Source organism: Paramacrobiotus metropolitanus, unplaced genomic scaffold (genome assembly GCF_019649055.1).
Source record: "Paramacrobiotus metropolitanus isolate TYO unplaced genomic scaffold, Prichtersi_v1.0 Parri_scaffold0000030, whole genome shotgun sequence".
Classification (NCBI taxonomy): domain Eukaryota; kingdom Metazoa; phylum Tardigrada; class Eutardigrada; order Parachela; family Macrobiotidae; genus Paramacrobiotus; species Paramacrobiotus metropolitanus.
This window is the reverse complement of record NW_026570250.1, coordinates 1,128,280-1,266,295: the sequence shown is the minus strand read 5'-3', so window position 1 is coordinate 1,266,295 and position 138,016 is coordinate 1,128,280. Positions and strand designations below refer to the sequence as shown.

Sequence of the window (138,016 nt, the reverse complement as noted above, 5' to 3'; positions counted from 1 at the left end):
ACATTCGGAAAGCATCGAACACATGCTAAATAAAATACAAAAATACACAATTTCGCAGTAATGCCAACGTAGTACGTACCATACTCTGGGCACTAACATCCTTGGAGCCGTATTTTCAGGTGCCGGAGGAATTTTCATCTTGGCAATGAATACTTTACGCCAGAATACGCCGACACATTTCTCCTGCAAATCGGGTAATTTAAGGGTATGGTACAATAATATCACTACTGTATCGTCTGCTCAACAGTCAACCAAAAAATATTGGTGAAAGATAACATTTCAGTTTTTCCGCTGTGTAATATTTAACCAACAAACTTTGTTCTGGGGATGTATTTCAAACTGCCAGTGCTCTACGAATCATACGTAGGCTACGAGGTATGGATGCACGAAAAATGTGATGGAAAATTCAGACAAGAGATCCCAAGGTGTGTGATGATACTCCCAGAAATCACGTGTATGCATGCAAAAGGAGGATTTCATCAATTTCTCCGGCTAACTTATTATAGCATTTTTACTCTAGTTTGCTAATAACTGAACAACAGTTGCAAATGCCCTTAAAAAAAGGCGGTTTCACTTAAGACGTGCGGTAAGCTTTTGTGTTAACGCTGATGTGCCACAATTTCATTAAGCGTTCGATAAAACACGTTCAAAAATGTTGTAAAATTACAACTTAATAATAGTACAGAGTATAACAAACCATATCCGTGCAAAACTGCACGTACCCGTGTGAGTATATCGGGATCCGTACAACGCGCCAGTTTCCCACCATACAACTGCACGCCAAACGACGCAAACATGAACATCAAAATAATCAGCAGAATGGAGACGAGAAAGATTTCCTTGAATCCCCGGCACAATTCGATAACCACTTTGCGCATATGGGGAACCAGGATGAAGATGCGCAGCGGACGCAGACAACGCAGCACCATCAGAAACTGGACACTGGACCGCTCCGGCACTTCCTTCGGCATCCAAACGATAAAGACTAAACTGATCTGCAAAACAGCAAACTGTTTAAGAATCTATCTGTAGCATGCGAGCGCAAGATTCAGAATTACCGTGTAGATGAAAAGGTCAAGTACGCCACCCGTATCCCGGATCACCGCTTTGGGCGTGAAGAAAAACCCATCCGCCAGAATTTTTAACAGCATCTCGATGCTCATGCACACCACGAAACCATATTCTGCGATCTGAAAGCAGAAACCATACGCATTCACACCCCGACAAAAAATTATAACTATAATAAAAGTTTTAAAAATTTGATATTTTGCGGGGCGAATGGTTTAAAACTTCAAATCGGATTAGCTATTAGAAAGGCTGTGAATTCTTGGCATTTGCCAAAGAAAACAACTTAATGTATGATGGTGCCGGTTGTTTGCTACATTTAGCTAGCGTACAACCGTAGTGCAGTGCCCCACTGCTGTTACACAAACCAGTAATCATGAATTAAATATTACATTACAGAGTTCAATAGCATTCCGAGGAAAAATAGATATTTTTGCCGGCATCTTTAAAAAACACCCAGTTTAAATTAGATTAATTTTAACGTTTCACAATTAAATATACGCATTCATGTACCTGCAGCGTCGGTGTGTCCATGATGCGTCGGAAGGGCGTCTCGAAGCTCATGGAGATGCAGGATAACACCGTAGCCACAATCATCACCCAATCCAGATACGTCACAAGGCCCAGCAGGCGGTGTAGATCTTTATAGCTGCTTTTAATCTCCTTCCCGCTGACGGGATCCCGTTTAATAGCTTCGTAGCGTGCGTATACAATGGTCTGACACAGTTTCCGGAAGCGCGATTCCCGCCCGACAACAAACAAGGGCGTATCGAAATTGGGATGATTTTCACGCAAATCCTCTTCCTGTTGAAAACTATAAGGAACATTATGGTTAGCTATTACGCCAGACAGCGGTGCTAACTGATTTTCCTTACCGACGTATTTCGGCTTGTTGTTTTTTCTGCTGCAACAGCTTCATATCGATATCCTGTTCACGCCGGCTGGCCAATCCGCCGGCGTCACCGTTTTCCCGGGTGTAGTCCTGTGTGAATTTTCCTTTTGAGATATTGGTAGGGCCTCCTCTGACGCTCCTAGAAAAAAGCAGTTATTGTAGCAGCTTACCATGCGTCGAAAACAAAATTCTCGTGGACTGTTCAGGCCGAAATACATTCTTCTTAATTCTTATCTACGCAGATTGCATCACAAGATACACACCAACAAACCGATTCGTACACCTTCAGAATCAAGGCAAAATTCCGCACCAACTGAATCGAACAAAAACCTTTCTTCAGACAAAAAGTCTAACGTCATAGCGTTTGCTGCAAACTTGCAATGGTTTAAAATGATAACGGGAAGAAATTACAAAGCTAAAAGAAAAAATGATAACACGCAGCGGCACCCAAAGCTCAACAAAATGAAGTGGTTGTAGTGCAGTGGCAAATCTTTCAAAAAATGGTCAAGTCAACCACTACATCAAACTAGAGATGGCAACGGCTCAGCCGAAGCCGTTTGAGCCGCGGCTAAGCCGGCTTCGGCTGAGCCGGCTCGACCAAAAATTGTAGCCGCAGCCGATGCAAGCCGAGCCGATTGAGCCGGCTCAGGGCCTCAGCCAGCCGCGAGCCAGCCGTAAGCCGATGTCGGCTAACGGCTTGCACATTAGGGGGAAAACGTGTAAGAAAGTAAAATTTTCTCTTTTTTGGCCCGTTCAAAGCCGATTTTGAGACTTGAAGACTCAATAGTCTTATAAAAAAGCTCTGAATTTTCGTTTCAGAGATCTCTTTTTCCATTAAAAACTGACGAAAAACAGTTTTTTTCACCAAAAACAGCTGAGTCTTATAAAAAAAGCTCTGAATTTTCGTTTCAGAGATCTCTTTTTCCATTAAAAACTGACGAAAAACAGTTTTTTTCACCAAAAACAGCTGAGTTTTATAAAAAAAGCTCTGAATTTTCGTTTCAGAGATCTCTTTTTCCATTAAAAACTGACGAAAAACAGTTTTTTTCACCAAAAACAGCTAAAAACTTTGCTTTTTAGTGAAAAAATACTTGCGTTTTTCTGCGCTAAAAAACTATCGGCTAAGCCGGCTCGGAGCCGGCTTAGCCGGCTCGCGTTCAAAGCCGAGCCGTTTGAGCCGGCTCAGATAGGTGAGCCGACACTTTAGAGCCGGCTCGCTATTTTAGCCAGCCGCAGCCAGCCGATAAGCCGTTAAGCCAGCCGTTGCCATCTCTACATCAAACAGTAAATAATATGAAACCAATTTCATGACGCTAAATTTCAAAAAGAAATGCTGTATACAAGCATCCAGTTTAGTTTTTTTTGGAATACCTAGAGCCGTTTCCTTTATCGCATACCATTTAATCCGTTAAAATTTTAATGTCGCACCTAGCTCGGTCGCGCAACAGTCCACCTTGACGTGACAGCAACTCGGCGTCGTTCAGCATATTCTTGCGTTTGTAGGCATCCCGAATCAGCGCCTGGATGCTGGCCTGCAGTTCATCGGGTGACGGCTGGCTTTTCACATCGGCGGCCGTGGAAATCACGTCGAGGGTGATGGTTTTTGGTGATCTGAGCGGTGTTGCCGGCACGGTTTCCGCGAAAATCAACGGCTCGTCAATTTCGTGTGAAACGAACTGCCGCATGAAGCTTTCACGAATCTGTAAAGATTACAAAATAAATTTCTATGTAGTTCCGTCTAATACAGATACAAAAGATTAGAGTAATAGCATCTGCCAGAACCCTAAAAACTGCAGTAAAGGGATACGTATGATATTGTGGACCGTGGTACACCGTAGTTCAGTGGCGTAAACACAACCTTCGTATGTTAGCCATGTATCATGCTACTGCTGTAATACGTACTGAAATGCTACTCTAGAATTTAACAGAATGTTTACAAAGTCAACTTTGCATTGTCAAAACTTTTAGATACCTAACTAATAAAATTTGCTTCACTAAAATCAACGTGTCCCACTTCCCATTACCTTTGGAATGGGAAATTCGGAAGGCATTCGAGGCAGTTTAACCAGTTGTGGCCGGTCCGGAAATTTGGTAAAAATGCGCAATCTGTAAGGAAGCTTTTCTTTGGTCCCCACACTTTGTTCGCGCGCTTTCATTTGCTTGATTTTCTTAATTTCTTCTTCCAACTCTAAGTTGTCCAGGATGACGGCGACAAACAGGCTCAACACAATCTACCCGCAGGAATTCGCAACTTATCATTCGTTTACTTTCGTTACGTAACCAGACAATCGACATAATTATAGATTGTACCCAGCCTTACCAAAGTTGCAAAAAGATGATAGAGAATAAAATAAAAGGCCACAATGGGTGAGAATCGGCCGGTTTGCAGCATGGTTTCGTCCATCACGTCAATCCAGCCTTCTTGCGTCAGAATTTGAAACATGGACATAAACGCCTATAGCGACACACAAAACCGGCATGGAGGTGTTTGGCCCAAGTTAGTTAGAAGCGTACTCACATCGGGGAATGTCTCAAAGCGGGAAAAGTTGGGAATATAGCAGAAGAGTTGCATACTGATGCAGGACGTTATCACAAGTAAGCATAGGGTGAACACGATGAGGCTGCCCAATTTCTTCCCAGGTCCGAAAATCTAATCGGCAAACCAAAGTTACAGCATCAGTACGGCGAACGGGCGAAGTAACTATGCAATCAGCACGGCGATAGTGTAGCTATAGTACGATGGCATAGAACGCCGGGTCAAATAAAGAATATACGTTGTCTAAGTCACTCCTCACAGCGGAAAAAATTGAGCAAACTTTGATACAAGTAAAAAATTTTTGACGTTTTTGATTAAAATCCATTCATTTACAATAGCAGCACTGTCAGGAAACCCATTAGGTAACGTGTTATCCGATCTTTTTTATTACTGCAAATACCTTGTGGACGAAGCCTTCCAACATGGGCGACGCCTTAATCAAGCGGACACACCGCAGCACTTGAAAGTACGTCAACGAGGAATGATAAAACAGCGACGGTTCCATATGGATGGTCGTCAGCACCGCCAGGAACAGTTCAAATTTGTGAGCAAACCGCTTCAAATACCCCGATATGCCGAGGCACCACATCTTGAACAGCACCTCCAGATCGAACAACGCCGTGAACATGAGCTCCACCACGTAGAAAATCCGCTCATAATTGGTCCAATCCTGCTCATCATGGGTGTAGTGCACCGACGCACTAGTCACCGCGTTGGCAAACACCAGAAACAGCATCCCCAAGTGGAACCAGTTGGAGCGCAGGATTTTCTGGCAGAATTCCGGCGCGTGACCTTTCGGTTTATTCTCGTCCACCGTCTCCAGGCGCCACTTGCCGGTCTGCTCGTCAATGACGATAATCTGCTGGGAGATGCCGTCGGACAGGGGCGCCCGGTTGCCCCACATCTGCTGGAAGTGGACACGGAATTCGGCGAAGGTCTCCGTGATGACGGCGATGAAGACGTTCTACAAATGAGGAGTGGTTGTTGCGTGTTGATATGCTTGTTTATGTTGCAGATGACAGAGAACTTGAAAAGCTGATGGATGGATACGTCTCAACAACTCACTTTAACCAGCCAGGCCAGAAAAAATATCAGCGTGAAAAAGTAAATAACGGCGCGCCATGTGGGAAGACAGTCCATCGTGCGATACATCACGAACGACCAGCCTTCCATGGAGGCCGACTGGTAGACGGTGAAGAAACTCGTAGCTGTAAAAGTAAATACTTATGATGTCTGTGCTGAAAGAAGTAAACTTGTTAAGTCCTCATTCAGAAAAAATTGAGCAAACTTTGATACAAGTAAAAAATTTTTGACGTTTTTTTTAAAATATTGTTTACAATAGCAGCACTGTCAGGAAACCCATTAGGTAACGTGTCATCCGATCTTTTTATTACTGCAAATACCTTGTGGACGAAGCCTTCCAACATGGGCGACGCCTTAATCAAGCGGACACACCGCAGCACTTGAAAGTACGTCAACGAGGAATGATAAAACAGCGACGGTTCCATATGGATGGTCGTCAGCACCGCCAGGAACAGTTCAAATTTGTGAGCAAACCGCTTCAAATACCCCGATATGCCGAGGCACCACATCTTGAACAGCACCTCCAGATCGAACAACGCCGTGAACATGAGCTCCACCACGTAGAAAATCCGCTCATAATTGGTCCAATCCTGCTCATCATGGGTGTAGTGCACCGACGCACTAGTCACCGCGTTGGCAAACACCAGAAACAGCATCCCCAAGTGGAACCAGTTGGAGCGCAGGATTTTCTGGCAGAATTCCGGCGCGTGACCTTTCGGTTTATTCTCGTCCACCGTCTCCAGGCGCCACTTGCCGGTCTGCTCGTCAATGACGATAATCTGCTGGGAGATGCCGTCGGACAGGGGCGCCCGGTTGCCCCACATCTGCTGGAAGTGGACACGGAATTCGGCGAAGGTCTCCGTGATGACGGCGATGAAGACGTTCTACAAATGAGGAGTGGTTGTTGCGTGTTGATATGCTTGTTTATGTTGCAGATGACAGAGAACTTGAAAAGCTGATGGATGGATACGTCTCAACAACTCACTTTAACCAGCCAGGCCAGAAAAAATATCAGCGTGAAAAAGTAAATAACGGCGCGCCATGTGGGAAGACAGTCCATCGTGCGATACATCACGAACGACCAGCCTTCCATGGAGGCCGACTGGTAGACGGTGAAGAAACTCGTAGCTGTAAAAGTAAATACTTATGATGTCTGTGCTGAAAGAAGTAAACTGCGGTGAGCAACCATTCCAACATATATTGTGTGAACTGTATATATGCCATAAACACCGACAGGATAACAATTATCTGTACGGGAATGCAGAAGTTTACCAAATTCATCAAATCCATTAAATCCGCGCTGTTCTCGCGCCATTTCCAGCTTCACACAATGCATCCCTTGTGGACACACATAGCCATCCGGTCGCGGTGAGCAGTACACGTCCGGAATGGCCAGATCATTAAAGGTCACGTTTCTACAAACATCACAATGTTTATCCAGTACGAACCGCACTTCACAGATGTTAAATATTACGGTTACATTTATAGGCGCTCCTTTTCGCACCCTCTTTATTATAAAACCTTTTGAAATTTATTACCAATTAATGATATTGCCAGCACTAGTGGATTATTCGGTTTGCTCGCTCTTAGTAATTTTATTCAGAAGATTATCGATATCTTCAGTTTTATTCGTCATTGCCTTAGTTTGACACAGTCAGCTTTTCCCGGCCTGTTCGCGCATCGCGTAATATAATTTGAAAATGGACAAACAACAAGTCTATAGGCACTGGTCCATACTCGACCAGTATATTCAAATAATATCATTAACAAAAGAATAACGGGGAGTACCTGTAACCGTTTCCTCAATATTAACAATGCTTCTTTGGACATTTGGACAGACATATACTCAAAACAGTCTCGGATAATGTAACCACGTCGTCACTTACGCAGAATCCGTATCGTTTTTGATACAATGATACTCCAGTGGTCCGAAAAACTGTACTCCAACTAAGCCATAAAGGGACATAAAAAAGAGGAAGAATAATGTGACATTGTAGATCTGTTGACCGGAACGTCTGAAAAAATTAACAGCATGAAAACACGGTTATTTTCAATAGAAAAATCAAATTAATTTACTTAAAAATCTGTTTAATACGGGTTTTTGGAAGGTTGAACTTGAGGAAGACACGTATAAAGCGGATCATGATGAGTGGGCGGGGGGCGCGGAGTATGGACAAGTAGGCGTGTGCGGCGTACACTTCCGGCCACACCAACTGGAACAGCTGTTGGACACGTTGTTTAGCAAAACCGACTTTTTGAACATGTGATAAAATGTGTAGTTGGTTAAATTAAGCACAGGAAGAAGACCAAGTGGTTGCACTTACATGCAGGCCAAGAGAAATGTAATGAAAGAGCAGCATAATGGCATCAAACTGCAATGAAAAATTATGATAAAAAATATTTTCAGAATGAACGTTTAATTGTTAACAGTACCTGGCACCAGCGATCTTTTGCGTACGGTATTTCGCCCTGTAAAACATAAGGTACTGCAGCACAATTAGATTCTTGGTACACAGAATCTAGCAACATTTTTGTTAATGCGATCCTATTGATCCGATTCACGTAAAATAATTTCGGTAATCTTCACGATTCATTCATTCATTCATTCATATATCAAGAGCAGACAACCCGGTTAACGGGACTTCAACGTCTAACGACATCTTTACTCTATATTGCTGATGAGTGTATAGTATACCGATATGCAGATATTCCAAATTAATCATTACCCTCAGTAAGCCACGACCACGAATTTTGGCGATCATTTCCGCTGTGTAGAGTACGGTAATAAAGGTGTCCGTGGCGAATGTTATGTACAATAATTTTGGATGCCGCTCGAATGTTATAGGCGTATTTGCGCACACCGACATCAGACTAAAGAAAATAAAAACATATTTAATTTTGCAAGTCACTTACACGATGCTTCACAAAAATTTGTATAGAGCTCATTTAGCGTAACTTGCCTCGCAGAATACGTACACAATCGTGCAGCAGTACCGTACATTATAGAAAGCGAAGCATAGCGGCCAGTACACTGACTGGTGAGTACAAAAGACTACGCTATCACCACTGCGCCCATATTTTTACATACTTTTTGCCAACATGATTAACTGCAATAACGCACACATACTATTTCCTGAACTCATTATTCACGTTATTTTTTTCTTTTTATTTTATTGTGAGGTGCGCATTTATGCCGTAACCAGAATTTCCTCTCAGTTGTTTCTGTAGCTACGGTACCTTATCAGAGCGAACGCTCGCAAAGCTCTCTGGACGTAAATCTTGTTGACCCAGTCGATTTCCGCCTTCTCCGTCAGCGTTTCGTCGGCATAATCCGCCAGCATCAACGCGTCGGGCATCGGAGCCAGGATGCTCTGCTTGCGGTTCAGCATTCTTCCTGTTTTTCCTCAAGACTTCCAGTAACAAGATCACATTAGCGGAAATCAGCCCGCATGACATTTCCTGATATTATAAGTAGAACGTAATAGCACACACAGAGAAGATATTTTCCCAAGTACCGCACCGTAATGAGAGAATGCCCAGCACGTGTTACTCTATAATTACCCAAAGTTCTTTCTAATTTTACAGAGTATATCCCAACATATTATTCCTCCGACTGATGTCGTGACAAAAGTCGGACTATGCAACACAGCAGCAGCTGCTGTAACACCGCGCCTGCATGCACGGCACCGTCGTTAACTTGAGGATAAGAGGATTTTTTCAAGCAGTTTGTGCAGCTGTAATACGAGCCTTGGATGGCGCTTTGGCTGGGTTTGCTAGTGTATGCGCGTGTGTGTGTATTGGAGAATTAGTAATGTCATGGCGAAACACATGCAGTGCCGTTTATCGATCGATGTTGCTGTTGCTCTTCTAAGTTTTCGATCCACATTTCCCATGCGTTTGTCACTAGCTGGCGTGGGACTGTGTCCACAGAATGGCCCGCTCAAGATTGCTATGCCGGTTAAGTGATGACAGGATGCCACTCAAATGCAGCTTTGTTGGGAAACTATGATGCTGAAACTGCCGTTATAATCAACAATCGGCATCGCTGGAATTGCTCAACATCTAGCAAATCTCTTTCTAGTCTTTAGTTTGCCCCGTGATTTAAGCAGCAACAGCAACAAATAACAATATAATATTTTTTTCAAACCCGACCCAGTATGTCTATATCAAACTTTGTGCATTTATTCGTTCATCATTTACTTTTGTGAAAACAACTTTGTAGTACAACAGCAAATGATCGTCATAACAAAAATGATTCAAGTCTCCCGATAATCTCTACTGGCAGGTAGATTCTCTAAACCTGATGAACAGATATGTTAACCTAACAGACTAATCAGTACAAACCAACGCACAACTTCACCGTAAAATGTTTAAAAAAATCCTCAAAAATCATTACCTATATGAAAACGTTTAACAACACTGGAGGCTGCCACGCAAGAAACACAATAAACATCTGCACGTTAAAAATTCAAAAACCTTACTAGAAGCAGTCAGAAAAGAAGCAATCTAATTAACGAGGTCACTCCCGTCAGCAGCTCACGAAACGTGAAAACCAGGGCAAAAACTCGCAATAACAGTTAGGCCACGAAGTAAACAAGCCGTTTCCTATTCCAATTTCCAAGATTATATTATGCATTAAATCGTAGAATGGATGTGGCACGCACGACTAGGAGGTAGATGTAATCCCCGTAAACATCTCATTTTACGGGCTTAACAATTTCGTGAAATTCGCCGGGAAAACACCCTGTGCTCCATTGAACCTTAGCCCATCAACCATCCTTGTCGCTAAAATTGTAAAAACCGCGACAAGACAGCAATTTTTCTCGAGCGCAGCCTTTTGATCTGTCTGTTGCAAACCTGCACGTTGCAGGCCTGCAGTGCAACGCACCCCGCATGTGTGTGGACTGATCCAGCGTTCTTCGACTTTCTAAAAATTCCCGCGAATAAAATAACCTCCTGAAATTATCAGATCACGTCCCATCGCCTGACAAGTTGGATTCTCGTCAGAATTTCTTCTCCCTCCTCTTCCGCAGTAAGTGCACAGCCAAGCATTACGTACACGTATCTAAACTCATGCGCTGCCGTGCGTCACGTGCACGTTGGCGTGACGCCAGCCGCCTGCAAGAGCAGGCAGACATGCCGTGCTTTGTGCTAAATTCTCAACTGACTGCTGCATGTCCTTGTGGCTTGTGCAGTCGTCGGATGTTCGACAGCGTGGCGAAATATTTTTTCTAATGATCCTGGGTTTTCGTGTTTTCTTGAATTCCCATTGTGTAATTGTTAGTTACGTAAACTGTATCTGGAGTTTTGTTTGTTAGGAATGGCGCTTGCCGTATATCGTCGTCGACCGTCGAACGCGCGCTCCCGTTCCAACTCCAACGATGTCGTTATGCAAAAGTCCTCCAAGCCTCGCACGATGTACGACTGCGTTATTGTGGACGACCGGGACAGTGAAACGAGACCGAGCCCGCGATCCGGCCACCGCATTGTGGCTAACGACGGCTACATGTACTGCTTTGGGGGATATAATCCGGCCAATCCTCACCGTTTTGGCTTGTTCCCTGAACTGTGGCGTCTGTGCCTAGCCACCAACAAGTGGGAACACATGCCCAACGAAAACTGCCCCGAAGAGACGGCATCTCACTCAATGATCTTGTTAGGGTAAGTAAATGCATTCTTCTTAATTTTAATCGATAATCGAATTTATATAATCAATTAGCGAACAAAACCTTGAAAGTCTATTAGTGTTGTCGCATTACCAAATCATTTAAAAACCTGATGCAACGCGAATAAACACTGCGCTCTCACTAGATTCCCTGTCACGCTTCCCTGATTTTCAGTTAGTAAATTTCGCTTTTTCATAACTTCGCAAATGTCTGTGTTTGTTTGGATGATCTTGTATCTTGATACGGCATAATCTGTTCCTGATAATCAATTAGCAAAAACGAAAGCATAGGTGATTCTTTTCTCACTGCATGCAGCGGCATGCACGGATCGGTGACAAAGAACTAGGTTGCTAGTCTACTGTGCACACCGCTGTAAGTTGCTTTTCTGAATGCACATAACGATTGCGAAGCCATATGATTGGGGTATTTTTGGCTCGTTTTCGCTTTCTGTTGCACGGTTCAAATGTCTGCAGGCAGTTTGCGCGGTGGTGACTTTCCAAAATTTACCCTGACTTCCTAGTTTTTCGCCTACAGAAATTCTTGACACTTTATTGTTTATACATTTGTTGCTGTGGTTAGACTAATAACTGCCTTGCTGGAAAAAAATTGAAATTATTGTTAATTTCAGGAGCAACTTATTCGTGTGGGGCGGCACTGGATTCCCTTTTGGTGAGCGCTGCAGTAACACCCTCAACTGCTATCATCTCGGCATGCAGAAGTGGCACCAGGTACCTGCAGGCGGTGCCATTCCCAGCGCGCGCTATGGCCAGAGTATGACATTCAAGGATGGACAGCTGTACGTTATCGGCGGCACAACGGGTTACAATTACAGCATGATGGTAAGTGCATTAATACTGAAACTGCCGCTCGTACAGTTTATTTATGTAATAATTTCGTGATAGGTTCACGCTATGAATCTGGAGACGCTGGTGTGGGAAGACCCTCAAGCTAATCGTGGAACCTATCCTGAGTGGGATCATTACACCCCCGAACCACGCTATCGCCATGAAATCGCTACCAGCGGCAACCTGATTTACGTCCTGGGCGGTGGTACGGCCCAGACGGTATTCAACTTCGAAGAAATCCCCGCATTTAACGTCCAGACCAACCGGTGGACAGTCCTGACCAGCCGCCCCTGCCCCGTTACCGGCACCTATCCACCGCCTCGCAAATTTCACGCCGCTGTTCAGCACAAAGACTTTGTCTATTTGTGCGGCGGCTTCTCAGGACAGTTTGCCATGTTCGACGACATTTGGCGTTTAAGTCTCGCTGATCTCCAGTGGCAGAAATTGACGCAGCGACTACCTCGACCGATCTATTTTCACAGCGCGGCAGTGACACCGGAAGGGTGCATGTTTGTGTTTGGAGGTGTCATTTCGGAGAAGGGAGACTGTCGGTCTAACGAGACATTCAAAATCTGGCTGAATGTTCCTACCCTGCAAGAGCTGGTCTGGGATTCGATTACCACGAAGTACCACAAAGTGCTGGCCAAGCACGATCAAGATGATCGCGACCAGTTGACACGTCTGGGACTTCGGTTGCCACCAAAGTTTTTTGGGCGTTTGAACGCCAAAAACAGTGGCATTTACAAATGAAGCCGCTGTTAAATTCGTATTTCTTTAGAGGAAATGAGATGTATCTTGTTAGTTGAAAATACGTGATAGAGAGTTCTAGTTCATACTTATTTCTTTGATATTACTTGGCTGTGCTAAGTATAATTAATTAGATTTGAAATTTGATCCGCACTCTGTTAAATGTACATAGTTTTCCCTGCACAAATTGTAATGAATTCACCTGAAGGCTGTCTGCACTTCACTAATCTGACCATAAATGAATACGGCCCCTGTGATGTTGATAACTGACTGATTTCAAAACAATTTCGCTTGGTATGCCGTTACTTCTGTGGTGATCTCGTGAGGGCAAATTGTCAGTCAACAAACAACTCAACTTGCAATAAATTAACTGTAAAGGTTTAATCCGTCTGCAATTAACATCCATTGTTATTCCAAGAACCTTCTGACTGCCGCTGTGCAGTGTGGACGTACCTGTTCTTCTGGGTTGTCGAATGGTATTACGGAAATTATATCTCCAGCCTCGAACGATAGCTCATCGTGATCTTCGGCAGTGTAAGGATTCGTTGCTTTCACCTGCAAAATAAACAAATTAATATATTATCACATAAAACCGATTACAAAGACGCAAGTCGATGTTTGCTAAAGCGTAAATCACAGTTATAACATTTGCTTGCAGCTCTGCCTGGAGCCACGGATAGTCAGATAGCCATCCATCACGAAGACACGTACTAAGCGTGCTGCCTACTGCATGATCAAGCAGGCAAACCGAACACTGAAACAAATTTTATTATTCTCTCCATTAGTTCTGCGCGTTGGAAAAGGGTAAATTCAGGGAACAGTTTGGATCAGTGGAGGTCAAATTACATAAAATCCGCGCCAGCAAATGTGGTTAAACAAAGCGTATCAAATTTTTCAAACACAGCAATCTAATGGGCGGGGAGGACGTTCGAGTTAATTAAACAGCAATCTCTGTACTCGTACCGGTATTCACCATGCGATTTGCCGGTAAATCTGACATCCCATCATTTGCCAGAGAAAAGTGACAAACACTTCGACACTGACCTTATAGAGCACCTTATAACTGGATATCTTGCCTCCGGTCTTCGTTACATCGGCGGGACCATCCGCTGTCGGTGTTGCATACTCGCCGCTTAACTGAGATTTTGGGCTTGATGGATGAGCATCGCGCACTACTGTGGTTGATTCAGTCGAAGCCTTCTGGTCATGGGTGTGTGCTCCCGAATCTTCTTCACTTTCACTGGGGGTGGTCGAATCTCGCCGGTTGCGCACTATTCGTGTTTCCACGATGGGGTCCAGTTTGGCGGGAAGCTCGGGATACATGGAAACAACGCGCCCTGATGCGTTGCGTTCGACCGTGGCTACCGGAGTAAATGCCGAATTCGTGGAAGGCTGTAGGTTTCGCTTGGATTCGCTTTCCGGCTCCGAGTCCACAGAGACGGTGCGCACAACGGTTGCTGGTGAGGTAAATTCTCATATCAGAAATTATCTCATATGATCTTCGAAGTATGAAAGAAATTTCTGTATAAATTTCAATTATTTTGATTCATAATTCTCACGGGAACTATTAGAAACTACTGTTTTAAACTTATATCAAATTTCTGTATTACATGTTTCTTCATCGTCTAAATTCCAAGCAAACATATTTGCAAAATAACTAACACGATTCTAAAACTATACTATTGCACTATGCGCTTCGTTGTCGGTCAGTTTCATCGCGCACTCACTTGTTTGCTGGGTTTCCGGAACGGTTACTGTTGGTCGCGGGGTCGCAAGATCCCCCTGACCCCTATGACCGTTCTCCTTTCGGATCAGGTCAGCTTCTTGTTCGGTAAGCGGTGACGAAATGCGTTCAGGGCTGGTGATCGGTGCACTTCTATTTACAGAAATCCCATGTGGGTTACGATGCTAAACTATAAATACCACGGCACGCAGACAGCACAGCACAAGACATTACATCACGGGTTTTTTGCCACCAAAACCATACTTGTACGGCACTTTTCCCTGATCGGCAAATTTATTGGCGAATTCTGCCAGTGTTTGTGACACCTGTAATTAGAAATTCATACCGGTGAGCACGAAGCATAATTCAACAAGCGTTAAAACTAGCACAATCTCGGTGTTGTGGAGGCGTAAACTAGTTCATCTTTTGTAAAAATCCACCAAAAATGTCATTCAGTGCAAGATACGAAGTATCGACATGAAACTTACACCAAAAAATAAAACTTACTTTGGCCACTTCTGCATGATATACGTATTCAGCATCAAACATCGCCTTTAATGTGTATCCATAAAAGCCTATGCGACTTTCGTGTACAGCTGGAAGTTCTCGATGTAGTTCGTCGTTCATTGCTTCGTATACCCGCTGCATGGCGACCAGTTCGTCCTGTGCCTATAAAGAAATCATCGAAATATTCAAAACTGAAAACTGCACAAAGAAAACATGAAAGCAGATTTTAGACGAAATATGTTTCTTCAAGAACAATTCAAACCGTCGACGTTTAATATAAAATAATAAGTAAATGCATCAGCTGATGAGCAGAGCAAACTGACGATACTCTATTAGTTTTGAAGTATCCACGCTACCTTTGCGGCTTTCATATCGTTGCGTTTAGGTGCATTCAATTGTGCTGATAAATTGTAGCGAGCTGCATCGTAATCCACGAGCTTCCGATTCCGCTTGGCGATTTTATTCTGCAAAACCCAACAACAGTGAAACTACGGGACAACAACAGATAAAATGGTTTTAGTAATAAAATAATTTCGAAAATAGATGCTTCAAACCATAAAGGCTTCACATGTACGCTAGCATATAGTTGAAACAATCAAAACACAAAAAACTGACAACAAGACTAAGTTAAAAAACGAGAGTAAAAAAGAAGCTGAAATAAACAAAAATTGAATATAGTTTAAAATAACAGTTGAAGTTCTGAGTCCGATAGGAATCGATATAGACAATTTGAGACAAGATAACAGTCAGGGGATAAGCATTTCGGCTCTTCCGCCACCAACCTTAATTTCCGGAAACTGGTTTAAATAATTAGTAACGTTGTTCTGTAGATCGTCGTTGAGTTTCCTCAAATGCTCGGCTCGGGCTTGTTGTAATTGTTCGACCGCCGACGATAGCTGCAGCTGTCCCGACCACTCCGGTTGACAAATCTCATTCAACGCGTCCAGAAGTCCTTTACTGGCGGTATCCATCGCTGTGTTAACAAACAAACATCGTTGTGTTAAACGGATACGCATCTCTTATTTTACACAGCAATGTTTGTTGTACTTTTAAGTGCCGTCACATAATTCCGCACTTCCTTCTGGATCCGCAGACTATTATTTTGCAGTTTGCTAATATTGGCCACATATTCATCGAAGAGTTCATCTTGAGTTTTGTCAGCTTTTCCCAGTCGCTCTAAAACCTGTAACAAGAAGCGCACTAAACACCAGTACTTGAGTGTGCGTAATATTTTACAACAATATTTGTTGCATTACATCTTTTCCAGAGTAATCATGTGGAATACGACCACAACACAGAGTAAACCCAAGGGGGATAATTAAAAACTACATCTTTTGATGCGCGTCAGCGACAAAAATTGAGTTATGCAAATCGCCACTCTGACGAATGTTATACATATGCTCACAGAAAATTTAACCAGAGTATACACCATTCTTTTTCGAAAACTAAAAAGTAAAGCTGGCAAAGGTATCTTCATCATGTTAGGTCTCATGCAACGGTAAATTTCGCAAGAAAATGAAATTAAAACAAACCATGTACAACTTAAAAACAAACTATGAACAATTAATGTGTAGTTTCTGTCTACGAGTACGTATCTATGGGGTGACATCGAAGTCAAAGAATTTTAATGTGTTGTTTACTAAAAGCAAGGTCCAGCTCCCCGATATTGGAATGTACCCGAGATTTGTTATCGTTTTATGGCTTCATTATTGTAATGACAACGGTAGCAAGTATTAAACAACATTTACGGCATCGATTAAAAATTTAAGACATCTCCTGCTGTCATCCAGACAAGTTTTTAGCAGCACCGGAAATGATGCACCAACTGCTACATACATTGTCATACATACACTGTATGTATGGGACTATGGGTAAAACCTTGCCTCTTCATGCTTCTACTGTTCTACATATCTATCTACAGTACAATTTTAAAGTTTGCGCCGTTTTGTACCGCCTTTCGGCAGTCAAATGGAAAATGTAAGTACTATAGCTCAATGTTTTCTGCCACAGTCTCACAGTTGAGAACATCTTGCTGACAGCATGGAAATTTAATCGATTGATCCACCACAAATAATGCGACAATAAAGGAATCAGTTGGCGCTCCAAAATGTTAACAATGCCGCTGAGCTGGAAGGTTTCAATTAGACGACAATCTTTGGAAACACCAGTGAGCCAGATAGGAAAGTGCTTATGTTGACAGTGCTTATGTTTATATCTAAAGGGCAACTGCGCGGCTAAGATTACACAACAGCTCTGACAGCTGACATTTTGTGAGCGCAAAGAGCGGATCTCACAGGAAAAGTGGTACACAGTTCACACACATCTACGAGAGCGGAACAGATAAATTGTGCAATCAGACTCAGAATGTACAGTAGTCGCAAAAAGTGTGCCGCAAATATCTATTTCGATTACGATATCCCAAAAGCGTAACGATCGCTTGCGATTTTAATCCGATCCAATAAGTACTCTCGCCAGGATCTCATCCGATTTATTCTGAAGTTTCAGACATGGAGGTACTGTATTCGCTCGCACATCTTGGACCACAGAGTGTGTGTACGGGAAAAACGCGCATTCAATATACACACTCTAACCGGGCCAAACGCGCGATTCGCGATTTGATAAATTTCTGATGTCTTACAACATCTGGACTGGAGAACTTCTTGAATAATGAAAAAAATTAGAGCTCTAACAATTTTTATCATGTTTAGGCTCGAAAGCAGCCATTAACATACAGCTTTGGCGTAAGCACGAGTTACAAACGGATTTTGTTGTGGTTATTGGGGTGCCCCTGGAGGGGGGGAGGGGTACGTTCCGCGTCAACATTCTTGATGGCGATGAACCACCGAACAATGCGAGCTTTCAGCTACAGAACCTTTTTTTTCCAGAGTGAATTGCCATTTAAATGAAAAGACTTGATTTAATAAACAAAAATTCACAAGAAGAACTGTTCATCTTGAAACCAAATGAGGAATATTTCGTAGTCGTGCATTTTGCCCGGTTAGAGTGTGTATATTGAATGCGTGTTTTTCCCGTACACGGACTCTGTGGTTCAAGATGTGCGAGCGGATACAGTAATTTTTTAATCTATCTCATGCTACACATTTTCAACACACCTAGTTTAAGCACTATTTAACGTTGAAATTCATAAATGAAATTTTAAGTTTGACCAGTTTCCAAATTTGAAATCCCAAAATGCAGCATTCAGCAAATTAGAAAACAAATTTGCAGGATCTCGGGATGTGCATTCAAAAGCAGAATCATAAATCGTGCAAAAAACATATCTCTCCAGTTAAAGTGTTTTTCTGTCACGGTCATGGATGTTCACGGCTGATCTATGCAGTGCAAAAGAAAGGCAAACAATTCTGGATCCATTCATCACCTCCGACATGCGCCATAGAAAATCTGTCAGCCGCAATTCAACACCCATAAATAAATCACTTTTAAATTCGGTAACAGGCAGATGTAGTTTTCTATTTTGATCCCTCTTGATTTGTGGCACGGTTGTTTCATGCCGATCAGGTGGTTGTGGTGCAGCACACCATAACTTTCAAACTCAATTAGCGTAGCAAATTGCGACATGGTTTTCGTGAATTGCAAGAGCATACAAAATGAGAACTTGCGACGCTCTCTTAAAACTTCCATACACTGCAACCACTTTATATTTATATTAAATTAATACAAACTATACTTCTGCTGCGATTCGGAACTGCAGCGTGTAGTATATATATATGTAGCTTCGACACCCGGAAGACATGATTAATACTCGTACTAAGTTACTAACCGTAATCTACGCAGCTCAGAAATAAAATAATTTTCGTGTTCTTCTGAAAAAGGTTTTAATTTTTTACACTTGCAGCTTGAGTCTGTATTCTGTAATCACAAATTTAATGATTTTTTTATCAGTATTTCACTATTCACGCAGTAATACGAGTATATGGTAACCAAAATAAATTAACGGACAAAACTAGATAGGTGTAAGCCGAAGCCGTAAATCAGAAAGCTGTGACCAAATTCCATTTATTTTTTAGGTGACTGGAACTTCATAATTGGCTTATCGGACTGACTCATTTTCAGAAAAAGGGAGTGGAATTCAGAATTTAGCCAGAGATCGACATTTACTTTTCAGCCCAGTTCAAGCACACAAAATTTATAATCTTCAGGCTCACTCTAAGGCTGAGAGGTATCCCTTATTCCAGAAGAGACTTGATGGAAAAGCAAAATTAACAGCAAATCAATCAATGAAGTAGCCCAATGCAGTCTTTACTAATTTACGATTAAACTGTATAAACAGCTGCACTTTCACTAGCTCACTGCTCAAGTAATTCTTCTACGCAAACGAACCAGTCATTTATCTGATATTTCATTTTAAAACTTCCACCATCAGATAGCCTGTTTTTAATTCACAAAAGGCAACTAACAGATTTCAAAATCCACGTGGCTATCGCAGTGCCATAGTTTACAATTCCTTTACGAAGACGCGAATCACTTACTCGTTCTTTGGCTCGCAGACTCTGCTTCCGCATGGTCTTGACGAGGAAATCGCCAGCACCTCTCGAAGATTTGGGCTCCATTCTTAAGAAAAACACAATGATCCACTAAGCAAAACAATTATTACGGTCGTCAACCCGCGATAACGAAGCAAATCAACTCAGGTTTATCACCGATTAAAAGCGTTTTAAAAAGATGTTTCCGATATCCAAATTTCAAAATCGACAACACCAATGCACGATAGCGCACAGATTAACAACATTGCCAAATTTTATGGTGACCTGACGCGACCAGGCTACCGTGACGTCTGACTAATCATGCTGAGCAGATGGGCTCAGACTTGTGTCGGCTGCCGAACGAGTCAGGCGACCGCCTACTCGACTCTGCCATTCGTACTTTGTACCGACCGGAAATGAATCATCTCGACATCAGAATGGGAGTTTTGGGATCACATTACCGCGCATGCAGAAGTTCGCCATTGATCATGAGGATGCTCTAAACCAGCTTCTCTTCAGTGGGCTGTCAACTTCCCATAATGAAATCCACGGTACGGTCGTAGTACGGACGCAGTTCATGGCTAACGGGCAACAAACATTCAAACCTCGCTGGAAGTCCATTCCCCTTTATTGCAAGTGCAATGTCACACTTACAGGTACGGGACAATAGATTTTCTGTCGATCGGCTTTGGTGTGTTTTATAAAGCCTGTTCATACAATTTTAATAATTTTTGTTATTCGATTTAAAGGGATTTTATTTTGCTGATTTCAAATAATTTGCAGTTCAGTTTATATAGCCGATCCTTCAAGTTAATAATAAGTAACATTAACCTTGATTTATCAAGAGAATAAAGCATAAAGAGAATACCCATAAAGAATGGTGTGCATGCATAAAGCCATCTGTACATAATAATTCAGTTTCAATTGTTTTAGAATAGCAGATATGTACTCGTATTGATATCTGGTGAATTTTGAACAGATCGGTTCATATACATATTTCGCAAATTCAGTTTAAACTCACTACTGTCAAATGTGAATCGCAAATGCCAAAAACGTCGTTTTGTTGCTTTCAAGCTTTGCAGATCACATTACGAGAGATTCACCAAAAACTGCACACCGAAAACAGTAGCTACCAAAAAACATCACCTCAAAAACTAAAATTCTATGCACAATGCTAAATAAAACCTTCTAAAACTAGAGTATCTTTATACTTCAAAAACCGGTCGATTAAAAGTAAAAACAACAGTATATCAAATCCATAATCTCCATGCGGCGCTAAGTCCAAAACTTCAAACACGGCAAAAAAACTAACGGAATTAAACTCAAAGGGACAAAATTGTGTCACACGTTTCATCCGACACAAAATGCTCTTATCACAGCCAATTGAGAACAGACAGGAAAGGAACGGTATTCACCGGCGCACTACGACGGGGCTGAATAGCATCACCAACCATCGGCGAAGCAGTGCGATCCTGTGACGAGAATGTGTGTAAGATAAATTGAGATCATCATCATCGAAGTCATGGTTGCTATCATCACCGGAAGGGACACCATGTTGGCGGCTGCGTTGCATTCCAAATAGTCCCAACTTTCGCGTTCCTTCTGATCTCGCTTTAAAGGCATGTCCGGTAAGCATGTGAAATTATCCCGATCCTAATAAACATCATATTGTGAAAACTCACAGACCATTAGAAACTTTGTAAAAAAACGGTACCGCCTTTTAGCACAAAAAAAAGGTCAAAAGTAACTAACAACATAATTTAAGTTATCAAGTAAAAGAAACGCCTACATAGGAATTTAAACATCACCAGTATTATTCCTGCTGCCACAAAATATTTACAATTTAATTAAACCTAACAAAACTTCAAAAAGTAAAATAAATATTTCCAAAAAATACTGAATTACTGCGAAAAGTGCATGCAATGGGGCTTTTTGGGAGCTAACGGCGGTCTGAGACAACCAAAAACTTTTTTTGAAAATCATCTAACCCAAATTGCATTCCTTACCGGGCAAAGCAGTCCACAAGCCGGACAAATAACTGTACCAGTGTGCAGCCACTCGTTGCCAAGAATTTGTAGCTGTAAACGCTGGCCTTCGGAGTAGCAGATTATCGTCCGATTAGCGACAATTACATGCAGGCGACCATTTTGACAAGCGTGCTGCAAAAAAATGTAGCAAAGCGTCAATCACAACAGCAAGCGTTTTGAAATATGGGACGTGACGCCGACAGTCAACCATGCGTACTGCGTACTTCATAACAACCGGACCCCCAATGTTGCCACGTCCGCGTTAGCACGCATGTTCGTTCTGACCACGGCTTGTCTTGGGCGAAACACACGCTGTCTTTCCCATACTTTTCCAGGGCAAAATTCATCGAAGGCTCTAAAACGCCAAACAGATACTGTGAGTAATTAAACACTACACAATTCTGTGTAAACCAGATATTCAGCACATCACCGGCAAAATCAACGACATTAAATATACGTCGATAAAATGAACTTTAGCAGTGACGCTTCCGTTTTGCTTACCAGGTTGATTCTCTTCTACGGTGCATCGTGCTCCTCTCACAGTGCCAGCTGTACTTTTCCAACTGAATTCCTAAAAAAATCAATCATTTCACGATTAGGAATATTCACTAATGCTTATAACCACAATTTCCTCTGGAGAGGGCTCCACAAACCTGCATGAAGGGACAATAATCGGCCAGATCAACAGAGCCACCGTAATGGCCAACCATGTCATCCGGAACACCGGATATCGAATCGAAATTCTGATACTCCGGAGGTAGATCCGTTGAATAACCGGCCAAATTACAGATGGATAATGCATTTCGTTGTGTACTACACTCCGTTTTCACCATATTATTTGAGGATGTCTTCAGTCTGTTACAATATGGCGCCACGGATGTCCTATTAGAAAAACAAGAATAATACAATTTTTCAATATTTAGTCACCGAATACTTCGTACGTTACTGAGTCACTATCGCCCTAACCAACAAAATTAATTCAACACGTCTCACTTTTTTTGAAGCGCTTGGTCCATCCACGATTTACAGCTCTTCATAGCAAACCCACAACCCTGACCAGCACCGAACGTCACTTCTCTCGCTAGGGAGTAATTTGGCTGATACCATCCTGAATCTTCCAGTGCAGCGAAGGTGATATTAGAATACACTGGATTCTGCGTGTGAACGCCGGTCATGGCCTCATTTTCGAACACCCTTTTCTCCCAATGGGTCAACAACGTGCCTTCACCGCCTTGATTCTCCAATTCCGCCCCCTCCAGATCGTTACAACCAAAATGCCTACGCGCTTCCTCGGTCACACGAGGCGTTACCAACAGATCCATAGGACGTGTAATTTCTCCCCCTCGTACCTGCCAATTAGGCCGTTCGATATGTCGAATAGTGGAATCCGACCACTGATAAGTGTTCAGTCTGCAATCAATAATAATGCTAACGATATTACGTAAGCACAACCAATTTGAACCTGAACATCTTACAATTATTAAAAATTGAATTTACTTTAAAAATATCTCATGCCGTCAATGCGGTGACATTTACGCAAATAATCATAGCTCAAACGTCAAAACTGAAGAGGGCGGCACCGGCACGCGCCACATGGTAGCACAATTCTTCATCAACATTTAATGTTACCCAACTTGTACTGTTCAAATTTACGCAGTATAAAGCAGATAAACTATGCTCGACCACCTTAGTCTGATATAAGTTGTACCCACTCTGAATTCCACTGTGGTCGCCCGTACTTGTCCCTGGGGGTTCGCGGAGACCCATTTTCGTCGCGGTAGAAAGCGAACAGGGCCACGGAGAAACCAAGCGCATGGAGAATCTCATGTTTAACAGTGGAGAGGATCGTTTCAATGTCCGATGGATTATCGCTGATTGCATGGGGGCACAAATTGGCATGACCAGCGATAGGACTGCAAACCAAAAAATAATTCGGTTAACAACTTAACAGCAAGTGTACAGCATACGGCAAACAGTTAGTGGTTAGCATATATAGCATTTAAATGGAGAGACTCTGCAAACGACAAAAATAAAAAAAAAACAGATAAATCAATTGCTTGAAGTTAATAATGGCGATGCTGTTGCGTTAAATTAATATCATATCCTAATTATCTTTAGTTAAAACCTACAGAAAAATACAGAACCTACAGCACCTACACCTACAGAAATCACTTAGAACGACGAGAAAGAAAATATCTATCAAGAAACATTTGACCGAAACGCTCTCGAAACTTACCGGTCGTACGTCATTTCCTGTTGACAATGGGCGGCATAGGCGACCGTCTTGGAAACATTGCATCTTTCCGTTTCAAGAGTCGACACATAGAGAACAAAATCTGCACTGGCGACGCCTGGCCCATCTGGTGGTCCAACAGCTTGCTTCGTTGTGACGGAAACGGGAAACAGGTCCGAAAAAATTGTCGAAGGACTGGATGCCAAGTACAAGCATTGCTAAATATAAAGACAAAATGAGATTTAGTCAGTCTTTTGCCATACGCCCTAGGTAATTTCTATAGAAAACTGGAAAAAATCGGTTAATATGACAGACATATTTACATTTTCCAAGCGCAAAATGAACAACAACATTGTTCAGCCCAATTTCAACAAACGCTCATGCAGAAAATTGGCTCAATCAACCCAATCAATAATCAATGTTACCAGTAAATGCTTATCAGGCACAGGTACATCGCCACAGAATGTTTTCGGGTCACATCCTTGGTCGCAGTAAAAGACGTTTGTGTTCGATGGATCGGGATAATGCACTCGGTATTCCCCAGCAGAGTTGGTTAAACATTTCCTGTAGAAAAGCCAATAACTGTGACTGTGCAGAATGAAACTACTTGCAAAATAAGTGAACCTGAGGGGCCAGATATGACAAATACGATAAAACACCAGATACTACTACTGACAAAGCACATTTAAATTAGGTTTTATTTCATTGCCAAAAGACTGATGTAACTCTAAGCTACACCGTCGGCGAAATCTACTTCTTCGTAAACTAATCCGTCAGTTTTCAAAGAAACCTGACATCGCCTAATACACTCCAATACGACAGACAAACGAAAAAAACTGTCACGCGCAGATGACAATGTACTCGTAGAATATTTCGGATAAACGTATCTGGCCGTAAAACGTTCAAACAGCTTACCAATATTTCATACCTATCACAAAATCGTAGAAACAATTTTTTAGAATATCGACGTTAACGACAGATACTTCGCGCAAGGCACAGTATAAGCACAGATACATATGACGTAATTGACATTAATTGTTTTTAGAAACTACAAAATCGAATAGAGATAAATAAAACACAACCTATTTCTCGCAAAACGCATTGATGAGCAGACAAAAATTTTATTAATTTTTCACTTGTTGTTCTGTATATTATCTCAGTAGTCTGTGATTAAGCGTCTCGTCTCGCTCCATAATGTGCTTCATTCGCTGCATTCAAAACGTAATAACTGTTTTTCATCTATTTCTAAAGGGAAATTCGTCACGGAGCATGCACACGACTCTCTATGAGGGTAATCTTCGTCTCCGATAATTGCCAACAGGAACCAACCTCAAGCCGATCATTTAGTGCAGCTATCAATTAAGGTGAATTACCGTGAGAGCAGTACACGTAACAGGAAACATAAAAAAAACAGGTTACAAGCAAAAGCTAACGAAAGGTACTGTACCTGTGTAGTCGAATGGGGGTGGTACTGCGCACAACTTTCAGAGCTTCACTCCAAAATTTTACAGCTTGCGGTAGTATGACTTCCTGTACAATACAAAGATAATTACAGTGTGCAACATTTCAAGAGTACATGCCAGACAATTGCAGAATACCAAACAGCGATAAAAAAGTGAAAAAATATTATATTATACAACGAACAATAAATGAATAAATTACGTACAAAACATCGAGCGTGTGCGAAGTACAGATACACCCACCTTTATTAGTCGCTGTTGTCTGTTAGATAAGCTGCAAAAAGTGACAAAATATAGATACAGTATGCCTGTATGTGCACGAGATAAATTTATCCTCTTATCATTAATACCAACCTTGTAAAAAAAATTTAGTCAAGTAAAAAATAATAATAAAACATTTAGTCAGTCTCCCGTAAATAATGCAGAACAGTAATTCAGCGTATAATCCAAATCTTTTCATTTTAATGCAAAATTTTAAAAACAAAAAAATTATGAATCTCAGATCCAAAATATTTTTTACAGTTAATCCATCGGGCACCCTAAGATACTATACACTCGAAATTCAAAAGCGAAGAAATCCCGAACAAGACACCACCGTATTAAAAATTTTTCTAAGCGCAGAGCAACCCGCTCAGTAGTCCAAGACTCCAAAATCAATCTCACAACTGTCGTCGACTATTTATTCGGAGTGCGAGACTGAGCACTGTCAAAAAAGAGTAACATTTTTGAGAGATTTACGCATAAAATTTCCCACTTACGCATTCAAACTTTTGTCGTCATAATGCAGCGACACCCGTAACTGTCCCCATTCCGGTGTGCTGCGTTTGCTGACATTGTGACTGGATTCCAGAGAAACTGGCGGAAGAACCTGCAGAAAACGAACGGCGCCTATCAAAACTCCCCACCGCTCTTCTGATTTCAAAAGGGAAAGGAAACAAGGGCTGCTACCTGATCGCGTTTTGGGGGTTTGTAACTACATGATGCGGAAGATAATGGAAGCAGTAGGCTAGTCAGTCCGGAAAGTGTCAGCGCGCACTGTACGAGCAGATGTTGCATTGAAAAAGTCAAGAATAACACAGAGCTCGAGCCGTGGCAACATCGGAAATCAGCGTCAATGACAACAGCTAAGAAGTGCTGAATAAACAGAAACCCAGACGTATAAATACTGGAAATCAGAAAGCCGGAACTTTCGTGCGCAGGTTACAAAGCCACAAACCCGAAACGCAAAAAACGAATTGTTTCAAAGCGCGCTACCTATTAAACAATATACTCGTACAGTTAGCGCACAGGTGAGCACTGAAGTCCATCACTGTTTACACTGTACTGGTGAGCTGTATGTACACATGGTCGTACTCTAGTGGAGTACTGTACTGTACTTACGTTTTAAATCCATTCAGAATATGACTGGCTGACTGCCGCTCAGCACGCCTGCGGGCGGGCTTGATCTACAGAGTACAAACGCTGTTTTAAACTGTATAGCACATTTCCGGTGTTCGTTGCTAACCCCGAAAACAAACTCAAACAAATTGAAATACTACGCAATTTTTATAAAGAGAATAAAAGAAATTCTAGAACTAAATTCTCATTTTTTTTAAATTGAGGCGGTAGATCAGGGAAGTAATTTACCATATTAACTGCATGCTGGAAATAACCGATCCATATGCATGTGTCCACGCCGACTCCACGGTCCAGTCCACCAAATGTCAAAGTACGCAAAAATTTTATGAATATTTCAAGTACTAGAAGTCAATAACGTCCACGAAAGTTGCGGTTTCTCAATTTTTTTTAGAATGCAAAAGAGCAGTTTGCTTGGGTTATTTGGTAAGATATCGGATATCTCTTTGACGCATCCAGAATGGCCATTTGCCCAGTTTGCGCGCCATTCGATCGGCACAAAATTTTTGAACGTTTCTCCAGGTTCTATTCGACTTTCTGGCCGTATCTTTTAGCTTAATTAATAATTCGCTTATTTTGAATCCTCCACACCTACCCCAGTATCGGACGTCGGAATGACTCTTTGCAATCAGTGGTCAACACACCATCACCGGTGCCAACGATGTTGTTTAGTTTTTCTTTCCACGTGGTTATATTATTGCATTCCAGCCCTTTTTAAATATTTTTTGTTCTCTATTGAGTGTGTTCTCAAAGCAAACTTACTTTAATGGCCTACGATAGTAATTCTTTAGTCGTCTGTTCTACCCTCCATTGGCTTTTGTAGTAGTTTAGTAGCATTGTATGTAGCTTGACGGTATAATCCAAATTTTTTGCATAGCACGTTTGATGACCTTTACAGGAGCCCTCGTGTTTTGATTTTCGGTTTGGTAACTCGGTACGATGCATTTACAATTTAACCACAATCTATATAGTAACGCTTATTGCATCTACATAAATTCAAGTGGTTCCAGGCTTTACAACAATCAGGTGGCTATTGGTGACATTTGACTACTGGGTAACGCAAATGATTAGGCAGAAGGTAAAAAGAACTACTGTAAACCAAAGCTGATGGCAGGCTGGCAGCTACCGAGATTTAATTACAGACACGATCACAGAATTCAAATGCCACTAGTAAGTGAACTACATAATTATGGGTAAAAATACTTGTTCATAACACTTATACATAGCTAGTTTATTGGTTAACCGACGTAAAGGCATTGTGACCCACAAGGTCGCTTGAAGATGGTGAAGACTAACGAAAACAGCAAGACCAGTATATATAGCAGATGCAGATCGTGGTAGCACTGTATTTATTGTTACTTTGATTGCTGGCTGATCCATACTTTGTCACATAGAATTTTATGTAGCTTTGTCACATAGATTTTTATTCTTGTACAGCGTATTTGTACAGAAATGCAAGTTATAAAATAAAGAAATAACACAAAATTAAGAGCATGAACCATTCATAAAATTGCAGCTGGCCAATCAAATCCACGCAGTTCGGAGCACCTTATTAATGATAAGCATACTTTGTCCGCCATGGGAAACACTAACCATATAATATGCATCGTTCTGTACTTACAATAACCTCCTATAGCATAAACCTATAACAGCAATTTCAAAAACTGGCATCGTAATTGCGTGCATATATACCGGAATAAGGGCCAAATCGCGGCTTGGAATTTCGGTAATAGCGCAAAGGCGAAACAATCCCCAACCCCGGTGACCTTTTGTCGCCAAATCCGCGCTTGTCGCCGAAACCGCGTTTGTCCACGAAACCTTTCTTTGTCGTTCGATGCTGATCCCACGGATTGTACTGCAAACCATCGGATGGTCCGGAGTTATCGTCAACGTACATATCCGGGCGAAGGGTTACCATTGGCATATCCACGGCAATTGACCTTTTGTCCCCAAAGCCCCGTTTCTCTTCCGCCACCAGTATTCCATCATCACTGACCTTTTCCGTGTCAAAGAGGAAATCCGGATGATCGGCCAATGCAAATGTAGCAAAATATAGCTGAACGCACAGGGCTGTACAGATTATGGAAAGTACGGAAATTAAACCTTTGCATCCCATTTTGGCAATTGGAAGACCTTTTCGGCTGCCAATGCAAAGTTAGCGTAATGGAGAACTATTTATAAACCGATGTTCGAGGTACGATGTAATGCTGTGACAAGAATTACGAAACGGCAAAATGCATTAAAAGAATATATATACCAAAGAAAGGACGATTTTTAAGGATTAAAATTGCGTATCCGTCGCCCTGCGGACAATTACTGCGGTAATCCTGTGTGAAAGTAACGAAGAGATGAGGTTCTTATATATACATGAAACTACATGATGTTTTTGTGGTCCACTAGTTTGCCCACTTTGCTGTCATTTACGTGCGCCAGTTCATGCATTACGAATGAGGAAAAAGTGGCATCCCGCGGGATTCCGAATTAATCTTTCGACTTGCGTGTTTACAGCACAACAATCTTCGTGATACTACTATTAGCGAAACAAACTCACAGGAAACGAAACAAGAGTCTCTTTTACATTGGATTTTGACGATATCATCCAAGTATTTCTGAACTGCAGACTGTTTAAGACTAAACCCATACAAAATATTAAGTAAATAACTACAAGAAGTCAGAACGTTTTAACTGGTTGATGGTTATAAAGCGTCATCAAATGATACGGTGAAGTCTGAATGTACCTAATGGCTACTGTATATCCTCAAATTCCTTGTATACTCAATGCAATTGACATTCGATTTGTACGATATCAAAGTTCAGGAAACTAGAAAACATTTTGGTATTTGTACATACCAAACCGGCCAATGCGGTCTATATATACGTATTATAAAAATCTCTATTATAAAAATCAAATAAATGTCCTTTGTGAATTAAATGCGTCTTGTTACCTACCGTGCTGTAGACATATTAACCTTTTGGTTTCCTATAACAAATAAGACAGAATCGGAGAGCAAAACAATGTGACGTTTAAAACTTTTATATATTTATGCAATTGCAACTTTTATACATTTATGCGCATATTTGTATTTACATATGTTACATAATTCCGTAACTCGAAAATGCGAAGAATATCTATATTTTCATTAGCTTCCTTGGCACTTGGGATAATGCCTCCATGCTGCGCCCATGGTGCCCAGATTTTGCTGTCGCTTAGCGTTACGTTAGCACCGAGATTGCGCATATTTCTTATTTTGTGGGGTCGGTGCAAACACAAAGCAAATGAAAACTACGGTTAATTTTCAGGCCGAGAGTTCCTGCGCAGTGGACCACCAGTTGCTTCGTCTCAATGTCACCCATATTAATTTTTAGTGCAACTGTACTTCCAAAATTTGCATACGACTCTGATTTCCTTTGGGATGCGATTCAGATTTAGATGTTTGAATTCTTATTATGCAACACTCCCGTACATCGGAATTCTTCTTCTGGAATACGCGGAATAGAAGCAACCCTCGTGTTTTGGATCTACGCCTTGTATGAAATTACTTAAACAACTACAAAAGATTTAATGTTTTGTTGCTCAAAGTAGCATGCATAAAGATGTCTTCACCCGGTTCTATTCGAGAAAAAAGCGCCCATGTCTGCTTCATCCAAAAGATGTCCTTTGGATGGTTGTTTTTTGAGTTTCGAAAAGCCATAATATAGTTACGTAGACCATGTATTTTAGACGTGAAAATGTACATAAAAAGGGGCTCCATAAGTATACTGAAACATGCCGTTCTAAAGACGGCGTGTTGTGCTCCGACGATGTCTAAAGCACGTCAAAAAATTGCTTGCCGTAGAACCGGGTCAGATACGAGTAGGACTAGATATGTAAGTATACGATTATAGAGAGCTAAAAATACGTAAGTTACTGTAAACACCAAAGAGGTACTGTATAAACTATCAAGTCTCGTTACCAGTATTAATACAATGAATAATTTTTAATGTTGATGAGACATGTTTACAAAGACAGTTACTGTAATAACTAACAATACTGAAAAATCTGCTCAACCGTTCAGTAATATTATGCGTGACACACAAACAGAAGTATCTAGATGAATTATTTCATAGTCGTGTTATTTAATTTCTGTGACCGGATTTGCGGGCTTTTGCGTGTTCAGAACGACTAACATCGCAAAAAATTTAGTTTTGTATTAGCAGAATTATTTGCATCCTGCGTAAGGTATAACCGCAGACTCGGAACGGAGCTACTACCTCTATGCGCTCTGATAATAATTATAAATTAAATGCGTTTCTCAGATTCTTCTGTGCTAGCAGTAACAGTGCTTCTGAACTTTGTTGCACCTGAAAAACCAGCGGAATCATAAAAATCCCTCATTATTTTCTTCTGCTTTGACATTGCGTAGATTGTTCCGGAGGGATACATAACGTCTACGGTGAACATAAGTCTTTATAACGTTTGTGATCTGACTGAAATGTGAACGAACCGGTACTCTAAAGGAGTTAAAGAACTTAGTTTTTCTGATTTCTTTGCAGTTTACGATTAATTAGTGGCACCATACGATTCACGGATTATTCTCGTATAAAAAACAAACTGCCGCACTATTAGCAGCTGCACAGTTTGCAACGTCTACGTACGAGTATAATTTTGTCAACGAACGTAATAAAACTTAAAGTATTTTGCGCAGCAATGCAGTGCAGCTGATATTTTGAAACAAATCTGCATACAGATGGATGCATGACTTATTGTGAGATTGAATAAATGGTAATCATGCACCGAAATTATGATTTCCTCACCCTTATTTTTTGATACACAGCAGATTATATAATGGGTTTAGGAAGTACAAAAGGAATTACTGCAACAGAATCGTCGAAACTATCGAAGTGCATTGTATTCAGTTTTAATATCTCCAGATCTCAGTAGGTTAGATTTAATGGGCTTTGTACAAATTCTTTGGTTCAAGCGGAATTCGTAAACATCGTGCCTTGAACCTATCTGATAAAATGGACCTATGTGCACAAACATATAAATCTACCGTAGTTTTATATTAACATAGTGCCTGAGCACTACGGTTCTCATGATCAGTACTTACAGTAATGTTCGAATACAAAATTTGGAAATTCAAATTCTTTGGTTCAAGCGGAATTCGTAAACATCGTGCCTTGAACCTATCTGATAAAATGGACCTATGTGCACAAACATATAAATCTACCGTAGTTTTATATTAACATAGTGCCTGAGCACTACGGTTCTCATGATCAGTACTTACAGTAATGTTCGAATACAAAATTTGGAAATTCAAATTCTTTGGTTCAAGCGGAATTCGTAAACATCGTGCCTTGAACCTATCTGATAAAATGGACCTATGTGCACAAACATATAAATCTACCGTAGTTTTATATTAACATAGTGCCTGAGCACTACGGTTCTCATGATCAGTACTTACAGTAATGTTCGAATACAAAATTTGGAAATTCGCCGCTGCACGCTATCTTAAAGAAATCTGTGACTATTAAATTGTAAGACATCGTAAAGAGCGCCCAACAACCTAACTATTTTCAATCTATTGAATACATGTAGCAATGTTTAATAGAGGCTATTTTAAAAGTACTGGTGTGAAAAGACCAAACCCTTTACGGTGTTTATTTGCATTTTATTGCAAGCGTCATTATTGCCAATTTCGATTTTATCGCCGGCATTAGGGAGCTGCACGAGCAGCCTAACCGCATCCACGTCAGTGTGTGTACAGTAGTTCGTATACATCCCACCAGTCAATATACCGATTGTGACATTGCACCGTACCGTGTCAGGACCGTACAGTTGTTTTCAAAAAGTGCCACCCCTTACATTAGGATTGCTGCCGCCAGGAGCAACGTGTAGTCCCAGCATCCATTAATGAGTGGGGTACGTTTTTACGCAGATTGATTCTCTCTTGGGAAGCGCCAGCGGCTGGATATTACGCATAACCGCTCCTGTCCACCCCGCTGCTGTCACATACGCATGTTCTGTACATGTGCGCATATGTATTGTGTATGTATATATTCTTGGTATTCGAGTGCCAGTTACGGCGCATCTTGACAAGCAGATTGTTTTCGATTTGCAAGATGTGTTGTACTGTTATTTGTGTATACTGTTATTTGTGTGGCCAGGTTTAAAATCCCAGCTAGAATGTCACCCTAGCCGGAAATGGGCTACCTGCTCCACGATGAATAATAATAATAATAATAATACGTGGAGACGCGGGACTGCGTATGGCCCACAGTCATCCACCGCCGCCAACTAATTAGACACTTTGTTCCCTCGTTACACGCACTTCCGAAACCGGCTTTGATGAGGCACACTGATACCTCGCGCGCAATGTATCTTAGCTTTCCGGCCACGGGCTGGGATGTAGCCGGTCTTAATGAGATCCCCTTTCAGCCGCGAGAGATAATTGATCCATGAATGTGTAAAGAAAAGAGCTTCTGTATTTAAATTAGACGCCCCGCGCGATGCGACGCATGTACATAACGCGCTCAAACAAACATAAAGCTTCCCATAAATCCCCGTCAGATTTACTTACTCGCTGTGTCTCACTAACACTCGGTGCGCGGTATATTCCCCCGTTCAGCGGATTAGCGCTCTTGTTATACTTTGTATTTGTATAGAAAGTCTCTGTGCGCTGGCGGAAAACGTGTGTGCGGCGTTCTTTTTCGTCTTTCCCGTGGTGCTATGGTCGTGTTGTTCCTGTGTCAACATTCCGGCAAACGCTCGACGCGCGCATCCCGTTTTTAACGCTCTTTAACTCCCACCGATTGGTGCGCTGTGAAAATATCGTAATTTAATAATCCCCGTTCCAGTACACTAATGCTGAGGCAAACATTGCATGATCAAGTAAGTTTGTGGATTAACTTATGCAGTCAGTCGTGTATGTGCGATAAAATTAAAATAATCGCCAAATGTAAAATGCATGTATGATCAGTGCGCATACCCGGTGCCGCTGGGTTGTTTAACCAAGGACGCAAATGCTGAACATCGATTTTTAATTACGGCAATTCATGTACATAACAAAAGCAGAGTTTTCTGCAAACTTTAAGCAGGAACAGATATCTAAAAAGTTTTGTATTTATGTAAAATACTTGCTAATAGTAGTGTTGGACGCAACAAATTCGAAAACAGCAATCCATAAAATGAATTATAACTACTTGCGCATATATACATCAGTGCGTAATTACAGTTGTATTTTCCAAGCAGACTTTGTAAGATGACAGAAACAGTCTGTATGTTCTGTATGTTTTTTCTGACGTAATTATATATTAATTCACGCAGATTGTAAAAGAATTAACCATGAAATTTATCTACTGTCTGCGATTAAAATAGTTTCTGCAAAGCGGCAACTGCGACATTTTGCTTATGCGTCATAATCAGTATAAGAAGGTCAGCCTAATTGGGTGTCATGTACCTACACAAATGGATATTGTTCAAACACTTGTAATTGAGGAACGGGATTGTTAGGCTGGATAGGTTACAGCCAGCGCGTAGTTTACGTTGACACACTGATCACTTGAACACGGTTGTGATTTGTAAGCGCACTAGTAAAGAGCACACCAGTCAATTGCCAGCGACCGCTACATGTCTCTTCCCCTGATATTGTTGTACAGCCATCCCTTCTGCGGCTTGATCCGGCCTCAACATCCAAAAATATTCCCGCTTGGCGTCTTTGGATGTCAGCGGTAGTTCGGTGCTGAGTTAATACACAGTACACATATACTGCAGCTCGTAATGCACTTCCCTTTCCCGTCACAGGCAATGTCCGTCACGGCAATTGTTATATATATACACCCATATATATATTGTATATATGTTCTTCCTGCGCTGATCCGAATCCAAGTAAAATCAATTTTACGCTCGGTATACGCTATCAGATCCCTTTTGCACCATCATCTGCGTTTTCCCACATATTGTACATTTTTCTACCAGGACAAATTTACCAAAGTGCTCCTTCAATATGCACCACATGGATGTCGGGGCATCATGAGTGTGTACATATATAAGTATGGTTTCTATATATATAACAGGTAACCATCACCTGAAACGGCACTCTCATCAGCCGACAGCGGCTGTTGTATTCTTCCCAGCCGGTTTCTCTCCCGGACGGCAGAATATACATACGTGACGTCCTGGTGTTGTGCAGCGCGCAGCACTCTCCACGATTCGACGCCGTAGTGGCAGAGATATTATTATTATTTTTACAATTCCTAACCCAATCTATTCATATATGTCTCATATCGCACTCGCCCGTAATGCAGTGGGTCGATTCAATCCGCCGAGCATCTTTCACAGTCAGTCGTGAGGCATTCATCCAGCGAAAAATTATCCTTTCACCATCTTTTTTCATCCCGCAGATCTAGTATTATAAAAACGGCTATTGCTGCAGTGTGTCTATACGAATGCTGTGCGGTGTGCGATCACTAGCGCTTACAGCGTTCCATTGCCACTGGATTGGCTATTGTAAGTCATCAAGAAATTCGGCAGTTTCCGGTAACGTTATTCCTTTTTAAGTATATCCATTACGTTGTCATTGTTAGGCTATGACAAAGTTGCTTTTTGGATGAAATCTAATCTGATTACTGTAAATTCAGATTTATGCTTTTGTGATGATCGTACTTTACAAAGTGATCGCATGTCTACCACAGTACCGCGTAAATTCTAAGCGGAGGACGGATTATCATTGCATTATGCGCTCGTACAGTATGATTATATGCTTCCTATAATAATAATTTGGTTTGAAACTACTGTAAATGCATACCCATAATTATGTATATAAAGGTGCACTGATGAACATGAGGACAACTAACCTAACTGTCACGGTGCAGGAAATTCGGTGTGATTCGATACGTAAAAATAGCTCCATTGTTTCATGGTAAATTGAATAAGATGGAGTCTATGCGGAAATGGATATTCTAGCTGGCGGGCAAACGGGAGATATTCGACTCCCTTGTCTGGACAATTTGAAACCGTCTATTGATTTTCGCTTAACAATCCTTAAAACGAACTTGCACCAAAAAGCCAACAGCCTTAACATTATCACTGTCAATCATCAGCGGCGTTTTTCCCAGCATTGTACGGACGTTATATACACTTCATTTTCCACAACAACTGCAAGATTTCTCATTGGTAATTTTATGGGGGAAATTTTTTTTCTCACACTGCAGCTGTAAATCAGTTTCCGTATCCTCAGTTTCCGATAAGCAGAAATGTTGTGCTATGTCGTGCATGCAATATATTTCCGGTTTACACAGATTCAATCAATTCGTTTTTCAACCGACGCATGGCCATTAATGTAATTTATAACTGAAGGCAATTTGGTCATTGTTATGTACGGCTGACTTTGTGCATTGGTCGATGTCTAACAGTTTTTATATTATATTCCATCCTTTACTTGTTCATCAAGGTAAGCAAAAAAAAGGTGTTCAGTAGTGGTTTTAGCGATTTGTGTTGTGCATTGTATTTATAGAACCACATCACCAGGCAGTGCAGCTATGCGGTTTTACTTTGCTACTAGGTGCTTGCTATCTTCAAACAGAATTAAAAAGTAAATTGTAGTTCACTGTAATATCATTATTCATTTTGTGTTACAGCGCAAAAAATGGTGAGGTTAATTAAGTAGTCAATAGTGAGTTAACTTGGCATAAGTGAATCATAAAAAAGCCTTGCGGAACAAAGATCAGGCACATAATGGCTGACTGCCCGTTGTAATCCGGCTCCACGACTGCCGCGCACTGAACTCATTAACTTTTTGTAGATGGGATGAGCCGTGTACCGGAAGTTACATGATTGACTACATTCGCCGGAAGTTCACTTCTAGTCGGTACGTCAATAGGTGTAAAGTGTGGCCGGCAACTCATTTGTACGCTATTGTGCCGGCAATTGCGCAGATTTATGCTGCATTTACACACATTTTATTCATTTGACAACATTTGCATAATCGTTGCGGGTACTAATTGATGACGTATTCGTAATACTCGTAGTATATGCGACGCCCTGCCAATTTATACACAATGAACACATAATTATGATGCATCTATTCGCTACTCGACATACATGTATGCACAACAATTACGTAGTTCTGCGAAAAAAAACTTCTGCAGGTTATATTACCCGTACAAGTCTCATTTATTTAATATTTATTTTTTAAATCTGAAGCTTTGTCTCCGGTAACACTTTTGGGTTTTTGGCGGAGATTTTTAGATCTTACAAGCTATATATCAGTATTAGTGCCACTTGAAGATATTAATCTGCGTAGGTGTTGATATCCTGTAAGCAGCTGATACGTCACGATGACAGCGACTGCACCTGTGATTACCACCAGCGCCATCGCGGTGGACGACGATGATCTGGACAGTATCGAAGTGTTATCTGCTCAATACCGCCCCACTGCCTCCGTGCACCAGGACTACAGCAGCACGAACCACCATACGCCGGCAGTATATGCTGCCGGTGTGCCGGTGGACACTGACCACTTAATCAACCATCACCACCCTCGGCAGCGCAATCTGGACACCATTCGCTCGGTGGATGACTACGAGAAGGACACCTACTATTTCCCCTCCACCCGACCGACGCCCAGTCCGGCCGACGGTGTTGCCGGTGCGGCTTCGTCGTCTAACCGGCACGGACAGCAGTCTCGCTCACGATCGCAATCCGGCGGAAGAGTGCCGGCTGATCATCGGCTGGTAGGCGGTGTAACCGGCAATAATGCCCATTCGGCATCTGCCGCTGCCAAATCCACCCTCATTCCTGTGCCTATTTATAACGGTGATATGGTGCTGCTGGAGACGGCAGCTGCCACTAATTCGACTAAAGAGTCCCTCTCACCGGAAGAGCGCAAGCGTAAACGTATCACCCTCGCTGTCGGGATAATTGCAGGTGAGACACGCGCGCGGGGTTATACTCATTAAAATTACACGCGAATAATACTGAATTATGTGGTACAGGATGATCTTTCAGTTATTTCTGGAAATCAATACTTTTATCAACAGTAGATCAAATAACCCTTCCATTAGAGTAATAACGTTTACGTAAAACTCATGCAAGCCGTAATTCAGTTAAACCTGCGCAGCGAAGATTTTTCAAGGAATCTGAGGTGGATAGTTTTCATACATGTATATGTATTTGCGCCGGCAACTGCGCAACAAAAATCAACATGCAATTTGTTTATTGCGTGCTACACTGATGAGCATAAAAATCGTAAAACGAATTCAGCTTTTTTAATTTTAGCTGTTAATATTATGGAATAAAATGCTGAATGCTAATACTGAATTTCTTGGAGTATAACAATAATTATACTAAAGTAGATCAACATGTTATTACGACATATTATAGTATTCGCTGTTACATGACTTGTGCTTACGCCTACATCCAGCAAACTCTATACCATTTACACGTATTTTGTACAGAAGCTTAATTATGTTAATGGTCAATAATGGATACAATTAAAGTCGACGGACAAGTTATGCCGGGACATATAAGTACATATATATGGCTTTAAGAATTATTTACTGTACTTGATTAGACAAAAGCCAAATCTATGTACTAAAATAAAAGTACTGTACTCTATCTTAATTGTTTCCAGAATTCACCTGACATTTAAAGCCCTATACTGATGTTATTACAGATGCTCACATTTCGTTGCCTTTTTGTCTTTTTGCATTTCTAGCTTATAGCGTTTTTTTTAAAAAATATGCGACAGGAATTTCTACGAAGAATTTTTATTCAGCGGAAATTTGGTTTCCATTCAAACCTAACTAACTGGAAACAGCAGCGCGCCGGGGCTGCTTAATCAACAGGAAAGGAAAATTCAATCAGGATACTTGATAATTTGCGCATTCACCGCGTATTACGCTGCGTGATGATGAGTCCCGTAATACTTATCGATTTTTTTTCCTTTTGCAGGGATAATAATAATTGCCAGCATCCTTTTGGTGGCGATTACCCTGAACATGACATCACGGATCGACGCGATCGGTAAGCGCGTAATGTCAAACAACTGTAGTAAGGCCGAAAGAGCATTAACAGTAGTGCCGAAATTGATGCTCTCATACCGAGCAAACCACCAATCCAGTTTTGTCTGCACGAGCTCGCATCAATACGGTACAATGTGCAACCGGCCCAAATCGATACTTTAGTTAAATCCAATTCCGCCCTGTAAATTAAAAACTGTCAAATCGCCTGCCATAACATGCCATATAAATTTTGTACAACTGCAGACACCGAAAAATTAGTTAAAATTACTCAGAAATTTTCATCTAGGCTTAGAAATGATTTAAACACCTTATTCAACAAAACTAATAAATTACAGAGTTATACCGATCCTAACGAATTAATAGGTAGTAAAATATAAACGCGATACAAACATTTAAAGGGAATCGTATTTACATAGTTTTCATAGAAAAATTGCTTCTGAACTTATGGTCACATTAATGCAGTGAGCAATTGCACGACCAGCAAGCGGTGATAACTCTAGTTTTACAAGCAGCACAAAACAATATCAGTTTGGTAGTACAGACACAGAGTAATTTAAAAAAACCGTCAAAATATCAATAATACATTATGTGGACAGCACGCATATATCTTTGACGAAAAAAACCAAAAATTAACTAAGTACCCTAGTTAATTAATCTTATCTATACTACATTGTACGTAGCCGTACTATTGCTGAAGTTCAGTAAATCTTTCGAAAGAAATATTTGCTTTGTTAGCTGAAAATTTCGCTAAGCGCACGAGAGACGCTGGCCATGGAGGACAGGAGGAGTGCATTGCCTGATCATATTATATTATTATCGTGATCAAACAGTAATGGTTTAATTTGGGGATAGTGCTATAGTAAGTATGGATTACGACTGGATTTAGAAAGCCATACAATTCTTTTGTAGTGAAAGAGCAAAATGATAATATATACGCTCAGCTGACAGCCAACAGTGATTATGGATTATCATGGAAGAATTCATCATCGGCCCAAAATTACCCCATCTTGCAATATTCCAACCGTGATAGTATATGAATTGCGTAAGTGCGTCATAAAATCCGTACTGCGTAATGCAGCCCATTTTGCCGGATTCCTTGCGATAAAAGATTTTGTTGTGACGGGCTTCGTTGGTCTCGACGTAGCAAGTATGGGAAAGATGGCAACGGGATCTCATCATGGATGAATATATTTTTTCGGTGCCTATTCATGCGCTTTACACTTTACAGTGTGTGCCGTGTAGAAAGCATGGCTGGATCTCTTCTTGTACAGAGAGTGTGTTTAACGAGTAAGCGGCTTACAAGTGACCTTTACTGTTATCTTTCTGCTCAAAATGTAGTTTTCGGTGTGGTTGATTGGAATTCAGAGAACGATATATTGTTTGCGACGAATGAAGTATTGCTAACCATCACTCATGAGGTGCACAATTAAATTAGCAAAAAATGATCGATTCTGTTAACGATATCTGCAACCGACTAATCAAACACGCTTGTCTTCCTTATTTCAAACACAGAAAAAAAATACCCAACAGCAGTCTGATACTTATCGATATTTATTTATTTACACGAATACGTAAAAACCGTTCGCATAAAGAAAGCAGCTAGTAAGCGGGGTCTATGAACAGAAAACGCAATAAAATTCATTTTAAAAGAGTACCAGAAACAAACCTGTACACGCCACTAACATACCGCTAATGAACGAAAACGAAAGTGCACCGAAAAGAAAGTAGCATCACAAAAATCATTAAAGCAACAACGCCAACTAAGCACAGCTACCCAAAACCGGGTTAAAAGAATACAAAAAACGCAATAAATTCATTAAAAGACACATATACTCGCGTTTAAAATAAACAAAACAAACTTTCTTACATAAATCTTACTATCGGCTAAAATCAACAAAATACTAGTCGCTTCTTTAACAAAATAAAATACAGAATGGATAATCATGTGTGTGTCCGAGCCGACATGAAGAACGAGTGCGTGAGACGTTTACCGCGTGTGAGTAGCATGAGAAACACACAGGCTGTTGTTACTTAGCGCGGCATCGATCCACCTGAAACAAAAAGCCCACAAATTGGAGCATCTCGGTATGGTGTCAGAAGGATGCTTTTTGTGATGAACTGTTCAATCCATACTACGAGCATCTCCGTTATACCTGGGGCTCCCGGCGCCGGATACAGGATACTGTACAGTTCACTCTGCGAGATGGCCGCGTCAGTGCTAGGCTCGAAAGAGCTCAAATCCTCCGTCAGCCAGCGATCCATATTCTCCGGGCTATTTGTATCAGTGAAATCCATCTCATTTCCTCCGCTGTAATATAATCAGACTGTCAATTTCAGACATTTTAATACACTGTAAGATGTTTTGATGCCATAAAGCACCGCCAGTACTTTGAACAAAATCTACTAACGACTGTTAAGGTATTTCTTTGCAGCCACTCACACAAAGTGCTCTGTATGGCCTAGTGAATGGTAGTCAAGGTTTCCCTAATAAAAATTTCCTCGTTTCTTAACCTAATTAATTTTGGCCGATTTGTAAAAACTTCAAATTAATAGTGGTGACTCTTAGATGCTACATTTCCAGAAAAGCAGAAAAACCGACTACCGTCCACCGTAATACACGGGGAAAATGGTTTCCTTCAAAACTAGAACCTGTCCAGCATTTCAGCTAAGTTACGCTGTCCCCAAGGAGCGCTTGAGAAATCAATTAGCCCGCAAAGCCAGCGACCCTCAACTGACACGCATTACCCAGTGGCGCAACCATCAGTGCCAGTCCAAGTAACATACAGGCCACAGGGAATACATCTGCCCTTTCTCCTACACACACTTACCCCATGTTCGATTCGGTTTGATGGCTGAGAACGGAACGAGGATCCTGGACAGAACCTTCGGGGGAATGTGGCGACTGCACAGAGAAGGGCGTCACCGCTCGCGATCCACTACCGCGTCCGTGAAATCTACACACATACCACCGGTTAACAACCAGTTCAATTAACTGCCAAATATACAAAATTACAGCTTACCTAACTGGTGCATTAATTCCGCAAACAATAGTTTATTTAAGTATTTTAGGTCTGATATCAACAGAGTGCCGAGTCAATACTGTATCAGTACCATCGTGCAATTATTCCACAGCGTAGCAAGAGCGCGACAGCTATATTTACTGTATCATCCATCTGCGGTACACCCGATCTGGTACAAGTACATCAAGCGTGTAAAAAACCCCTCCTAATTAATAACGCTATGTTGGGAATTGCCTTTTCGGAAAAGACTGCATTACACCTATCGGAAACTTTCAAAAAAAATAACATTAATTACCAGTCAAAAAACGGCAATTACAACAAACACGAAATCTAACTACGGCAGTATGGAACCTATTCCGAATGCTGCTAGTCACTTATCGTAAATCCATAAGCTGAAAACTTCATTAAAACAAAATCTACTGCAAATTGCTTATTCCACTCAAATAACGTGAGACCAAGATATTAACAAAAATAACGAAATACTTAATTCTTCTTTTGCAAGAAATACGCAAAGCAAGAATTCTCAACGAAAATACTACTCGACACACTGAAAAATTACAATCAACCAAATGTATCAAAATCCGACAATTACAACAATGCTGAAACCAATCCCTAAATACTAGTACAGTAAACCTTTACAATACTGCGCGGTTCTACAACAGATTCCAAAAAAAGAATGCACAGGAAAATTACATATGTAGCTCACCCAGGTATCGTGGTGTGCAGATCCGAAGGGACATAATCGCCTCCAACCTGCGGACGAACATCTAACAATGAGACGAAAACGCATGTCAAAGCAGTGCAGCATAGTGTAAGAAGTTTTGTCATTCCCAAAATGCGAACACAAATGATGTAAGTTTAACCCTCTGTTGCATTTACCGGTGGCGGTATAATACTTGGCAAAGGCTTGATCGCGCGGAATGTCCGGATAAAGGTATAACAAATTCTCCGCCAGATCCCTAATCCTGTTAGCACAACTGCGGATCTGGAAATCCTTGCTCGTGTACGGTTGTATGGAAAGCACTTCGTGAATGTCTGAAGGCAAAACAATTTCTGGATATCGAATTAAGAGTGGTTATCAATTTTGCAGTTATTTACAGCGAACATAAAAAATTACCTATCATGCACAACAAAATAACACGGGAAATTAAAGTACGAAAAAGATGTACGAGTACTTACCGCTTTCCGCGTCCTGACGATGCCACGCTATAGTTACGCCACCCAGAATCGAATCGCTAAATCGGAGCAAGAATGTTCCAGAATGTTTCTGCAGCAGCCAGTCCTGAGCGGTTTGTTTAGCGACAAATCCGTGGATGCATCTATCCAAAGCACAGCAAAATTAAGTCACTACGAATTTTTAGGAAATACTGTACTATTGTAAATTTTACGGCAATGCAGGTGCGCAAATGTTACCCAGCGTTCCACAGATCTTGCAGATGATCCTTCACCAACTTCATAGCATCATAAAACCATTCCCAGAAAGTGAACTTGCGATCAATCAGGTTTTCTTTGTGGAATTTAGCCCGCGTTACTTTGGCATTACTCAAATCTTCCATGGTGTCCTCCTTCCGTCCTAACAGTTTAGCCGCCAAAAATCGTAAATGTTCCTCACACAATCCGGTCCCAATTTGGCTTTTAAATTTAAAATTCAACTGTTCCGCTAAATTTTTCCATAACACTTCCTTTGGAACCTCGAAAGGCACACGACCCTGCACAAAGCAACCAACACATCAAGACAAAGCAGATAAGTACAAAACATCGGCGCATTACCGGCTCAGCAAAGGCATTGTCCCATAAAATGACAGCTGTGGCTTGTGCTTCTTGGGAACCATGAACAATGACAACCACGGGAAGTGACAGCGTCTAGAAACATCAGTTTCGGTTCCAATTCGGGTGCAAGAAAAAACTGAGCAGCAAACACAGACTTACCCAAACCTGGAAAGTCATTTCGTTGGCCACGTTGAATTTCGATTGGAAAAGCAAGCAGAACTTTTCTTCCGTAACAGCCTAAAAAAGAAACAAAATAAACTATCGGAATACAGTGAAACATACCATATCACCAATTTGTACCTCCTGGTGTTTCTTCCTTTCAGATCGTTTGACAGTCTTCAGCGCCTGTTACACACAAACATGCGGGAATATCCAAATCAACCATCTTACGCTTCGATTTTACCATATTTCGGAAGTTAACTACAAGCTGCTTAGAAGCTTGATGGTATTCCATCAGTCCGCTGTTATTGACAATCACCCCCGCAGAATTTCTGTAAAAAGCACAAATACAGGTTTCCAGTTAGCAAATGATGACGTCTACCACTACCGGAAATAAAATGGACCAGAGAGTCGGCCTCAAATTTAAAAAAAATGCTCACTCAGCAATTTTCAAATGGCGTACCATCAAGCACCGATTATTATAAACGAGAAAAAATTTCCGAAATATGATACGAGGTAGTACTCAACCCGCGCTCGTACTTACGTGGTAGCGCTCTTATCCCCTCCTTTGATCAACTGATTTGCTTGTGCCTCACTGCAACAGGATACAGTTAAATCAGGACAATCACAAAATTCAATCACGGAATAACGATACGATCAGGTGTCGACTAATGAGTTTATCATCTAAATCACCGCTCCAGACATGGAAAAAAATAGATCTGTCCGTTGACCTTCCACGGAAGTTATAAATATTGCCCACGTACATACAATAAACATTAAGTTGATGATAAACCCTGGTAGTTCTTATTTCTTATCTTTGGACAATAGAAAACGATACAGGACTGTAATCAGTGTTGTCGCAGACACTGTTTACCTGATAATCGTGCCGGTAACTTTCGGTGGTGTCAGGTGGACATTGATCTTGTTACCCACTAACAGACGCACTGAACAGCTGAATTTGTTGGACACCTTCATAACTTGTGGCGGCTGGCGTTCCACAATGAAGGTGCTGGTAACTAAAGAGGAGAGCAGTGCGGAAATCTTGGCGTTTAGCGACGGTAGTAAATCCTGTTGTTCCATTGGCATCGGCAGTTGACTGCGCAAAGCTTCTACGCGCTGTAGCTGCTGGCGATTTTGCAGAATGATATCAGCCAATATTTCACACCTGACAAACGACAAAAAATCGAATTGGTTTACGATTCTTGCCAGCATCTTCTTTGTTTCTGCTATACTAATAATCAATATTCCCGAATTCCAAATAATTTGTTTCAGACTCGCATGCAAAAAACACGATCATATCATACGCGTATGTGGAAAATAATAAGAATGCAGCAGAGCGATAAGCCTGCGATAATTTCCTCCAAGAAAAAAAAAGGAAAACTAAATTTTGTCAAACTGAGCTCGTAACGCATGGTAACGCGTAATACCTGTTTTTTTCTCTCCACGATATCTATTATTAATTAAAAAAGTACTGTAGTCCATTCTGAGTTGTAGTCACATTGCTTAAACATTATTTCACTGTCGCGGATAGTACGTCAAAAGTAAAAACAAGAAAGTTGTTTTCGCCGCATACTGCTTACCACTGCTGAATCTGATCCAAATTATTGAAGAAAGGTACACCATTTCCACTCAGCTGCTGATTCCGTCTCCAGTGCATCAGATGCTCATTAAGGACCACGCTCTGCACTTTCTCCAGATGCTGTAAACTTTCCAGATGCTTCTTGGCCAAAAACTGTAACCACACAGGTTAAGAACTGTATCGATCTGCTACTACAGTATCCAATTCCATTCTCTTGAACATACAATGCGTTTTTCTAAAATACTGTTAGCCTTCTGAGAGAGATTCTGATCCACTTGTTCTTTGCGCTGACGCAGCCGCACTTCGCTTGTGCTGGTGGTTCCAGTGTGTCTAGTGAGAGCTTCTTCAATATGATATTTTTCCTGGTACAAAATAATAAACGATTCCTGCTCATGCTGCAAGATATTCAAATCCGATTCGGTGGCCTGCAAAAAAAACACAAACGAGCCATAAAAATTGAACAAAATTCATCAATAAATTAAAAAAAACTCATAAGCCATCGCTTACCTTCGTAGCTTTCTGTAGCAATTCAAATTGCTGCATTAAAGGTCCATTTGCTCCGCTCTTACTCTGGGTGGACATGTTATTCCCGCTACTGGGCTATAAAAAATGATAAACTTCGAGACCTGAAGAACTACTCTGACTGGTGAGTAAAAATATGGGCGATTATAAAAATGCCACAACAAAACGCACATTTTCAGCCAATTCCACAAGATGCTTCTCAGTTTCCAACATGGTACGGATATTCTGCACAAAATGCAGCGGGCTACGAAAATAATGATCGCGCAGGTATGTCACAGCTTCTTCCAACTTCATCTTAGTAACGAAATCATTTGGCGATAAACTTTTCGCTTTTGTTTCCACTTCTTTCAACAAGTTCTTCAGCAGTCCCATAGCCATCTTTTCATGCAGGTTGTTGTACGTATCAATACCTTCCCTATAACAACCGTACAACTGACTTAAAATTCGTACTTGGACCGAAATTTACTGTAGTTGTACGGAGATAAACTCAAATCTGATACTTAAACCACACAAAACAAAGCCACAACAATAAAACCTACAGCGCATTATCGTTATCAAATTAGTATTAATTACCAGAAGTACTGAGAGACAATATCCATCTGTACTTATAATAATCAGCTAGCTACTGTCTGCCGACCGGTAAAGTACAGGGTAGTATGTATTCCGATCCACACTCACCGGTCAGGGTGTGTTTTCGCTCACGAAATTTAAAACTGCTGCAGCTGAAATTCATCATAGCCACTAATTTAGTAAATCTACCACAATATAAAGCGCACAAAATTTTTTAACCAAGTCTGCAAATAGCTATCAATAGATTTTAACAATAATGCAGCGGGACCGAGCATGATCGTTTGTTCCTATTTTTATTATTAAAAAAACAAATTAAGAGTTATCTATAATTTCGTTGCCAAATTCCAAGTTGGCTTTGCAATCCCTTATGATGTTACTCGCATTTTATAAAGTAATTTTGGAAGCTGGAACTTAAACTTGAATACGAGTACCTTTAACTATATTTCTGTAATTACCGGCACTGCTTACTGCTGCTGTGAGACTACCAATTTATTTACAACGCTAAACTAGACTGCAAATCGTATAAAACTATTACACAAAACTGACAAAATACTGCTCGTAGCATTCTATAAGAATGAAAAAACGTGAATGATTCATGCGTAGTTTCATTTTCTGATGTAGAGGTGGGTTCCCCGAATACTTCCGACTTTCGGGTTAGCGCAGTGATGGTGTTAGAACAGATTGAGGTCTACGATTAGAGCAAGTGATCGATAACCAAATTAAACGTCAACCGCAAAGGTACTAATCATAATAATAAACAGAATCCGCGCACAGTGACATATGAGCGGTTTCTAAATGATCCAGTCTTTCCTGCAAATTATCAAAGAAAGGCACACTTCATCTAAGATCTACTCTAAAAATCGATTGCACGGTTTCAAGCCAATATTCAAACGGACATTTCAAATCGCAAACTGAACAAGACACTTGTAAAACATGGCTATCTCGGTAATAAACCTAATTAAAAAAAATCCGTTGTGTCTCTTACTTTTCCTGACCGCAGTAGGTGACAGACTAACAGGTATCAGTAAACAGTAGTATATTTCTCTGATTTTACGGCTTACCTAAACTCAAAATAATATTATGACATTTATAAAGTACATATGGTATAATAAAAACCACATACATATAGATATTAAGTACATGTAGATATGACAATTACAGAAACTGCGAAGATTTCGAATCACAGGATTTTCAGAAAACTGTCTTATTAATCACATTTACATTCACGAGAAAACGTAGAAATTAATTATTTTCATTCGATAAAACGTATCGCAAAATTCACAAGTTAATTCTTACATGGGAAAAACGAAATATTTAGGCTCTGAAAATTTGAGCTTAACGGTAACTGGTAAGTACTGAAATATTCAATGAGCTGGTTAAAAAAGTAACTGCAACCCTATTTTGTTGCATTTATTGCAACAACAGCTACATTACTTAGCTGAGTATTAAGCCAAGTACTACGCTGCAAGTGCGTGATTACCATTGCTGAGCTTCGATCCAATCCGCGCAATAATGACGAACTTCGATGGGAAAACACTGGGAATAAATGGCACGCAGCTGTTCCAGGGCATCTCCCTGTAATCGCTGAGTTTTCTCCCACAGCGACATCGTGGAACATCCAATTATTCCGATATAACAATATCCGAAAGGCAAAACGTCTTATCGATAATACAGTGATTTCACAACAGCCTGCAAACAAATACAAAATAATACCATTCCTCACAACTTTTTCCAGCTTTAAAAACACGAAAGCATGAATCACGGATTCAAGATCAAATCTGAGTTTCAAAATCAATAATCGGATAGTCACATATGGAATAATTTCGCAAAGTGATTGGAAAACTCCATTAAACGCAGCCTATATCATCATCAACCAGGCAGAATAATACAACAATTAACTGCCTACTGAATCCAAATTATTTACATTTTACTTTCATATATTTACTTTTAACCACCAAAGGGAAACATATTAAGCTAAGTCTGCTAAGAAAACTGAAAAAAAGAAAACTTTTAAAGCTCTGAACATCAACTACATCCATCAAATACGAAGTACTGCCAATTAAATCACACTCACAACAAACGTAATTTTGTTACTCATCTGTAAACTCCGAATATCTGGTTAACCATGGAAGAACACTTACTGGGAAAAAGGAGTAGTTTTCAGCGTTTCAAAGAAAAACTCTACGGTAGCGGAGAGAGAATTCCCAGAAAGTTACGGCACCACGGTACCACAGGCTTAAGTGCAAACAAACGCATACGCAATCGGCTGATAGCAACGGTATGCCGCGAATTTCCAGCAGGACGGTAAAAGACCAAGAACCCAAATAAGAACACGAACGTAGTCGGTAGTGCCGCACGAGTAAACTCGTCTGCAGACCCGCAACAAGGCCAGCTGAATGGGTTGGCAAGCGTCCAAAGTTCGATTACAGTCCAATGGTATATGCGCGAAACTCATCCAACAGGAATGATTTTAATTTCACACGAGTAAGAAGGCTACTATCTTCATAGAATTTAATAAATTCATCGTATTACAAAGAGTATCCACGAAAAGTTTCACGAAATCACTCCAATCATCGTTAGCACAAAAAAACACGAACGAAGATTACAGTAGCATTGCCCATTACAGATGCACTTGGCTTTTACTGCCGAACATGTACCGTCAATCAATCACATCTGGTTTCCTTGTACAGTGCACAACTCTGTCTGTGAATTGTGCATTGGTGTGGTGTAGTGGCAGATAAATTTGCTGCTGTACGAAGATTCGGTGTTAACGCAACCGGAAACTCGATCTACTCGACAAATTTTGCCATCTCGTAAATTGTGGACTTGATGAGTACTTTTCGATAAAAAAAAGTTAAACTGCGCTGTGTGGATGCGCTTTGACCGAATGCATCAGCCAATTCATTTCTTATACTAATAATTATATGAATACTAAACATCTCTAGCAGGTCTACGGCCTCTCCTGTCAGACCGCGGTAATCTCCGCTTCTGCTCATCCGATCTTCATGCTTCAAAATGTTTTGAAAACCTCTCAGTGCGGCGGGTGATCTAAGACCAGTCGTTGTTTGCTGAATTCAGAACCGCTAATCCAGTGGTCATTCAATGGCTTGTTGCCATGGATGCCATAGGCCTAACATAGTCTGGTCTGGTGCCACGGGCATTAAATTTGAATAAAGAAAACCTTGTGGGCTTAGTGAAGGAATCACTTCAGACACTTCACTGTCCACAGTAGCTTATTAGAATTTGGAGAGTTTAGCAGAACAAGCGTAAAATCAGCAGCCGAGCCACAAACCAATCAAACTTTAGGGGCAAAAGGTCAATACTCCAAAACTAGGCTTCAGATGTTCTGACTTAAAAGAAAGAAGTGAAATTGCTAACTTAACCGATAATGCCAGTAATCGCTAACAAAAAGGCAAATCACTGACAAAAAAGGGACAAATTTTAGCGGATGCAGCCGCAAGTTGACTGCAGAGCATTCCTGTCATCCGTTAAATCTGATAAACTGAACAAGATCTGTTGTCTTTATCAAAAACCAATTGTTTTCAAACAAAATAATAACTGCTGTTGCTTCCTCGAATCCACTGCAACCTTTGAATTTTAAACTGATTATTTACCTAGTCGTAAGCCAATATTCATCCGTGCTCAGCTTGTTATATGAATACTAAACATCTCTTGCAGGTGTTCGGCCTCTCCTGTTAGACCGCGGTAATCTCAGCTTCTACTCATCCAATTTTCCTGCTTTAAAATGTTCTAAAAACCTCCCGGTCTGGCGGGTGATCTAAGATTAATCGTTGTTTGCTAAATCTGGAACTTCAAGCCCAGTGGTCACTCAAAAGCTTGTTACCATGGATGCCATAAGCCTAACATAGTTTATGTCTGTCTCACGGGCGTTAAATTAGTCTGAGCCACGGGCATTAAATTAGCAAAAGGAAAAGCTTTGGCATCGCCTCTGCGTTTCCTAAGTTTCATTGGCCGACTGAACGAATCAGTTCGGACACTTTGTTGGCTACTCTTGCCTATTAGAATTTCGCGAGTTTAGCAGAATAAACATAAAATTTGCAGCCGAGCCACAAAACCAAACGAACTCTATCAACAAAGGTCAACAATCCAAGAACTGGGCATTAGCAGATACTGGACTGATAGACCCTGACTCAAAAAAGAAGTGCAAACTGCTAGTTTGCTAAAGTATTAACCGATAATGACAGTCAGCGTCGCAGGTTGGCTAATCACTATAAACTATAAGCCATACGACAAAAAAAGGAATAATTTCACCTGATACAACCGCAAGTTGCCGGCAGAGCGTTCCGTGTCATTTCTTAAATCTGATAAACTGAATAAAATCTGTTGTCTTATACAAAAACCAACTGTTTTCAAACAAAATAATAACTGGTACTGCTTCCTCGAATACGCTGCAACTTATGAATTTTAAACTAATTTATTTACCGAGTCGTAAGCCAATATTCATCCGATCTTCCTGATTCAAAATGTTTTGAAAACCTCCCAGTCTGGCGGGTGATCTAAGACCAGTCGTTGTTTGTTGAATTCAGAACCGCAATCTTAGTGGTCACTCAAAAGCTTGTTACCATGGATGCCATAGGTCTAACATGGGCTGGTCTGTTACCACGGTCACAATTATACTGTACTCAAACAAGAAACAGCTTTGGCTTCGCCTCTGCGTTTCTCATGGTCCAAAATCGGACCAAACAAATGATCAAGCTCGTCTTCAGTTCATTTGCAAGCTTCTGAGGAGACTATTAGCCGCTGTGCACGAAACTGCTTCAAACAAAATACTAACTGCTATTGCTTCCTCGAATACACTGCAACCTATGAATTTTAAACTGATTCATTTACCCAGTCGTAAGCCAATATTCATCCGTGCTCAGCTTGTTAACTACATCCGTAACAGCCGTGACGGGCTTTGTTAAAGAAAATTATGTTTGGACGAACGGGTAGGCCGATTTTGACGCGGTAAAGTGCGCCAGAATCGTCGCAACGAAGCGGGTGATGTTGCGCTATTGCCGACACGATGCGCCTCAAGGGGGGAGCACGACCCTCAAAAAACAAATTGTTGCCATGGGCCTGCAAGTCTCGCCTTCCGCCCTCGCTCCAAACCGGTTAACATAAAGTATAGGCACACGAGCTTGCACGAGCATTTTTGCAGGTCAGATCGGCCTCGGCTCGAAAAATATTAGGAAAAATACCACAGAACTGTACCGTAACAACCGTGACGTTCAAACCTAAAACAGCAATGTTTGGCTGAACGGGTATGCAGATTTTGACGCGGTCAAAAATGGCAGAATCGCCGCAACGCCGTAACAACCGTGACAGAGTAAGGTTAAAAAACCTATGTTTGGGAGAACGGGTAGGCCGATTTCAACGCGGTCAAGTGCGCTAGAACCGCTGCAACGACGCGGTGGATGTTACGCTATTACCGAGACGATGCGCCTCGAGGGGAAAAAAGGGGACGGGAAAGGAAAATTGTTACCATGGGCCTCCATAGACATACATGGACAAGTTGTTCCCATGTGTTTCCCATGTACGTAAATGACACGACACCCCTCGGCCAGCGGCCTCGATCCGAACATAAACGGTTAATTAACCACCAAAAGCCGACGCCGATAAATTGGTTACGGATGTAGTCCTCCGTAAACTGGTTATATGAATACTGTACATCTCTTGCAGGTTTTCTGCCTCTCCTCTTTGTTACCTATGTTCTCGGCTTCCACTGAGCCGATTTTGCACCTTTAAATTTTCACAGAATCTTTTCAAAACGTAGAGTAACACAAAGCTAGTGGTTTTTTTATTCTCACAAGTAGGATAAGCCCAGTGGTCACTCAAAGGCTTGTTGCCATGGATGCCATAGGGCTAACATGCGCTTGTTTTTCACCACGGGCAAATCAGTGTTTAACAACAAACAGCTTTGGCTTCGCCTCTGCGTTTCTTGTGGGCCACATACCGAGTGAACGAATGATTCGGTTAGTTTTAGAATAAAATGAAAACTAGCAGCCGAGGCACAAATGAAACAAACTTTAATGGCGAAAAGTCAACATTTGAAGAATCTCGCATCAGATATTGGCCTAAACGACCTCAACTCATAAGAAAAAGTGCAAACTGCTAACGTAATATATAATGCCAGTACATAAACGTCCACTTGTTGACTGGTCACCAATCTAAATGCAGAAACAGGAAAAATTTCAGCTGATACAAACACAAGTTTACCGCAGAGCATTCCTTGTCACCAGTTAAATTTAATAAACCGAAGGCGATCTGTTCTCTTATACTTGAATTAAAATTAACTTGTTTCAACCAAATTCATAACTGCTATTAAATAACTACTGCTTTCTCGAATACACGCATAACTGCTAACTATGAAATCATAACTGCTGTCTCCTCGAACACACTGCAACTTTTCAGTTTTAAACTAGTCTATTTGCCCAGTCGTAAGCCAAGATTCATCCGTGCACAGCTTGTTATCTACATCCGTAACCACGTATACACGATTGATAATGTAGCCAATGTTTGGGCGAACGCCTGAACCGATTTCGACGCGGCCAAGTGCGTTAAATTCGTCTCCACGGCGCGAATGTTCTTACGCTATTGCGCCATCGATGCGCCCCAAAAGGGAAGGAGTAGCCCAAAAAACAAATTGTTACCATGGGCCCCCATAGACATACATGGTAAATGCATTGTCTGTTCGCGGACCGTTCGGAAAAACCGAGACAGACCGCGGCCTTCGGCATCGGCACGTTACAAAGTATTGAAAATTTTAAAAACATGTGCAAAAATTAATCGCAGTCAATCCCACCAGCGTGATCGGTATACCCCGTATTCTTTTATATACGATATTTCTTAGGTTTCTTAGGTTTCTTAGGTTTTCTTAGGTATTCTCAGGTTTCTTAGGTATGCTTAGGTATTCTTAGGTTTCTCAGGTTTCTTAGGTTTCTTAGGTTTCTTAGGTTTCTTAGGTTTCTTAGATTTCTTTGGTTTCTTAGGCTTTCTTAGGGTTTCTCAAGTTTTCATAGATTTTCTCTTTCTTAGTTTTCTTAGCGGCTGGGACCAATGCGATCAACCGTTGCGAAGAATGCATTGCGTAATAAACTTGCGCCGCAAAAGTTTATGTACGGATGTAGATCCCGTAAACTGGTTATATGAATACTGTACATCTCTTGCAGGTTTTCGGCCTCTCCTCTTTGTTACCTATGTTCTCAGCTTCCACTGAGCCGATTTTGCAGATTTAAATTTTCACAGAATCCTTTCAAAACGTAGAGTAACACAAAGCTAGTGGTTTTTTTACTCACACAAGTAGGATAAGCCCAGTGGTCACTCAATGGCTTGTTGCCATGGATGCCATAGGGCTAACATGCGCTTGTCTGTCACCACGGGCAAATTAGGGTTTCACAAGAAACAGCTTTGGCTTCGCCTCTGCGTTTCTTGTGGGCCACATACCGAGTGAACGAATGATTCGGTTAGTTTTAGAATAAAATGAAAACTAGCAGCCGAGGCACAAATGAAACAAACTTTAATGGCGAAAGGTCAACATCTGAAAAACCGGGCACCAGATATTGGCCTGATCGACCTCAACTCATAAAAAAAGTGCAGAGTGCTTAACGTAATAATATATAATGTTGGCTTGATGCCCGCTTGATGACTAGTCACCAAACTGAATGCAGAAACAGGTAATTTTAGCAGGTACAAACGCAAGTTGACCGCAGAGCAATCGCTTTGACCAGTTTAATCAAATAAACTGAAGGCGATCTATTGTCTAATATTCCTATAAAACTAACTCTTTTCAAACAAATTCCTAACTGCTAGTGAATTACTACTGCTACCACAAAATATACAGTCATAACTCCTAACTATGAAATCATAACTACTTCCTCCTCGAATACACTGCAACATTTGAATTTTAAACTAGTCTATTTGCCAAGTCGTAATCCAATATTCATCCGTGCTCAGCTTGTTATATGAATACTGTACATCTCTTGCAGGTTTTCTGCCTCTCCTCTTTGTTCCCTATGATCTCAACTCCCACTCATCCAATTTTCTCGCTTTAAAATGTTCTGGGAACCGCGCGGTCTGGCGGGTGATCTAATACTAATCGTTGTTTGCTATATGCAGAACCTCAAGCCCAGTGGTCACTCGAAAGCTTGTTACCATGGATGCCATAGGGCTAACATGGGCTAGTCTGTTACCACGGTCACATTACGCTGTACTCAATTAGCTCAAACATGAAACAGCTTTGGCTTCGCCTCACCGTTTCTTGTGGACCACATACCGAGTGAACGAATGATTCGGTTAATTATAGAATAAAATGGAAACTAGCAGCCGAGGCACAAACGGAACAACATATGAGGTACTCGGCATTAGATATTGGCCTGATCGATTCAACTCAAAAGTGCAAAGTGCTAACGTAATATTGATAACGTAATATTGCCACCTGTTAACGTTATTGGAAATGCCAGTGAACGCGCGCTTGTGTTTCAGTCACCAAACTAAATGCAGAAACAGGAAAAGTTTCAGCTAATACAAAAGAGTTGACCGCAGAGCGTTCCCTGTCACTGAAGGCGATGTGTTGTCTTACTCATACAAAAATTAACTGTTTTCAAACAAATTCATAACTGCTACTGAATAACTACTGCCTCCTCGAATACATAACTTTGAATTATAAATAATTATTAGTCGTATTTACCCAGTCGTAAGCCAATATTCATCCGTGCTCAGCTTGTTATATGAATACTATACATCTCTTGCAGGTTTTCTGCCTCTCCTCTTTGTTCCCTATGATCTCAACTCCCACTCATCCAATTTTCTCGCTTTAAAATGTTCTGGGAACCGCTCGGTCTGGCGGGTGATCTAAAACCAATCGTTGTTTGCTGTATGCAGAACCTCAAGCCCAGTGGTCACTCGAAAGCTTGTTACCATGGAGGCCATAGGGCTAACATGGGCTAGTCTGTTACCATGGTCACATTACACTGTACTTACTCAATTAGCTCAAACATGAAACAGCTTTGGCTGCGCCTCTACGTTTCCTATGTTCCGTGGGCTGACTGAACGACACTTCGTTGGCTACAGTTGCTATTACAGTTTCGCGAGTTTAGCAGAATGAACAGAAAAACAGCAGCCGAGCCACAGAACGACACAAACTCTATTAACAAAGGTCAACAATCTAAAAACTGAACATTAGTAGAGACTGGACTGATAATAGACTCCGTTTGCTAAAGTAATAACCGACAATGACAGCAAGCGTCCACAGGTTGGCTAATCACTAAGCCAAACGACAAGACAAGGAAAAATTCAGCTGATACAACCGCAAGTTGACCGCAAAGCATTCCCTGTCATTTGTTAAATCCGATAAACTAAACAAAATCTATTTTCTTATACAAAAACCAACTGTTTTCAAACAAAAAAAATAACTGTTACTGCTTTCTCGAATACGCTGCAACGTATGAATTTTAAACTAATTTATTTGCCCAGTCGTAAGCCAATATTCATCCGTGCTCATCTTGTTATCTACATCCGTAACATCTTATACACGAGTATGCTTTGTTCCGAATGATTGGGCGAACGGCTGGGCCGATTTTAACGCAGAAAAGTGCGTTAGAATCGTCGCAACGGCGCCGGTAATGTTACGCTATTGCTTAACCGATGCGCCCCAACGGGGAAACGGAGGCCCTAAAAAAGAAATTGTTGCCATGGGCCCCCATAGACGGACGTGGGCTAATCATTTGTACAGTCACAGCGACAGAGGCAGCCCGGGGCCTTCGGCATCGCTTCGGGAAAAAAATGTAAAAAATCGTAAAAAATACGACAAATAATGTTAGTCAAGCTGGCGACTAATGTACAGTAATCGGTTTTCTTGCTTTGTTTCTTAGATTTCTTAGATTTTCTTAGATTTCTTAGATTTCTTAGATTTCTTAGATTTCTTAGATGGCTTAGGTTGCTTAGGTTGCTTAGGTTGCTTAAGTTTCATAGGTTTTCTTAGGTTTCTTGGGTTTCTAAAATTTCTTAGATTTTTTAGGTTTTCTTAGGTTGCTCATATTTCTTACGTTTTTAAGGCTTACAAGTCTTGCGCTCGTGAAATTTTTTGAATAAAGAGATTCGAATGTCTTTAAACAAAAATTTTCAAAATTAATGTACGCCACGACAATACGTACGGATGTAGATCCCGTAAACTGGTTATATGAATACTATACATCTCTAGCAGGTCTTTGGCCTCTCATGTTAGACCGCGGTAATCTCCGCTTCTGCTCATCCGATCTTCCTGCTTCAAAATGCTATGAAAACCTCCCAGTCTGGCGGGTGATCTAAGACCAGTCGTTGTTTGTTGAATTCAGAACCGCAATCCCAGTGGTCACTCAAAAGCTTGTTACCATGGATGCCATAGGTCTAACATGGGCTGGTCTGTTACCACGGTCACAATTATACTGTACTCAAACAAGAAACAGCTTTGGCTTCGCTCTGTTTCTCATGGTCCAAAATCGGACCAAACAAATTATCAAGCTCGTCTTCAGTTCATTTGCAAGCTTCTGAGGAGACTATTAGCCGCTGTGCACGAAACTGCTTCAAACAAAATACTAACTGCTATTGCTTCCTCGAATACACTGCAACCTATGAATTTTAAACTGATTCATTTACCCAGTCGTAAGCCAATATTCATCCAGCTCAGCTTGTTAACTACATCCGTAACAGCCGTGACGGGCTTTGTTAAAGAAAATTATGTTTGGACGAACGGGTAGGCCGATTTTGACGCGGTAAAGTGCGCCAGAATCGTCGCAACGAAGCGGGTGATGTTACGCTATTGCCGACCCGATGCGCCTCAAGGGGGGAGCACGACCTCAAAAAACAAATTGTTGCCATGGGCCCAAGTCTCGCCTTCCGCCCTCGCTCCAAACCGGTTAACAGTATAGGCACACGAGCTTGCACGAGCATTTTTGCAGGTCAGATCGGCCTCGGCTCGAAAAATATTAGGAAAAATACCACAGAACTGTACCGTAACAACCGTGACGTTCAAACCTAAAACAGCAATGTTTGGCTGAACGGGTATGCAGATTTTGACGCGGTCAAAAATGGCAGAATCGCCGCAACGACGTTATGTTTGTTATATTTTCTTACGTTTTCTTTCCAAAATATTTTCGAAACAAATGCGCCCCGAAACTGGGTACGGATGTAGTCCTCCGTAAACTGGTTATATGAATACTATACATCTCTTGCAGGTTTTCTGCCTCTCCTCTTTGTTCCCTATGATCTCAACTCCCACTCATCCAATTTTCTCGCTTTAAAATGTTCTGGGAACCGCTCGGTCTGGCGGGTGATCTAAGACTAATCGTTGTTTGCTGTATACAGAACCTCAAGCCCAGTGGTCACTCGCCGAAAGCTTGTTACCATGGGAGGCGATAGGGCTAACATGAATCTGTTTACCATATTCACAGCACAATAGAGACCCGTTTCATAAAGTAATACCTGACAATGACAGCAGCGTCCACAGGTTGGCTAATCACTGCCAAACGACAAGAAAAGGAAAAATTCAGCTGATACAACCGCGCAGAGCATTTTATGTCTTTTGTAAAATCCGATAAACTTAACAAAATCTGTTTTCTTATACAAAACCAACTGTTTTCAAACAAAAAAATAACTGTTACTGCTTTCTCGAGTGCGCTGCAACGTATGAATTTTAAACTAATTTATTTGCCCAGTCGTAAGCCAATATTCATCCGTGCTCATCTTGTTATATGAATACTGTACATCTCTTGCAGGTTTTCGGCCTCTCCTTGTTACCTATGTTCTTAGCTTCCGCTGAGCCGATTTTGCAGCTTTAAATTTTACTGATCCTTTCAAAACGTAGAGTAAAACAGAGCTAGTGGTTTTTTGACTCACAAGTAGGTAAGCCCAGTGGTCACTAAAAGGCTTGTTGCCATGAATGCCATAGGGATACCATGCGCTTGTCTGTCACCACGGGCAATTTATTTAACAAGAAACAGCTCCGGCTTCGCCTCTGCGTTTCTTGTGGACTACATACCGAGTGAACGAATGATTCGGTTAGTTATAGAGTAAAATGAAAACCAGCAGCCGAGGCACAAACGAAACAAACTTTAAGGGCGAAAGGTCAACATTTGAAGAACCAGGCATCAAGTATTCTGATCAACTCAGCTCATAAAAAAAAGTGCAAACTGCTAACGTAATATATAATGCCAGTAAACGTCCGCTTGTTGACTGGTCACCAATCTAAATGCAGAAACAGGAAAAACTTCAGCTGATACAAACGCTAGTTGACCGCAGAGCATACCCTGTCACCAGTTATACCTAATAAAACCGAAGGCGTTCTGTTGTCTTATAATCACAAGTAACTGGCTTCAAACAAATTCATAACTGCTATTAAAAAAACTAGCTACTGCTTCTCGAATACAGGCATAACTGCTAACTATGAAATCATAACTACTGTCTCCTCGAACACAATGCAACTTTTGAATTTTAAACTAGTGTATTTGCCCAGTCGTAAGCCAATATTCATCCGTGCTCAGCTTGTTATATGAATACTAAACATCTCTAGCAGGTCTTCGCTCGCCTGTTAGACCGCGGTAATCTCAGCTTCTACTCATCCGATTTTCCTGCTTTAAAAATTTAAAAACCTCCGGTCTGGCGGGTGATCTAAGATTAATTGTTGTTTGCTAAATTCAGAAATCCAAGCCCAGTGGTCACTCAAAAGCTTGTTACCATGGATGCCATAAGCCTAACATAGGCTGGTCTGTTGCCACAGGAATTAAATTTGCGCAAGAAAAATCTTAGGCATCGCCTCTTCGTTTCTTGTCTTCCATTAACTGAGTGAACGAATCACTCGACACTTCAATGGCTACAATAGCTTATTAGAATTTTGATAGTTTAACAGAACAAGCATAAAATCAGCAGCCGAGCCACAAACCAAACAAACTCTAGGGGCAAAAGGTCACTACTCCAAGAACTAGATTCAGATATTTTGACTCTAAAGAAAAAAGTTCGATTTATTAACTTAAACGATAATGCCAGTAAGCGTCCGCAGGATGGCAAATCACTAACAAAAAAAAAAGGCAAATCACTGAAAAAAGGGAAAAATTACAGCTGATGGAACGGCAACTTAACTGCAGAGCATTCCTGTCATCCGTTAAATCTGCTAAACTGAACAAGATCTGCTGTCTTAATGCAAAAGCCAATTGTTTTCAAACAAAATAAGAATTGCTTCCTCGAATACGCTGCAACCTATGAAGTTTAAACTGATTTATTTACCCAGTCGTAAGCCAATATTCATCCGTGCTCAGCTTGTTATCTACATCCGTAACATCTTATACATGCTAAGCAGACGACCACGATGATTTCGGCCACTGCACGACGATAATTTCGGCCACTGCACTGGCTAAAGCAGCTTATTAATTTGGCAATTTTAGAATACGGTAGATTGAGCAGAGACCTAGCAGGCGAGTCAAAATCAAAACAAAAGGGGCAAAGGTCAACTATCCAGGGTGCTCGCCGCGGCAACCATCCTGAACACTTGTCCGGCTTTGCCATTCTGACTTTGCGGAAAGCGTAATATTTTAAAATAGTCGTAAGCCAATATTCATCCGTGCTCAGCTTGTTATATGAATACTAAACATCTCTAGCAGGTCTTTGGCCTGTCATGTTAGACCGCGTAATCTCCGCTTCTGCTCATCCGATCTTCCTGCTTCAAAATGTTTTGAAAACCTCCCAGTCTGGCGGGTGATCTAAGGCCAGTCGTTGTTTGTTGAATTCAGAACCGCAATCCCAGTGGTCACTCAAAAGCTTGTTACCATGGATGCCATAGGTCTAACATGGGCTGGTCTGTTACCACGGTCACAATTATACAGTGGTCACTCAAAAGCTTGTTACCATGGATGCCATAGGTCTAACATGGGCTGGTCTGTTACCACGGTCACAGTACTTTTGGCTTCGCCTCTGCGTTTCTCATGGTCCAAAATCGGACCAAACAAATGATCAAGCTCGTCTTCAGTTCATTTGCAAGCTTCTGAGGAGACTATTAGCCGCTGTGCACGAAACTGCTTCAAACAAAATACTAACTGCTATTGCTTCCTCGAATACACTGCAACCTATGAATTTTAAACTGATTCATTTACCCAGTCGTAAGCCAATATTCATCCGTGCTCAGCTTGTTATATGAATACTAAACATCTCTAGCAGGTCTACGGCCTCTCCTGTTAGACCGCGGTAATCTCCCTTCTGCTCATCCGATCTTCATGCTTCAAAATGTTTTGAAAACCTCTCAGTGCGGCGGGTGATCTAAGACCAGTCGTTGTTTGCTGAATTCAGAACCGCTAATCCAGTGGTCATTCAAAGGCTTGTTGCCATGGATGCCATAGGCCTAACATAGTCTGGTCTGGTGCCACGGGCATTAAATTTGAATAAAGAAAACCTTGTGGGCTTAGTGAAGGAATCACTTCAGACACTTCACTGTCCACAGTAGCTTATTAGAATTTGGAGAGTTTAGCAGAACAAGCGTAAAATCAGCAGCCGAGCCACAAACCAATCAAACTTTAGGGGCAAAAGGTCAATACTCCAAAACTAGGCTTCAGATGTTCTGACTTAAAAGAAAGAAGTGAAATTGCTAACTTAACCGATAATGCCAGTAATCGCTAACAAAAAGGCAAATCACTGACAAAAAAGGGACAAATTTTAGCGGATGCAGCCGCAAGTTGACTGCAGAGCATTCCTGTCATCCGTTAAATCTGATAAACTGAACAAGATCTGTTGTCTTTATCAAAAACCAATTGTTTTCAAACAAAATAATAACTGCTGTTGCTTCCTCGAATCCACTGCAACCTTTGAATTTTAAACTGATTATTTACCTAGTCGTAAGCCAATATTCATCCGTGCTCAGCTTGTTATCTACATGCGTAACATCTTATACATGCTAAGCAGACGACCACGATGATCGGGCGAACGGATGGTCCGATTTTGACGCGGTAAAGTGCGCCGGAATCGTCGCAACGTCGCGAGTGACATAGGAACACTGCGAATATTGTGCGCCTCAAGAGGGCAAGACAGCCCCCAAAAAAACGACTTGTTGCTATGGGCCTCCATAGACATACATGAGCTAACGCAGAGCGACAAAGACAAATCGCGCCTTTCGCTTCGTTCGCTAACTTAAATTTGACGCAGTAAAGTGCTTCCTTAGAATCGTCGCAACGACGCCGGTAATGTTACGCTAATGCAAAACCGATGCGCCCCAACGGGGAAACAAAGGCCCCAAAAAACAAATTGTTGCCATGGGCCCCCATAGACGGACGTAGGCTAATAATCTGCACAGTCGCAGCGACAGAGGCGGCCCTCGGCCTTCGGCATCGCTTCGGCGAAAAAAATTAAAAAATCGGAAAAGTGCGACAAATAAATAATGGTGATCAAACTGGCGATTAGCGTAATCTGTATTCTTTGCTTTTCTTAACTTTCTTGCTTTCGTAGATTTCGTAGGTTTCTTAGGTTTCTTATTTTTCTTAGGTTTCTTAGGTCTCTTAAGTTTTCTTAGGTTTTCTTATGTTTCTTAGGTTTCTTATGTTTCTTAGGTTTCTTTGGTTTTCTTATGTTTTTTTAGGTTGCTTAGGTTTCTTAGGCGTCTTACAATTCTTACGCTTAAAAAACTTTGTGAATGCAGAAGATTCGTATATTGCATTAACTAAAAATTTCGAAACCTTCGAAACTAAAGTACGCTGCGACAATACGTACGGATGTAGATCCCGCAAACTGGTTATATGAATACTAATCATCTGTGCCAGAACCTCGGCCCCTCTCCTTTGAGGCAAATGATCTCGGCTTCTACTTCACCAAATTTGCTACTTTAAAGTGCATAAGAATTCTCGCAGCGCAGCGGTGGATCTAAGATGGTTAACCTTTTGCCAAAATCATTTGGCTGGGTCCAGTGGTCAGCCATAAGCTTGTTACCATGGACGCGATAAGAAATGCATACTGTTCTACACAAAAATTGACCCAGAGCAGTAGAAATATCTGTGCTCCTACTCAACAATACTTAACGCGAAGTGGCTAGCGAATTTTCAAAATAATTCCCAAAAATTACCTTAGCTCATCTTACAGAGCTTTTTTTATACTACATAACGCAACAATTGTAATGAGTATATCTTTTTTCGTTAACACGCAAAAAATTAAAGTTGTACTAGTGGTAGAGGGGGGCACGTAAGGTGAACCGCAAAATAATGGGTTGCGCCGCACTTATTGTGAGTGATGGCATATTCCTGCAATCGCCCCCGACATCAGTGGTTGGCATTGAAGTAATCGCAATCAGGTGCGATCAAAATCTGCAACTGCCCCATCCAGCTTTGTTGAGCTTGTTGACAAGAAAGAGGAACAAAAGACGCCATAAACGCAAATCTGCCGTCTGATTGCAGTCTTTTGTTTTAGTGACTATGACTGCAACAGTCTGCAGGAATGTTACAGTATATGGCTGCCTGCTTGTTCTGCGTTGCTCAATGTGTATGTGCTTTTGTGTGCGGCAGCCATCACCTCTCGGTACCGGCACCAAAGCCATGAAAGAGGTGTACTTTTGCAAGCTAACAGTGAACAAAACGTAAAAAAACTTTGAAAATCGGCTGTGAATAAATACATTTGTTTGCCAAAAATTACGAATAAAATCGCATTAAATAAAGTACCGCAGCCCGAGCTTATTATACGGACAGAATCTCTGTTTAAGGTTATATGAATACTATACATCTCTTGCAGGTTTTCTGCCTCTCCTCTTTGTTCCCTATGATCTCAACTCCCACTCATCCAATTTTCTCGCTTTAAAATGTTCTGGGAACCGCTCGGTCTGGCGGGTGATCTAAGACTAATCGTTGTTTGCTGTATACAGAACCTCAAGCCCAGTGGTCACTCGAAAGCTTGTTACCATGGAGGCGATAGGGCTAACATGGGCTAGTCTGTTACCACGGTCACATTACACTGTACTTACTCAATTAGCTCAAACATGAAACAGCTTTGGCTGCGCCTCTGCGTTTCCTATGTTTCGTGGGCTGACTGTACGACAATTCGTTGGCTACAGATGCTATTACAGTTTCGCGAGTTTAGCAGAATAAACAGAAAAACAGCAGCCGAGCCACAAAACGACACAGACTCTATAAACAAAGGTCAACAATCTTAGAACTGAACATTAGTAGCAACTGGACCGAGAGACCCCGTTTGCTAAAGTAATACCCGACAATGACAGCAAGCGTCCACAGGTTGGCTAATCACTAAGCCAAACGACAAGAAAAGGAAAAATTCAGCTGATACAACCGCCGCAGAGCATTTTATGTCTTTTGTAAAATCCGATAAACTTAACAAAATCTGTTTTCTTATACAAAAACCAACTGTTTTCAAACAAAAAAAATAACTGTTACTGCTTTCTCGAATGCGCTGCAACGTATGAATTTTAAACTAATTTATTTGCCCAGTCGTAAGCCAATATTCATCCGTGCTCATCTTGTTATATGAATACTGTACATCTCTTGCAGGTTTTCGGCCTCTCCTCTTTGTTACCTATGTTCTTAGCTTCCGCTGAGCCGATTTTGCAGCTTTAAATTTTTACTGGATCCTTTCAAAACGTAGAGTAAAACAGAGCTAGTGGTTTTTTGACTCTCACAAGTAGGGTAAGCCCAGTGGTCACTAAAAGGCTTGTTGCCATGAATGCCATAGGGATACCATGCGCTTGTCTGTCACCACGGGCAAATTTGGGTTTAACAAGAAACAGCTCCGGCTTCGCCTCTGCGTTTCTTGTGGACTACATACCGAGTGAACGAATGATTCGGTTAGTTATAGAGTAAAATGAAAACCAGCAGCCGAGGCACAAACGAAACAAACTTTAAGGGCGAAAGGTCAACATTTGAAGAACCAGGCATCAAGTATTAGCCTGATCAACCTCAGCTCATAAAAAAAGTGCAAACTGCTAACGTAATATATAATGCCAGTAAACGTCCGCTTGTTGACTGGTCACCAATCTAAATGCAGAAACAGGAAAAACTTCAGCTGATACAAACGCTAGTTGACCGCAGAGCATACCCTGTCACCAGTTATACCTAATAAACCGAAGGCGTTCTGTTGTCTTATAATCGTAATACAAGTAACTGGCTTCAAACAAATTCATAACTGCTATTAAAAAACTAGCTACTGCTTCCTCGAATACAGGCATAACTGCTAACTATGAAATCATAACTACTGTCTCCTCGAACACAATGCAACTTTTGAATTTTAAACTAGTGTATTTGCCCAGTCGTAAGCCAATATTCATCCGTGCTCAGCTTGTTATATGAATACTAAACATCTCTAGCAGGTCTTCGGCCTCGCCTGTTAGACCGCGGTAATCTCAGCTTCTACTCATCCGATTTTCCTGCTTTAAAATGTTCTAAAAACCTCCCGGTCTGGCGGGTGATCTAAGATTAATTGTTGTTTGCTAAATTCAGAAATCCAAGCCCAGTGGTCACTCAAAAGCTTGTTACCATGGATGCCATAAGCCTAACATAGGCTGGTCTGTTGCCACAGGAATTAAATTTGCGCAAGAAAAATCTTAGGCATCGCCTCTTCGTTTCTTGTCTTCCATTAACTGAGTGAACGAATCACTTCGGACACTTCAATGGCTACAATAGCTTATTAGAATTTTGATAGTTTAACAGAACAAGCATAAAATCAGCAGCCGAGCCACAAACCAAACAAACTCTAGGGGCAAAAGGTCACTACTCCAAGAACTAGGATTCAGATATTTTGACTCTAAAGAAAAAAGTTCGATTTATTAACTTAAACGATAATGCCAGTAAGCGTCCGCAGGATGGCAAATCACTAACAAAAAAAAAGGCAAATCACTGACAAAAAAGGGAAAAATTACAGCTGATGGAACGGCAACTTAACTGCAGAGCATTCCTGTCATCCGTTAAATCTGCTAAACTGAACAAGATCTGCTGTCTTAATGCAAAAGCCAATTGTTTTCAAACAAAATAAGAATTGCTTCCTCGAATACGCTGCAACCTATGAAGTTTAAACTGATTTATTTACCCAGTCGTAAGCCAATATTCATCCGTGCTCAGCTTGTTATCTACATCCGTAACATCTTATACATGCTAAGCAGACGACCACGATGATTTCGGCCACTGCACGACGATAATTTCGGCCACTGCACTGGCTAAAGCAGCTTATTAATTTGGCAATTTTAGAATACGGTAGATTGAGCAGAGACCTAGCAGGCGAGTCAAAATCAAAACAAAAGGGGCAAAAGGTCAACTATCCAGGGTGCTCGCCGCGGGCAACCATCCTGAACACTTGTCCGGCTTTGCCATTCTGACTTTGCGGGAAAGCGTAATATTTTAAAAATAGTCGTAAGCCAATATTCATCCGTGCTCAGCTTGTTATATGAATACTAAACATCTCTAGCAGGTCTTTGGCCTGTCATGTTAGACCGCGGTAATCTCCGCTTCTGCTCATCCGATCTTCCTGCTTCAAAATGTTTTGAAAACCTCCCAGTCTGGCGGGTGATCTAAGGCCAGTCGTTGTTTGTTGAATTCAGAACCGCAATCCCAGTGGTCACTCAAAAGCTTGTTACCATGGATGCCATAGGTCTAACATGGGCTGGTCTGTTACCACGGTCACAATTATACTGTACTCAAACAAGAAACAGTTTTGGCTTCGCCTCTGCGTTTCTCATGGTCCAAAATCGGACCAAACAAATGATCAAGCTCGTCTTCAGTTCATTTGCAAGCTTCTGAGGAGACTATTAGCCGCTGTGCACGAAACTGCTTCAAACAAAATACTAACTGCTATTGCTTCCTCGAATACACTGCAACCTATGAATTTTAAACTGATTCATTTACCCAGTCGTAAGCCAATATTCATCCGTGCTCAGCTTGTTATATGAATACTAAACATCTCTAGCAGGTCTACGGCCTCTCCTGTTAGACCGCGGTAATCTCCGCTTCTGCTCATCCGATCTTCATGCTTCAAAATGTTTTGAAAACCTCTCAGTGCGGCGGGTGATCTAAGACCAGTCGTTGTTTGCTGAATTCAGAACCGCTAATCCAGTGGTCATTCAAAGGCTTGTTGCCATGGATGCCATAGGCCTAACATAGTCTGGTCTGGTGCCACGGGCATTAAATTTGAATAAAGAAAACCTTGTGGGCTTAGTGAAGGAATCACTTCAGACACTTCACTGTCCACAGTAGCTTATTAGAATTTGGAGAGTTTAGCAGAACAAGCGTAAAATCAGCAGCCGAGCCACAAACCAATCAAACTTTAGGGGCAAAAGGTCAATACTCCAAAAACTAGGCTTCAGATGTTCTGACTTAAAAGAAAGAAGTGAAATTGCTAACTTAACCGATAATGCCAGTAATCGCTAACAAAAAAGGCAAATCACTGACAAAAAAGGGACAAATTTTAGCGGATGCAGCCGCAAGTTGACTGCAGAGCATTCCTGTCATCCGTTAAATCTGATAAACTGAACAAGATCTGTTGTCTTTATCAAAAACCAATTGTTTTCAAACAAAATAATAACTGCTGTTGCTTCCTCGAATCCACTGCAACCTTTGAATTTTAAACTGATTATTTACCTAGTCGTAAGCCAATATTCATCCGTGCTCAGCTTGTTATATGAATACTATACATCTCTTGCAGGTTTTCTGCCTCTCCTCTTTGTTCGCTATGATCTCAGCTCCCACTCATCCGATTTTCTCGCTTTAAAATGTTCTGGGAACCGCTCGATCTGGCGGGTGATCTAAGACTAGTCATTGTTTGCTATATTCAGAACCTCAAGCCCAGTGGTCACCTGAAAGCTTGTTACCATGGATGCCATAGGGCTAACATGGGCTAGTTTGTTACCACGGTCACATTACACTCAATACACTGTATGTACTCAATTACGTAGCTAAAACATGAAACAGCTTTGGCTTCGCCTCTGCGTTTCTTGTTGTATTTCACTTGATCACTGTCGCACCTTACGGCCCAATGCACTGAGTTGTATCGACAGTTCGGTCAACCTCTCACATATAGCTGCCCAGTTCACTAAACAGTAATACTACGACGTAATTCTACGACTTCTAGTAACAAAAAATCTTAACTCACTTATTTACAGTACCTAGTCGTAAGCTAATATTCATCCGTGCTCAGCTTGTTATCTACATGCGTAACATCTTATACATGCTAAGCAGACGACCACGATGATCGGGCGAACGGATGGTCCGATTTTGACGCGGTAAAGTGCGCCGGAATCGTCGCAACGTCGCGAGTGACATAGGAACACTGCGAATATTGTGCGCCTCAAGAGGGCAAGACAGCCCCCAAAAAAACGACTTGTTGCTATGGGCCTCCATAGACATACATGAGCTAACGCAGAGCGACAAAGACAAATCGCGCCTTTCGGCCTCGCTTCGCTAACAATTCATGCAAAAATTGTAAATGCGCAACAAAATACCATTATGAACCTGGCGTTTCAAAATACCTAATCATCTCAGGTTCTGTTAACTAAGCTTTCTTAGATGTCTTCGGATTCTTAGATTTCTTAGGTTTCTTAGGTTTCTTAGGTTTCTTAGGTTTCTTAGGTTTCTTAGGTTTCTTTGTTTTCTTGGGCTTCTTAGTTCTCGTAGGTTTCTTATGTTTCTGAGAATTCTTAAAATTTTCTTATGTTACTTAGGTTTCCTCAGATTTGTTATACTTTCAGTTTTCTTGAGCGGCCGGAATTAAGGTAGGGCGAAAGTTCGAAACTAAGAAGCGGCACAAAAGTCATGTACGGATGTAGATCCCGTAAACTGGTTATCTACATCCGTAACATCTTATACACGAGTATGCTTTGTTCCGAATGATTGGCCGAACGACTGAGCCGAATTTGACGCAGTAAAGTGCTCCAGAATCGTCGCAACGACGCCGGTAATGTTACGCTAATGCAAAACCGATGCGCCCCAACGGGGAAACAAAGGCCCCAAAAAACAAATTGTTGCCATGGGCCCCCATAGACGGACGTAGGCTAATAATCTGCACAGTCGCAGCGACAGAGGCGGCCCTCGGCCTTCGGCATCGCTTCGGCGAAAAAAATTAAAAAATCGGAAAAGTGCGACAAATAAATAATGGTGATCAAACTGGCGATTAGCGTAATCTGTATTCTTTGCTTTTCTTAACTTTCTTGCTTTCGTAGATTTCGTAGGTTTCTTAGGTTTCTTATTTTTCTTAGGTTTCTTAGGTCTCTTAAGTTTTCTTAGGTTTTCTTATGTTTCTTAGGTTTCTTATGTTTCTTAGGTTTCTTTGGTTTTCTTATGTTTTTTTAGGTTGCTTAGGTTTCTTAGGCGTCTTACAATTCTTACGCTTAAAAAACTTTGTGAATGCAGAAGATTCGTATATTGCATTAACTAAAAAATTTCGAAACCTTCGAAACTAAAGTACGCTGCGACAATACGTACGGATGTAGATCCCGCAAACTGGTTATATGAATACTAATCATCTGTGCCAGAACCTCGGCCCCTCTCCTTTGAGGCAAATGATCTCGGCTTCTACTTCACCAAATTTGCTACTTTAAAGTGCATAAGAATTCTCGCAGCGCAGCGGTGGATCTAAGATGGTTAACCTTTTGCCAAAATCATTTGGCTGGGTCCAGTGGTCAGCCATAAGCTTGTTACCATGGACGCGATAAGAAATGCATACTGTTCTACACAAAAATTGACCCAGAGCAGTAGAAATATCTGTGCTCCTACTCAACAATACTTAACGCGAAGTGGCTAGCGAATTTTCAAAATAATTCCCAAAAATTACCTTAGCTCATCTTACAGAGCTTTTTTTATACTACATAACGCAACAATTGTAATGAGTATATCTTTTTTCGTTAACACGCAAAAAATTAAAGTTGTACTAGTGGTAGAGGGGGGCACGTAAGGTGAACCGCAAAATAATGGGTTGCGCCGCACTTATTGTGAGTGATGGCATATTCCTGCAATCGCCCCCGACATCAGTGGTTGGCATTGAAGTAATCGCAATCAGGTGCGATCAAAATCTGCAACTGCCCCATCCAGCTTTGTTGAGCTTGTTGACAAGAAAGAGGAACAAAAGACGCCATAAACGCAAATCTGCCGTCTGATTGCAGTCTTTTGTTTTAGTGACTATGACTGCAACAGTCTGCAGGAATGTTACAGTATATGGCTGCCTGCTTGTTCTGCGTTGCTCAATGTGTATGTGCTTTTGTGTGCGGCAGCCATCACCTCTCGGTACCGGCACCAAAGCCATGAAAGAGGTGTACTTTTGCAAGCTAACAGTGAACAAAACGTAAAAAAACTTTGAAAATCGGCTGTGAATAAATACATTTGTTTGCCAAAAATTACGAATAAAATCGCATTAAATAAAGTACCGCAGCCCGAGCTTATTATACGGACAGAATCTCTGTTTAAGGTTTTGTTCGGCAGATATGGTCAGAACTATCCAGGGGTAGAGTGCCCCAGGCACTTCTTTGGCACCCCCGATTTTTTTTCTTTTTCTGTTTTTCATCAATCAAAATTCTGTCCGTATAATAAGTTTCTAATACTTCACTGTATAAAATGGCCGTTTCAGAATATTTTTTTCACCTCTGTACTCTGTGAAAATCGACTTCAAATTTTTCACTTTAAAAGCTAATTCCTCAGCAACAACAAATGCGTTACCATTACTGAACCCATTTTAAAGTACAAAAATCATTTCTTTATGTGTCATATGCTACGGTTTTGTCTAAAAGTGTAGCGCGTCGATGGTATGCCCGTTTCCGCAGAAGGACCGAGTTGCTAGCCACTTCGCGTTAAAGCACAATGCAAAGTAAAATATTCATGATAAAATGGCAGTATCAGCCGACAGCGCAAACCGCAACTTATGCAGAGTATATGTTTCGATTAACTTATGTAAAATCACTACAGCGTGTCAAAATAATTATTGCTAAATACACGTACAGGTTTCGCAATATTTTGACAGTTTGTAAGCAACTAGAATTCAACACATCCTTGGAATTACTTGATTCTTTTAGTCATCAGCCAATATTCATCCGTGCTCGGCTTGTACAGTAATATTCGTAACGATTTGTACGACATCGTGAGAACTGCGTTCCAATCAGAAGCAAATGCAGTGATAAAATCGTTTGCTTTAATAACAGAAAAACCTTGATTACAGTGAACTTTTGAACAACGGCAAACTATCAACACAAACCTTAAAGATAGAAACCACCATCACCAAACCATGTTTCGGGCTTTAGAGAAAATCATGACGCTTCCGTGCCGGGACATCGGCACTTTCGTAGTCCATATTTTTCGTATATTCGATAGCCGAAGCAAACTGTGTCCACCAGTAGGACTCTTCTCCGGCTAACCGATTTCCGTAGAAATTGTTTACATATTGGACGGTGGATAAAAGGCTTGGCGGATTGGCGCGAATCAAAACGTACACCAACGCCGGCATGAAATCATCGGCAGCGGGAACTGAACTGTCCGATGCCAGACTCAACAAATTCATCAGAATTGTTGAGCACCAAAGAACGCACTGGACTTTATCCTTCGGAGTTTTGTATGCATTGATCTCGGCAATTTCGGCTTGCGCAGAAGGCCAAGGGCATTCCAGATGGAAAACCTGAAGAAGTAGAATGTGCGGATACTGACTTATAATAATCATATAATCGCGTAAACGTCACTAACACGCAACATGATTACTAAGGAACCGTAAATACTGTATGTCACTCAATATGTAATACAAGTTATTATACAACGTTTTACTCAAAAACAATAAGGAACGTTTTCTAAAGCGAAAACGTTTGTAAAGTTAGATATAGCTTCAAGGGATGACTTAATTTAGATAACACCACTTCTGTTACCTTAGAAATTTTCAGATCCTTGTGATCAGGAGTTAATATGGTGGCCAATTTGCGGATATGCTCTTCCAGCACTTCATCTCGTGCACGGTCAACTTCGTCGTTGGGATAAAAGGCTCTGGTATACACGGCTAATAATCTGTCTTTCTAGCGTTTCTTGAGCATCGGTAGTCTGGTGTTCCGAGCAAGCTAAAAAGTGTGCGCACAAAAATTACTTCATTGACATAATGGAAGCAGTTCCAAGCTAGCAACATTTATACAAACCTCGCCAGAGCGACTCCCTGTCCATTTGACTGTGAAGATGCATTAGGAAGGACTCCATAAGAGCAGTTTTTTCATCATATACGGTGGCCTTTTGAAATCTTTGAAAAGCAAACGTAAGCTTACCAGCCATTTTTGTCATACTCTGATCCGATCCGTAATTGGAAAAGCCGGTCAGGTTGCTGAAAGAGGAACAACTGCTCGGCACGGACGTTGGAAATGCCGTGTCTACGTCATTCGGTATCGGTAAAAACACATTCAGTGGCAGATTAGCAGTGGGATCTTCCTCTTTTGTCTCCTCCGTGGAATTGTGGAAAGGTCTATTTACGGGATAACCGAAGCTCTATTTACGGGAGCTGGATAATTGCCGGGCAAATGAAGTGCGAGAACACAAGATCGGTGCAGACAATGGCCGGCAGGGTGGACTGCGCTGCTTGCTGGCTCTGTATCCGCTCGTACACCTGGCTGATGATCCAGCATAGGCTCGGAGGAAAACAAAACAAACTGGTTTGTAGCCCTTGTATGAATCGCTTCACCAGTCGCACCTACAAATCCCATACGTTGTCATGCGTGTGAATAAGCCTGACTCAAAACACAAACATCTCACCAATCTCTGGATCATCACAGCTCGATAATTCTTGAAATTCTGTTCAAATCGCGGCGTCCCTTCTTTCCCGAATTTCCTCCTTTTCTCCTCCGCTGGTATTCGATACGATAACTTTCCAGCATCAAAATCAAGAAAGTGATCGTCTTCGGCAAGAACTTGTAAAATTGGCTGATGCAGCGCGGCAGCTAAATATAATTTTGCTTCGTGGAGATTTTCCACGAAAATTTTGTAGCAATAAGTGAAGGAAGAATTTTTCAACAACCGACGGGGATTACTGTTGGCATCCAACTGGATTTCGATCAGGGATTTCAATAATTTGAGCGAATATTCTTGGTCTTCTGGTATCAGCCCGTAACCGCATAAGCTGCCCAGAATAATTCTCAGCGCTTCTTGAACTTTTTCATGGTCCAATTTTTCGCATCGCACTAAACACTCAGCTAATAATTCTGGATTTTGGCGTACAACTTTCAAACATTCTCCGTACGAAGCCTCCTTGTAGCCTAGGAAAAAAACAATATAAATCCAATATAAATCAACAACATGCAATATCATTGTGAATCATGAATTGTCGAACCCATTTCAAAACGACCTTGGGAAATAGTAACTATGCAGAACGATACAAGATAATATAATTTCGCTTCGTGGAGATTCTTTTGTGCAATACAGCAATAAGTGAAGGACGAATTATTCACCGACGGGGGATTACTATTGGCATCTATCTGGATTTCAATTATCATTTCAACAACTTACAACTTATTCATCGGAAGATAAAAATATAGGCAAAGCAAACGGAATAAACTGATTCAAAAATGCTAAAACCTAACGATTTACAACTGAGAGCTAGCATTTGAGGTGCGCGGGAGAAATTAATGGACAGAAGTCTTTTCTCCGAAACTGTAAAAAACGGTGAATGTGCTGACTGCTGTTCAATTAATACTGAGCTTAGTCATATTGTCGGTTTAATCACTTCACTGCCCTTACGTTCAATCACTTAAATGCCCTTAGTCATGTCGGTTAATTTAGTACATTCTACACTAACCCGCTCGCATAGACAACCATGCTTCATAAACACCTCTGAAAAAGTCTAACATTACAGTAGCAGTCTGCAGCTCAACATTAGGTAATTCCAGTCGTAAATCAAACGAAAACACCTCATCCAAGTTGTCTTCGGTAACGACAAATTGCTCGACTAATTCGATATCATAATCTTCCAGGATCTGCTCTTTGGAGAATTTTGAAACGTCTGCCGACTTGAGATCATCATCCAGGAGCGCTGCGGCTTCCTTGCCGTGGCATTTTATAAGGCCAGCAGCGGATCCGAGTGGCTTGTTCTGCGGGGACGGACATCGTTTGAAAATAAAGATGCGCGCCCGGAAGCGTTCTCCACTCGAGCCATTGCTGATCTTCACGCAGATACAATACTGCACGTGGATGCCATCATTTGGCCCGAGCCAAGCGCTCGCCTCGGAAAACAGTACATTAAGTGACTCATTTCTATGGGAAACCTCTGCGACAACCAACTCCTTGTAAGAATTAAATGAAACGATAGCTCCGTCATGCTCCTTATTAAACTTGTACCCGCACCCAACGCGGTTCACCACCGCATTCCTGGAATTACCCTGAAAGTCGACCTTGTTCACTCCGTAAACCTTTTCAATTGCTTTAAGTACACAACGGATAACTCCCCCAGCCGCCCTGCCGTGGCATTTCCCGTAATGCCCAATATAAACCACATATCCAAAATGCACGAATGCTTTTCCACAGCTCTCATGATTGTCAAAAAAAAACTCCGTTTTGTCGTAATCTTCATATTTGCCCATTACAATTGGCAAATTCGATGGAACGATTTCCTCCGCCATTATGTCCAAGCTAACTACGGAATCGCGCACTAACTTTGGTAATGCGTAAAATTCTGCAAAGAACAAACAAATATTCAAATCATTTAACCGAGACAACCGGTAATGCACAAGACTTTCACTATGTACTTCACGGTTAATTACAAACTTCTGACATTACTGCACAGGCAAATTGGTAGAGATTCGTAAATGAAGAGCTGAAGTTAATTTGAAATTATACTTACGTAATTCTATAGCAAACAATAAATCGATAAGCGAGTAAGAGCGAAAAGAGGGTGGTTATTACAAATATTATTACAACTATGCACAGGTCACTGCTCACCAGATACATCAACTAAATCTTTGCCAGCAACCGAAGGTTCAACTTTGCTCCCTGATGATGCTGCACTAGACCCCAAACCGCTGTCCGCACCAGTGTCCGGCGTGCTCATTTTTCTTCTTGATAATTGAATAGCTGCCGCAGAATACAGAAGAAGTGATAAGAGCAGTTAGCAGAGCAGTGAGGATAAGAAGAGAAGAGAGGAGAAGTGATAAGAGCAGTGAGGTTCAACGGGTGGTTATTACAACTATGCACAGGTCACTGCTCACCAGATACATCAACTAAATCTTTGCCAGCAACCGAAGGTTCAACTTTGCTCCCTGATGATGCTGCACTAGACCCCAAACCGCTGTCCGCACCAGTGTCCGGCGTGCTCATTTTTCTTCTTGATAATTGAATAGCTGCCGCAGAATACAGAAGAAGTGATAAGAGCAGTTGCAGCAAAAACGCAAACAACTCACTCGCGGTTTCAGATGTTGCAGCAATTTCCGTTAAGGCACTATTTAAGAGCGCTTCAATGACTGCCCAATATCCGGATGGCTTCTCCAGGTCCACTTCGCATTCCTCAGTGATATCCTGCAACAACATTTGTCAATGATCTTTTACAGGCATTTCAAGAAAACAGGCAATTACCGAGACAGTTCTCAAGATCTCCAACAGCTCGTTTTCAACAAAAGTCCTAAAGTTCTTTATTTTTTTCACATTTTCCGTAGTGGAAAATTCTTCAGCAAACCGTTCAGTGGCTGACAAGATCCTCCAGCGAGAGCGCAGTCTCTCTACCGTATTAGCAAAAGCTTCAGCGACTGTACTTTGCTGGTTCGAATTCAGGTGGACTCTGCGTCGAAGCAGATCTTCAACTGCGGAAGTTAGCCCGGCATTGTCCCTACCCTCACTGCAGACTTTCACCTTTTCAACAAGATCTTCACTCAGCCTCACGTTTTCCAAGTCACTACAAAACAAACGTCACTGTGAATGGCACATGATTGCCTTCACGCAACTTTATCCGTAATAGCCAAGAAATATTTTATAAGGGAGTTGAAGGCACAACCTCATACCACTGTACTGTATGTAGTAAGCACGACTCGCAGATACACTGAAATTTGAGTATTGTTAAACAAAAATACTTTAAACCATAATATCATCAAATAAACTAAATATGCCAAAGTGGCTTCGTACTTGCTGACAGCTTCGTACCTGTTTAACTGGGAATCCGGTTGTGAGCGTTCCGGGTTTTCAGGAACCGACGAAATTTCATCCGTACCGCTATTCCCGCTACTTCTCTAAAAAAATAAATCTTCGGACTAGAAGAACCATACGCAGTGAAGTAATATAAAAATATCATAATAAAACGTACATTTTCAGCCAATTCCACAAGGTGCTTCTCAGTTTCCAACATCGTACGAATGTTCTGCACAAAATGCAGCGGGGTCCGGAAATAATGACCTCGCAGGTATGTTACAGTTTCTTCCAACTTCATCTTAGTGACCAAATCATTCGGCGTTAAACTTTTCGCTTTTGTTTCTACTTCTTTCAACAAGTTCTCCAACAGTCCCATAGCCATCTTTTCGTACAGGTTGTTGTACGCATCGATACCTTCCCTATAACAATCCTACAGTTCACTGTAAACTTCAAATTCGTACCTGATTGTGAGCCAAAATTTAGTTGGGGAATGGTTTAACTAGTTACACACTGTAATAACTACAGTAATAATTTTATACACAGAAACTTATACAACCTATTTCTTGAATCGAAAGAAAAAATTCGACTTGGAAAGCTAAAGTAAGAAAATGATAAATAAAATAATAATGGCTGGTGAAAAACTAACCAATGATAAATAAAATAATAATGGCTGGTGAAAAACTAATAGTAAGCCAAAATTGTCCCGTATCATTATACGAAGAGTACCGAAAACATTATCAAATGATAACATCCTAACTGAGTTACGCAGGAAGCATGACCTTTCAGCTGATTCTGTGCTTCGAGTGATTACTAGATTGAGTAGCCACAGGGAAGAAGTATCGACCTGCGCAGTTGTTCTTGAAGTTGATCAGAAAATTCGCGATATGCTTTTATGCAAAAAATCGGTAATGATTCAGTGGTCTCTTTGCCCGGTAGAAGATCATTTTTACGTGCCTCAATGTGGAAAATGCTGCGAATTTGGGCATACTAAAGCAAAGTGTAAAAACAATTCTCGCTGCGGTTTTTGTGCTGGGTGTCATCTTTCTTCCGAATGTAAAGAAAACAATGATTTCAAGTGTGTGTGTGCTAACTGTTATGACGAAGGCATCTACTCCCAAGAAAATCATCATTCTGCCTATGGTCATGAGTACTGTCGTGTTTATCAGCGATTGAAAAATTCAAAATATTTTTACAGTCAAAATCTGCGAAAAAACTAGCAACGTTACCCGAAAATAAGATGCGTAAAGATAATAATAATGTTATCTTTTCCGAACATGAAATTCCTAGAGCCTTTCCGGATACGCTGTTAAGCAATTTGAACAAGACCGTTATTAGCTCAAATACGCCTTCTGTAGCTAAACGTATGAAGAATTTTCATTCAGTCAGAATCCGGTATTGTAACGCGAACAGTGTCAACTGTAAACTTGACCAAGTTAAACACTTTTGTTCTGAAGCGGATATAACTGCTATAACTGAAACATGGGAAAAGGATTCTACCGATAAGCAAGATTGCCTTTTTGCTGACCTAAATACTTTTAACGTCTTTCGTAAACCAAGAGTCGGTGAGATTGGTGGTGGTGTTGCACTTGTCATTCGTGCTAGTTATAAAGCTTTTCAGCGCACGGATCTAGAAGTTCCTTTTCTGGAAGCTCTCTTTGTTGAATCTAAACTTTTAAATCGGCTATTCATTGTATTCTACAGTTCACCTGATAAATGTCAGCAAGCCGTGCCCGAGCTTATAAAACACTTACGCAATAAGCTTTCACTTAAATTGCTTGCTAAAAGTGTGATAATTGGTGATTTTAACCTACCGGATATTGACTGGCGTAAGAAAAATGCAAAAACTTCTGCTGGTTGCGAATTGTTAGGTGCTGTGAAAGAGTTTCGGTTTCTACAAATCATTAATTTTCCAACCAGAAAAGCGAACTGTCTCGATCTGTGCATGTTAAGTCGTAAAAGTGAATTTGAAGCAGCAGCGCCAATAAGTCCGCCTTCTGTAACCAATGATCATGTGGGTTTTCAATTTTTGCTGAAAACATGTAAAATTAAAAGAAAACGCAGAAAGGTTAAGCGGTGGATAATAAATAAAAATAACGTTAACAACTTTCAAAATCACCTTAAGAACACCGATTGGTTGTCTGTTTTCCAGAAATGCGACTGCAATGATCGAGCAGTGACCTTTGAAAGAATTTTTCTTGAAGCCGCAAATTTGTATTTTGAATACCGTACTGTAGTTACTCGGACAAGTGCGACCAGATATCCCATTCGCATACGAAAAGTGATCAAATCTCGTGAAAGAGCTTTTCGTGCTTATCGCAAATCTAAGTCTTCACTAAAAGAAGCGTGTAAAGCAAAATTGAAGGCGGTTTCTAAAAAGTGTGAAAGTTTAATTAAACAATTTGAGACGTTAAAGCTTACTGATATTGCGTATTCGCATCGCAATAACCCGGCTAAATTTTGGAAATATGTAAAGTCGACCTCAAATCGAAGTAGCATGCCCCCGTTGAAAAAGCCTGATGGCTGCACAGCTGTCACTGAACTTGACAAAGCGAATGTTTTGAATGAGCAGTACAGGGACTCCCAGTCTGTTTGCAATGCTCACTGCAACGATTCTGGTTCTAGTATAATCTGCGGTAACAATGATATCTGGGAAATAACTGAACTACTGGTGCTCGAGCAATTAGCAAAATTATCAGCAAAAACATCTAGCGGTAAATTCATCATTAACAATTTGCTATTAATTACTGCTAGAAATTCCATCACAAAGCCTCTTAAACTGATTTTTGAGGCCGCGCTAAACGAAGGAGTGTTTCCTGACGTTTGGAAACAGTCATTCATAACTCCCGTCCCCAAGTCGTCGTCTGACCCTCAGCTGCCGGCAAGCTACCGGCCTATATCCATGCTCCATCCTGTGTCAAAAGTTTTTGAGCGATGCTTAGACCAGCTGATCCGTGAATTTTTCGAATGCAACAAAGCGCTACTAAATCACCAGTTCGCTTACCGCAAAAAAATGTCCACTGAGCTTCAGCTGTTTATTTTTACTAAAGAAATTTCTGATTTTATTTCAAACGGATTTGAAGTAGACGCAATTTTTCTTGATTGCTCGAAGGCGTTTGATAAACTGTCGCACGAGTCAATTGTTAAGGCCCTTGTAAAATTAAATTTACCTAGCCAAATCGTACATCTGATTTATGACTATCTGAAGCGGCGACTACAGTGTGTAACAGTCGAAGATGCAGTGTCCGACACGCTGTCCGTTATCAGCGGTGTTCCTCAAGGGTCTGTTTTAGGCCCTCTCCTGTTTATTTGTGTTCTTAATTTTATTCTGTCTGTGTTAAAAACGGCAGCAAAGTGTATTTATTTGCTGATGATATTGTCATCCTTCGCCCTGTTACGAAAGATAGTGATCCCGTACTGCTGCAGGAAGATGTTTCGTGCGTAAATGATTGGCTCAACGGTAACTGCCTTTATCTCAACGCAGCAAAATCTGTTCATGTTTGTTTTTCCGCCAAACGGAACATTCAGACCTCTAACACTTACTATATTAACGGCTTAAATATACCAACAAGCAAGTCGGTAAAGTACTTAGGCGTTTTTGTAGATCGAAAACTTTCCTGGAAGGTAAACAGTGAGAAACTTTTGCTGAAATGTAACAGTAGATTAAGTTACATAAATCGGCTATTTAAATACTTTCATTCAGGTGCAAGAATTAAATTATTCGAAGCTTTGGTTTTATCAGTGATCGACTACTGTGCCTCCTGCGTTCACCCAGTGCTAAAAACGTCCAGCGATACGGTAGAAAAGTGCCAAAAACGTTTTACGAAAACCTTGCAACTAGGAAATGACCTGGCAAACTACGAAGCACGTCTGAAAGAGCTGCAGTGGGATAGTTTAAAATTACGTCGCATTAAGAAAGCGCTGATTTTTATTTACAAACTGAAGTTTGGCAAAGTGCCTTTAGGTGACCTTTGCATTATTCCTTTTGTTAGTTCAGTTGCTGCCCTTGAATCTATTGCAGGTAACACTCGGCATCACGTTCGGTTGACTCAGCATCCATTTCCGATATCACCGGCACCAACGTCTATTTGCGGTACAACGGTGACCGCCGTCCATGGATCGCACCTAAACGAACTGACTACCCTGTGGAACGAACTGTCTTTTCCTGTGGAATCCTATCAGTCAGCATCCACGTTCCAGGCTGAATTGGATCGGGTTGACTGGGACGACCTTGCATGGATTAAGAAACATCCTTTGTTTGTTAAAGATACTTAAATTTTTTAGCTTTTGTCACATAACTCGTTGAATTTCAAATCGTACGAATACGTAGTTTCGATGCTTGTACTTTTGTTTTCCTTAATTAGTGCACCATAAGCTCTTAAATTCGCATCCTTGGTTGCTGTCATGATATCACGCTTTTTGTTTTCTCTACTTATTTAGAATTTTCTGTCTTAGCTTAAAAGGAGGCGAAGCCTCGTAGCAAAGGACAATAAACCAGTTATTATTAATTTAACTGCAATACTACAGTACAGTACTGTTGCATTTATTGAACAACAGGGTTACAGTACTTCGAACTACGTAGCAAGTGAGTAATTACCATTGCTGAGCTTCAATCCACTCCGCGCAATAATGACGAACTTCAATGGGCAAGCACTGGGAATAAATGGCACGCAGCTGTTCCAGGGCATCTCCCTGCAATCGCTGAGTTTTCTCCCACAGCGACATCGTGGAACATCCAATTATTCCGATATAACAATATCCGAAAGGCAAAACGTCTTATCGATAACAAAGTGATTTCACAACAGCCTGCAAACAAAATTCCCGTACAATTTTTTCCAGCTTTTAAAACACGAAAGCGAGAATCACGGATTCAATATCCAATCTTAATTTAAAAATTGAATAAATTATCATACATATATGGAATAATTTTGCGAAGTGACTCGAAAAAGGAAAACATCTAACAAAATAAACGCGACCTACATTATCCAAAAAGACAACAATAATTCAGCTGACTACTGATCATCTAGAAATCCAGATTCCGTACTTTTATAAGTTTTCTTATTTAATACTTGCTAATTTACATGCAGCCACCAAAGCAAAACATCCTAGTTTTCAGTTTTAATAATAATAATAATGGAAGTTTATTGTCCTTTGCACGGAGCATTTGCCCCCTCTAGGCTTTTCTGCAAAACATCCTAGTTTTCAGCTTTATAAAACTGTTAAAGCTCTGAACTTTATTCAAATACGAAGTACTGCCAATTAAATGACAAACGTAATGTTATTACTCATCAGTAAACTCCGAACATCTGATTAACCACGAAAGAACAGTTGTGACTTACGTGGAAAAAGGAGTAGTTTTCAGCGTTTCAAAGAAAAACTCTACGGTAGCGGAGAGAGAAGTCCCAGAATGTTACGGCACCACGGTACCACAGGCTTATGTGCAAATAAACGCATACGGAATCGGCTGATAGCAACGGTATGCCGTGAATTTCCAGCAGGACGGTAAAAGACCAAGAACCCAAATAAGAACACGAACGTAGTCAGTAGTGCCGCACGAGTAAACTCGTCTGCAGACCCGCAACAAGGCCAGCTGAATGGGTTGGCGTCCAAAGTTCGACTACAGTCCAATGGTATATGCGCGAAACTCATCCAACAGGAATGATTTTAATTTCACACGAGTAAGAAGGCTACTATCTTCATAGAATTTAATAAATTCATCGTATTACAAAGAGTATCCACGAAACTTTTCACGAAATCTCTCCAATCATCGTTAGCACAAAAAATACGAACGAAGATTACAGTAACGGTGCCATGTTAATGATGCATTTGGCTTTTCACTGCCGAACATGCTCCGTCAATCAATCACATCTGGTTTCCTTGTACAGTACACAACTCTGTCAGCGAAGCGCACATTGTGCACTGGTGTGTTGTGGTGTAGTGGCATATATATTTGCTGTAATTTTGCTCTCTCGCAAATTGTGGACTTTATGCTCTTTTAGAAGAAGAACGTTAAACTGCGCAATGAGGATGCGCCTTGTCCGAACGCATCAGTCAATTCTTGTGCAAATTTTTGTAACGATTTATACGACATTGTGAGAACCAGAAGCAAGTGCAGGGATAAAATCGCTTGTTTTAATAACAGAAAAAACCTTGATTACAGTGAATTTTTGAACAACGGCAAACTATCAACACAAAAACCTTAAAGATAGAAACCACCATCACCAAACCATGTTTCGGGCTTTAGAGAAAATCATGACGCTTCCGTGCCGGGACATCGGCACTTTCGTAGTCCATATTTTTCGTATATTCGATAGCCGAAGCAAACTGTGTCCACCAGTAGGACTCTTCTCCGGCTAGCCGATTTCCATAGAAATTGTTTACATATTGGACGGTGGAGAGAAGGCTTGGCGGATTGGCGCGAATTAAAACGTACACCAACGCCGGCATGAAATCATCGGCAGCGGGAACTGAACTGTCCGAAGCCAGACTCAACAAATTCATCAGAATTGTTGAGCACCGAAGAACGCACTGGACTTTATCCTTCGGAGTTTTGTACGCATTGATCTCGGCAATTTCGGCTTGCGCAGAAGGCCAAGGGCATTCCAGATGGAAAACCTGAAGAAGTAGAATGTGCGGATACTGACTTATAATAACCATAATCGGGTAAACGTCACTAACACGCAACATGATTACTGAGAAACAATAAATACTGTATATCACTCAGTTTTGTAATAAAACGTTTTACCCAAAAACAATAAGGAACGTTTACTAAAGTGAAAACGTTGTAAAGTTAGATATAGCTTTAAGGGATGACTTAATTTAGATAACACCACTTCTGGTACCTTAGAAATTTTCAGATCCTTGTGATCAGGAGTTAATATGGTGGCCAATTTGCGGATATGCTCTTCCAGCACTTCATCTCGTGCACGGTCAACTTCGTCGTTGGGATAAAAGGCACTCTGGTATACACGGCTAATAATCTGTCTTTCTAGCGTTTCTTGAGCATCGGTAGTCTGGTGTTCCGAGCAAGCTAAAAAGTGTGCGCACAAAAATTACTTCATTGACATAATGGAAGCAGTTCCAAGCTAGCAACATTTATACAAACCTCGCCAGAGCGACTCCCTGTCCATTTGACTGTGAAGATGCATTAGGAAGGACTCCATAAGAGCAGTTTTTTCATCATATACGGTGGCCTTTTGAAATTCCCGTACAAAATTCAAGATATCGCGTTCACGTTTTTCCAGAAACTGGCTTATACAAACCGAAAGAAAATATTTGCAACATACATCACTGTCCCTAAAGACACAAGAAATTCATTTAGTACTGAAATGAATTTAGCTGCCAATGCCAAACATGAGTTTCACCTTCTAGTTCTCCAAGACAGGTTATCAATATGTTGTAAACTATTCAGAAGACTCTTTCTGCTGCGAATCAAATACGCTGTATAGATTTCTCGGTTGCGGTAGTCGGCTTTGACTAATTCAATCAACTTCCGAGTTCTGTTAAGTACGGCAAAGTAAGTAAATCGTAAATGGTGAACAGTTCATGAGAACGCACTAACCCTTTGCTATCTAACGCTTTTACACAGCGAATAGCTTCGTGAAGTTGGGCAATTAGAGAACGATCTTGCAGACCAATGGCTTCTGATAACTGAATCTGCAAAAACGCACAAAACGCATAAATGATGTGAAAATGGAATCATTAACACGTCTCCCAAACCTTCAAAAACGATAACAAAGGCGGTTCAGAACTGGCTGAGTTTTTCGTGGTGAACCGCATCTTCAAGCACGGCACCGATCCTACATCAAACGAATTCAGAACAATGCGCACTTTCCGTTTGGCGGTCTCCAGCATAGCATCTTCCCCGATGCCAGCGAAATCGGCTGCCGACAAATTTTCAGCACTGTTAACCACCGGTAAAGAAGCAGACGGAGGGGCAAGCAAGGGCGTTCCATTCGGCACTGCCACGGGTGGCGTCGACGGCGTGGCGCCGGCAGAGGCCGCAGCTTTTTTACGATATTTCGCCAAAATATCATCCGGTGATTCATTTACTACAGCTGGTGATAATGCTGCTTTGGGTGGTGTGTTGAAGTCGCCCAGGCTAGCCGCATGCGGCAGGTCAACCTTTCCTGACATACGTTTTTGTTTACCACGGAAGCTGGTAGCGATGCTCTTGAGAAAACTGCCCTTCTTTCCTGGTGAATGGGACAAGGATGGGCTGAATTTATCCGGTCGGTTATTTATTATCGGAGAGTCTTTCAAGCTCGACTGCCGATTTGGAAGTTCTTTTATGGTGACGGTTTCCCGAGAGATAGTTAAGCTACCTTTGCGTGGAATTGTTGGCTTGTCAGCTGGTGGATACGCGAATGTGGGCGATGGATTTGGGTTAAATGTCACCGGGGCGTAAGGATCAAATGCATTCAGCACAGACGGTTGAGAGCCGTTTTCAACACCTACGCATGCACCATTCATATTTATCAACTATTTACCGGATAATAGCAAATGTAAGCTTACCAGCCATTTTTGTCATACTCTGATCCGATCCGTAATTGGAAAAGCCGCTCAGGTTGCTGAAAGAGGAACAACTGCTCGGCACGGACGTTGGAAATGCCGTGTCTACGTCATTCGGTATCGGTAAAAACACATTCAGTGGCAGATTAGCAGTGGGATCTTCCTCTTTTGTCTCCTCCGTGGAATTGTGGAAAGGTCTATTTACGGGAGAACCGAAGGGTCCAAGTAAATCATGCTCGGGCGGATAGTGATGGAACTGGTCATCGGTGGCAAAACTGACGTACTTTCCAGGAGCGTTAGGCAAAACTGGTCCAACTGGCACAACAACATCCAGTATTGCGTTCTCCCGAAGCTCCTGATCTCTTGTAAGCGCAAGGTCACGATCCATCTACATAAAAAACGAATCACGATGCTGTAAATGCGTGGCCGATAATATTCAGCTTTGACAGAATCATCGCATTTCAAGTGATACCTGAGGGTCAATTTCCAGTTCACGCATGCGCTCTTCCAGCGGTTCCTGGCTAGCATTCGATACGGAAGCGGCGACATCCACGCTCCACCGATCATCGTCCGAGTCAAACCCGCCAGCAGCCGCTACAGCAAAAACCGGATCGTCAACAGGGTTAACTTCCGGAAGCGGCGGTGGAATAATCGGAACATCATTCAGTGCTTCGATTTCCGAAGCAGCTACTTCCGTACTCCACGCATCGCTCATCGTTGACCGTGTTTCATCCAACGGTATATAGAACTTCCCGAATTTCTCGGGGACATCTTCGCGATTGGATTTTTGCACGGTGATCGGCAAATCGGACGGCTGCAATGGCCTGACCACAGCGGCAGGTAGGTTCGGGAGGTTATTCAAATCCACTTGTTCATTTTGCGGTGACGGGGTGTCCCGTCCACTAACCGTTGGACTGGCATGTCCACTAATATTTGGAGATACGGCATCACTCAGGTTATCATCAGCCGTGGCCTCGTCCTCCACCGAAGACGCAATCGAATGGCGTCCCTGAATTTCTTCGCATACGGCTATTAATCCTTCACTCGGCACACTGGAGGTATCATCGAAACGACCAGGGATGCTGTTCCTTTTTCCTGGTCCGGTAAGGGATACAGAGTCCGGAATACTACTACAAACGCTAAAGGCACTCATAGCTTCGTCATCGACGCTTCCTACATCTGCAACCAATAATGCCATGCTGCAGTATAACGCAAATAAAGGCAAGATTACAGCTACCCTTACATTCTCCGAATGAATCCTGTTCTTCAGAAAATCGTGTTCGCTTCTTTGGTGTTCCTTTATTCAAAGCCAATACTTTCTGCTCCGGTATAAATCCCAACTCACTACACTCGCGCGGTCCCAACGAGACCACCATGACTTCGCTAGCCATCATATACTTCTCAAGCAAATCCTTCTCCTTTTCTTCAATCGTGCTGGATCGCAGCGCCTCATGTTTACTGTTACTCTTATGGATTTTCGATTTCATTTCCAGAGGCGGAGTTGGCGCAGCACCAAATGTTTCTTCCTTTGGTGGGGCTTCGATAACCGGCAATGAATTAACCAAATTTCGAATGATATCAGATGCCACTCGAGACCCGGGTCGATCAGCGCTAGACTCCTTTAGAAAACCGATGAGAAAATTTAACTCCGTAAGGGAAATAAAAACCGATGAACGGTTAACACTGTCAGATGAAGGCAAAGGTGACATGAGGATGTCCGATGTTCGCATCTCCACAACCCGATCAAGCACTTTCCACACACAATCCTGAAAGAAACAGTAAATAGTTGAACATGTGCCAGGATGAAGTCCAACAACAACAAAATCTTACCGGCTCAAAAGCACCGTAAACATCCAGATGTTTTGAATCAATAGTCTCCCATTTGGAAACTGCCAATGTCTGCAGCACTTGCGCAATCTGTATCATAAAGGGAAAATAATTTAATTTAGTGATTTTCGAAAACATGTAGAGATAAATCCCTTACCTGCATCAGATTGTACCGAGCAACACTGCTCACGGGAATATCCGAGGTAAGTGCATAAGGTTCGGGCTGGATAATTGCCGGGCAAATGAAGTGCGAGAACACAAGATCGGTGCAGACAATGGCCGGCAGGGTGGACTGCGCTGCTTGCTGGCTCTGTATCCGCTCGTACACCTGGCTGATGATCCAGCATAGGCTCGGAGGAAAACAAAACAAACTGGTTTGTAGCCCTTGTATGAATCGCTTAACCAGTCGCACCTACAAATCCCATACGTTGTCATGCGTGTGAATAAGCCTGACTCAAAACACAAACATCTCACCAATCTCTGGATCATCACAGCTCGATAATTCTTGAAATTCTGTTCAAATCGCGGCGTCCCTTCTTTCCCGAATTTCCTCCTTTTCTCCTCCGCTGGTATTCGATACGATAACTTTCCAGCATCAAAATCAAGAAAGTGATCGTCTTCGGCAAGAACTTGTAAAATTGGCTGATGGAGCGCGGCAGCTAAATATAATTTTGCTTCGTGGAGATTTTCCACGAAAATTTTGTAGCAATAAGTGAAGGAAGAATTTTTCAACAACCGACGGGGATTACTGTTGGCATCCAACTGGATTTCGATCAGGGATTTCAATAATTTGAGCGAATATTCTTGGTCTTCTGGTATCAGCCCGTAACCGTATAAGCTGCCCAGAATAATTCTCAGCGCTTCTTGAACTTTTTCATGGTCCAATTTTTCGCATCGCACTAAACACTCCGCTAATAATTCTGGATTTTGGCGTACAACTTTCAAACATTCTCCGTACGAAGCCTCCTTGTAGCCTAGGAAAAAACAATACAAATTCAATACAAATAAACAACATGCAATATCACTGTGAATCATGAATTGTCGAACCCATTTGAAAACGACCTTGGGAAATACAGTAAATATGCAGAACGATACAAGAACACTGATTAAAAACATTATTATAATAACATGTTCGCCCAGTATCATATTTTGCAGTTTGAAAGAGGCCACAAACAATGATATACAAGTAATGCTATACCACCAACCTAATACTTTGTAGCCATCCACAAGAACAGTACTGGCTGCTGCATTAAGATAGCGCAGACAACCATCAGCAGGAAGATCTTGCCGTTGCTGCAACAGAATCTCCAGGGCACGTCGCTGCCTTCGAGCAATCCATGCTTCGTGGTACAGTGCTTCCGTGCTCTCCGCTAGCTGTCGATTTAAACGAGACAGCTGCTGCGTTTCTGCCTTGACGAAGATGTGCTCTTCTCTCAGGCTGGAAGCCAATTGGACTAAGTCCGCGGATGAAGGCATTCCCAATACTTTTGGATCACAGCTGATCCGACAGTCTCCACTCTGCCAAAACATTCCCTTCAACTACGCTGCACCATTACATAATGATATCATCAAGTGTCTGCCTTCGCAGATATTCTGAACTCTGAAACGATAAAAATGTCGTAACATTCGTTATCGTACCATTCAATATCAGGTTGGGTGATTGTCAATGTAGGACAGCAGATACAACCGCGATGCACATCCATCCTGCCATGGTTTTGCTGCAGAACAATCCTCAGATTTTTTGGCTTCTTCAGAGAAAGATTGGCAGAGCGATTCTGATTTTTCAAATCACAACTGGATGAATCAGCATCGAAAAAACTAACCTAAACATCACGGCTGATCTAATCCTCCTGGAGGGATTGGATGGGTGCTATTCACGCACTTCGGTTCATTTTATGGACTTAAGCGTCGTGCTCAGTGGCAGCGTTTACACATCCAATCTGCCACAAAATCCATTGGACGTTGTTGCTTTTCAGTGCCTAAGCGCAAGTCCAAGCACGAAAATAATTAATATTATTTCAAATTAGAAATTTTAGTTTCTATCAAAAGAAGGGCTTAAAAAGCAAAGCGCAAAACGTATCGACCCTGATAACAGATACCTGATTTTCTGTTATAATGGTTCCATTCTGACTAGCGTGTGGAACTTTTTGTGAATTGTAAAAGCTACCGCATATCGACATATGCCTCGTATATGAAAAAGAATAGAAGAATTTCTCTCGTTCGTGCTAGGTTTTATTTTGGCCAAATCACAAATGAATCTTTTTTCGGATAACTTTCCGTATGTTACACTTTCAGACAATGGAAGCATTACAAGACTGTTTTTGTTTAAAATGAAAAGTCAAGGACCGTTTTGTCCTACCAAAACATGCTTGCAAAGAATTCTAAAATATCTATAAATTATCACTTCCACTCACGGAAAGCCTTTCGACAACACTAACATGAGCACTCGGGTTAAGACTATGGTTAAAACTAAGGTCAGCATTCGGGTTTTTACTTTGGTTAGAACTAATGTTAGCACTCGGGTTAGGGCTCTAATTAAATTAAGTGCAAAACGAAACGGGCTTACCATTGTTAGGCTGAAGCATTACTTAGTTAGATAGTTAATTCGAAAGAACAACGATTCAAAAGAGTTTATTTTTCTGATTGATTTTAAAAGGAAATGGTTATTCTCACCACCCTGGCACCTCCTTTGGCTATTCTCACGACCTTTCACCACCTATTGGCTATTCCCACCACCTTCCAAGAATTGAATTCTAACACCACCTTTTGACTATTGCCACCGCCTCTGCACACCTCTTTTAGCTATTCTCACCTCTTTATTGCATTTTTTACACAGTAAATTTTATAAAAAACTTCGTGACAAAAAACAAAGCTTTGCCGTTGGGGGCACTTTTTTTACGGTTGGGGCCGCCGCCGGCCGGAAAAGTATCTAGGCGCATCTTGTCCGTGCTGCAGCTGTTTGCCAAACGTTCTCGCATCTTCTTATTGCAGAGTTCGGCTTCTTCCGGTAAACCCTGGTAAACGATTTCAACTGCAAAAGCAATGGTGAAAACGCTACAGTCGTATCCATTTTTTGCTGCTATACCCGAGGAAACAGAATGTCGATCGATTGGCCTTATTGGAAACTCAGTAGCTTTTTTATCACTCGCACTCGCACTTTTTTAAATTCACTCGCGATTCTATCAATTCACGGACTTCTACAGCTTCTTTCGGATCCAACCGTCGATTTTCCAGCACGTTTTGCCAACCATCCTTGGTAAGAGGATGGTTATGCCGCATATTTTGCTTAGTAATGATGGGGCGGTGTTCTTTCAGCCGTGCCGCTACGGTTAGAGCGGCATTGCATTCGGCTCGCCGGGTATGCTGGAATGGTTTTCTTCCAGTTCTTTGATCGTCATGCACTTTGTGGCGGATCCAGTCATATTTAACTGACTCGTATCTCATGATTTTGTACCTGCTAGTACAGTATTTGTTGATACCGGCAAGTATTATCGGGTTTACTTGCCCGGCTTTTAAAGGTCGTGCGCCTAAACGCATAGCGTTATACAAATATGATTTTACAATCATTTTTATAAAAGAAAGATCTCCGTAGGCATTTATAAACATAATATTATTATTAAAATATGTAAGGAAATGGGAATAGTCGAAAGGAGGTGTAAAAAGGTGGTCACAATAGCCAAAGGTGGTGGCAAAAATATTTTTTAAAAAGTGGGTGCGAATAGCCAAAAGGTGGTGAAAGGTCTTGAGAACAGCCAAAGGAGGTGCTAGGGTGGTGAGAATAGCCATTTCCTTTTTTAAATTCAATCATAAAAAATAAACTTTTTTGAATCGTTGTTCTATCGAATTAACTATCTAACTAAGTAATGCTTCAGCCTAACAATGGTAAGCCCGTTTCGTTTTGCACTTAATTTAACCAGAGCCTTAACCCGAGTGCTAACATTAGTTCTAACCAAAGTAAAAACCCGAATGCTGACCTTAGTTTTAACCATAGTCTTAACCCGAGTGCTCATGTTAGTGCTGTCGAAAGGCTTTCCGTGAGTGGAAGTGATAATTTATAGATATTTTAGAATTCTTTGTAAGCATGTTTTGGTAGGACAAAAACGGTCCTTGACTTTTCATTTTAAACAAAAAACAGGTTTGTAATGCTTCCGTTGCTGGTCTGAAAGTGTAACATATGGAACGTTATCCGAAAAAAGATTCATTTGTGATTTGGCCAAAATAAAACTTAGCACGAACGAGAGAAATTCTCATTCTATTCTTCTTCTTATACGTGGCATATGTCGATATGCGGTAGCTTTTACAATTCACAAAAAATTCCACACGCTAGTCAGAATGGAACCATAATAACAGAAAATCAGGTATCTGTTATCAGGGTCGATACGTTTTGCGCTTTGCTTTTAAGCCCTCCTTTTGATAGAAACTAAAATTTCTAATTTGAAATAATATTAATTATTTTCGTGCTTGGACTTGCGCTTAGGCACTGAAAAGCAACAACGTCCAATGGATTTTGTGGCAGATTGGATGTGTAAACGCTGCCACTGAGCACGACGCTTAAGTCCATAAAATGAACCGAAGTGCGTGAATAGCACCCATCCAATCCCTCCAGGAGGATTAGATCAGCCGTGATGTTTAGGTAAAAAACTAACAGCGTAAGCGTAAACAAATGCTGTCTCACGTAGCGTGTTTTGAACTGCTCTGTGTGATTGTGGGCCGTGTTTGCAAGTTTGCAACACACCAGTATTGTCCGTCTTGGCATGAGGTTAATAATAATGACGTCGAGCGTCAATGAAACGTGGAATTACAGTACTAGTACTTAACGGTTTTAGTTTGACCTTCTGGAATGTTTTATTCACCTTGGTCCATGTCCTCATGTTTTTATCTTTAACATTTAAAGGAAAATCTGTTCCTACTTTTACTTCATGCATTCTTCAAAAATTAAAATTATTAACGATTAAGATTACCATAGGGAGTCTACTCAGTCTAGCGAACAGCAATTTCCTGTATCCGGGTATCGTATGTACGAGTACGGGAAAGCACGTCACACGCGGTTTCACTACTTCCGGTGAGTCGAACACGAAATCCGTGTCGGATATGCTTCCTTCGCTTTTCCTATTCGTTTTTGGATTTCCAGTTGGGGCGCTCTGTCAGAAATTCAAATTTCCAATTGAAATTTTCGTACAAGTATTTTCATTTTCTTTCGTGTCTGGTTTTGCCATTTGAATGATTTGAATAAAAATACTAATTCCATACCAGGACCTTATGGTTAATCTGCATTTGCACCATCTTAAGAGATCGTTTTCGGTGTGGTGAAAGTTGACAACTGGTGTCTTGGATTTTACTGACGCAGAGGGCCAAGGATGGCTGTTGCACGGATTTCCAACCTTTACAGGGCTGTGTCGGCAGCCGTACCAGCTTCTGCAGCCCTCCAGAATCTGGCATTTCCGGCCCACTCCAGGCTTTTACACAGTTCAGCTGTCCAGTCTTTCCCAGTGCAGGCACCGGTGGCAAAACCAGAGAGACGCTATCCTGTAACTATTATACCAGGTGATGGAGTGGGTCCGGAATTGGTAGGTTGAAAACTTGAAATCAGTGAAATGCGAACGAGATTCTTGCCTCAAAGTCAAGAGTCAAGTTTGTACGGTAGCTAAGACGAATTAACAAAAGTTTACTGAATTTGTAGGTTTTTTTTAATTTTTAAGACAGCCAAAGTTCAGTGCACTGTGCACAGTACTAGTTGTGCTCCCTGCTGTTCTCCAGCGAGCTTCATCGAGTGACTTGTAGGATGTAGATTGTTGATGCACCTTGACTTCGAATGTTGCGCTTTACAGATGTGGGCTGTTCGAGAGGTCTTCGACAGTATCAGTGTTCCTATTGATTGGGAGGAATATTTTTTGAGCGAGGTGGCGTTCTCGCGCAGTGACTCAATTGACGATGTGGCTACGTCCATCCGCAAGAACGGGGTGTGTTTGAAGGGCGCCCTGCAGTCAGGTTTCGAGGGCAAGGACGGTGAACTGGCTACCCTCAACACGAAGCTCCGCAGAAAACTGGATTCTTTTGCCAGTGTTGCCAATATTAAGAGCTTGGATGGTCTGAAGACACGACACACGAATGTGGATTTTATTATTATCCGGGAGACAACGGAAGGCGAGTACAGTGCCATCGAGTATGAGGCTGTGCCTGGCATTGTGGAGAGTCTGAAAGTGGTCACTCGCGACAAGTCTATGCGTATTGCGAAGTTCGCCTTTGACTACGCTGTGCGCAACAATCGCAAACGAGTCACAGCGGTACATAAAGCTAACATTATGAAACTGAGTGATGGACTGTTCCTGGAGTGTTGTGCGAAGATTGCGGATTTATATCCTCGGATCAAATTCAACAATATGATCATTGATAATGCCTGCATGCAGCTGGTCAACAATCCGCATCAGTTTGATGTTATGGTAAGTAAAAATCTATGATTTTGAGCGATTTAGGGGTTGTAACCAATCGTTCGTGAGAAACATTTGCGGCTGTTAGTCCTTTCCGGTGCAAAAGTAAATCAGTGTACAAGTCTTTAGTATTTACCTCCCCATGGGTTACGTGCAAATAATATTGTTAGTTCAGCTTATTTTGTACGTGACATGCCTGATGGATTAGCCGTCGACGTTGCAGCCGCAAGTCCAGATATTAAATAGATGAGTTACGATGCGTATGAACACTTCTTTGTGGATGACTGTTATAAAAAAGTTATTACAAAAATTGCTATTCTTGTGGATTACATCCGTTCAGAAATATCGCTGAACGTCGCATGTTTACCGGTAGATTCTATGAGGTACCAAGCGTAGCACAATCTTTATGTTTTAAAATTGATCTTGAACATTTGGCATTGAATATGCAACAATAAACTCCTCAAATGCGGAACTGTGCAATGTGTAAGTACCGTTTTCCCCGTAGCAAAAAGACAGTCACAATGTGACATGCATTCAACTTGATGGATTTTCTAGGTGATGCCAAATTTATACGGAAACATCATTGATAATTTGTCTGCTGGTCTCGTCGGTGGAGCCGGTGTGGTGCCGGGAGAGGTACAGTAATACGTTTTTTCAATTTGGATGTCGTTTATGCTGTTCACATCGACCTAATTTTTTCCAGAGTTATTCCCATGATTCGGTCATTTTTGAAACGGGGGCTCGTCATTCTTATGCCGAAGCCGTGGGAAAAAACATTGCAAACCCCACCGCCATCTTGCTTACAGCGTGCAATATGCTTCGGCACCTGAATCTCGACTACCACGCAAATATTATTAGAGACGCGGTTCACCGAGTGATTAAGGCTCAGAAAGTTAGGACAAAAGATCTGGGTGGACATGCGAAGTCGACTGATTTTGTCAGAGCTGTTATAAGTAACGTGAAATTTTAAGCTTAATGGAAAAATAGTTCTTTAATGTATCTGACTCGTTTTATTTGGCACTTTTCGCGACGTGATGATGGTACTTAATAATTTAACTGGTGTAGCTAAATTGTTCGGTTGTTTTTACTTTGTGTTCGTGGATTGGTATTTCATGTTAATAAATCTGCAGTCCCGGGGTGAATGGCAGGATTTATTTGAAAGTTTCTTCGATGAGGAAAAGCTTGTAATCCCTAATCAGCTTGGACAACAGTCTGCACTCTGCAGACTCCGCACAACTGGAACATGTTGACTGAATAGTGATACATAAGTTGGCTTTGCCTTATAAGCTTCTGCTCATTAGCTTGAGACCTTCTGTTTTTAGTAATTAAGATGGTCTTATGATTACTGCCAAAAGAAGAATAAGAAAATCATGCACGTATTAGGATTTCGGAACTTTGCTTGAGCTTGAAGTTTGCTTCTTTTATGAAAGTACAGATTACAGCAGTAGGAAACGTCGCCGCCGGCTTATCTTCTACAGACTGTTCTAACGAAAAAATCCGCGCTCAAGCGCTAACACATACTGCCGGAGTGGTAGTTACTTGTATACCTGTTTGTTGTATCGACTGCGGTGCCGCCTTTTCCGCATTTGCCTTGTGCCGTTACATTTCCGTGCCTTGGAAGATTTTATACGAGCTATTTGTTCCGAAGCACGGGAACCAAAATAGAAAATATTTTTTGTGTTTTTCGTTGACGTTTTGTCATTGTAATCTAAAACCCCATAAGTATCGTTTTTGAAACTTGGATTCTTTGAGCTGCGGATAAATGGTGGTGGTAACGCGGAATTCTTTACTGGCAGCGTTGCCAAATGATCACTTTCAAACAACGAAAAAGCCGAGGACGGAATCGCCAAATCCTTATGGACTAAAACAGAATGGCACCACATCCGCCGACGAAGAGTGCAGCAGCGTGTCATCGATTCCGCGAGCAAATCTCGAGGAAATACTTGATCGCAGAATTGGTCCTCTGAGCGGCAAGTTGGAGTATTACACCAAGGCCATTTTGAACAAGCGGTAAAACATATCCTTGAATGCTGCAATTTTTGAGTGCTACTGTCTAACGGCACGCAGCAGATAGTAGATTGTGTTCGCAAGCACAAAAAGTAACTGCAGAGTGATTACAATACTTATTTTTCCGATAATAGCGAAATCGTTTTTAAATTTTATGATATCACTATGGTAAATTAATGGCCGCTCTTTTTAATGATGGAGTCTCGATAGTAAATGTTGGATGCTTGCTGAAAACATAGTTATGTTATGTTTTCAACTTCCAAAACAGCTGACTTAGCCGAAAAGTGATACGGCGGTACACCCGATTTTTGTATAACTGGGGAGTTGGGAGATACGGGTTAAATAATCGTTATAAGATTGTCGAAGATGGAAGACATCAAAACTGCCACCGAAATAATGGAGTACAATTTTCATTCTTTGAAGTTTTATGGTATCAGTATGTGAATTTTTTACTGCGAGTACAGTAATTATATTTTTGTTCTAATTCCCTGCTCTCACAGCACCAGCCGTGTTTGGATAGAATGGACTCCGATGGGACAAACTTTTACCGTGGAGGAGATGCAGAAAGTGGTCGAATTTGATCAGAAATATGAGCAGGAAGTCGTTAATTTATTGCAGGATGATCATACCGCTACTCGCATAAAGACTAACTTTGTCACTCGCTTGATTTTTGATCCAAGACCGAATATTACCTGTGGAACTGGAATGGAATCTTCAAAACAACGCTTTTTATTGGAGGTTTACTTGTAAGCTTTCAGTTTTTTTTTAAACTAATCTTGAATGCCTGCAGTGAAATATGAGGAATGCGGTTTATGTCAAAAGTTTTGTCGATATTAGTTATTAAATTAGTGATTTGTGTTGCAATTGTCCCTTGCTTACTTATTTACTTTCGTCTTTCGAATGATCAGCCATACCCTTCGCTATATATCTATACAGTACTGTATCTATATCTATACAGGGGGTAATTAGTTTTGGTGTAGATCAAATTCGTTGTCCATGGACCGCACTGTCCTTTTGCCAAATGCGTTTATGCGTCAGCACCTTCGCAAAGCCCTCTGTGAATTCTATGAAGATGCGATGGTTGCAAGAGATACCGCTGTGGTGATTCTTCCGAGTGGACATGCAACAGAACAGGAAAATCGATGTCCTTCGCCGGAAGTGTGAACCACTGTCAGCTATCCGGGTGCATACTCGTATTGTTCGGTGTGACAAATTTAACTTATTTTGATTAGTTGAATTTCATCCGACATTTGCTGATTGGAATCAGCATTTTTATGTGTATTCTATACCCCCTGCTCTGTACATGGAAGATGGTGAGGCTTCTGGGCTATTTCTCTTTTTAAGTAACTTACCAAAAAATTAATTGTATAAGTGCATTAATTGTATATTAAACCTAGTCAAAGAAGTCTTTTTGTGTCCTTCTCTGTACCGATTTAAGAGGTACTTGGTCTTTGTTCTGAAGTGAGTAACATAGAATTGTCGTCGAACATAGAATAGAATTGTCGTCGAATCTTATGGAATAAAATTCTAGTTTTTGAATAACGATCTATCACAACTCTCTACAGTGTACAGATGATCTATCTATATGGGCACAGTACTTTTTGTAAGGAACAATTAGGCTTTCTGCAGTAGTCGTATGACTCGCAACCAAAATCAGTCCTTGTCCTGATAGAAACTAACTGACAATAATGAAATATTTACTATGTAGTATGTACATACTACATATGCACGCATATGCTACATATGCATATGTTATGCTAATTTGGATTGAACCGAGTAGACCCTAAAGAGGAGAATCTTTTAACACCGAGTTGCCACGGTTCACATTCTGACAGCCTTGGGATCATGAGTGAACTAGACCAGCTGCGCCAAGAAGCGGAGACATAGTAAATAACTTGGCATTGCATTGAAGGAAAGCAATCGTTAGCGGCAGATCGGGGATGATTTCAATTTTTTTTGCATACAGGAAGTAGCAACTGGCAAGCATTTTAATTTTATTAGAACTCAAAAATAGTTAATTATCAATTCAGCCCGCTTGTTCTCAGTTTTCAGGGTTTCACTGGTGCTGGCATGTGCTAATGCCGTTTCCGTAAAGTAAAAAATTAGGTGTCTTATTTTTGACGACAAATAAACAAGTCATAACATAAAGAAGCAATCATGGAATCGAAGTCAAGAACAGGTCAAATTTATCGTCCCGTATTACAACAGCAAAACAGAAGTTAGTCCGAAAACACGAAATAAAATTCAAATTACATCAAAATCAACCAACAGCTTGATCAGATTACGATTCAGGTACCACTTGCTAAACAGGTGAAAGGATGCAAGGTCTAACGATCACATCCCTGATCACTGCGGTAACGATATCAGAGTTTGTTGTCCAGGTGGTAAATAGATGACTTGCTTAGCTTTAGCAAGTTGGTAAGCGATATCTTCTGCCGCTTCCAATTTCCGCAGTTCTACCAGTGCTTCGCCGGATTTTCCGAAGGCATCAGCTAATAACTGCGCACCAACTGAGTCACCTTCTGCTGAAATGATGGTGGCCCGCTTTTTCTGTTCAGCCTACAACAAACATTCAGAATTTTTGATTATCAAACCGAACACGAGAGCAAGGAAAGCGAGATCTCACCTTCTCGACAAGGAATCTAGCGCGCTCTGCTTCCTGCTGAGCAACCTGCTTCATTTCGACGGCTAATGTGAAGTCTCTTCCGAATGTCAAATGTGTCTGAAACCGTAGAACATATCAAATCATTCAAATGTAAATCTCAATCGACAGACACGTAGTTTTCTTGATCTGCTGAGTTCGAATCATGACTTACAATAGCAATGTCATCCAGGATCAGCCCGAATTGCGCCGCACGCTCAATCAATTCTTCGCTCACTCTCTGACTGACAACTTCTCGCTGGGTGATCAATTCACTGGCATCAAACTGGGCCTAAAGCGCCAAAAAACCAGCCTAATATTAAACAACTAAGTACAGTATTCGAAATTTGTATATTTTTATAACAAAATAAATTACGGCAAAGTGTGTAAACTGTAAACCCAAAAAATCATTACCGGTGGTGACAAAACTAAAACATCAGTCGTGCGCTGAATACTGCAGGAAGTATCATGCAGCGAAGCGAAAAGTCATAAACGAAGTTTGTACTATGTACATCGGTACAACGAAAAACTGCTTCAGCGATAAAAAAGCGCTCTTCACTTACCACAACTGCCTTCAAAACTTCCGTAACAATGGAAGGTAAAACTCGCTCGTCGTAGTCGATACCGAGAATCTGATACAGTTTTGGTAGGTTCTCTTCGACCGGCCGATGAAGGATACGGAGTGTGATGTTGACATTCTGGAGATCTGTGAAGTACCATTGCGCTGCACTCACGAAATCTCAGAGAAACCGAAGCAAATCGTAAGCGGCCTACTGCCATTACAAAACTTCACGGCCTATTCCCTCATTTACCTTTGCTTCCGGTTATGACAGGGACATTTCGGGGCCTCGAGCGGATGTCGTAGATGATAGGTTTCTGGACCCAGGGAATGATGAAATGGGTTCCCTCGCCAACAACGTAATTGCGTACTCCGGCGAATCGATCGTATATTACGGCTCGATGACCGCCATCAACTGTAAATTTTGGACATGTTAAGTGAGTGTATTGCTCAAGTCGCATAAACATTCAAGACGCCAAGAGCAACAGGGTTCGCTCACCATTGTACAGCGCGGTTGATGCAATACCCCCAATCGCAGCGATACCTAAGCCGAGAGCGCCTAGGCGATTAAAAATCTGAGCCATCCTCAACTTCACCGCAGTCTGAATCGATGAACAAAATCAGAATTCAAAATCCAACAAACTCGCAGAAAATGGGATGTTTTTTGTACTTAAGTGCGAAACTTTTGACTTATTATGAGCTTTCAAAAAATTCTGATTCAGCAGTAAAAGTAGAAATCACATTGCGGAAGCGGTATTAAAGCGTATGTGCAATGCACTGCGCACTATGCAGGTCCTTGTGTAAAGCAGTTCGGGGCAATCGGTTCCCGTACGATTTCTCTTCGAGTTATTTTCGGCCGAATTGCTTTCAATAAATAAACATCCCGCCCAACATACAGGAGCGCGATGGTTTTATTGTATTCGAATATTTTTCAATTTTAAAACTTCTTAATTATTGTTTCCAGTTCTTCCTGTTGCTTTGTAGCATCCTGCGGTTTTGAGGAGTGTTGTTAATACAGTAAATAATATTAAGACTTGTCACACATTCTTTCTCCTTTATACGGAGGGTTTTTGGTCGAACGTATTGGGGATCCTGGAATTTATTGTGAATCACAGTGAATGGTAGCTATTATTATGATGGGTCCTGACTCCTGCCCGTTTTGAAATTATGCTTTGACTGCAAAACAGCGGAGCAGATTCACTGGACACCATTATCAACAAGCATCTTGTCCAGCATTTTCTCCTTGTGGTGTAATATACAATGGATGAACGGGACAGCGATAACGAGGACGCTCATGATGAGGATGTCGAGCAGGAGTTTGTGGATCTTCCAGAAGAACCCTCCGTTTTGAAGTGAGCTGAAATGAATCACTTGAATGCTTGGTCGTATCCGAAGTTACGGTGGCACATTTTTTAGACCATATTTGATATTTACATCAGAATGCCGATCATTCCAATGAGCAGTAAAATGAACTGAACGGCGTTATCAGTTTGTCCTTGGTTTTTAGAGCCAGTGATTTTGCTGGTGACAGTGACGACCATCGTCTTGCTCGTGCTCTGAAGCAAGATGAACTGGACGCAAAATTTGGTTTTGAGCGCTACAGAGAACCAGAAGTGCGAACTGGATATCTCCTCAACATGCATTCCGTAAGCGCAGTATTAATCGGTTGTTTTGTGCCGTCTAACTACATGGTTTTCTGCCAGAACGAAGTATTAAATGAGGAAACCAAAAAGCTGACTGCTGTCGTGGATTACTTCTTCGTTGACGAGCTAAACGAGCGTTTCAAGGTGAGCATGCAGTTGATTTTAGTGCAGTATAGATGCACTGCTAATTTGCGACTGGGATAACCGACAATGTCTGTAAATGCATGCAGTTAAAATATTTTTAGAATAATTTAGGAGTCTGAACGATATAATAACTGCAGTAATATGTAGAAAATAACGTATTTGCTGTTTTCTGAAGGTTGGCATGCCGTACCATCCATATTTTTTTATCAAGACAAAAAGGGATTGTGAAGTGGAAACATGCACGTATCTGCAACGAAAGTTCAGTCATTTGCTAACATCGGTTGATGTGGTGAAAAAGGAGGATCTTGAATTGGTAAGTCGGACTGACTCGGACATAAAACTTTTACGGGCATGCCTCAGAACAAATTTTTCTTTCATTTTTCAAACGCCGAAATGTCGAGAATATTGTTGGTCCGCTTTTTAAAAGCTAAGATACTAAAAAGCCTCCCCTGCGGATGCTGAAATATTATGCTCACAAGTCAGCTGCACCTAACAAGTAACAAACTTGGAATACCTTCGATACTTTAATTGTGCTCGCTTGAATTATGCTACAAATAGCCTACAATTTAACTTTTTACATGCAGTAGTAGTTTTATTATGTGACTGTTCGTGTGTGTCGAATCTTCAGCAGTCTTTGTGTTTGCCTTCCAGTTGAATCACCTTAGCGGTCTCCAGCAAAAATACATCAAACTTTCGTTCCTTAATGTCAGTGATTTGATGAAAGTTCGCAAGGAGCTGATGCCGAAAATTACAAGAAATCGCAATCGCCATAATGCTAGCACGAATACGTACGGAGAGGCCAATTTAAATTTTCTGGGTGGTTTGGATTTGGATTATGTACAGGATTCCCGAAGTGACCCTATCGAAAATATAATCGATATCCGGTATTACTTTTATGTAACTAGTAAACTGGTCTAATATGCCACTTTAATATTTTGTTAATTTGGATGACATGGAATATACCATGACTTATAACTAACTACATAAAATCAACTGTGCAGGGAGTTTGATGTACCATTCCATGTCCGTGTGGCCATTGATAAGCAGATATTCTGTGGCTTGTGGTATGACGTGACCCCGCAGGCTGGACCTTGTGTACCGCCTGTAATGGAGTTCCGAGATGACATTCAGGAGCCTCCAGTGCGTGTTATGTTTACGATTTTTGGCCAGTTTTGACGTTACAGTTTGATTACGCTTCTAGGATGTTGTGGTGTGTGCCTACGACATTGAAACCACAAAAGAACCCTTGAAGTTTCCCGATCCATTAAAAGACAAAATCATGATGATTTCATATATGATTAACGGACAGGTAGCTGGCTTGTACCATCGTGCAAATTACATGCGTTGCAGTGTGTGTTGTTTAGGGATTTTTGATTGTAAACCGGGAAATCGTGTCCGATGATATCAGTTCGTTCGAGTATACTCCAAAGCCAGAATTCGAGGGTGTTTTCTCCATTTTCAACGAGCCTGATGAATCTCATTTATTGTCAAGATTCTTTGGCCACCTTCTAAAGACTCAGCCGGTCATTTTCACAACGTACAACGGTGATTTTTTCGATTGGTAAAAACTGTTTTGCGTATTTAATACCCAAAATGCTGCAAATTCCAAACGTTCTGTAATAATTGCAGGCCATTTATCGAAGCACGAGCGCGAGCGAACGGTATCAGCTTGTATGATCAACTGGGTTTCGCCAAAACCGGGGAAGATTTCCTTTCCCATTCCGCTGTCCATATGGATTGTTTCAAATGGGTAAAGCGTGATAGTTATCTCCCAGTGGGCAGCCAGAATTTGAAAGCGGTCTGCAAAGCCAAATTGAAGTACAATCCCGTGGAACTTGACCCCGAGCTGATGGTGCAAATGGCCCGGGAGCAGCCGCAGATTCTGGCTAATTACTCCGTGTCGGACGCCGTTGCCACTTATTACCTGTACATGAAATATGTGCACCCCTTTATCTTTGCACTCTGTACCATTATTCCCATGGAACCGGATTCTGTTTTGCGGAAAGGTTCAGGAACGTTATGTGAAACCCTCCTGATGGTTGAGGCACACAAAGCAAACGTTATTTTTCCGAATAAACACAACTCTATGTTGCATAAACTGACTAAGGATGGTCATGTTGTGGAATCGGAAACGTACGTTGGAGGTCACGTGGAGGCCCTGGAGGCAGGGATTTTTCGTGCTGATTTGCCTTTGAAATTTCGTTTGGTAAGATCGAGTCTCGAATTTGAATTGGTGCATCCACTTTCTTTATACGGTTCAATTATTGTTCTGTACAATTCAGATGTTTACAGTATGTAGTTACCATTTTGCTTTGTTCATATCAATAGAACCCCGAGGGAGTGCAGACGCTTATCGACAGCCTGGAGAAAACAATCACTCATGCTATCGTGGAGGAAGAAAAACTCGATATGACTAAGGTCAAGAATTTCGCTGCTGTCTGCGATCAAATTCGTGATCGTTTGGTGGATCTGCGGGATAATCCAATTCGCCAAGAGCATCCGTTACTGTATCATTTGGATGTGGCCGCTATGTACCCGAATATTATTCTGACCAACCGCTTGCAACCTTCGGCGCTGGTTATCGACGACACTTGTGCGGGATGCCAGTTCAATCAACCAAAGAACGATTGCCGGAGAAAAATGAAATGGACTTGGCGTGGCGAGCATAGTACGAATACTTTGTAAATGATATTAGAATTTGATGCATGTTTATTTTTCTGGATGTGTTATTAAACAAGAAAATTATGTGCATTGTAGTGCCGGCAACCCGAAGTGAATTCCACAGAATCCAGCAGCAGCTTGAAACTGAGAAGTTTCCTCCAGCTGCCCCAAATCGTCCTCCGCGCGCATTCCATCAGCTGTCTCGAGAAGAAAAAACAACATACGAAAAGAAACGCCTCACAGGTATTCTGTTTTACATAATTTCATTTTACGGTTTACGGCATTGATCCCTGTCATTTCAAGAGTACTGCCGAAAAACATACAAAAGGTTGTACATTACCCGGGAGGAGCCGCGGGAATCGGTTGTGTGCCAACGAGAAAACAGTTTCTATGTGGACACCGTCCGTATGTTCCGTGACAAACGGTATGAGCATAAGGACAACCTCAAGGTAAATTCACTCAGTTATTACCGTTATCTCGAAAAAGGTCATCAGATTCGGAATACAGATGTGCGAGTTAATCCTAGTGTAAATTCGAAATTCAATTTTAGAAAGCCAAACAAGACGTACTTGAAGCACAACGAGCCGGAAATTCCGAAAGAGAAAAGAAGGCTCGAGCCATGGAAGTGGTTTATGATTCCCTGCAGCTTGCACACAAATGTATCCTGAATTCTTTTTACGGCTACGTCATGCGGCGCGGGTAAAAACTGAACTAGTAGCTCTATGAAGTAGCTTGTGGCGTTCTCTTGCTTCATTAGCGGTATGTGCCTGTGTGCGGAAAGCATAATTGTCTCACTTTTGTTATAAACTTGCCCTTGTTTTAGTGCTCGCTGGTACAGTATGGAGATGGCTGGTATTGTGTGTCACACGGGTGGATCAATTATCAAGCGCGCGCGACAGATCGTGGAACAGATTGGTCGGCCCTTGGAACTGGACACCGACGGGATTTGGTGTGCCATTCCCAAGTCGTTCCCGGAAACCTTTAAGCTGGAAGTGGAGGGAATGCCGAAAGGCGCTACGATAAACTACCCCGGTGTCATGCTGAATATGATGGTGCGGGATGAGTTTTCCAACCCGCAGTATCAGGAGCTGACTGATCCGGCCCATCTAATTTATTCTAAACGTACGGAGAATTCCATTGCATTCGAAGTGGATGGACCTTACTTGGCTATGATTCTGCCGGCTGCCAAAGAAGAAGGGAAGAAGTTAAAGAAACGTTATGCAGTTTTCAATTTTGATGGGTCGTTAGCGGAGTTGAAGGGATTCGAGGTGAAGCGACGTGGAGAGCTGCAGCTGATTAAACTGTTCCAAACGGCGGTTTTTGAAACGTTCTTGCTTGGAGAATCTCTGCAAGAGTGTTATGCTGAAGTGGCCAAAGTGGCCGATAATTGGTTGGATATTTTGCACACAAAGGTACGAAAATTAGGATCTTGAAAGGCCTCGAAAATCGTGCCACGTATTTTCCGTATGTTAACTTAAATGCAGCCGGAACGAGTATAGGTCAGTCCGTTCGTTTCTGTTGATGTAGCAGTTCTGGTACTCGGTTTTGCTACGTTTTGACCACAAATTAAATATCAGGGAGGAACGTTGGCGGATTCTGAACTGTGTGACCTTATTGCGGAAAATCGTAATATGTCTAAAAGGATTTCCGAATACGGTGCATTGAAGTCGACATCTATCAGTACGGCCCGAAGGTTGGCGGAATTCCTTGGGGAAAGCGTCATCAAGGATGCTGGATTAAACTGCCGATACGTGATTGCGAAAAAACCTGAAGGAGCCCCGGTAACTGAGCGGTGAGTTTGTCCTTTGGTTTGGGTAATTCGAAGGTTTAGGCTGAACAGTTTGACTTTTTAGCGCTATTCCGTTAGCGATTTGGCGGGCTGCTAGACACATACGACTACACTATCTGAAAAAGTGGCTGAAAGTGCCGGTTCTGGAATCTGATGATATTCGCGATATTCTCGACTGGAACTACTACATTGAACGACTCAATGGTGCGATCCAGAAGATCGTCACTATTCCGGCCGCATTACAAAGCGTAATCAGTTAAATTTATATATGACAGCGAATTCTCGTTTTGCTTATGGCTATATTGTACAGATCCCCAATCCTGTGCCCCGCGTTCCGTACCCGGATTGGCTCCACAAACGCATGCAGGAGCATAACGACATCTTCAAGCAAAAGCGGATTACCGATATGTTTAAGCCGGTGAGTAAGCCCGCTGCCGTTGCGGATGTTGTGGATATTGAAGCAATTAATGGGGAATCCTCTTTACGACTACCTCCCGTGGTTATGGTGTCAAGAAAGCGCAAGGCTGCGGTCAGTCCTGCTAAAACTGTCGCTGCTGCGCCGCAGCGTTGGCAGGATGTCTTGGGGCAGCCGCCTCCTAAAGGCCAGACGTCCAGAGAACTGACTGATTGGCTGGATTTCCATCGGCAAAAATGGGCGTGGATGCGGCGTCATAAAGAAACCCGGAAGAAATCCAGAACGCTGAATTATGATTCTGGAATCGTTGTAAGCGGCGCGAGTGTGGGGGCATTCGTGCAGCAAGCGCGCAAAGATGTCATCGAAAAGAATTGGCACGTGGTGCAGGTAAATCATCAGTCTCTTTTGTGTTCTTTCTCAGTACGTCTTGTACGTGTATGTGTTTTCCTAATACGTCTTTGTTGTATATTTTTTTCTCTTGGTAACAATAAAATCTGCTCCATTTTTGCGTAAGAGCTGTATTGCGTGATAATTATTTTGATGTTGGTTACTCCGACCTTGCAGATTGCCGAAACCGGAAGTCCGGGATTGTACAACGTTTTTGCCTTAATCGACAATACTATGCACACAATTCGGCTGAAAGTTTATCGGTTGTTTTACATAAATCGACGCTTTCCCAAACCAGTTAGCGATGGTAGAATCGTGCAGAAAGTCAACAAGATTCTGCCTCGCTCGAAACGCGGCGACCATGTTTACGAGTACCGAGTAGAAGAGGAAGCCTTCCAAAAACATCAAAATGAATTGCTCAATGACTTAACCGATCCGTCGGTAGAAGGCATTTACGAGACGCAGATTCCGTTAATGTTTCGCATGTTGTGCAGTATGGGTAGCGTCTGTCGAATTGTTCCACAAAAAAGGCGGGGAGTCGCAAGACGCGAGTCGGACGTGTATTTCCTGGAGGATATCGAACGGGTATTGGACGAGAATGTGGAATATCTGCCCAATGGATCCCTAAATCCTGTTTATTTCTTTCATTATAAAATGGACAGAAAAGAACTGTAAGTTTATTTCTGAACCGAATAACGGATAACTGTATGCCTGAAGTTGTGGTTATTGCAGGTTTGCATTAGTTTACGTCAAGCAAAGGAAGGAGCTCATTATCGCTAAAGATATCCGGAAAGAAAATCATTTCCCGGCTAAGCTGGACAGAATGTATAAGACCATGCGGCAACAGTTGGTCGAAGAACATGGAGACGAATGCCTGCCTCCGGAAGATCAGGAGTTTATTAACAAACATGTTGAAACCGACATAAAAAGGGTACGCCTGAAATTTTTAACGAAAGCTTCGTCCCGACTGTCAGTGAGTTGTGCAGGCTGGCTGCGAAGTGGTTTATGAAGCCTGAACAGACTCGTGAATTCAGTTTATTCATAGGAGTCTTGACAAGTATTTTGCAAGTAAACAATGCCTGAGTTATCGTTTGTTATAAATTCTGATTATCAAATAAATTTTTCAATAACTTTTTTAGATATATCGTATGTTGGACAAGTCGCTGACAGACTATATCGCACAACGACACGGTTCCAGCGTAGTTTTCCTTCATGGTAGCCATCATGCGTCTTTCTGGATTGAGAACATTCCGGCTCTGGGACGTCTTCCAATTGTTCCCACGTATCAGCATGAGGACGAGCGTGTGGATACGGAAATATACATGAACTGGCAGCCTAAAGCTTCGGAGAAAATGTTGCAGCGGTTTCTAGAATTACACTCTGTCGTGGAGAGTTCACTGGAAAAATGCCGCTTTTTTGATATTCCATGGGGGAATTCGCCAAAAGTATGCTCAGTGTTATAAATTATTGCGGTTCGGACTGTAACACAGTGAATTATTTTCAGGATTTTGCGGTATTTGGATGCGATTTATTTTATGCACGTCTCCTTCAAAGACATAATTTGATCATGTGGGGAACGCCCAAAGAACGTCCTGATTTTGGCGGCAAGGAGACTGATGATATCAGGTATTTACGCTTTTGTAATTGCTGTTGTTTGATAAACATATCTATTCTTTGTAGATTAATTGCCGAAGACGAAGAGAAAGTTCTTCAGATCAGCCAACCGCGGCTGTATCCCACATGCACAGTTAAAATGGAAGTGGAGCATTTAGCGGTGTGCGCAATATTAGTTGGACACCACATTCACAGTTCGGAAGGGATTGCTGAGTCCATCAATTTCGATCGCGCACCTCAGGTTTGTGCATTAACTGTTCGGCTTTATTTTAAAAAGTTAGAGTGACCTTTCGACCACTAAATTCGGTTTGGTGTTCGTTTCTTTTCTGTCTGACTTTGATGCGACGAAGCATAAATACTGCAGTTTGCTGCATTTCGACACTTCAGTTGCGTTTCCTTTGCCGATTATTGTTGTTTTGTTTGAATTTATAAACTGAATGTTTTTGTGTTTAGGTTCGCTTAGAAGAGCAGATTAAAACGGGCATTCACGTGGTAGATGTCGCTCCGTATGACGAATCGGCCCAGGTCCAGTACGCTTTCGATATCCTCGGCAGCATGGTACGGAATATCACCCGCGAAGCTGAAAGGGGCAACCAGCTTGCCAACGAAATGGCGCTGCATATCTTCCGATGGATACGTTCTTCCACATCCTTGCTGTATGATCCCGCATTGCACCGCAAGATGATCGGCATCATGAGGAAAATGTTGATCAAACTGGTGAAGGATATTAACAGCTTCGGGTGTCATGTTGTATATGCGACGGCTGTTATGATGGTGGTCAATACCGATAAAGGAAATGTGCACGAAGCTCTGGCGCAGCTGAAATTCACCATGGATCGTGTGCGTCAGGACCAGTTATTTCATGGATTGAGCATTGTACCGGAAAGGATATGGACTACATTATTGTGGCTAGATGCGGTAAAGCAAGGCGCACTCCTACCTATAATTATGTTTGCGAGTTAATAATCGTTGATTTTATCCATTTAAGGCTTGTTTTCAATTTTATTTTACGGTAGTATAGTGCGTACGATAAGCCAGCGTATTTTTGTTTCTCCTTGCATTTCTTATCGTGCATGTGTGTTTGGGTAACAGTCCAACTATGCTGGTGTTTCCGTGAAAATGCCCGAAGAATCGGATTCTAGTCGTATACATGATCGGACATTCGGAGACTACTTCGGGGATATGAGCTATTTCAGCCAGGAACAAGGCGACGAGAATAATCCGGACATTCGGTGGGTGTGGAATCTCATGGGATTTCTCCCAACCGAATGCCAGAAAATGTTCCGAGGTGTCGTTACGGGCTACGTCATGCAGGCCAACTTGCAGTATCAGGAGTATTTTAAGAAGGTTGCCAAAGGTGAAATTGTCCCCCGTCGGTATTTCGAAGACGAAGATCACGAAGCAGAAGCGCCTGTGGTGTATCTACAGCAGCTGCTGCTTGGAAGCGTTCATCACAGCATATTGCAGTATGTGTTTTCTTTTTCTTAATTTCAATTTTTTGGAGATTTGAAATGCGGAATGCTTATTATTTCAGAAATATCCAAGCAGTCATGCGTACTATGCCAACCGGCATTCGTCGAATTGACGGCAAAGAAGTGAACCTGTTTCCTGTTCTGCCTGGCTCGCATCTGAATATGCAGAATCCTGCACTGGAGTTAACGAAAGCCGTGTGCAAGGTAAAATAGTAGTATCTGGGAGCTTTATTTTTAGGTGAAGAGAAAAACAGATTATGCAAGGATGAATAGCTGGAGACCGGCTTAAAAAGCAAAAACAGCTGAAAATGGCTTAAAATTATGTGCCATGACGATGATTACGATGATGACGATAATACTAATTCAGCAATAAAGTCTCGCTTTGCAGGTGTTAAGTTTACATGTGGATGTGAAGGATGAAGTGCGTAGGATGAAACGTGATCTGCTAAAGATGATTGGAGTGGGGGAATTCTCCCCGCAGGCAGAATGGATTGATCCTTGTTTGACGTACACTTTGCCGGAAGTCATTTGCTCGGAATGCAATAGTTGTCGCGATCTTGACCTTTGTAAAGATCAGCCGATCACAGTGGAAGATAGGTATAAAATCCTCCCAGTTTTTGGAGTTAAGACTATCAACACTGTAATCGTTTGTTTGTGCCACTTGACTATTTGAAAGGAACAGGCGTTAAAACCTTAATAAACATTGTGATTTTCGTTTCAGCACGTTTTGGGTTTGCGCCAATGCAGATTGCGGGCGTCCTTATTCTCGGGAAGAGATACAGCAGCGCCTTTTTGTAGCTCTTAAGAAGATGAACGTTGCTTACCACTTGCAAGATTTGGTCTGCTCGAAATGCCGACAGGTTAACCTTGATGTCCTCCGGGAAATATAAACTTTGCTGGTAACTTTAAAACTTATGCATTCTTGTTAGATCTTTGATCGCCATGTGTCGAAGACTTGCGCCTGCGCTGGACAGTTTCGGAATACGGTAACACGGGAGTCCTTTCTGGATAAGTTGAGGATACTGGAGAATATCAGCAGGTATGTGCATGCCGTTAAGTAAATAACAGCGGGTGCTTTACGTACTTCGACTCTTAAGAGTTAAGACTATCGAGAAAATGCTGTTCTAGGCACTTTGAAATGACGGCTCTGTGTGATACGGTCTCGTGGATGCTTTCCATGAATACTTTTGGGCAGAAGCCTCAACAATGAAACGCCCTGCGCTTCACAAGCCTTTCTAGAGGTTTTCTTCGTTGATTTGAATTGTTTTTAACCAAGAAAAAAAGGTTCTCTTGTTGTTTGTGCTCAAAATTGTGTCTACGTAAATTGTTTATCGTTTACTGCTTGTTATGGATGATGTTACTCGTTCGCTGTTGTTCAACAAATTAATGGTAACTAGAGCGAAGCGGAACTTGCACTCGTATTATCGCGAAACTTATGTAGTCTGTTCGTATTATTCCTCGTGAGATTTCAGAGCAGTGCATGCGTATCCAGTCACAAAATATGCATCGTCAAAACAGAGCTTTTGCCAACATCGAAAAACATCTCGCTTCCATCGAAAAACATCAGAATACTGCTAGCATTTAAAATATCGTACCAAACACCGACCAGCCGACCCAAATTTAACATAATTCAGAAATCTAAGTCCAATGGTCAGTAACAAAAAATCAACAAGCTAGCAGGCATACTGTACAGATACCAAAACTGAAATCGGGCGTAAGAACAAAAATAGTGCGTATCGATCCTGTCTCTGTGGAATGGACGGGCAAATATGGCCATAAACGATACGAAACATCAACAAAACTCAAAAAGACATCCCGAATCAGGCAGCGACCTGCGACAGGCTATGGCTACTGAGACGTCGCAGATCGAGAGCCGTTCCAATGGATTTACGCTCCTGCGGCAGCGGCACTTCCACACTCAGTTCCGATTCGCTGCGCAGCGACGCCGGCGTCATGGGCGAGGACGGATTACTGGCTCGCGGCGAAAGATTCAACGGCAGATTCTGTACCGCCGGATCACTGATGCGCTTGTTAACATTAGCATGCTCCGACAAGTTGTTGAGGAATTTGTAGGTGAAGTGTTTCCCTTGAACCTTGGCCAGAATATTCCCGTCGTAATAATATCTACAGCGATAACAAATAGTAGGTTAAGTGTAAAAGAACCAGAAAAACGCAGTTGCTCTCATCACCTACCGTAAAGCACGACTCATTTTCTCGTAATTCATGCTGGGCTTGTTCTTTCGCAGACCCCACAATTCCGCCACACGTTCCGGATCCAATAACCGAAACTCTCCATCACTACTGGTCCATTCCAAAGCATTGGCGTGCTGACCACTCATCAGCAGTTCCAACAGGAATGTCCACAACTGAACATTACCCGAATCTTTGGCAAATGGAGATCCAGTGGCGCTGGGTGATTTGTTGGGCAATCGTACACGAGCCTTCGGACCTGCAGATCAACGCGTTACACAACTATTCCCCATAAAATATTTTATCCTGCTTTTACTCACTGCTCAGCTCAGCGTCAGGAACTGCCGGAACAACGCTATACACAGGAATTTCTGCAAAAAAAATTGCATTACAAATCTATCGATTTCCAGGTGAGGACTACGATTTGTGATTTGGTTATATACCTGCGTAATTTTTTGAGCGCAAAATTTCCAGATGCGTCCAAAAGAGATCGCGGTCATCCCGACCGACCAACTGCCGAAACATATCACGTCCCAATGAGCAGACAGCGTTCCCATCCATTTCCGAAAATAAACGCATATTGATGTCCGGCAGACTGAAATTCTTCACGGCCCAGCCCAGCCAAGTCCCCACATTGCTTGCTGACCAGTCATGCACGTCTACAGTAATGCAGAATTTCAAGTATGCAACACAGGAAGATTTAAATCTCACTAATCTAGTTTTTTTTACTAACCTTGCGGAATATTACTGCTGCGGCAAAGTGCTTGAAAATCTTCCGCTTCAATCCATTCCTGATTTTGATCGTTAGCCGCTTTACGTTTGGCCGCAGATACACGATGGGAGGAAACTGGACGTTTGCGTCCGTTCAACTTTTTGCCCAGGCTGACATCTGTTGGATATACAGAAATGTGTGAAAAAAATCAAAGAAAAGCCCGACTGCACTTACGCTTCACGGTGGCGCCGAGAGGAGATCGTTTGACAGGAGCTGGCGTAGAAACGGATGCTTGTGGGGTCTGTGTAGCTTGTAGCACATCCTCAATGTTAATACTTGGGCGCTGGCGCGGGCGGAGGCGCAGAAAGAAAACGAAATTCTACAGGTGATGAGGTATACTTATAGCATATATTTAAACTTAGTGTTTAAAGTACTAGTACCAATAGTCTATTGTTTAAAGCCTACTGTTTAAAGTACCAAAACCATTTATTCGAGCGAGAAAATTTCTCTACGGTAGCTTAACATAGGCGTTCTCTCTGTTCCCTTTCTCCGCCTCCGGATCAGCTCAGAAAGCTTACGATACAGTAGCTAGCCTGTATAGCTTCGCAAGGAGCTTATACTACGTACAGCCTGGCTGGCCTTGGCACACTGAAAGCAAGCGATATTAAATGCAGACGTTGCATTTCTCGTGCAGTGCAAGCTCCTCATTGAAAATCTGGAATCCAGAGTTCTTTTTTTCAATCAGAACATAAAATTATTACTGCATTCAAAAACTGACGGGTTTTCCTCGCTTGACATCTTTGATGCCTTACACATTGCAAAAGTAACTGTTCTTTCGTTATGTCTGTCTACCGTGGATGAAAGTAAGGATCATTGTGTCGCGAGCATGGTGAGTGTTGGTTTGGCATCCGAAATTCTTCAAAATATTTATATCCTCGATATAATAATACTAGTACCCTGAGCCTTAACGAAATTCCGATTTTGCTCAATTTGCCAGTCGGATGCGATGCTGACTGGCATACGACCAGTTCCGTGCTGTATGGTGTATGACGTATGTACAGAATTACGTATACGGTATAATTCGTACAGGTAAGTTATCATAAGCACGGATATGAATTTGAAAAAAAAAGGCGGAACTAATTAGGGGAAAGCGCTATGAACCTCATATTGGCTCCCTTTCGAATTTATGACCATGTCTCTTTTACAGAAAAGTTTCAAGAAGATCGAGTAAAAACCAGACTTTTGGTACTGTATTTTCACGAGTTTAAGGAACACGAAAATACCCTAGGTCTGCTCGCAGCCACCCGGGGCCTGCAGCTATGTTCAAAGCTGTTCACTGAGCTGAGTGAGCTCTAAAATCAACAATTGCATTTTACATCAGTTTTAAATTTACTGCTGCTCATTACGGGGCACTATTTCACAATTCACAGAAGCACACTACTGTTTTTTTCGGGGTATCCATTATTATTTTATTATGGCCAAATTTGCTTTGATTTTTGGCCCAGAAATGGATCTGGCTTGTATGTGGCAGGGCCTGCCCCTGGCAAGGGGGCGCCCCTGAGGGGCAACATCGCATCGTAAATCTGTATTTCTGCAGGCTTCGTTAGGCTTGGGCTGTGTCATTTAGTTTAATTTTTTTCCTTGTTCGGATTCCTAATTTTGACGAGGTAAGACCGTATTTGAAGACTAGAAAGGATGCGCAGAGTCAAAACGGGGACTTACTTACAACGTTTTTTACCCTTGACATACAGACATCGAACGCAAAACCGCGCCCGTTTACTCGTCTTGCATGTATGTATGTACGGGCTAAACTCGACCGCATGCGCACAACTGTCATGACATACAGACTGACAGTATGCGTGCAGATATATTATGCTTCTACATTGTATTACAACTTTTCTGAATATTACAACAAGTTAAATGCCATATAACCTGTTAAAAAGCATTAAAACAAGGTGCGCTTGGGAATTGCTATGCATTATTGTTTTTAGATAAATAAATAAAAAGGCTGCGGTTAATAATTATTTAATATTTCTTCTGGGTAACCAGATAAAAGCGGGAACCCGCCACATGGTTAAGCAAGTATACAATTTTTTTCATAAAATACAGACGAAAAATCGGAAATAAGTGTATGCGACCAACAAATTATGCCAACTCATACTTCGATGAACTAACATGATATTGGTATAGGTCAATTGCATTTGGGTAACCGATGCGCGTCGGGTAACGGAGAAACGGGTAAAAATCTGTCCATGACTCAGCGAAAAAAATATCGTCCAATCGTAAGGCGAGTACGCTTCCGTGCCAAGAAAGAAATTGAACAACGGAAAAACTGAAGTGGAACTGAAAAATCTGTTTTTGATGCTTTAATGCGGTAAAACGTCAAAAAAGTTGATTCTGAGTTTAGAAGTGTCAATCTGGGTCGCTGGATGCACTTTTGGTTCAAAAAACAAAAAATTTTGTTGATCTGGGCAGGAGAGTTACGAATTACTCGTAGTTTGGGTAACGGTTGCGCTTCGACGTCGAAGCGCAACGGTTACGCGGACGGGTAAGCTGAAAACCCATCCCAGAATTCTGGTTTACCAATCAAATCGTTTACCTGCTTACGCGCCGTGACGTCATGTTTTTTTACCCGACTGCCGCTTGCGCGTCGCGTAATGCTTACACAGAGCAATTGACCTATGCCATTATAAATCAATTTCTGACTTACCATGGAAGGCTGTCCAGCAGTATTAATCGTAGTGGGGCACTGAATTAGATTAAAAATTAAGCACAGAACTGGGTGAACTGTAAACAGCACCAGCAGCTGGGTAGCCAGCGCGCAGGGTTCCCTGTGATATGACGGCAGTAATACATGACGAGTATACCACAAATTGTTAAAGACAGCCACAAGGATCTGTGAACCTTTTGGCAAATCGGAATCAATTTGCAATACGCTAGTCAATGGGATCAAAAGTAATCTGAGCAATAATCAGGCAACAAGTAATCAGTAAACGGAGGCGCACCCGGCCAAAGACTAATCTTGCGCAGTCTAATCTGGATTCCCAGAATGCAGCATCCTGCAATATAGATACACCAGTAATGCAAAAAAGATTATCGGTTTTTACACTTTGGAGTGCAAAAACAAACAAGGCAAGAACCGAAAACTCAAAAAAGATATAAAACCCTATGATTTTATCGTTTAACCGTCGCCGTAAGCTCAAAGTATAGAGAAGCGATCACGTGGTTTTGAATTTTGCTATTGGCGGTGGGCAGCTTCGATCTAACTCAGAATGGTGACCCACGAATCAAAACCGCGGGAACGCAAAGTTTGTAAGTAGCTGGGCGTAGCTTAGACCCGTTACAAGGTACGCCCATCTTCGTAACGGTTTTCGTCGACGCCCACCGACAGACATCGAGCAAAAATCGACTTACATCGAAGTCCAGCCAATTGGGACTTGGTACGCCTATTTCTCGTTTCGATGTAAGTCGCAGATGCTCCATGTAAGTCCGCGTTTTGACGCTGCGCATCCTCTAGACTGTCTGAATCAGTCCGAGTATTTACGTGGTATTCTCAATTCTGCAGATACTGAGTTGCAGAATGCATTGTCAGTGAACCAGTTTGAACGTAGCTTCAGGCCCCGGGTGGCTGCAAGCAGACCTAGGGTATTTTCGTGTTCCTTAAACTCGTGAAAATACAGTACACAATAATAATCATTTAAGGAAAATGGCCCGGTACATAGCGTCAAAAATGGGATACTGTACATAAACTAAAACTTTCGCTTTCGCGCACTCCGAATCACTTTTTTGTAATACTTTATCAATAGATTCATATATCCCTACGTCCCTATTTTTTGGAAATTATCTCCTAATTCGACATTCAGTTTGTGATACTTTTGATATTTTTATAAAATCCGGCGTCTTTCAAAGTTTCCTACCTGTAATCTGGAAAAAAACCTTTTGGTTTCCAGAACTTTTCTAAAAACGTTTCAAACTTTCAGTACTTAGCGTTTTAAGTACGTCCCTACGTCAGTATTTTTGGAAATTATCTCCCTATTCGACATTCAGTTTGTGATATTTTTGATATTTTTATAAAATCCGGCGTCTTTCAAAGTTTCCTACCTGTTGTTCGAAAAAAACCTTTTGGTTTCCAGAACTTTTCTAAAAATGTTTAAACCTTTCAGTACTTAACGTTTGAAGTACACAGAACTTTCCAGTAAATTCTGGAAACGTCTCGAATGAGCAAATAAAACTTTCGCAGCTTAGCAACCTAAACAATAGCTATCTAAATTACATCAGACTTATAATTTATTTTTTTAAATTCTTGAAACCTTTAAAATGTTTTTAATCCGTTTGAAAACCTCAGAATAACTTTAAATCTTTCCAAAGGCGGCTCCAAAGATTTTACATTTCCAGAATTTCTGAATATTTCTAAATATTTCGACTCGGCCCCGCGCAGCGGGGCCGTTACCTCTAACTATTTAGCCTCCAGAGTTTCGAAATTATAAAAATATCTGGAAACTGAGTACCTCAGTATCTCACGGTTTAAAGTATCAATTATATATCTAATTTCTAAATATCTAAAAGCCGGCTCGCGGTCCCGTATTCAGTCACCTAGCGGCTCTGTGATACTGGTGGTAGCTTAGGTATTCACGAACCTCTAAATGTAATAAATATGTATTTATTTTATTTTACTAATTACTGTAGAGCTTGACTGAATGGCTAAAACTCTTATTATAGCAGACGGAGTATACTACATGCAATTAGCAGCTGAAGATGTAGCCTGCGAGGTCACCTTGAGCAAGTGTTAATTGTTTCCCACAAGTTTCCATTAATTCTGCGCTGAAATATCGTCTGAATGGTTTTTATGGGCATCGTATAAATGATCCCACTCCATCCTTTTTATCACTGTTTAAATGTTATCTTTCGTACCAAAAATTTTAAGTTTCGGGTTGGCTAGATCGGCAATATAAAGTTACATTAAGAACGTGAAAAAAACAAACAAAAAAATTACAAATTTTCACAATTTTATAAAACTGGTCGAATTTAACGGAAAGCTTGAAAACTGTCCGCTACATGTTTAAAATATTTTCGCAGCTGGCCTCGCTGGGGTTTTACATTTGAAATATTATTCAAAATCTATTTTATTGCTCTACGAAGTGTATTTTGTAGTTTCTTTCATTCTTCCATGCCTCAAACACAACTGGTCGCGCGCTAGCGCGACCGATACTTGTATCATTCTAATGCTACGCGTAGATGATTTATATTTATATGGTATACATTGTTCTGAAAACCGTTTGCGCGCGCAACATCCGGTTGCCGGGATATGGCGTACTAAAACTTATGAAAAGTTTAAATGGATTGTTGTGTAAAAGTACGTATGATTATTACCCGATCTTCTTGATACTTTGCTGGAAAAGACACATGGCCATGAGGTCGAAAGGGAACCAATTTTAGATACATGGCATTTTTTTCCGATTTTAAAATAAATTTCAAAAACTTTAAAATCCATTTTAATATTATGGGAAAATGCTACGAACCTGAAGTTGGTTCACTTTCCACTTCATGTGTCTTTTGAAGCAAATTATCAAGAACATCGGGTAATAATCAGACATTTAGATCAAATGTTCTCCGTAATCCGGCCGCATGTTTCTGCTGTTTGTTAATATTAGGATGTGATGTTTCTTTTGTGAATTGTAAAGTGAATTGTAAAGCTAAGAAAATTAATAAATCACATGGAGATCCTGAAAAAACCAGACATTTGATGCACAACAATCCATTAAACTTTTCGCCCATTTTAGTACGCCATATCTCGGCAACCGTATGTTGCGCGCGCAAACGGTTTTCAGAACAATGTGCACAAATCATTAAGCTTTAGAATGACATAAAGTATTCCGAAAAAGTGATTTGGAGTGCGCGAAAGCGAAAGTTTCAGTGTATCCTATTTCTGACGCCTTGTACCGGGCCATTTCCCTTAAACTTTTCATCCATTTTAGTACGCCTTATCTCGGCATCCGTATGTTGCGCGCGCAAACAGTTTTCAGAACAATGTACACAAATCATTAAGCTTTAGAATGCCATAAAGTATTACAAAAAAGTGATTTGGAGTGCGCGAAAGCGAAAGTTTTAGTGTATATATCCCATTTTTGACAACATGTACCGGGCCATTTACCCTGAAATGTCGATTTCCCATCACAAATCGGTTTTTGAAGAAAAGATACGATAGAAAGAAAACTTTCTAATACTTTCTAATACTTCAACGTACAGAGTCTATGAGAAAAGCTGAAAACCACCCCACTATAGCCCACCACGCCAACCGTAGTTTTTTTTTCTTAGGTTTTCTTTGGCATCTGAGGTTTTCTTATGCTTCTTAGGTTCCTTAGGCACTTAGGCTCCTTAGGTTTCTTAGAGTAGGTTTTTTAGTTTTCTCAGGTTTTTTAGGTTATTTCTAGGTTATTTTCTCGTGTTATTATTTCGATTCGAACTGTTTGTGATAATTCTGCTTCGAACGGTTGTGGTACTGTATACTTTGATTCGAACTGCTAACAAGCGGAAGGTCTGGTTGGCGAGATGTACCGTTGGCGAACTGGGTGGTAGACTGTTAGTCCTAGTTACAATGGGAGCGTATAATTCGATAATTCCGGTAAATTTTGACCTCACCAAAAATCAAGATTCCGCTTGCCGTGGTATGTGCTCGTACTAAAAATTGTACCAATCGGAATGTGAGCATTAAATAATTCAAAAGTATTACCTACAGTGAAGTAGGTACTGTACTTTATAGAGATGTTTTACTGTATCTTTATCTTTATATCTTTATATATTCATACAAGCTTACCGACCAAAGCGTATTTATGCGCCGTTTTTAACTCCTCGATAATTCGTGGTCAGTTTAAGTCCAGCTTGGTCTTAAAAAATTCCATATTTTCCACAGGTGTGCCAATAGATTTTTGTTTGTTTTTAATAACCAGTGGTCAAAAGATGGTTTCACCAGGTCTTAAGTATAGGAAACATAAAGGGCACTCGAAGAAGTATTCACTGTACAGCAATAAAAAGTGCTTTAAAACATAATGACTGTAACCACGGAGACTATAGCGGATGCATACATACTTGCTCTTTAGGTAGAATTATATATTATTATTACTGTACGTCATGCAAAAGTCCATACGTATTTCAGAGCGTCAAAACGTCAGAAATTCAATACGTATGAACGTCAGAACGTAACACCGTCAGAACGTCACAAAGTAAAAACATCGGAACGTTAGAACGCCAGAACGTCATAAGGTAAGAACATCAGAACGTTAGAACGTTAGAACATCAAAACGTCAGAACATTAGAACGTCATAAAATCAGAACGTTATAACGTTAGAACGTTAGAACGTTAGAACGTCAGAACGTTAGAACGTCAGAACGTTAGAACGTCAGAACGTCAGAATGCCTGAATGCCAGAACGTCAGAACGTCAGAACGTCAGAACGTCAGAACCTTAGAACGCCAGAACGCCAGAACGTCAGAACGTCAGAACGTCATAACGTCAGAACGTCATAACGTCAGAACGTCAGAACGTCAGAACGCCAGAACGTCAGAACGCCAGAACGTCAGAACGTCAGAATGCCAGAACGCCAGAACGCCAGAACGTTATTAGACCGTCAGAACGTTAGAACGTCAGAACGTTAGAACGTCAGAACGTTAGAACGTCAGAACGTTAGAACGTCAGAACGTCAGAACGTCAGAACGTCAGAACGTCAGAACGTTAGAACGTCAGAACGTCAGAACGTCAGAACGTCAGAATGCCAGAATGCCAGAACGCCAGAACGTCAGAACGTCAGAACGTCATAACGTCAGAACGTCAGAACGTCATAACGTCAGCACGTCAAAACACCAGAACGTCAGAACGTCATAACGCCAGAAGGGCAAAACGTCATAAAGTAAGAACGTTAGAACGTAAGACCGTCAAAACGTTAGAATGTCAGAACATCAGAACTTCAGAACGTGAAAAATTAAAATTGTCAGAACGTCAAAAATTCCGAAAGTCAGCCTTTATATATTTATAACGACCTTTCCAAAACAATGCCAATACTATCCAATACTTAAGTGCCGAGCGCGGATGCGCGAGGATACCTTGTATTCATACAAGCTTACCGACCAAAGCGTATTTATGCGCCGTTTTTAACTCTTCGATAACTCGTGGTCAGTTTAAGTCCAGCTTTGTCTTAAAAAATTCCATATTTTCCATAGGTGTGCCAATAGATTTTTGTTTGTTTTTAATAACCAGTGGTCAGAAGATGGTTTCACCAGGTCTTAAGTATAGGAAACGTAAAGAGCACTCGAAAAAGTACTGTATTCACTGCACAGCAATAAAAAGTGCTTTAAAACATGTCTGTAACCACGGAGACTATAGCGGGTGCATAAATACTCGTACTTGCTCTTTAGGTACTTAAAATATGTATATTATTACGTCATGCAAAAGTCCATACGTATTTCAGAGCGTCAAAACGTGAGAAATTCAAAACGTAAGAACGTCAGAACGTAACACCGTCAGAACGTCAGAACGTCATAAAGTAAGAGCATCGGAACGTTAGAACGTAAGAACGTCAGAACGTCCTAAAGTAAGAACATCAGAACGTTAGAACGTAAGAACGTCATAAAGCACGAACATCGGAACGTTAGAACGTAAGAACGTCAGAACGTTAGAACGTTAGAACGTCAGAACGTCAAAACGTTAGGACATTAGAACGTTAGAACGTAACACCGTAAGAACGCTGGACGTCATAACGTCATAAAGTAAGAACACTAGAACGTCAGAACGTGAGAACGTTAGAACGCCAGAACGTAACAACGTCAGAACGTCAAAACGTTAGAACGAACAGAACTTTGACGTTCTGACGTAAGAACTTCATAAAGTAAGAACATCAGAACGTCAGAACGTGAGAACGTTAGAACGCCAGAACGTAACAACGTCAGAACGTTAGGACGTTAAGAACGCCAGAACGTAACAACGTCAGAACGTCAAAACGTTCAGAACTTCAGAACGCCAGAACATCAAAACGTCATAAAGTAAGAACATCAGAACGTCAGAACGTCAGAACGCCAGAACGTCAAAACGTAAGAACGTCATAAAATAAGAGCATCAGAACGTTAGAACGTAAGAACGTCATAACGTTAGAACCTCAGAAAATCAGATTCTTCATAACGTGAAAAATTAAAATTGTCAGAACTTCTGAAATTCCGAACGTCAGCCTTTGCATATTTATAATGACCTTTCCAAAACAAAGCCAATACTATCCAGTACTTAAGTGCCGAGCGCGGATGCGCGCGGCTATTCATACAATCTTACCGACCAAAACGTATTTATGCGCCGTTTTTATAGACTCGTCAACGCGTGGTCAGTTTTAGTCCAGCTCGGTCTTAAAAAATTCCATATTTTCCATAGGTTTGCCAATAGATTTTTGTTTTTTTTTTATTAGCCAGTGGTCAGAAGATGGTTTTACCACGTTTTAAGTATAGGAAACGTAAAGAGCACTCGAAGACGTATTCCTGCACAGCAATAAAAAGTACTTAAAATAATGACTGTAACCACGGAGACTATAGCGAATTTTAGATTTCACAAAACAAGTTCCGTCCAGTTCGACTTGCGGGTAGAAGTTGGCGTTACGGGTTGATTTACGTCCGTTCGCGACGTAAGGCGCCGTAACCTAACGTCGTTGGCTGACGCGTAAAAACTATCTGCCTTGCGTGGATCTGTGCAACGGCTCAGCCGTATGGCTGAGCGACAAGCCAGCGCATGCTGCCTGTGGATCTTTTTTATGTGCTCTAACCGCCTCCCCGAGAGCAGGTTGGTCACGCTCTCGGCACTCTCGACTCGATTTATTTTTCAGCTGTACGTCACTGCAAGTGTGCATCCGTACAAGCATTTTAAACGCTGTTCAATCTGGTAACGTACTGTTTATGTGACGCAGTAGTTTCTAGTGGACGGAGCCTGAACCATGAGAAATCTAAAATTCCCTTATAGCGGATGCATACATACTCGTACTTGCTTTTTAGTATGGATGATAATTATTGTGTTAATAGTACGTAAATTTACCTAATTTGGAAAACGTCCATAAAAGGTAAAGTACAGCGCACCTTATGTCGCATATACAGTACTCAGAATATCAGAAGATGAGAACGTCAGAAAACAGAATGTCAGATAATCAGAATTAAGAACCTTAGAATGTCTGAACGTAAGAAATTAAGAACGTCAGAACATCAAAACGTCAGAACGTCAGAATATCAGAAGTCAGAACGTGAAAAATTTAAAAGGTTAGAACGTCAGAAATTCAGAACGTCAGAACATCAAAACGTCAGAACGTCAGAATATCAGAAGTCAGGACGTGAAAAATTTTAGAGGTCAGAACATCAAAACGTCAGAACGTCAGAATATCAGAAGTCAGGACGTGAAAAATCTGAAAGGGCAGAACGTCAGAACATCAAAACGTCAGAACAGAATATCAGAAGTCAGAACGTGAAAAATTTGAAAGGTCAGAACGTCAGAACATCAAAACGTCAAAATGTGAAAAATTTAAAAGATCGGAACGTCAGAACATCAAAACGTCAGAACGTAAGAATATCAGAAGTCAGGACGTGAAAAATTTAAAAGGTCAGAACGTCAGAACATCAAAACGTCAGAACGTGAAAAATTTGAAAGGGCAGAACGTCAGAACATCAAAACGTCAGAACGTAAGAATATCAGAAGTCAGAACGTGAAAAATTTGAAAGGTCAGAACGTCAGAACATCAAAACGTGAAAAATTTAAAAGGTCAGAACGTCAGAAATTCAGGACGTCAGAACATCAGAAAGTCAGAATATTAGAACGTCAAAAAAATTAGAACGTCAGAACGTATAAAATTAAGAACGTCAGAAATTTTGAACGTCTCAACCTCAGAACATCAGAACGTCAAAACGTGAAAATTCTGAAACGTCAGACCGTCAGAATATCAGAATGTCAGAAGTCAGAACGTCAGAACATCAGAACGTGAAACGTTTTAAACGTCAGAACATCAGAAATTCAGAACGTCGGAACATGAGAACGTCGGAACGTGAAAAATTAAGATCGTTAAAACATCAATACGTCTTATCAAATACGACTACGAAAGCCTATATACGATTAAAATCATAGTCTTAAAAAACTTTTCTTCTATAATTCTGGCTTTTTTATATTTTTAATGACCTTTCCAAATAAAGCTAATACTATCCAGTACATAAGTGCCGAGCGCGGATGCGCGAGGCTACCTTGTATTCATACAATCTTACCGACTAAAACGTATTTATGCGCCGTTTTTATAGACTCGTCAACGCGTGGTCAGTTTTAGTCCAGCTTGGCCTTAAAAAATTCCATATTTTCCATAGGTGTGCCAATAGATTTTTGTTTTTCTTTATTAACCAGTGGTCAGAAGATGGTTTTACCAGGTTTTAAGGGATTTGGCCCGGTACATAGTACCAAATTCGGGTACCTACACGGGAACTTTCGCTGTCGCGCACTCCTAAACACTTTTTTTGCATTGCTTTATGACATTTTGTAGCCAAAGGATTTGTATACGTAGGCCTGAAATCCGTTTACGCGCGCAATATCCGATTCGGGAGTTATTAGTGAAATAAAATTCCAAAAGTTTAAACGCGCTGAGGTGTACCAAAAGTCTCATTATGAACCGATGCTCTTCAAATTTTGCACGAAAAGGCACATTACTATGAAGATCGTTTTGGTACCGAACCAGCTTTTTAATATTTTTTTCAAATTTTAAAATGATTTCAAAAATTTTAAAAATTAATTTAAATTTTGAAAAAAATGGTAGAGAGCTGGTTCGGTACCAAAACGATCTTCATAGTAATGTGTGTTTTCGTGCAAAATTTGAAGAGCATAGGTTCATAATGAGACTTTTGGTACACCTCCGCGTTTAAGCTTTTGGAATTTTGTTTCACTAATAACTCCCGAACCGGATGTTGCGCGCACAAACGGTTTTTTTGCCTATGTATACGAATCCTTTGGCTATAAAACATCATAAAGCAATGCAAAAAAGTGTTTGGGAGTGCGCGACAGCGAAAGTTGCCGTGGATGTATACAAATTTGTTGCTATGTACCGGGCCAAATCCCTTAAGTACAGTATAGGAAACGTAAAGAGCACTCGAAGACGTATTCCTGCACAGCAATAAAAAGTACTTAACATAATGACTGTAACCACGGAGACTATAGCGGATGCATAAATACTCGTACTTGCTTTTTTAGTGTAGATGATAATTATTGTGTTAATAGTACATAAATTTACCTAATTTGGAAAACGTCCATAAAAGGTAAAGTACAGCGCACCTTATGTCGCATATACAGTACTTATCTGCATACGTCAGAACGTAAAAATATCAAAAGATCAGAACGTCAGAAAACAGAATGTCAGATAATCAGAAGGCAAAAAATTAAGAACGTTACAATGTCTGAACGTAAGAAATTCAGAACGTCAGAACATCAAAACGTCAGAACGTCAGAAATTCAGAACGTCAGAACATCAAAACATCAGAACGTAAGAATATTAGAAGTCAGAACGTGAAAAATTTAAAAGGTCAGAACGTTAGAACATCAAAACGTCAGAACGTAAGAATATCAGAAGTCAGAACGTGAAAAATTTGAAAGGTCAGAAAGTCAGAACATCAAAACGTCAGAACGTAAGAATATCAGAAGTCAGAACGTGAAAAATTTGAATGGTCAGAAAGTCAGAACATCAAAACCTCAGAACGTAAAAAATGTAAAAGGTCAGAACGTCAGAAATTCAGGACGTCAGAACATCAGAAAGTCAGAATATTAGAACGTCAGAAAAATTAGAACGTCAGAACGTGTAAAATTAAGAACGTCAGAAATTTTGAACGTCTCAACGTCAGAACATCAGAACGTCAAAACGCGAAAATTCAGAAACGTCAGACCGTCAGAATATCAGAATGTCAGAAATCAGAACGTCAGAACATCAAAACATAAAACGTTTTAAACGTCAGAACATCAGAAATTCAGAACGTCGGAACAAGAGAACTTCGGGACGTGAAAAATTAAGATCGTTAAAACGTCAATACGTCTTATATAAAATACTACGTTTATTTATTGTCTTATGCAGCGGGACAGACGTCCCCTCTAGGCACTTGACAGTTTTTAACATAGTCTAAGATAACAACACATAACCACAAGTCCACAACTATCAAATTGCGAAAAGGTAGACATGCTATCGGGGTATCAGCTGACGACAAACAAGAAATGTCATACTACAAGTATAAAACGCTGCAAGTGACTTTTGCCGAATCATTCCTTGAGTAACTTTATGTTACAAAAACTTTTGATAGAGTTCAGTCTCCTCCAGTTAACGGTATCCAACGCACTTGTAAACAAGCTGAGGGAGGCATAACTTTCCTTGTCCAAAACAATTTCATTCCATAAGAGCGACAAGCGGCTTGGGAGAGAGTCCTGGGAAGGAGGTAGAGTCGTTCCACACAATGTTGTAGGTGCCGCCAGGATGGGGAAGGGATGTGCTGATAGCCGTCTTGCTGATCGTGTATTACCTGAAACACAAGACAGCAGCAGCTTGTCCGTACGGTACGAAAAATCGTTCTCCCAGTGGGATGCGATTAAAAACAAGTTTGTATACGAATGTAAGGCTCCGTTTCAGCCTGCGCAACTCAAAACAATCCCAATTTAATTCCGTTAACTGTTCTTTATAACTGTTACTACCAAGATAAATGGTATCTAGAAAGCGCTCTAAACAACGCTCTAACTTATCTCGGCACGTTTTGTTGACAGGCGCAATAAAAGGACAGCAATAATCAAAGGACGTAAACACTAAAGACTTGAACAACTGAATACGAGCAGCAGAATCAGCTCTTCTAAATGCGAAATTAATCCAGCACGTTTTTTTCCGTAATTTCATCACTAAATTATTGGTATTTTCTTTAAACTTCAAACTACGGTCGGACATCACACCTAGGTATTTAACACAATCGGTTTTCTCGATCATGTTGCCACCGAGATAGTACTTTGATTCACAGTACGGTGTTCGTTTTTTCGAAAAAGAAACATGGTAAGATTTTGAAACATTAAAAATTAGTTTATGATCACTTGCCCACTTTTCTATCGCCCTGAGATCAGACTGCAGCGCAACTTCGTCAGCTTTCGCAGAGATGGGTCTGTAAAGAGCTATGTCGTCGGCGAAAATGAGCAATTCGCTGTTGTTTACGAGCGCCGAGGGCAAGAAATTTTGAACGCAAATAAAGAAACGTGGCCCCACAATCGACCCTTGCGAGACGCCGCTGGTGACAGCTATCACTTTTGATACACGGCCGTTAACAACAACGCATTGCTTTCTGCCCTTTAAGTAATCAGCTATCAAGTGCACCATTTGACTGTTAATACCAAGTTTAATCAATGCATCGAGAATGATTTGATGATCACATTTATCAAATGCTTTCGAACAATCCAAAAACAACGCGTCAACTTCAACATCATTATCAATAAAATCCGTTGTTGACTTTACGAACCATGATATCTGTAATTCACATGAACGCTTTTCCCTGTAACCAAATTGGTGATCGGTCAGTTTATTATGTTTTTTTTAAAAAATTTCGAATATACTCATCAATACAACGTTCAAAAATTTTGGAAACGGGGTTCAACAAAGAAATTGGTCGGTAGTTTTGGGGACAAGTCAGATCTTTAGACCCTTTGGGAATAGGTGATATGTACGACTGCTTCCAGCTTGAAGGATAACAACCCTCATTTACCGCTGCAGTAAAAATCATGTGCAGCGGTTTAACGATAGCATTTGCACACAGTTTTAAAAGTTTATTCGTTATTTGAAACGGACCACTGGATGACGCAGACGAGCAGTTTGCAATGTGATACAGAATACTTTCTTCCGTTATTTCGAAAGGCTCCGTGTTATTATTTACACACATCTCTACATTGGAGCCATGGCAATGACTGCCGCATGACCCTTGAGAACTTGCGTACATTTGGTTAAACGCGGTCGCTTTTTCGTTATCTGTAGAAAGAATCGAGCCGTCCTCCATTTTCAGCGGCAGTATCCCAGTTTTATCGTCGGACGATTTAACGTACTGCCAAAACTTACGTGGGTTGTTGCGCGCTGCCGTTGCAGCCTCACTAATCTGACAGTTTTCAAAATTGCGTATCAATTTTTCTGCATGCTTACATAAATTTTTCCACTGCAGCTTATAATTTAGGGCGAGATTAACATCAGTTTTTCTTAACGAATTTCGATATTTTTCGAAAACTTTATACGACTACGAAAGCCTATATGCGATTAAAATCATAGTCTGAAAAACCTTTTCTTCTATAATTCCGGCTTTTTTATATTTTTAATGACCTTTCCAAATAAAGCTAAAACTATCCAGTACATAAGTGCCGAGCGCGGATGCGCGAGGCTACCTTGTATAGCTAATCTGTATGTAGTACCATCCCGTGACGTTCGTTATATGAGATACCTGTCGATAACGTCATCGGGCCACTTCCGTAACAGACAGACGGAGAGTTTTTCTTTTTCAGCTGAGGACCCTCGCTGTTCTCCGGTCGATAACCGAAGTAATTTCATGGTTTTTAAAGTTGCCACCTATTGCAGTGAATTCTGTTGTTTTTAGGCGCATTTTAAGGTGCTGGAAGGGATGCCGCGGTATCAGTCGCTACTAGCGGGTGCAAATCAAGTCAGCTATCGTAATACTGTTGTCGTCCGCGGCCATGGCAACGTTTGGTGGCTGGGATACGTTCAGGATATTGACGGCGAGTACGCCTTTATTCACTTTAACTCTACACTAACGGAAGCTCGCTGGATGCACTTAAGAGACGTCTGGCCTCTGCCATCGTACTGGGACACCGAGCTTTGTATGAGGGAAGGCTACCAAAATGTCGAAATTTTTGCGGCTTTGCGTGATGGAGATAACGGTCCGTTCCGATTTCGGCCAGCCGTTATAATGCACAGACTTTCGGGTTGTAGCTCGAGTTGTTGGATGTTTTATATCAAGACCAAAAGTCTCAGCAGCGACTCCGGTGCCCAACGAACTTGTCTTGAGCTGGTACACGCAGGCCAAGTGGCAAGTGCTTTGCCACCCAGCGGTCCGTCCTTGCTAGATCGCCGCAAAGGATTGCTCTATACCAAATACTTCATACCATTTGACCATGCCAAGGCCGTTCTCACTGAGCCTTCAGATAAATTTCGCATCATAAAACATCTTCAGGACGCTTTTCGAGCCAGAATGCATTTACTAAGTGGTGAGTATTTGACCGACGGCTGCCGATTTCATCTGCGCATCGAATCGGGGGGTTGCGTATTTGTTATCATTATTCTCGCAACGGACGCGGAACCGACACCTTGGATAACTGAGATCTTGCCGAAAATCCTGAAAACACATATCTCCAGTCGCGCCAGTCTACTGCCTATCCGTAATCGAGAATTACGCGCAAATGAATATGGCCTTTGTGAAACTGGTAAGCCGACTGTTTTTTATGAACTTTATGTCCTTATCCTTTAAAATTATGTGTATTTGTAAATACTTACTACTATTAGTAGGTATTCATGCATGGTAATACTCAATCGATGGAAGACTATGCCCACAGTTAGAGGCTATCTTGCCACCACTGAGCTGATATTCCACAGTCAATCCAGACATTAATATGCCACACAGCTCACTCCGGCCATAAGACTGAATCGCCACTAACGGAGCATAGGCGACTTATAACACTCACTAGGTACTTTCAGTTCTGACTGCCTTATGATAATGCAGCCCAACGGACTGTTCGTCATGCTCCTATGTGTCATTCCGAGATAACGCAAGCGTTGTGCATTGGTTTGTTGCAACAGTCAACACATGTCCACTTTAAGGCAACATTGCCCAACGGAAAATCTAGTCGAGACTAGATTTTCCGTTGGGCATCGTTGACTTATCCATGCATTGCGCGCGTTACACGCTGTAGACGGTGAGTGCAATGGACTGCACTGCCCCGTTAATACCGTGCTATCGACGCTATGTAATAACAAATTTAGATCTAACATAATTACGAACGCAGAATAATGCGTATGCTACCATTAATAATTTATTGACTTTGAGACGGCATTAATTACTAATTAGGCAGTAATTTCCCGTTATAATTAATAATTAAGCATTATTTAAGCTAATTAGATAGTCATTCAAGACGGCGGTGGCTAGCTTTACTGATGTATTAAAGGTAATTAGGCTACTCAGGCAGTAATTTCACGCTCTCATTAACAACGTCGAGCTTATGATAAGTCTAACTTATCACAAGCTGGGGCATTCATATATCGCAGCCGTTACCGTTGCTCTGTTTTCGCATTATTGGATAGTTTTTCTACGAGTCAAATGTGATTACTCATGGTTTTGACTTATCGTAAGTTAAGCTTACGATAAGTCAGAGTGTGCTGAAATTCCTTACTATAATAATATTATTACTTACTAAACTAACAGGTATTCCATCGAGCATGCACCTTGTACGATGACGTCACGGTAGAGAACACGCACAGTGCGACGCAGTAGGCAACCCCTGCGGGTTCTTTGTTTATCAAAACTTTCAGATTCGTACAATCCCTTCGTACTATGGCAAAAAAAATTTGAAGTTTGGAAGTGAAAGTTGGAAAGTAAAAAGTTGTCATATAAACGAAAAGTTTACGCTTTACGCAATTCTTGTTTACCATAAAGGCCTATGAGGGAATCTGCCTTAGCACTCTACGCTAAACAAAAATCACTTGTTTTGATCAAAACTGAATTGTTCGATGGTTTTGATTGATTAATTAATTTTAATTGTTTGGTTTTGATTGACTGATCAGGTTTGGTCGCTTCGTTTGATCACAAATCAAGAACCAACTATTCTCGGTTAACATGGAGGTCTGTGGACTGTGGCAAACCACCTCCTAGACCTCTATGCTAACGAGAATCATAAAGTTTTCGTTTCCTTCGGAACGTTTCACTTGTCAGTTTTAGTTTACAAACTTAGAATTTTTGCTGAATTTTTTGAGCCATAATACGAACGGATTCTACGAATTTGAATAACAATTGAGAATAATTTCTGAAATTCAGAGAAATTTATTGCTGGAATTTATAAAAATAGTAATTTCTGGAATTTAGATATGTTTACAATAACGCGCACATCTTTTAAACATAGCAAAATTATTGTGCAGAAAACACTTTTTTTCCGAGGGAAAGGCAGTGACCAATACCATTTTCTGGTTGAAATAAAATATGAATTCATTTGGCTGCATTAAAAAATAAGTACCGGCCCCGCCGGCCCGCGCTCATGCTCTGACTCAGACTCTTGACGGCGAAAACTCTGACTCTGACTACTCAAAGTTTGACCTTCAAAGTCTGTATCATTCGATAGCTCTTATTCTGTAGTAGAGCCATGATCCATCAAAAGTCAGATTTGAGAAAAACAGTTCCAGTTTTACAAAAAATTAAAAAAAACTTTACATGCTGAGTCTACGGGAGAAGTGAAGAATGCACCACTGCAAAACTGACCACCTCACCATTAGATTGTAGTCGCTACACAGTGGCCAAGAACCCCTTTGCTGCCAAACAGCCAACGGCCTCCGGAACGTTTCACTAGCTTAGGTTGCCCTGAGTTTTTAATTTCTCATCAAAACTCTGACTCGAAAAGGAAGGAGGAACAGCAAAGTGCGATAGAACATTTTAAAGTTTAAACCATGATCACTAAAACAACTGCCCTCCGCCGAAGTCTAACCAGTTCTGAAGTAGCAGCGCGCCCAAGGGCAGCAGCTGGTGACTGGTGAGCAATGGAAGTACACATTTTCTGGCACAGTGAGCGGGCTCGGAAGCAGTAAGAAAGAATTTTCTAAAATTTCTGTTTTGTAAAATCTTTGACAACCAACAGAAGGCGCAGCAGCCGGGAGAAAAAGTTAAAAAAATCATTAAAAATCAGCAGCAAAACATTATCTACAGAACGATATGAAGCCGATTTGCGCGGGGTCTGTCATTCACTACATATCTTTTACTCAAAGTCAGTAGCAGAGCCAGCAGAAGTCAGATTTGAGAAGAGCAGGCAACGGTGGCTCCAGATGTCACGGATCATTAGGTTTTTCCTTTGCGTCATAAATTTTCAGAAAATTGATTTTTTCCCAATGTGTGGAATAAGAACCGAAGACAAGGCCGCAGGCGACGCCGAGCTGCGGCGCGAGCGGAGCATCAAGTGAAACATTATTTATGGCCATTTTTTTGCATGGGATTGCATTCCGCTTTCCCACCACTTCCCATACTGATACTTTCGGATTTAAAGGGCATGGGTGGAAAATTATTTTTACGGGTGGGATATGAAGAAACCAGAAACGTCAAATGAGCAACATGTGCTCCATAGTTCTGAGTCGTAGTGCTGTTTCCGGTATCCGACCTTGGGAATTTACAATTACTCCAAGTTTGTGACCTGGCCACGAAAAATTATTCGTGCAAACAATACAACGCATGATACGAAATATGACCGTGATGTTTTTCACCAAAAAATAAATAATAATCATGATATCCTTCTGATTTTAAATCGTTCCTATTCCGTAGCCTATATATTGCGCGCAATTTGCGCGGGGTCAACTAGTAGCCTAATAATACCCTAAGAAACCTAAGAGACCTAAGAAACACACGAACAAACTAAGGCCTTGGCTCAAATTCGAACCGTATCTCGCTACGGTACGGTAGCTCCACCGCACGAAGTAGCTGTTTGCAGTGGCCACGCCTACAGGTACAGTTCTACAAGCCACCTCGTGCGGTGGAGCCACCGTACCGTAGCGAGATACGGTTCGAATTTGAGCCAAGGCCTAAGAAACACACAATAGCCTAGGGCCCTAAGCGTAAACAGCGTAAACTAAGAGTAACTTAGGAAACCTAAGAACCTGTTTTACTTGGCTGTATCAGAGCTTCGGTGGTCAAAGAGTAGTTGCGGTCAGAGTCAGAGTAATAACTTTGAGTACGATAGTCAGAGACAGACTTTGAGCAGTCAGAGTCGGAGTTTGAGTGGTCAGATTCAGAGTTTAAGCGTGGGCCAGAAATAGTACCGATACAGCAGTGGTTTTCGTTCTGCTGTACAATGCGTGGCACAATCTCGCGATTGTACAGCGGCAAGTTCCAGAAAAAAAATAATGTAAATCATTTAGGAGTATCGTATAAATAATGCAATATCAATAGGAGTAGTAAGTACTATGAAGCTGGAAAGGAAATGTCCAGCTAGCAGCGCCGTTTGCAAATTTGGACGGGAGAAATGGGTGTAATAGAGGCTTTTTGCAACTGCTCCGCTTAACCATAGCCATACACTTAACCATACGCTATGGTTAAGTGCGAGCGTATGGTAAGTGCGGATACCATACAAACTCGTTGTATGGTGGCTGACTTCCAACAGCTCCTCTTAACTCCTGTATACTTTAACTTTGCTAGAAGTAGACTTTTCAAGTACAGAAAACATCAGAGAATTTAAATTTTGATGTTTTAAAGGATTCCACGGCACGTAACACGAGGAAAAAAATGAATTCGAAGACCCCTAGAAATCAGTTGCGCTTTTTGTAAGGTAATCTGTACACTGCCACTTCGATGGCGGTCGTCCAGCTACCCGATAAGCGATGGTTAAGGTATGGTTATGGTGTTTTCTGCAAAAAGCCTCTAATAGCTTACTCGTCATGCATCGTTCCTCGAGCAGAACACAACACACGTCGCTGTTAGGCCCGGCCTCTGCCTTCAACTTGCCGGGGCATTCCGGGCTACCGATCACTTCGGCCGTTTTCATTTCGGCCGCGTTCATTTCGGCCAAAGTTTTTCGGTCGCCATTCACTTCGGCCGCAGTACATTTCGGCCGACGCTCATTTTAGTTTAATTCACAAGAAAACGTTACCTGCGATATAAATTTATCGGTTACTTAAACCATTGAATAAAAAAATTGAAAGCAAATACCGCGTTCATATCAATTTGCACGCACAATTTTTTTTAGCAGTTCTTGAAGTGTTACTGTCACCATCAAGTGTCCCATTCGATGACACAAAGTCACGAAGCCTACCGGGAGACTACTGAAAACCTAACCGTAAGCCAACTAGGAAAACATAAAAACAGAAAGTAAATCTTCATATCATAAATCACTAAGGATAACCTAAGAATACCTATGATAACAAAAGAAAATCAAAGAAAACCTAAGAAAACGTAAGAAAACATAACAAATCTAAGAAAACCTAATAAACCTGAGAAACCTAAGGAACCAAAGAAACCAATACCATAATAAACCTAAAAATCCTAGAAAACCTGGACAACGTAGAAAACCCAGGACACCTATGATGGCCGAAATGTCCCGTTGCCGAAATTAGCGTTGGCCGAATGAACCTTTGCGGCCGAAGTGATCGGACACGGGCATTCCGCACTCTACGACCGCCAGAAATTTTCTTTTGTTTACACACGGATTCGGACACCAACCACAGAAGCTATAGCTTCTTATATGTTACGATATCCGTCGTTACGGGCGTCGTATACCGCATATAAGAACCTATCACGGTTCACTGGAACCTGCCGCAAAAATTCCAACTGTACCAGAGTACAGCACTGTATACAAGCGTTTACTATTAGTAGTTGCAGGCCAATATCCATCCCTGCTAACTGGTCAGCTTCTATTAAGTATATATTCCTTCTACAGATGTCGAAGTTGGTTCACTGATGTTGAATGCCTGTATCTCACATTTGACGCCTTCGCTACTGAGCGACATCTTGTCGCATTTGGACTTACATTCGCAAATGAAAGTCAAACGGTACGCAGTATCTTTGCATTCGCTTCATAAGTAACCTTTTAACAGTATCTTCATCATAAGTACTCGTGTTCGTTCTCAAGGCAGTATTATAATATTTCGAAGGCCTTCTCAAGGTTCATGATCGGTTTTCGAAAGTAAAGCTGGCTCCTGGGCCACAACGTTGAGAAGAACTCCGGAAGTCTATACTTTTTTTTTCTGAATCATTGTCACACTCAGTTAGCTTTTTGTTAAAATCTTTGTCTAAAATTAACGTTCCGTACAAAAAAGAATCCGTGAACTGCTCTTTTTGTAAGGATTAAGAGGCAAGCAATCTTCCTAAACCACCTGCACTAAGTAAGTAGCGGCTCCATCGAAGGCAAATCATCGGACGCCTGGTACGGGTGGTTTTTGCGTACATAATATTAATTCTTGCAAAAAGAACAGTTGAAGTACTCGTACAAAAAAAAACAGGTAAAGCTCGTGAATTGTGTGTTATTATTGTTTCAAAATTTGAACTTGATATAAGTATTTTCTGCAGAACCATAGTTGATATTTTGATGTCAGTGGTGCACATAGTATAAGAATGTCTGTCTCAGCCTTTATTGTCCTGTGATTAATACAATTCAAGATCGTCAATACATGTAGTTCACAATTTCACTCAATACTCAATAAGAAGTAAGAACTCAATACTGACTACTCTGTGTTTCTTGATAGGGTGTGTGCCTTATGGCAGTTGCTGCTGAGCAGCTATCGAGTGATAGAGCACGTCAGCATCTCTTTCGGAAGCTGTTGGCAGCTCAAGGCGGACAGCGATAACTGTTTTAAAGTGGCTACTCTACTGAACAGCTCAATCAGCTCAGCGACCATAAGTCTCACCCTGTTGAATGTATTCCCGCCACAGCACGGTTTTTTCTTGGGTTCGATGTTAGATGCCTTGGAAATTAAGTTGCCGTTTCTCGTGTTCAAAGACTACACTAACGTTATACCACTAAGAGTCTTCCAACAAAAACAGTCACGTTTAAAGCATGGCACAGCGGTCCATTTAACAGCCTATAAACACTACTGCAAATTCGTCTTGCTGCAAAACTGGAAAGTTACCGCCCTCTTCGGACAGCAAATGTACGACGTTTTTGAGGAGGACCCAATCTGCTACGAGCCACATCCCGGGACCACCTCTTGCCCACTGCCAGCGCACGAGCGGGAGTTTATGTTGCATCTCGCATACCAGCCACACGATCTGGCCATTGACAAACTGCAAATCACCATTCCGAAGGTCATTCTGCCCTGCAGAGACGGAAAAATGCACATGACCAGTCGCTTCATGTGCGCCTTGAACGATAACTTCCCGCCGATCACGCAGGACATGCTGGTGAAGGTCACAGCTGTCCGTGCGCGGTGGCTGCGCACTCTTACCTACCCCCAGGACTGGCAGAGCATTCGCAACTACCTCGTAATGTGAGTGATGATAAATTATGCTTTCTTCGACGTATTGTGCTAAGTACTGTATATAAAAGGTTCACATGCTTACGTATATTAGCCTTTTGCTTTCGAAGTTGGCTAACCGATATCCTGCCACCGTAGTCAGTCAAATCAAAGTGCTTGGTTATACCGAAATAGCGGAAATAATGGAAGTTAATCTTATTTCACCTGCGGTACAACGTAATTTTCTAATAATTGAAAACATCGACATTTCTTTATAACATTAAAATTTCAGTAAACTTTTCTGCTCCTTCCATCGTTCCCAATTCCCATAACCGATGCCGCGCTGTACCTCCAGTGGCAATCTCTGGCGTAAATACATATTCATGAGAACGGGCTTTGCCAGTGTGTTGCTCGAGTCGTTTACCCAGTGCTTTGATAATGGCGACAGCGGACGGTCCCCATGGGCCCATTGTTTCAACAGCTATGTGTGCGAAGATGTATCTGCCGCATAGGTACGAGGACACACTAAGTATACGTGATAGACAAAAAATTAAGCGAGAATAAGTGATAACCATGCCCGGCTCATGCAACGCGGGCAACCACCCAGGTTCGCAGTTGCTTGTAAGCACATAAAAAATGACTGACTGAAAATTATGCAAACTTTCAACGCTGATTTCTCGTGCACTCTGAAACGTGACTATTCAACCAATATATCAGAAGGCGCAGAAAAAAATAACACGATTTTTGATACCAAATAAGCGAGAAGATACGCTGATTCAAACAGATTACAGCTATTTTCATTTTCTCGTAGACTAACCATAGGATCCACGATCAAGGGTTCCCCACACAGAATCCTATGCTCTGTCTACGAGAAACTCAAAAACGCTATCTATTGTCTTAATCGCAATAAACTGCAACTTGTTGGGTATCAAAAATCTTGTAGATTTTTTCTGCATCTTTTGCTTCATTGGTCAAATTGTTTCGTTTCATATCACACAAGGAATGAGAGCTGGAAGTCAGCATACGCGTCTATGAAGACGAGCTGTTTACTACGCAGTACTTGGACCGCCAACCCTTGGTGGCTGGGTGTGCTGCACAACACGTGATTGGTTACTGTGTTGTCGAGTCAACTTGGCACCTTTTCGTACACTGAGTTATACGCTAAGCGGATACGACTCACTGTAAACAAGGGTGCCAAGTTGACTCGACAACACAGTATCATTTATTCTCGCTGGTTTTTTTGTCTATCACGTATACTTAGTGTGTCCTCGTACACATAAAGCCGGGACTTCTTTTCTTCCGCTTCCACCTCCGCAGCACCTGCGCTTGCTGCCGTAGACCTGACGTGGGAAGGCGCCACCGTGTCCACACAAGTGACGTCCCATGCTAATCACATCCCTCTCTGCCAGGCGAAGGTTGTGCAGCCATCAGGACGTCGTTCTGACGTATGCGACGTGCCACGTGGTTCCAATTTCGCCGGAACCCCAGCTGACACAAGAGACCGGCATATGATGATGTTCAGTCCTCCGTGTCGTGGGTGTCTACCGGGCTGAGTACCGGCTGAGAATGCACAAGACAGACCGTGGTGCCCGTATTTATCTTTATGTTTTTGGCACTTCATGCAATCGTGAGGCTCGCATATTGCAACTCTCAGTCTCAGGCCTACAGAAATTTTAAGAGTGTCATCGTCTAGTAAGTTGCCAATGTGGGCGGAGGGGAACGCATTTTAACCAAATACCGGCCTCTGGGCTTGACTGAGCAAGAATCCGGGCTTTATTCGTCGTTGCGGTAAACTTCCAGCGGCGTAGACAGAGACACGTTGCACAGCGGCATATCCCACGTTTTTGGCTGCTTGCGGAAATTAGGTTCCGGCAGTTCGGGTAGGCAGGCGTTCTTTTTCCAAAAATCAAGAGCGTCAGGAAATTCAACGGCAGATTGACCAGGCAGCTGTGAGGACACCAAATCGGATACGGAGTGAATCGAAGCCAGAAAGGCTGGAAGTGCTAATTCCTCCGCCCGACGTACGCCGATACCGCCCTTGCACGGCGCGGAAGTTAATTGTCGTTTCACGGCGCGGTTGCATCCTCGTAGCTTCAGACAGCGAAACAGCAAGAAGAAATCGTACAGAACATTGCGATAAGATCACAGTCACATAAAAACGAAGTGATTACAGCTTTAACTGTTAACATGCCGACATAAAAGTCAATAAACAGCAAGCACTGATTTAAATGCACTTAACACACGTATAGAGTCAAGAACTCACCGTAGTGTCAGAGTAACTGCTCATTGTCAGTGCTCACACTATAGTAGGTTCTTGATGGAGTAGTTACTTTCGTTGCAGTTGCGATTGGTTGGTGTTATCGTGGAAAAAAGTCAGGAAGACGATAAAACCAAAAGCCACGTTATTAATTAATTGTCAAATTTTCAAAAATATCGAAAAGGAAAGCAAGGACACTTAATCGGCTTTTGTACAACACTACCCGTAGAGACCTTCAAGTGGCCACCTATGTTGAGCCAATGGCCGTGCCAATTTTCATGGACTCTGGAAAGAGGAAGTTGTGATTACTATGTTAAAACAAAAAACCGAAAGAAAATCGGTTCTGGAGCAACATACTGAAGCCGGCCGCGTGAAGGTATTGACGTAACATAGGTGGCCACTTGAAGGTCTCTACGGGTAGCGAGTCAGTGAAACAGGTGTGAAGTCGAAATTGGACTTAGGAAGTGGATCGAACTGGTTTAACTGTGGCTAATGGGAGAAGTGCGCAAACTACACAATGCATGCCACACAGCGACCGCTAAATGACGTTCGCAACTGAAAGTTCTTGTGTTTTGATAATATCGGTTAGCTCATTACTGACAGTTCTTTTGGAGTTCCAATCCACGCATTTTCCTGATTTTTCCTCCCATGCGCAGCAGGTTTTTCATGACAGTTTATTCAGTTTTAAAAATTTTAGGCGCAACAAACATTGGCTTTTTTTTTATAAACGGTGGTGCTTTTACACGTTATAAAAGATCTGCTTATCAAATTTTTAGTTTTTGGCAACATCACAATTCGCAGGTCTGGCAGATTCGTTAGGTATCTCTACGTTACATAATTTTTCTTCTTATTGGTTGTCATTTTGTCGTTGTGCGGCGTGCTATGGTTGCGCACTTCCACTGAACAAAATACACCGCTTTAAACTTTGCTAGAGGAGCAATTACTCTTTCTCTATCTCTAGCACTTTAATATGCGTTGTCCAGTAACAGAGAAAGACTTTTCGGTATAGTTGACGTCATGAATTCCTTTGACCTTGGAGAGTTTATTGTGTTCACTGGTCTAGTCTAACGTGGTCTGAAATAATTCTAGTTCCAATTCATCGCCGCTGAAAGTCCTATTATTTGACAAAAATATTTGTTCCAAGTTTTGTTGACACATTCTGTGTAATCTGCAAATGTTAAGTATTCTGTAACTGCAGTTAACGTTATCAAAAAAGAGCATGAAATGGACCAGGCATGCGCAGTTCGTCGTTCAAGCAAGAAATAAAGGCGGAGCATGTTACATGTTACTGTCCGAGCATCCGGCCAGTTTATGGCAGTGATTGCTCCTCTCATACAGAGCGGAGCTAAGCGAAGCGGCGTATGTTTGTTTCCTGTACGGTACTGCTGTAAACCCATCTGAGCGATTGCTGAATGGTTTATTTCCAGGCGCATCTGCTACGTTTTTTGTACATTATTTTGGCAGATTCAGCGGGTTTCACTCGGATGGAAGGCCAAAAGCATGGGACGATATCGACCTCCGATGTGTGGATCTTTCCACATGGAGCAAATTGGCTATATACGGGATCAGCGAAGTGTTCCGTATGTGAATCTCTGCAGAGCATCATCGTTGATTTCTAATCGAAGAATCGGCTATCCTGTTCATCACCAGGATAGCGGTAATATCTATTGATCCAGGATCACGGGGGAATGGAGGTATATAAAGAATCACATGCACATATCGCTACAAACGGCATTTCTTGGATCTGATTAAATACTGTCAAAGGAATTATCTGCGATCCATGTGTTCCTTTTTCTTTTCGCGTTGCGAGATGCTTAAAAGTTATTGAAATGCCTTGTTTTGGGCTTGTTAACAGCTCAGCGCTTTTCTCTTGTGTAGTGTTCTTCATTTTCTATCTGGTTGCTTGCTTATCTTTCTGTTTTGGAATAAGTTTGTATTTCGAAACTCGTATGGAACAAAATATGAAATCTCTCAGCTATGTAAACATCTGTACTCGGGTACTACTAAACCCTATTAACAAATGTTAACGTGAAACCACTAATCTGAGTTCGCGTGAGCGACGCACAAAAAACGGCATGTGATACACAAGTGTGCAGGTCGGTTTATTCAAATCGTTTTCGCGCCGACTGATAATGTCTGGACAGTTACATTTTCATCTGGTGCAGGACGAGAGCTGTCTTGATACAATATAGTTCTTTCGGAAACACAAAAACACCGAGGCGGAGTTGACTGTCGAA

At 41.5% G+C, this 138,016-nt stretch overlaps 14 protein-coding genes across 28 annotated transcripts in view; 6 read left to right on the top strand and 8 right to left on the bottom strand.

Moving 5' to 3' along the window:
* The window catches only part of LOC129588517 (sodium leak channel NALCN-like), a 13,982-nt gene extending 4,683 nt beyond the window's left edge, over positions 1 to 9,299 (bottom strand). The window contains exons 1-18 of one of the 2 annotated variants that reach the window (XM_055482763.1): positions 8,814 to 9,299; positions 8,303 to 8,447; positions 8,010 to 8,045; positions 7,901 to 7,948; positions 7,653 to 7,798; positions 7,463 to 7,591; positions 6,849 to 6,991; positions 6,562 to 6,704; positions 5,897 to 6,460; positions 4,476 to 4,607; positions 4,278 to 4,412; positions 3,982 to 4,188; positions 3,386 to 3,657; positions 1,941 to 2,096; positions 1,579 to 1,879; positions 1,059 to 1,190; positions 723 to 995; positions 80 to 183 (exon numbers count right to left, since the gene is read on the bottom strand). In XM_055482763.1, the coding sequence (XP_055338738.1) occupies positions 80 to 183; positions 723 to 995; positions 1,059 to 1,190; positions 1,579 to 1,879; positions 1,941 to 2,096; positions 3,386 to 3,657; positions 3,982 to 4,188; positions 4,278 to 4,412; positions 4,476 to 4,607; positions 5,897 to 6,460; positions 6,562 to 6,704; positions 6,849 to 6,991; positions 7,463 to 7,591; positions 7,653 to 7,798; positions 7,901 to 7,948; positions 8,010 to 8,045; positions 8,303 to 8,447; positions 8,814 to 8,965 (3,218 nt within the window). In that variant the 5' untranslated portion in view covers positions 8,966 to 9,299. Of the gene's footprint in view, positions 1 to 79; positions 184 to 722; positions 996 to 1,058; positions 1,191 to 1,578; positions 1,880 to 1,940; positions 2,097 to 3,385; positions 3,658 to 3,981; positions 4,189 to 4,277; positions 4,413 to 4,475; positions 4,608 to 4,893; positions 5,458 to 5,558; positions 5,697 to 5,896; positions 6,461 to 6,561; positions 6,705 to 6,848; positions 6,992 to 7,462; positions 7,592 to 7,652; positions 7,799 to 7,900; positions 7,949 to 8,009; positions 8,046 to 8,302; positions 8,448 to 8,813 lie in introns of those variants that run through there. The other variant, XM_055482762.1, reaches the window with a different exon arrangement.
* Positions 9,300 to 9,738: 439 nt separating this feature from the next.
* On the bottom strand, positions 9,739 to 19,800 carry LOC129588542 (myc box-dependent-interacting protein 1-like). 3 transcript variants are annotated; one of them, XM_055482817.1, is made up of 10 exons: positions 19,555 to 19,800; positions 16,112 to 16,247; positions 15,847 to 16,037; positions 15,421 to 15,528; positions 15,065 to 15,226; positions 14,792 to 14,883; positions 14,562 to 14,710; positions 13,891 to 14,291; positions 13,288 to 13,389; positions 9,739 to 10,361 (listed from the first exon to the last, which is right to left on the bottom strand). In XM_055482817.1, the coding sequence occupies exons 1-10, from the start codon at positions 19,633 to 19,635 to the stop codon at positions 10,338 to 10,340; spliced, it is 1,446 nt and encodes a 481-aa protein (XP_055338792.1). In that variant the 5' UTR covers positions 19,636 to 19,800; the 3' UTR covers positions 9,739 to 10,337. The 3 variants fall into 3 exon arrangements, with proteins under 3 accessions (XP_055338792.1, XP_055338791.1, XP_055338793.1); XM_055482816.1 differs by having other exon boundaries at positions 13,879 to 14,291; positions 19,555 to 19,799; XM_055482818.1 differs by having other exon boundaries at positions 13,879 to 14,291; positions 14,822 to 14,883; positions 19,555 to 19,799.
* LOC129588543 (kelch domain-containing protein 10-like) lies at positions 10,380 to 13,089 on the top strand. 2 transcript variants are annotated; one of them, XM_055482819.1, is made up of 4 exons: positions 10,380 to 10,608; positions 10,895 to 11,237; positions 11,871 to 12,081; positions 12,145 to 13,089. In XM_055482819.1, exons 2-4 carry the CDS (start codon positions 10,897 to 10,899, stop codon positions 12,835 to 12,837), a joined length of 1,245 nt encoding a protein of 414 aa, XP_055338794.1. In that variant the 5' UTR covers positions 10,380 to 10,608; positions 10,895 to 10,896; the 3' UTR covers positions 12,838 to 13,089. The 2 variants fall into 2 exon arrangements, with proteins under 2 accessions (XP_055338794.1, XP_055338795.1); XM_055482820.1 differs by lacking the exon at positions 10,380 to 10,608 and having other exon boundaries at positions 10,748 to 11,237.
* Positions 19,801 to 20,594: 794 nt separating the features above from the next.
* On the bottom strand, positions 20,595 to 26,570 carry LOC129588516 (leishmanolysin-like peptidase). The gene is made up of 14 exons (XM_055482761.1): positions 26,217 to 26,570; positions 26,027 to 26,136; positions 25,512 to 25,542; positions 25,256 to 25,338; positions 24,234 to 24,372; positions 23,812 to 24,026; positions 23,288 to 23,488; positions 22,569 to 22,985; positions 22,229 to 22,457; positions 22,077 to 22,146; positions 21,800 to 21,930; positions 21,555 to 21,707; positions 21,088 to 21,201; positions 20,595 to 21,020 (listed from the first exon to the last, which is right to left on the bottom strand). The coding sequence occupies exons 1-14, from the start codon at positions 26,322 to 26,324 to the stop codon at positions 20,922 to 20,924; spliced, it is 2,100 nt and encodes a 699-aa protein (XP_055338736.1). The 5' UTR covers positions 26,325 to 26,570; the 3' UTR covers positions 20,595 to 20,921.
* A 6,726-nt stretch (positions 26,571 to 33,296) lies between these two features.
* On the top strand, positions 33,297 to 40,082 carry LOC129588508 (uncharacterized). Of its 4 annotated transcripts, none has more exons than XM_055482740.1 (5): positions 33,297 to 33,534; positions 36,446 to 36,511; positions 36,947 to 37,569; positions 38,596 to 38,667; positions 39,576 to 40,082. In XM_055482740.1, exons 3-5 carry the CDS (start codon positions 36,981 to 36,983, stop codon positions 39,701 to 39,703), a joined length of 789 nt encoding a protein of 262 aa, XP_055338715.1. In that variant the 5' UTR covers positions 33,297 to 33,534; positions 36,446 to 36,511; positions 36,947 to 36,980; the 3' UTR covers positions 39,704 to 40,082. The 4 variants fall into 4 exon arrangements, with proteins under 4 accessions (XP_055338715.1, XP_055338716.1, XP_055338714.1 ...); XM_055482741.1 differs by lacking the exon at positions 33,297 to 33,534 and adding an exon at positions 34,308 to 35,817; XM_055482739.1 differs by lacking the exon at positions 33,297 to 33,534 and adding an exon at positions 34,308 to 36,094.
* Positions 40,083 to 40,199: 117 nt separating this feature from the next.
* Positions 40,200 to 48,895, bottom strand: LOC129588506 (signal transducer and activator of transcription 5B-like). Of its 3 annotated transcripts, none has more exons than XM_055482737.1 (19): positions 48,361 to 48,895; positions 47,767 to 47,975; positions 45,888 to 46,131; positions 45,702 to 45,794; positions 45,419 to 45,619; positions 45,196 to 45,347; positions 44,490 to 44,780; positions 44,160 to 44,210; positions 43,860 to 43,947; positions 43,757 to 43,801; positions 43,616 to 43,693; positions 43,457 to 43,549; positions 43,100 to 43,395; positions 42,866 to 43,005; positions 42,566 to 42,721; positions 42,393 to 42,453; positions 41,495 to 41,620; positions 40,820 to 40,974; positions 40,200 to 40,717 (listed from the first exon to the last, which is right to left on the bottom strand). In XM_055482737.1, the coding sequence occupies exons 2-19, from the start codon at positions 47,892 to 47,894 to the stop codon at positions 40,698 to 40,700; spliced, it is 2,418 nt and encodes an 805-aa protein (XP_055338712.1). In that variant the 5' UTR covers positions 47,895 to 47,975; positions 48,361 to 48,895; the 3' UTR covers positions 40,200 to 40,697. The 3 variants fall into 3 exon arrangements, with proteins under 3 accessions (XP_055338712.1, XP_055338710.1, XP_055338711.1); XM_055482735.1 differs by having other exon boundaries at positions 48,428 to 48,895; XM_055482736.1 differs by lacking the exon at positions 48,361 to 48,895 and adding an exon at positions 48,232 to 48,350.
* A 23,423-nt stretch (positions 48,896 to 72,318) lies between these two features.
* LOC129588500 (uncharacterized) lies at positions 72,319 to 81,137 on the bottom strand. Of its 4 annotated transcripts, none has more exons than XM_055482715.1 (10): positions 80,674 to 81,137; positions 79,932 to 80,140; positions 75,513 to 75,756; positions 75,353 to 75,438; positions 74,792 to 75,107; positions 74,620 to 74,734; positions 74,428 to 74,559; positions 74,162 to 74,293; positions 73,807 to 73,895; positions 72,319 to 72,483 (listed from the first exon to the last, which is right to left on the bottom strand). In XM_055482715.1, the coding sequence occupies exons 2-10, from the start codon at positions 80,057 to 80,059 to the stop codon at positions 72,451 to 72,453; spliced, it is 1,275 nt and encodes a 424-aa protein (XP_055338690.1). In that variant the 5' UTR covers positions 80,060 to 80,140; positions 80,674 to 81,137; the 3' UTR covers positions 72,319 to 72,450. The 4 variants fall into 4 exon arrangements, 1 of the variants encoding a protein (XP_055338690.1); XR_008690483.1 differs by having other exon boundaries at positions 72,344 to 72,483; positions 72,734 to 73,895; XR_008690485.1 differs by lacking the exon at positions 80,674 to 81,137 and adding an exon at positions 79,304 to 79,564 and having other exon boundaries at positions 72,344 to 72,483; positions 72,734 to 73,895; positions 79,932 to 80,071.
* A 307-nt stretch (positions 81,138 to 81,444) lies between these two features.
* On the bottom strand, positions 81,445 to 87,506 carry LOC129588582 (GTPase-activating protein and VPS9 domain-containing protein 1-like). Its single transcript, XM_055482885.1, has 14 exons — positions 87,311 to 87,506; positions 86,878 to 87,190; positions 86,147 to 86,646; positions 85,830 to 86,084; positions 85,676 to 85,762; positions 85,089 to 85,611; positions 84,318 to 85,024; positions 83,849 to 84,233; positions 83,054 to 83,787; positions 82,896 to 82,990; positions 82,699 to 82,833; positions 82,440 to 82,630; positions 82,177 to 82,364; positions 81,445 to 81,949 (listed from the first exon to the last, which is right to left on the bottom strand). Exons 1-14 carry the CDS (start codon positions 87,311 to 87,313, stop codon positions 81,575 to 81,577), a joined length of 4,491 nt encoding a protein of 1,496 aa, XP_055338860.1. The 5' UTR covers positions 87,314 to 87,506; the 3' UTR covers positions 81,445 to 81,574.
* A 3,300-nt stretch (positions 87,507 to 90,806) lies between these two features.
* LOC129588555 (isocitrate dehydrogenase [NAD] subunit beta, mitochondrial-like) lies at positions 90,807 to 93,236 on the top strand. The gene is made up of 4 exons (XM_055482837.1): positions 90,807 to 91,239; positions 91,501 to 92,112; positions 92,656 to 92,736; positions 92,804 to 93,236. Exons 1-4 carry the CDS (start codon positions 91,030 to 91,032, stop codon positions 93,068 to 93,070), a joined length of 1,170 nt encoding a protein of 389 aa, XP_055338812.1. The 5' UTR covers positions 90,807 to 91,029; the 3' UTR covers positions 93,071 to 93,236.
* A 474-nt stretch (positions 93,237 to 93,710) lies between these two features.
* Positions 93,711 to 95,606, top strand: LOC129588622 (uncharacterized). 2 transcript variants are annotated; one of them, XM_055482936.1, is made up of 3 exons: positions 93,711 to 94,110; positions 94,608 to 94,853; positions 95,088 to 95,606. In XM_055482936.1, exons 1-3 carry the CDS (start codon positions 93,863 to 93,865, stop codon positions 95,269 to 95,271), a joined length of 678 nt encoding a protein of 225 aa, XP_055338911.1. In that variant the 5' UTR covers positions 93,711 to 93,862; the 3' UTR covers positions 95,272 to 95,606. The 2 variants fall into 2 exon arrangements, 1 of the variants encoding a protein (XP_055338911.1); XR_008690499.1 differs by lacking the exon at positions 93,711 to 94,110 and adding an exon at positions 94,164 to 94,537.
* Positions 95,607 to 96,276: 670 nt separating this feature from the next.
* LOC129588554 (protein l(2)37Cc-like) lies at positions 96,277 to 98,042 on the bottom strand. The gene is made up of 6 exons (XM_055482836.1): positions 97,807 to 98,042; positions 97,561 to 97,722; positions 97,312 to 97,454; positions 96,924 to 97,040; positions 96,734 to 96,829; positions 96,277 to 96,666 (listed from the first exon to the last, which is right to left on the bottom strand). Exons 1-6 carry the CDS (start codon positions 97,889 to 97,891, stop codon positions 96,454 to 96,456), a joined length of 816 nt encoding a protein of 271 aa, XP_055338811.1. The 5' UTR covers positions 97,892 to 98,042; the 3' UTR covers positions 96,277 to 96,453.
* Positions 98,043 to 98,272: 230 nt separating this feature from the next.
* On the top strand, positions 98,273 to 108,806 carry LOC129588553 (DNA polymerase epsilon catalytic subunit A-like). Its single transcript, XM_055482835.1, has 29 exons — positions 98,273 to 98,659; positions 98,815 to 98,953; positions 99,011 to 99,094; positions 99,270 to 99,407; positions 99,746 to 99,978; positions 100,096 to 100,234; positions 100,296 to 100,403; positions 100,459 to 100,655; positions 100,724 to 101,300; positions 101,423 to 101,762; positions 101,852 to 101,998; positions 102,059 to 102,204; positions 102,306 to 102,454; positions 102,579 to 103,167; positions 103,333 to 103,547; positions 103,609 to 103,792; positions 103,855 to 104,346; positions 104,524 to 105,017; positions 105,079 to 105,277; positions 105,486 to 105,791; positions 105,851 to 105,972; positions 106,027 to 106,201; positions 106,414 to 106,878; positions 107,053 to 107,426; positions 107,495 to 107,636; positions 107,821 to 108,029; positions 108,154 to 108,292; positions 108,362 to 108,471; positions 108,561 to 108,806. Exons 1-29 carry the CDS (start codon positions 98,568 to 98,570, stop codon positions 108,640 to 108,642), a joined length of 6,786 nt encoding a protein of 2,261 aa, XP_055338810.1. The 5' UTR covers positions 98,273 to 98,567; the 3' UTR covers positions 108,643 to 108,806.
* Positions 108,807 to 108,894: 88 nt separating this feature from the next.
* On the bottom strand, positions 108,895 to 113,232 carry LOC129588686 (DNA-binding protein Ets97D-like). Of its 2 annotated transcripts, none has more exons than XM_055483029.1 (7): positions 113,045 to 113,232; positions 110,569 to 110,713; positions 110,356 to 110,511; positions 110,066 to 110,281; positions 109,943 to 109,993; positions 109,626 to 109,881; positions 108,895 to 109,556 (listed from the first exon to the last, which is right to left on the bottom strand). In XM_055483029.1, the coding sequence occupies exons 1-7, from the start codon at positions 113,045 to 113,047 to the stop codon at positions 109,253 to 109,255; spliced, it is 1,131 nt and encodes a 376-aa protein (XP_055339004.1). In that variant the 5' UTR covers positions 113,048 to 113,232; the 3' UTR covers positions 108,895 to 109,252. The 2 variants fall into 2 exon arrangements, with proteins under 2 accessions (XP_055339004.1, XP_055339003.1); XM_055483028.1 differs by lacking the exon at positions 113,045 to 113,232 and adding an exon at positions 110,962 to 111,250.
* Positions 113,233 to 123,905: 10,673 nt separating this feature from the next.
* Positions 123,906 to 137,753, top strand: LOC129588685 (uncharacterized). The gene is made up of 6 exons (XM_055483027.1): positions 123,906 to 123,915; positions 125,878 to 125,913; positions 125,970 to 126,813; positions 132,010 to 132,121; positions 132,815 to 133,555; positions 137,244 to 137,753. Exons 3-6 carry the CDS (start codon positions 125,994 to 125,996, stop codon positions 137,365 to 137,367), a joined length of 1,797 nt encoding a protein of 598 aa, XP_055339002.1. The 5' UTR covers positions 123,906 to 123,915; positions 125,878 to 125,913; positions 125,970 to 125,993; the 3' UTR covers positions 137,368 to 137,753.
* Positions 137,754 to 138,016: the final 263 nt, after the last annotated feature.

Bases quoted from the DNA above. Each gene is read 5' to 3' on its own strand.
- LOC129588685 (XM_055483027.1), top strand. From the start codon at position 125,994: ATGCCGCGGTATCAGTCGCTACTAGCGGGTGCAAATCAAGTCAGCTAT. The intron at 126,814-132,009 runs GTAAGCCGACTG...TTCCTTCTACAG, and splicing joins ATATGGCCTTTGTGAAACTG to ATGTCGAAGTTGGTTCACTG. The intron at 132,122-132,814 runs GTACGCAGTATC...GTTTCTTGATAG, and splicing joins TCGCAAATGAAAGTCAAACG to GGTGTGTGCCTTATGGCAGT.
- LOC129588555 (XM_055482837.1), top strand. From the start codon at position 91,030: ATGGCTGTTGCACGGATTTCCAACCTTTACAGGGCTGTGTCGGCAGCC. The intron at 92,113-92,655 runs GTAAGTAAAAAT...TGGATTTTCTAG, and splicing joins CGCATCAGTTTGATGTTATG to GTGATGCCAAATTTATACGG. The intron at 92,737-92,803 runs GTACAGTAATAC...AATTTTTTCCAG, and splicing joins CCGGTGTGGTGCCGGGAGAG to AGTTATTCCCATGATTCGGT.
- LOC129588553 (XM_055482835.1), top strand. From the start codon at position 98,568: ATGGATGAACGGGACAGCGATAACGAGGACGCTCATGATGAGGATGTC. The intron at 101,763-101,851 runs GTACGAATACTT...TGTGCATTGTAG, and splicing joins GACTTGGCGTGGCGAGCATA to TGCCGGCAACCCGAAGTGAA. The intron at 108,472-108,560 runs GTATGTGCATGC...ATGCTGTTCTAG, and splicing joins ATACTGGAGAATATCAGCAG to GCACTTTGAAATGACGGCTC.
- LOC129588516 (XM_055482761.1), bottom strand. From the start codon at position 26,324: ATGCAACATCTGCTCGTACAGTGCGCGCTGACACTTTCCGGACTGACT. The intron at 26,137-26,216 runs GTAGCAGCCCTT...CGTTTTCTGCAG, and splicing joins AACCCCCAAAACGCGATCAG to GTTCTTCCGCCAGTTTCTCT. The intron at 21,202-21,554 runs GTAAGGAATGCA...GATGTTTATTAG, and splicing joins CTTGTGGACTGCTTTGCCCG to GATCGGGATAATTTCACATG.
- LOC129588506 (XM_055482737.1), bottom strand. From the start codon at position 47,894: ATGTCGCTGTGGGAGAAAACTCAGCGATTACAGGGAGATGCCCTGGAA. The intron at 44,781-45,195 runs GTAAGCAGTATG...GTCGTTTGTCAG, and splicing joins TTGGATCAGATTCAGCAGTG to GTGTGAAATATTGGCTGATA. The intron at 42,454-42,565 runs GTAAATGCAACA...TCTCATTGTTAG, and splicing joins CAAGTATTATACCGCCACCG to ATGTTCGTCCGCAGGTTGGA.
- LOC129588622 (XM_055482936.1), top strand. From the start codon at position 93,863: ATGGTGGTGGTAACGCGGAATTCTTTACTGGCAGCGTTGCCAAATGAT. The intron at 94,111-94,607 runs GTAAAACATATC...CTGCTCTCACAG, and splicing joins AAGGCCATTTTGAACAAGCG to CACCAGCCGTGTTTGGATAG. The intron at 94,854-95,087 runs GTAAGCTTTCAG...GTTTTGGTGTAG, and splicing joins TTTTTATTGGAGGTTTACTT to ATCAAATTCGTTGTCCATGG.
- LOC129588542 (XM_055482816.1), bottom strand. From the start codon at position 19,635: ATGGAGCCCAAATCTTCGAGAGGTGCTGGCGATTTCCTCGTCAAGACC. The intron at 15,227-15,420 runs GTAGCGTGGATA...ATTTCTTTATAG, and splicing joins ACGATATGAAAGCCGCAAAG to GCACAGGACGAACTGGTCGC. The intron at 10,362-13,287 runs GTACGTCCACAC...TTACAATTTTAG, and splicing joins TCGACAACCCAGAAGAACAG to CGACAAGGATGGTTGATGGG.
- LOC129588500 (XM_055482715.1), bottom strand. From the start codon at position 80,059: ATGTCGCTGTGGGAGAAAACTCAGCGATTGCAGGGAGATGCCCTGGAA. The intron at 74,560-74,619 runs GTGAGTTGTTTG...ATTCTGCGGCAG, and splicing joins TGCAACATCTGAAACCGCGA to CTATTCAATTATCAAGAAGA. The intron at 73,896-74,161 runs GTGAGCAGTGAC...TGTTCTTTGCAG, and splicing joins AGATTTAGTTGATGTATCTG to AATTTTACGCATTACCAAAG.
- LOC129588554 (XM_055482836.1), bottom strand. From the start codon at position 97,891: ATGGCTCAGATTTTTAATCGCCTAGGCGCTCTCGGCTTAGGTATCGCT. The intron at 97,723-97,806 runs GTGAGCGAACCC...CAAAATTTACAG, and splicing joins ATCAACCGCGCTGTACAATG to TTGATGGCGGTCATCGAGCC. The intron at 97,455-97,560 runs GTAAATGAGGGA...GGTACTTCACAG, and splicing joins TGTCATAACCGGAAGCAAAG to ATCTCCAGAATGTCAACATC.
- LOC129588508 (XM_055482740.1), top strand. From the start codon at position 36,981: ATGACAGCGACTGCACCTGTGATTACCACCAGCGCCATCGCGGTGGAC. The intron at 37,570-38,595 runs GTGAGACACGCG...TTCCTTTTGCAG, and splicing joins CGCTGTCGGGATAATTGCAG to GGATAATAATAATTGCCAGC. The intron at 38,668-39,575 runs GTAAGCGCGTAA...ATTCTTTTGTAG, and splicing joins ATCACGGATCGACGCGATCG to TGAAAGAGCAAAATGATAAT.
- LOC129588686 (XM_055483028.1), bottom strand. From the start codon at position 111,042: ATGAGGAGCTTGCACTGCACGAGAAATGCAACGTCTGCATTTAATATC. The intron at 110,282-110,355 runs GTTAGTAAAAAA...GCATTACTGTAG, and splicing joins CAGCAGTAATATTCCGCAAG to ACGTGCATGACTGGTCAGCA. The intron at 109,557-109,625 runs GTAGGTGATGAG...TTATCGCTGTAG, and splicing joins AAAATGAGTCGTGCTTTACG to ATATTATTACGACGGGAATA.
- LOC129588582 (XM_055482885.1), bottom strand. The intron at 82,834-82,895 runs GTTAGTGCGTTC...CGTACTTAACAG, and splicing joins AAAGCGTTAGATAGCAAAGG to AACTCGGAAGTTGATTGAAT. The intron at 82,365-82,439 runs GTTTGTATAAAT...CACACTTTTTAG, and splicing joins CAGGGAGTCGCTCTGGCGAG to CTTGCTCGGAACACCAGACT.
- LOC129588543 (XM_055482819.1), top strand. From the start codon at position 10,897: ATGGCGCTTGCCGTATATCGTCGTCGACCGTCGAACGCGCGCTCCCGT. The intron at 11,238-11,870 runs GTAAGTAAATGC...TGTTAATTTCAG, and splicing joins CACTCAATGATCTTGTTAGG to GAGCAACTTATTCGTGTGGG. The intron at 12,082-12,144 runs GTAAGTGCATTA...ATTTCGTGATAG, and splicing joins GTTACAATTACAGCATGATG to GTTCACGCTATGAATCTGGA.